We start from the raw sequence: 120,685 nt of genomic DNA, 5'->3' as shown, positions 1-120,685 counted from the left end.
CACTGTAATTCTGGATATTTCCTATTTTTAATAAAATTAACGGTTTCTACAAAAAACATTTTTTAATTTATATTTAATTTTGTTATCTAATTTTAAAAAAATAAAGATTTCGCCCATACATGCTTTTATTTATACGTTTAATTACTCTCTTGGCATACTTTTTAGAATTTAAATTGTAATTTAATTATTTTTTAATTTCAACTTATGGTTATCAAAGAATATATCTTTTTTAGGAATTTTTTTCTTTCACCTTAAACGTTGTTGGTTTCTCTCTCCATCTTGATTGATAGACGACAATACCAACCATGATGTTGGTTGCCACTGTCGATATTTATTTATTTTTCTTTATTTTTTATACTATATTTTTTTTCTTTGCTCTTTTTCTTTAGTTTTGATAATTTTATTTTTATGACACGTTTTCTTATGTATTTTGGTCCGTTTTTTATTCTTTGGCCATTGTTTTTGTTTATATTTTTTTAGGGTTGGATATGACATTCGCCATGATTGATCAAGATGACACTTATTTGTTGTCATGTTGATCTTCCCTTCTTTGGACCATCGAATTAAATTTGGATGTGCTATTTACATTCGTGGATTGTTTTCTCACGTCGTTCGACTCTGATTAGCGGTTTGTCGGCGGTGTTTCAATAGCTTCATCCCTTTTTATCGTTTGTTTTTCGATGCAATTAGATCTGTTTGTATCCATCTTTTGTTCGAGTTTTTGATTAGGTTTTTAAACTTTTTCCTTGTGTGATCTTAAGTGACTAGTTTTTGTGTGATTATAGCAAAATATCTTATTTATGTGTTTAGTTTACGACTATAATTGTAAACCTTCACCGTAATTCTGGACATTTCCTATTTTTAATAAAATTAACGGCTTCTCTAAAAATATTTTTAATTTTGTTATCTAATTTTAAAAAATAAAGATTTCGTCCATACATGCTTTTATTTATACGTTTAGTTTCTCTTTCACAATCGAAGAAAACATGAAGTAGAAATAAATAAAATTAAAAATTAAAAAAACCACAAAATGTAAACAACAATCAACCAGTTCCTTAGGATGGGAATGAGTTCAACTGATGTTCTATGGGGTCAAGGAGGATCACATCATTTCTTTTTATAAATAATAATTAACCAATTATTAAATCTTAGAAAATAAAACAAGAGAGGTGAGAAGAAATGAGATGAACAAATGTGCTACTTTGCTTATATGTTACTCCTTTGGCATCCATCACCCACTCATTCTTTGAGCAAGAAGAAAGAGAGTTAGTTTTCCTGCACAAATCTTGTCCCCTACGTGGGTCTCTTGATGATGGGGGTCTTGATTCAAAAGAATTATTATATTTAACTCGATATCTTAAGTTCAAATAATTAAGTCTTCAAATGATTTATACGCACGTGAGGATGGTCTAGATTTTGATCCTAGATTAATGTTATCTACGTCAAAGGTCGTCAAAATTTGATCTTGAAAACATGTTTGAACAATTGTTTGAGAAACTGTCCAAGAATAATCAAGACTTGATTTTAGGTCAGTAAACTTCAAGGGCCATTGGATACTGTTTGGTGGGTGCTGGAGTCGTATATAGAAATGGTAATTGGATGGCAGCCCCAAATGCAGAAACCGCTCCAATCTTTATCATCAAATCCACTTCTTATCCGTCTTTCTCCCCTTCCATCCATACATATTGATTTTCATGTTATCTGTTGCCACCACTTGCAACACTCCACCTTTCTTTCCTCCCATTTTCTTTTACTATTCCGTTCATTATGGATGGGCATGGGACCTGAACCCCACGGGTTCCGACCTGATCGGGTCGGATTTTTTTTTAAAAAATGGGGTTCGAGTTTAGGGTGAAAAATACCCGATCTGACCCGAAAAATGTATAATTTCACCTTTTATATTTAAGAATAATTACAATAATACCACTCTATATATTTTTTTCCCAATTAAGTCACTGTTTTTATTGAATAAAAATATTTTTTTATTATTTCTGGTCGAGTCGGGTCGGGTTTTTAAGTTATATATCGGGTCGGGTGGATGACTCCTTGTTCTTGGGTCGGGTCGGGTGGACCAAAAACCCGACCCATGCCCATCCCTACCGTATATAGACAAACACAATATTTTATATCATAAGTGAATCTATAAAATTTTGAGAGGAACATATTTATAATATTTTAAGAGACAAAAAAATATCATCAATAAAAAATATAAATAAAATATTTAAAATGTATGAGGATTAAAATTTTCAAAGGGACGACTGTTCTTATAAAAAACCAACATATAAATGTTAATGTTACTAATACTGTAATTTTAAAAAATAAAAAATCTAATATATATTCTTTTGAGTTGCTTTCGAACTTTTCGACTCGAGTGTTAAGTAGCTCATTTCGACTCATTAAAACCTCGAGTCGAGTTCGAAATCAAATCGAGTCTATCCGATTTAAATATCGATCAAACTATATTAAATTAATTTTAAATAAATTGTAATCTATGCCGTCTAATTTATAGTCCTATTAACAAGATCCCATCTTCAGAGAGAGAAAAGACCCCTTCGAAAATGAAATTGAAGTGACGTGAAGAAAATCAATTTTGGTAATGGTATAAAATTGATGGGATGTGGCATCTTCATTCTTAATTATATGTATATGGATGGCATGATTTCATGATTGGCATGCGCTGTTGAATTGCTAATCAGAGACTTGTTCTTTTGTTTCTTTAACCTTTCTCTCTCTCTCTTGGATTGATTGATTTCATGTGTTGTTTTGGCTTCATTCATGAAGGCAATCAAAATAGAAGTTAAGCTTATCATAAATAGAATATAACCAAACTAATGTAGCAGTACAAATAAGGATGGTAAGAGGTTAGATTAGATCAGATTTTCAACTAATTCGACCTGGTTTAAGAAGTATATTTTTCAGTATAAACTTGCATTTGACCCGTTTATATAAAATAATATTTTTATTCAATATAATAAAAATCTAATTGAAAAACATAAAAAATGAAATATTATAAAAAATTATCGCTAAATATATAGAAAAATTATATTATTATCTAGAGTTAGATCGAATTAGATCTATTTTCTTACTCTACTTAAAATCAACTAAACATCACCCTTTACAAAACACTACCCAACCGAAATAAGTTCGAATTTTAAGTTTAAACAGTTGTGTTTGAAGGGTATATATATTATTACTAATTGAGAAAGACTACCTTATAATCACTCCGTACTACTTTAAAAAATCAAAAAAATTATCATTCTAATTAGAAGTCCAAGATATACGTATAGAGATTTATCTAATAAACATAAAAATATTATTTTATTTAAACTTAATTATAAAATATGTAAAAATATTAATATGAAAATAATTCTGAATATGTAAACATTACCCAACATGATGAGCAGACAGGTTTCTTTTCATTCAAGAAATTTCGGTTTACGCCATAGCAGTGCCTTGTTGTGAGATTAAATAATTCTTCGCTAAAGATTGAATTAATCAATTTGGATCCAACAAGCGGATAATCCACTACATACACGCGTCTAATTAAAGATATCCATGTCATTTTCAAACAAGCAACTGCATCTGCATGCATGCACCAAAGCAGTCGATTATGTTCTCAAAATTGGACCTGAATCAATGAGTAGATGCAGGTGACAAACATGGTATTTTCTGACACGAACTAAGTTGCTGATGTATTACCTTGAATTTGTCTTTGAGCCTGTTAATCTGCAACATAGTCATTCCGAGTCGATCAGAAAAACGAAGCATGCTATGATTGTAAAGGAAATTTGATAGATGTGGAATACCCTTTTGAGCTCAATCTCTGTATCTCTCTTTCGTTGGCCCAAAGAGTGCCGCAGATTGCTAATGTCAAACACATTGTCCATGTAATCAGAAAATGTAGATTCCAGGTCTTCCCGGAGACGTGCAGGTAATTTGTCCACCACTGGCATTAGAAGAAAGCAGTTGAACTGCAAGACATTGACATAAACAATTACAAAATAATAAGAACTAGACCGATGATGACAAGTCGGCGAAATAAATTCGGTGTTCCATTAATATGCATATGGCTAATAAGAAATCAGCTTTGGATGCAACAATAATATGGCATGAAATAATTTGACAAAAAGATTAAAAAAAGAAGAAGCAAACCTTTAATTCAGCAGAGGCCAAAAAATACTCTCTTATGCCATGAAATATTTGGTGTACTAATGCATAAACAATCCTTTCTGACGAAGGACCAAGCCTCCGGTTCCAAAGTGTGTTATCTAGAAGATCGGCAAGCTTTGTTTCTGCTGTCTGAGCAGAAGAACATGAATCAATGCCCGAGGAAATATGACTGAGCTTTATATCTGCTCTTGGCTTGGTGTCATGCTTCTCTGCAGCAACGGACCCAGTCAATGACTCTTGGGAATTTCCAGGAGGTATGGAATTGGCTGCTACACTGGATGGCTCGTTTCCACCAAATGAGTCTAAAAAGTGACGTAGCCCAGCCCGATTCTGAAAATTCAACATACAAAGCAAGATAAGCAGAGCAATAGGTCAGATGATCCATCATAGCACAGAATGTATGCATGTGGTTCAAAATTCAATAGTTGACGATAAGTCCTAAAGCAATATGGAACAATGAAAAAGGTGGAGGAATTGCAAGAATTCTATCTAGAGTATTTTAAGACCTACTCTTAACTAGAGTAGATTCACTTGCATGAAATTCTATTTGCCTCATAAGTAACTTACCTTATTGTGGAGGGACCAGGATACGTAACGGGTTGTGCTCACTAAATCCTCCAAACATCTGGCAACAAATATGAAACTCTGGGTAATATTTGGTGACTAAGAAACTCCAGCATCTTCACTTTAGTAATCATTAGTATGTATTTTTAGGGTTTATAAAGTTATACAGCTTAGTTTAAAGAATATGAATCGTCAGAAACACTCCAAACGAAAGAGTTCTTTGTTTGGTACTTTTCTTTTTCGAGAAATTGTTTAGTACTTTTCAGTAATAATGAACAAACAATTTATATGAAGAATGTAAGCTGAAACAAATTACCAAACAACGCCTTAGAAATTAGGGTTAACAATAACAATTTGGTGGCAATAGAGGAAGCAACCTACTTCTCACGGCAAGCTCGTTCAGTAGATTCAGCAAAGTTGTTGAAAGCAGAAGCAACTCGCCTGAGAAATACCTCATGGCCACTTAAAAATTCTCCATCTTTCTGTTGGAAATCATGAAACATTTGAAAGTACAAATCATAATAAAAAAGTGCAATAATTAACTACATGCTAGTCCTAGATTCTCCAAACATAGAAAATTAGAAATAAATAAATAAAAAAGAGGACAAACCTGCATAAGATATATAGAGATAGGAAGTAATCTCTTCAAAATGTACAAGAGCCTACAACCCAACTATACAAGGAAAGGAAAAATCTCAGTTAGGACTAGTAACAAATATAAAGTCGACAAAATCAAACTTTTTATCTATCGATTTCAAATTTTAAAGTATTTCACAACCATTAATTTAGTTGACAACAAGGAAGCAACAGAGGAACATGAAAAGAAAGAGAACAACTGAAAGATATAGACAGCTAATGTCACTTCACCTGATGGAGGAAAGGTTCAAAAGTGTCCCGAGCCTTAGAAACTGCTATAACGCAGGCTGTCCTGATTTCCAAAATGAAAAGGAGGAAAGAAATAGCTCAAAACGGTTTATTGCGCATGAAATGAAAATAAAAAAAATTAGCAACAGAAAGATGATAAGCCATAAATAGATCATACCTTGAGTAATTTGTTCCATCATGAATATCTTCAACACCACAAGCATTGACAATTTCTTCCCTTGTAATTGGTGGGCATTTTATCCCTCCCACAATGAATCGGAATTCAGCCATGGCACGATGATATTGTGCACCTCCATAAAGACGCATTCCGGAGTTCTAAAATACCAATGAAACCTAGTAACCCACATGACACAAGTCTGGCAATTTTTTCTCATTGGTTTCCATCCACTTTATATATGGGGACCAGGATATTTATCAAGTTGATAGAAAAATAACTTAATAGTAGATCTTAAACAAGAAATACATAAAAAACCCCAGTTTGCAAGAATATTTAAAGTTAATCTTTAGCTTACAGGTATTATCTTGTGTGGCAATTGAAGACCATCAGCACCCACAAATGCTCCTCCATTACCTCTCTCATCTACTAGAGTTTCACCTGTAATGAGTCATTGCAGAACTGTTAGCGATCCACCATCACTATCTGGAACGATTAATTTACAAAAATAAGAGATATCTTCACTAGAAACATACCAAATTTATCTGGAGGCGCAACAACTGTCCCTTTCAGAAGCAATGACAACTGTGTAATACAGCAAATTTAAGTCGGAATGCATAACATAAAATGGAACAACAATTTTGAGCATAAGTAATGTCAACATTTGACAAGAATAAACATTCTCATCTCTTACAAATTTTTAAGACCTTCAAACGGTCCCACATTTTGGCAAAGCAAGAAGAAACAAGATAAGCATGCCACAAACCAAAAGAGCATAAGGGTACATAGAAACCTTGGTCAGAAATAAATCGTGAAAAGCTCTTCCTCTTTCCCTCAATTTCACTTCATCCAAAGTGCTGCATGTGAAGGAAACAATGAATTGGTTATGGGAAAAAGAAACTGAATGCTTTGCAATCGTCAGGGTCTATAAAAATATCAGGCCACAAATCAAATATTTGATTCCCTACACAGCAAATCATCATCTTCTTTTAAGCAGTAAAAAGGCTTTAAGTCCATCTAAAATTGCCAAAAAGAAAAATGCTAAACAAGCTCAACGACAAACCTGAGTTCCTTATTTATTTCAGTTAACTTTCTTGTTGTGATGTGGTACTCCTTCTCAAGAAGTGGAATGATCAAAGGAACGCTATCCATATACCTTTTCTGTAACAATTCCTCTAGAAAAAGCCTAAGTTTGCTTACACCTATTCTACTTCTTTCTTGCTTTGACAATTGCCGACCTAATTTCTCCTCCAAAGATGCTATGTCTTGCACCTCTCTAGATATTATTGCCTGCATTAGAAATCAAGAAGGGGAGAAGTATGGATCAACTTGGTCTAATGTTCCAGTACAGCATGGAGATAGTTAATATTTTAGATTTAATGACTACTTTAAGAAAAATCTTTAAGCTTCTCAGTTTATTCCCCTTTATTTGGGGTGACCCTTTAAATACTTTCCCAGGCAAACTTAGGTTATCCACCAGTAAAGGGAAGGAAGCGAGTATAAATAAGAACAACTAGATTAAGAATATGTCACAAAAGAAGCAAAACTCGGTACCATAATCAACTCCGTGATTTTACTGGAAGCAGGAGCAAACCTGTTTAAACTCTTCATTTGAACTGTAAACAGAATCATGCTCAGAACCAACTCTTCCAGAAGGCACTGATGTAAAGAACGGAGAATCCCCCAATATGAATCCATCAAGCGTACATGCAGGTGGAGAGAGAAAAACTTCTACATCAGAAGAACGTGCAAACTGAGGAATTTTGGTATCAAGCTTGGTAGAGACAATGACAGTTCTTGAAAGCTCTGGATCAATCTGAATCAAGTATCAACCAATAAAATGTTAAGCTTTGCAACATCATAAGAACCGAAACCGAATCCCTTCTTTGCAACTACAAGAGGTAGTTCGTAATACCAGAAAACTAAGCAGCTAAAGCTAACATTAGCTATTATTAGAAGTGCCAAATATTATATTAGCTGCTAGATTACTTAGCATTGTATCAATCAAACAGCTCAAAAGTAAAAATCGCTTCTAACTCTTCTAATTCAGTTCCTTGAAAAACTCTATTTAATGCAAGTAAGTATCCTCTCTCAGTTTTTAATCATGCTTATTTTTTTAGAAGACACCGTATTTGAAGAGTAGTATTTTGGCTTTGACCCTCTTAAGAACTAACAGCCTCCTCACATTCTCAACCCTACATTCTTTGAGCCAACACTTAACACTTTATGAAACACTTGGCAACAAGAGAAATTACATACTTGCATTACAACCCTTCTTGTCATTGCATTACTCCAGTCACTACAATCTTCAAGACATAATATAATGAATTCTGTATGCTGCATCTTTGTTCTCACTAAGGACTCCACCGCACGTGCTTGGCTCTGCTTGAATGTCACCACTCACCAATTACAGAAATGTATGAAACAAAATTAACCAGAAATACTTGGTGGATTGAGAAAGCACCTGCAAAGCACGATTCGTCCGAGCTGGAGCAGGAGCGATAAGCCCAGGAGTATCTATAATAGTCAAATTCGGACAGTGTTTGTATTTCACTTTAATAATGATTTCTTTAGAAGAGAATTGGCATGGCTCACGTTCCAACCTCATATTTTCAGCTTCAATGTAGGCCTAACAGGGGAAATCACATTGATTGGTTCATTTCAAAATTTAAACTTGAAAAAAAAGGATAAAAAAGATTTTTCGTAAAAAAACCTGAATATCGGCGAGAGATTTTTCGTGGGGGACAGTGGGGTCAACATCGGAGACGAGATGACACAATGGGACATCGCAAAGAGGGTCATAGGACATATGGAGAGTGATGGGTCGGCGGGTCTTGGTTCCGCCGCCGACGTGGTTGAATTGGAAGCCCATCAATGCTTCGACCAACGCGCTTTTGCCGTCCGTTTGGTGTCCGACGACTAACACCGCCGGCGCGTCGAAGGGAGCCTCAAGCTCCTGAGCTAGACCGTGAAGCTCGTTGTAGGCCTCGTAGAGAGTTGAGTGTGGGTTCGGTGTTCCTTCCTCCATTTAGATTCTATTTTACTTAGTAACTTGGCCACTGCTCTGCTTCTTAGTGCAGAGAACCAGCTAAACGGAACACTCTTTTTCAGTTTTTCGCTATCAGCGTCGGGGAAATCTGATGACTTGAATTCGCCCAATTCGTCAAAATCTTCACCGCTATCCTCGCGGATGATGTGCCACACGGCAGGATTTCGTTGCTGCTCTTTTTTCTTTTTGTATTTTCGACTGGCATTTGAGATCGAGACTGTGCATATAACATTCAGGGCCGTAAACGAATAGATTGGTGGACGAATTAATTATAAATAGTAGATTTATTAATTATTCGTCTATGTTTATTTAATAATTTAAATAACTTTGAACAAAATTATATTTAGTTTATTTATATTAAGTCTCACAATGGACTTTTACATTATTCAATTCAGATATAGATGGTTAATTAAAAGAAAATATTCACATTTTATAAATTTAACCTATAAATTAGTAAAATGGATATTTTATAGATTTTTATTGCTAAAATTTGAACATTAAAAATTAATATTGGATGAAAAAAATCAAAAGATAAATGATAAAAGTCAATTATAAATGTATTTTAATTTAAGATGTATAGAGAAATTTCAACACCTACTTATAATAGGATGAAATATCTTAACTCAAAATAAAATTATTTATTGATAAAATTCATGGTTCATTTTGATCCGAAAAAAGTCTCGAATTGATTTTCATATAAAACAATAGGTTTGTATTGTTATAATAAGATTTTGATGCATCGTTATAAGATTTATTTTTAATTTTTTTTATTGACATATTGTTATTAGTTTCATTCAAATAAATCAAATATGAAAATACTAAAATACTAATAAGGCTATCTTAATTGGCATAACAAACACCAAGTAAAAGATCTACCAAGTAGTGAGCGGTTATGAAAGCAATGAAACGAAAGTACAAACCGCAATAACTAAGTAACAAAGCTAAAATTAAGCAGGTGCAAGAAAAACTTGAACAAATACACTAGAACCTGGGAAGAAGGGCGAGGGGTTTCAACTCAACTTTCAACATGTTGAAATCCATGAATTTGTCGACCAAAAATCAGAACATAATTTTATGGTTTTGGTTCGTAAAGTCTACCGTAATAGTTATATATGCAGATCCCAATACATGCACATGGACAGTTGTTTATGTTTGCACTTTACAGTTCACTCCTCGATGTAGAGCAGATGACAAGAATTTCAAAAGTAATTTGGTTCAGAGAAAGAAGATACTGATTAATATACCTTTGATCCATAGCTGTAGAGTCAAAATGAGAATCATTACTCCGGACGAATGGCAGAAAACACCGGCAACCTCTTCTTTGTAGTAGGACCGTAGAGAACACCGTCAATGCATGCATCGACATCTCCCCTTGATGGGTTTTCGCCGGGAAATGGTGGCGGCAGGGTAACATCAATCCGATCATCTTGAGGTGACCAGTTGGCTCCATTGGTGGAAGTGGTGGTGGCACTTGTATCAGGTCCGATGGTGGAGGCGGTGCTGATCTTGTTGGTTTTAGGTTTCATTGTGGGATTGGAGCGGGTGATTTCAGGTAGGACAGTTGAGAGGGAGTTGATGATTGTCCCTTCAGGCTTGATGGGGGTTCTGAACCGTGAGCCTGGATAATCAGGTTTGATAGATGAGTCCTTTTGGGTTATAAAGGGAGTTGTTTCTGTGACTGGACACAAAAGGCGAGGTTTGGAGCCGTATGTGTTTTGCACTGTGCTTGCATGTGACTTGTACACCTATACATTTAAAATTTTATGTTAAAAAAATTAATTTATAAAATTTTAGAGACAAAATAAATTATCAACAAAAAATACAACAAAAATCTCTAAAATATATGAAAATCTGAAATTTTCAAGGACAATAGCCCCCTCCATGTATGCATAAGCAACTCAGAGACAAACGCGCAATGACCTAGTATTAAGTGCACCAATGGTTTGGTATAGGAATTTATATCATCAAATACAAGTTCATTGATGCTAACCTCAGATTTGGTCCTGAATGAGAAACAAGTGGGGGTACGTCTTCCTTTCCATGTTCCAACTGCAAAAGAATTTAAGGCTTCTTCAATAGGTTAGTGTAAAATGAACACATTCCAGAAGAGTTCAACAAAGAAAAGGGGGTCATTGTAGTGTATAAAGTCGGATACTTGGATCAGCTAATGGAAAGGTAGTTTTGATTAAAAAAAGAACTGCGAATTGTACTGCAATAACATGGCAAATGAAATTTCAAGGTTCGAAATCGGTTCATTTGCCTCTGTTAGTACTAGGAACTATGCTCCTCATATTCAGCTGGCATCTAATGAATTTTAAAAGTTCGTGGTTCATGCCTACAAGCTAACATTCACTTTCTCAAACACTGCAAAATATCACATTTTAGTATCCAAGACATTCACGGGCTAAAGACATTATGTTTGCCAGCATATAGGCAGAGTTATTATAACATTAAGGCCATCATGAAATTTCAATCATATTAGACAATTCGGCAGTGAAATATACCTGACACCTGGATCCATATCGGCAATGGCCAAGTTCCTCCCAAGCCCTGCAAATTTCTGACTTATAGAAACCAGTACTTCCCGAAGATGAAGACCCGATCCTATGATATTAGTATCAGAAGCAACAAGAACTCCGTCCATTACAAACACATCTTCGTCCACCACCTTCAGTGGTGTCTTCTCCGACTGTGGCGAAACCGATGATCTGAAGCAGCTCTTCCCGGAGGAGCCGCTGTGGCCGGTACTAGATACTGAATTGGAGCGTAGGTACTTGATGAGGTTCTCCGGTGATGAATAGTAGTTGCCACGGCTTCTTTCCGGAGTCGTCGCCAGCTTCGGAATGTTGCTGCTCTTCAGGACGTTGAGTTTGTTGCTTTCATTGTAGAAGTTCGAGTCCATTGAATTTGAATCTCATCATTTCGTATTAACCATCAATTATCAGCAAAAGAAAATTTGTGAAATATAATTGAAATGGTTTAATGATTTTTAATTAAGCACCGGAGTTAATTTTCTGGTGACTTCCCGATTCTCTTATTATTTAAAAAATAAAGTTATTCCCGCCAAAAAAGTTGATCATCAGTCTTTTTAGCAACAAACTGGATTCGATGCGATGAAACTGAATCATACTCTTCGCTGAAAATTCAAATTTCACAAAAAGAAAACATCAAATCATTTTGAAAGAAAACTTTCGACGAACATTTAATTGCGAAATCTAGAAGCATAGTAACTAGTAAGATGAGGCGACAAGTTTCGTTTCTATAACAGAAAAGGAGAAACAGATCAAGAACGTTACATAACACAGAAAATCAAACTGAAGATGATGAAAAAGATTCAAAACAGAAAAAAAAAAGTCGATGCAGTTCAACCAATTCGATCCAAAATAAAAGCAGCAGCAACGCTATATATAAAAGAATTGTGCATTCATTCAAATAAAAAAGACGGTAATCATTATATCAAAAATGAGCTCATAAAAAGCATTAGAATCGAAAAACCAGAATGGAGAAAGAAATTCAAAGTGAAAAATCACCTAAACGAGAGTAGCGTTAGAGAATTTCAAAAGTGATAGGCGAAGGTTGAATCTTCTGAGGAAGTTGAAGGGGAAAATTTTGTTTCTCTTTGCATATATATACTGTTGCTGTTGGAAGAGGGAAAGAGGGACAAAGAAGAGCACAGCGCCAAGTAAGCAAAGTACAAAAAAGATCCAAGTTTGGCTGAAACCAGGGATATAAGCCCCTTGGATAATGGGAAAATTGCTACAATAACCCCTCCCAAAAACAATAACTTAGATTAAATCCTTTAAAACTTTTAGTTAAATGAAAATTTTGCATTTTGGCTCCCAAAATTTTATAATTTAACTCAGCCCAACTCGAACTTATTGGCTTCGCCCCTGGCTGAAGCATTTTCCATTAATAACGTTATCAACAACAACAAAACAACCACCATAGGCTAATGACGGTCTATTATAACAATTTCGGAACATAAAAGATTACAACATGCATATACGTACCTAGTCTTTTGACAGCAACCAATTTTTATGAACAATTTCACTGTCCCAATAACAACACAGGAAACCAAACCAAATTTCTACATGTGACATATATTTTGACTTCAAATTCCATCAAAGGGGTTCGTGAGATTCACGCCAAGCAAGGACATGAGACCACCACCATGGACCCTACCCTCCGGAATTGAGAAGTCATTGTTGCCACCACCACCACCGATGTCCATGTTGTATCCATTTCTTCCTTCCTCTTGCTTCTCGGCATCGAAGAAACTCGAGTAAGAGGAGGAGGACTTCATAGATAAAGGAACCAATACCTGAGGCGGCATGAGTTGTTGCCTTTTTGTTGATTTGTCCAGGGAATCAATACCATCAGAAATAACAATAGTCCCTGAGGATGGGTGATTGTTGTCCCGGCTGCTTCTTGTGGCTGCTGCCGTTGATACAAGCCCATGGAAAACTCCAGGTGCGATGTGTCCTCCCTTGCTTGCCTCTCGCTCTTTTACCATACTGCTGTGAGCAGCACATAGACCGCTCCTGCCCCTTGCGAATTTCTCACATTTGCTCTTCCCCAAGAGCATCTTTTTCCACCACCATAGGCCTTGCAGATGTCTGTGCTTCCTTGGGCGCTCTTGATACAATTCTCAATCTTGCATCGCTTCCCACCACCATGCCTGACACAACAATCAGTTCGACCGTGTGCACTCTTTGTACAGCTTGGCACAACACACCGCTTCCCACCACCATGTGCAACACAGAATTTGGTGCTTCCAGGCACACTCTTGGGACAAATGCCACCACCGTTGTAGAGGCAACGTTTTCCCTCACCATGTCCTTTGCACCACAGCGTGGTTCCTTCAGCACCTTTGGTACACCCTGCGAATATACAGCGTTTCCCACCACCATGGGCCTTGCAATTACTTCCCTGAGCACCCTTAGCGCATCCCTGGAACTGGCAACGGCGTCCACCACCATGAGAGATGCACAAACTAGCATGTCCTTCGGCACTACGTGTGCAACCTTCCACCTTTCACCTCTTTCCCCCACCATGTCTGATGCAAAGCCCCAATTACCTCGTGCTGCCTTCACGCACCCTCCAGGAATCTGCCTCCTCCATGTGCTATACAAAAATCTGTTTTCCCCTCGGCACTTTTAGTGCAGCCCAAGTGTTGGCACCTCCTCCCTCCACCATGAGTCTTACAGTAGGCAGTGCGGCTCTCAGAACCTTTGTTACACCCTGGTGTTTGGCATCTTTGTCCTCCCCGTGACCAATACAAAGACCAGATGCCCCTCTTGCTCCTTTTGAGCAGCCAGCAAACTTGCATTTCTTTGAATTGCTTGCTCGATTATCTAAGGACGTCATAGAGGTGGTTTGCTCAGACAGAGTGTCTACAGAAAAGTCACTCTGAGAAGAGGGCTCGCAACTTTGATGAAATTGATGAGACTGAAAAAGTCTTGTGTCTGAACCAAAGCTTTGCGACTTTCCATTTTCGGAGCAAAGAGGAGTGATGGCATATAACCATCAGATTTCTTAGTCGAAGTTGAACCCTCATCGACAATAGGTATCGAAAGTTCACTATCTTCCGCAGAAACCTGGTTTGGAAGAGGTATAGTAACATCAGTTTCTATTGACAGAGGACATTCTAACTGTCCCATACTTTCCTTAGTCCCACCAGATAGGCCAAGTTTTAGGAGTCGTCCTCAGGTGAAACTCCACGGGTGAATAAAGCTGTTGTTGATTTGTTCTTGCTTAGACCAACATTGTAATAGTTATCCAAGTATACACTTGGAGTCGGTCCTAACCCCAGAACCAACCTGCAGCCGTCATCAGCTGCACTAGAAAGATCAACATGAAGATTCTTTGAAATAGTTCCACATCTGGCCTTGTTGCTTCCTCCGTAACCGATAAAGTTCAGGCATAGGATAGTATCACCAAAATTTTCATTTTTCGAGAGTTCAGATACATGAGAAAACTGTGCATTCTTATTCAAATCCATACCCTTTATAGATGCTGCAAACTATATCACTAAGAAAAGATGCCAACCTTACAGAAAAGTATTTAATACATGACCGATAAATATATCCGAAACGTTCCTCCTCCACTTACAAACCCTGATGTATCCGCTCGGTCCATCTTATAAACTATCTACGCAACAGCAAAAACTTCAATTATGTGAAAGCTTAGTTCCCAATGAATCTGACAACGTTTCTAGGAACAAACCCTTTGATCAGAACATTCAAAGTGGACGCAAAGAGATATCTGGAGCGTCTCTTGCTCCATATCGACAAATAGGTCGGCTTCATTAACCCTAACAAGAATAAACAATCAAAGTAGCACAGTCAAGCATTGCTTAAAGCAAGCATATTAACAAATCAACAACATACAACATTCTATCCAAGGATAGAAGATCAAACATGCGTATGATCACCCTGTTCAATGATGCACTAACAACAATTTCAGGACAGACGTTGACGTCTACATCGCAAAATGAGATTAATACGGTTACATTAAAAACAAAAATAGGATTGCAAAGTTTATAAAAAAGGTATCAACACACAAGCACAAGCAATTCCCAATTTGAGCCAGTAGCCTTATAGTCTGTGATTGAACCTTGAGATCCCAATAAATGTTGGGTTTTCAATTACATGTTTAAATTTTGATCGCCAACAACATGCCTATCTATTGTCAGGCTGATCCCTTGGTACTAAATTCAACACCGTTGATGTGAAATCCAAAATCTCTTCAAAGTACAAGAATTTAGACATAAGAGATGTTCATATACATTAGACACTGATACAATTAAAATTAAAACATTAATCTTAAATAGGATATCTAAACCCCAAATTCCACAAATAATTCAAGACTTGAGCTTCAAGAACCAAATAGAATCATTCAAATACAACACAGAAACAATGCTATGGAGAAAGCTATGAAAACTAACTTTCCATCCAGTAAAGACCAATGACTAAACCAATGAAAATTAACCAAACTCTCTTCTTTAATTTTGTTAATATTATTAATACCATCCAAATAACAGGGCTATGAAAAATATAACAGCTCAAAAACCATGCATGGCTCAAAAACCTAACCCTCATGTAAGAAACACCGTGAAAAATCGAAATTCAGAGAAGACATGGAGAAAGCTGAAGGGTATGACTAAAGACGTGGTTAAACAGAGCTGGAGAATCTTTTTAAAAAAGAAAAAAACAGAGAAAATTTAAATGTTTGTAAGATAAACCGACGGCTCTAACGATTTAATTTTAAAATTATTAATATGAAAATTGTTGGGGAGAAAACAATTTAATGCCAAAAATAGCCTTCGATTGTCAATAAGGAAGTGACTCGGTCGGTACAGCCTCGCAAAACACAAACGCTTATATTGGGCGATGCATGGTTTTCCTTACGGAAAAAGACTAAGCTACCCTTAATACGGAGACCGTCCTCGGAAGCTTATGGAGTGCAAAAACGTCAAGTGAAAAGTGTAGTTGTTTATAGGGTAAAGTATACATACAGACCCCAAACTATAAATCGTTATTTTATTGAGTCTTTCAACTATTAAAAATTATAATATGGTCTCTCAATTATAGGATTTTATTTTGCTGAGTCCCTCAACTATTAAAAGTTACGAAATACTCACTTCACTATTCATATGTTCTAAACTTATCATTTTCTGTTAAAAATGATGACATTCTTAGCTGAACGTTAATTTGCTGACTGAGATATGATAAAATATAGTCCTAGAATCTCAAACAACTATACAGCTCAAATGGTTCGAGATCAAATTTTATCATATCTTAGTCAACAGGTTAACGTCCGGCTCAGACGACTGTCAATTTTTTAACCAAAAAAATGTCAAATTTGGGACATATGAATAGTTAGATGACTACTTTATAACTCTTAATAATTGATGAACTTAACAAAGCAACGCTCTAGAATCGATAATTATTTTATAACTTTTAATAATCTAGGGATTCAACAAAATAATACTCTACAGTCAGGGACCATGTGTGTACTTTAACCTTTATATATATATATTATATATCATTTTATTTATTTCTTGGGAATTGTCTCCCTCGACGACGAATTAGAAGAGAAGTAGAGTGCTCTTATCGTTTAAAAAAAAACACATTAGTTATCAGAGATAATTATGAGTATAATTATTTATTTTTTATACATTTAATTTAATAAAATTTATTAATTGTAATAATTATTTAAATATGCAACTAATACATGATGTTATATCAAGAGCATTAGGAAAAGATTATTTATATATATATATATTAACAAATCCTACTTTGTAGGGGCTCATGTAGATCGAGATATCATGTTAATTTTCATTATCTTTTAAATTTTTTAACAAAATTAATTTATTTTTAAGGACGAGTTTGTAGAGAAAAAAAAGATTCTAGAGTGTAGCCCTCAAATGAAAGACGATATTTTAAGGGCAGCATAATCATTTTACAGAGTAGTGGATGCTTCCTTTTATATTTTCAATTTGGGGTTTCGGAATGTTCAACTTTCAACAATTGGTTACACTTGAAGAAAAAAAATGAGAAAATTGCTAATAACTCCCTCAACTTATTCCAGGCTCTATTTGCCATTCCCTTACTTGCCTTCGGCGAAAGAAAATAAGAGGAGGATTTCCAAGAAAAAAATCACGAGAAATTTGAAAAAGTTTCTTTTCAAGTCCCCACAGTTAATGAGTGTTTCAAGCTCCCAACATGTAGCACGTGTTGTCCCAATGCAACTTTCCGGCTCCCAAGCTCATCGACCACACTCAAATCCTTGCAGACATCAACCTTAAACCTTACCAAGGTCTCCGATTTTGCCGTTAACGAAACTTTCTCGAATCCTAACAAATGCTTTCGGGGCGAATTGTGCACCGATGGGGGAGAGGAGAACAAGAACACCGTGTGGCTTCCGTCGTATCTTCCTCTGTTTTGAACTCGAAGATGAACGTCGAACGCTAGATTTTTACAACTTTGTTCGGCTGTTTCGACTGATTTGCATTCGGATGAGCGGCATACGTGGTCTTCCTCCAAGGGGATCGATACTAGTGTAGGTGCTTTGGCTAATTTATGGCTGAATGTGGTGTAGCTTAGCCCATCACCAAATGTATAAATGGTTTCCCCAGTGTAGAACCTGTATGTCCTGCCCGGGTAGCCATTTAACGGATTCGGTCTCATGTTCATGTTTGTCATTGGGACCTTATCGACATACGATTGTGGATACCATGTCATCGGCAGCCTTCCGCTTGGATTATAATACCCGAAAATTACATCCGCAATGGCAGCTCCACCGGCTTCGCCAGGGTAACCGACCCAAAGGATGCTTGTGACTTTCGGATCATTTTTCGCAAATGATATATCGAAGCCTCCCCCGGACATTATGACAAGAATCACGGGTCCCTTTGCAGCCTTTGCAACTTCGGTTACTAAAAGTGGTTGTTGTCCGGGCAAAAGAAGGTCAACTCTGTCGAAGCTTTCCCTTTCAAGAGACTGATCTATGCCCATCACAAGTACAGTGGCATCAGCTGAGGCAGCTGCTTTCTTAGCATCGTCTACTTGGGCAGTGCCACAAGCCACATTGGTGCAGCCTGGCACGTATGTTGTCGCCACTGATGTCGTTAGACCCTGCAATGGTGTCGTATATTTGCACGGAATGCCTGCAAAACCGTTTCAAATTTTACGGATTAATAACCTTAAACATGTTATTTTGTAATTCCTAGCAACGGACTGCATTACCTTCGTAGTTTCCGATCATGGTCTTTGTGACATTAGCATTGGGTCCGATAACTGCTAACGTTTTGATCATGGTCGGAGATAGAGGCAATGATCCGGCTTTGTTTTTGAGCAACACAATCCCTTGTCTCGCGGCTTCACGTGCCAACTCTTGATGCTCGGGAGTACACACGTCTTTGGGGCCAAGTTTACCGTAAGGTTGTTTGCTGGGATCACCGTCGAAGAATCCCAGTCGCATTAAAGTGGCGAAGTTGTTCGATATGGCCTTATCAATGGCCGACTCATTCAAAAGCCCTGCTTTCACTGCGGCTTCAGTGTGTTGGCCAAGGAATGTTCCACAGTTGAGATCCAACCCTAAGAACATTGATAACATTTCGCAATTAGTGGAACATTTGTTCTTCACTAATACTCGAATCCGAGTAGCATACTAAAGAAGACATGAGAGTTACCTGCCAAAATTGCTTTGGCCGCGGCTTCCTCTGGCGTCTTGGTATAATGCTGGTTATTGTAGAACACATCTACCGAGTCGCAATCTGAAACTATATACCTACACCAACCCCAAAGGCATGGTAAACAAAAACACTGCATACAACATATATATATGGTACGAGAAACGAATATATACCCATTTAATTTCCACTGGCCTCGAATAACTCCGGCAAGAAGATCGGGATCCGCGCAAGTTGGCTTACCGTTAACCTGGTTGTAAGAACACATAACACTCGCAACATTCCCATCAACTACACAACTCTTGAATGGTGGTTGAAATGTATCATCCATATCTTGTTGCGTCACCTAACCATCCCCCAAGGCCAATCAAATGACTATTAAAATTTACAAAAACTAGAAGAAATTAAAGAAATTCACATCTCGTTGTGGCGGACGAAAATTTTACCACAGCATTGAAATGGTAACGATCGACGCCTTTCCAGTTATCCAAATCGTAGGCCGTGTAGTGTTTGCAACATGCAGCTACCTTGAGCCTAGAAGGGTCGCCGCCATCCGTTTGTTGCAAACCTTTGACATAACTCGATCCGTATTTGCTGGACAGCAACGGATCCTCTCCCGGTGTTTCTTGCCCTCTTCCCCACCTCGGGTCTCGGAATATGTTAATGTTTGGTGACCAATATGTTAGCCCTGCCAATCCAACGTTGTACATTGCTCTAGCTTCAGTTGAAACCACCTGCATTATCATTGATTCTCAAAGATCAACTTGTTCCGATTATTTACCGTCAAAATTATCTTTAACGACGGATCGATGGGACGAATCCGAACATAGAGTTTAATCTAATAGTAAGTATGGAGTTCGGATTTTGACATTATGATCGTATTCGGAAAAAGAACAACCCTTGGTCATTAATGCAAGCTGGAGTTTAGAAAAAGGTTAATAAAGTCTTATGAGTGATCAAGAAGGTCTTTACTCTTCAGCATTTGGTAACCTGAAAAATTAATTAATCAACTACTTTCTTCAACAAACATATAATTAATTCAATCATGGAACCCTATCTCTGAAGCAACAGCCAGTTCATCATGTTCAAATTTTAACTACTTTCCCACTACCAACATTAAATTTTTCGATACACAAATCCAAAAACTGTCATTAGTATCCGAAATTAGATTTGACTCGAATTGACTCGACTGAAAAGAAAAAAAATGCAAAACTACACAAGAAAAAGGAAGAATTAAGTTATTTTCTTACCCTGCCAATGGCTACAAAGAGAGAAGTGTTGAAGGAAGCTGCGGTCGTGATGACCTGAGGGAAGCTCGTGGCACCGGGGACCAAGCCGGTAAACTTGGTGCCCGGACCGACGTTGGAGACTCCATGTAGAGCCTCGGACCACCATTCGTATTTCGGTATCCCAAGCCGGCTAACGCTCCCGGCACCATTCACAAGGAAAATAATTTTTTCTTGCAATGTAAGCCTTCCAACCAAGTCGGCCACCCGAGCATCGGTCCCCAACGACGCGTCGCAAAAGCCGAAGCTCGCCACTTGCGGGTTCTTAGTAGCATCACAGGCAAAAACAGGTGATGTTTGCGCCGAAACCCGATCCGTGATCAATGACAAACAATGCAAAGAAATGAAGAGGATGAGAAAAACAGAGACCTTCGGTGCTCTGTTTTTCAAAACAGAGAAATCGAAAGATAACATTTTTGAACCCCAAAAAAAATCTAGAGGAACTTAGCCACTTAGGCTTTCCTCGAGAATCAGGGGAGGGAAGGGTATGAGAAAAGCTGGCAAAGCTTGTGTTTTTTTATAGGAGAGAGAGAGAGAGAGAGTTACAAAACACACGTTGTATTTTAGTAGCCCGTGATGGGAACCGGGTGTAAAAGGCATTAAATTTCCATTAAGGGTTGTTTTTTCTCGGCAGAAGAGAAAAATAAACCCCAAATTTTCAAGGGAATCCAAGAGATTTTTTACCTTTCAATAAACAAATGGATAAAAAATGGAGGAGTCCGTGAAGGGTTCATCTGTTTTTTGTTAAGTCAATCAAAGCTGTTGTATTTTGGAAGGACTCGCATGCATGGGTTGTTTCTTGGTACAGCATAGCAGTAGGTTCGAAGCTTTTATTTATTGATTATGGATATGTGTACGTAGAGAGTAGAGTCGAGTAAGGTTAGAGTATAGTAAATTGAGATTCTTTGGGCCTGTTTTTCTGGCATTTCTGTAACTCACGTGAGGGTTTTGAGATCAATTCCTTCTTTACTTTAACCTTTTGAGTTTTTACAATTTACCTTCGCTTTGAAGCTTTAGGTTAACATCTATCCTACATGTAAACCTCGTTCACAAATAAATTAAACCAAGGTTAAACATTGAAATGAAATCTTAATTAACAATTTTACATCAATTCTTGTATTCAATTTTGTATTAATATAATGATGTATTACATGGCAAAGAATGATTGATTGATACAGAAAGGACATAATGGTGAAATTCTTTTACATAATTCGACATTAAGTGAACATGAACATAAATGTTAGTGAGTTCGAGGATGACATGGTCCGGTCTTATTGATGTAATTTTTAAAATTAATTATTTATATGTATATTTGAAATAGTATTTAAAACGAAGCCTGGCGTCTCATTTTGGGTAACCTTGTGATATCAGAAACTGAATCCTGATTGGTCTGTGAGTCAAGGCTGGAGAAAAAGAAAATAGTATTTAATTTAATTGATCAAATTGTGGTTTAGTCCCTCTACTATAATCAAAATTTGAATATATCATAATTTGATCGTTTCCTATAATGTTATTTTTTAGTTCAAATAATTAATATGGTTAAATTGCTAATGTGGATTGTTTTTAAGAAAAAATATAATTATATTTTTAAGTAAAATAATTAATTATTTGAACTAACTAATAAAATTATAAAAGCAAACAGATTACATTATGCATAATCAAGTATAGGAACTAAATATTAAATATAATCATAGTAGAGGGATCAAATAAAAAAGAATTATGAAACATTTAACTGCAGGGACTCGTAGTCGTAGGCTTGTAGCAGGGGAGGCGCGTGGGTCCAGATGGAAGGGAGAAACAGGTCCATCTCGTGAGTCGCGTGTCATAAACGGCGCGTGAAAATATTTTAAGAAAAGTGACATGCAAGTTGCATCTGCTTTGACAGTATATCATGTGATGCGTAAACTATATACGTTGTATTTTACTCTAATTATAAAATTAGCTGACTATATTATTATATGTAATGGGGTAAGAGGAGGTAGTATAGTAGGCTGCCCCCAACGTCAGGTTGAGAGCAGTTTCTGAGGGAGACATCCGATAGTTAGAATTATGAATTGCCCACCGTGAGACTCGATTTCACGACTACAAGGTTAAGAGCCTTGCGCTCTATATTTTACTCTAATTATATCTATTTATATTTGTGATTAGAGTTCATAAACCAAGAGATTTTAGTAATTAAATAGATAATTATTATTTTAAAAAGTTTTGGATTTGAGCATGTGTCTATAAAAGTGTTAGAACGTTCATTGTTAAGTGGTTGAAAGTCTTTCGAACATATACTACTTTGTAATCATCTCATACTAATAAAAAATAATAGAATGACCAAAATATAACCAAAGTGATAATTAGAGAGACTAAACTATCTCTTTCTATTTATCTATTGAAAGATATTAAATACTTAAAAATATTCAATGTTACATATATGTATATGTAATATGTCAATATTACCACAAAATCTTAATAAATTATTGTAGAGACTAAATTTGAAAATACATAATACATGTACCTTATACATAATTTGACCAAATGGGGTATCCCATAGATTTTTATTCCATTTCACATGGGAAGGATAAAAATGAAAAAGTTATGGTACAGTCCTTGAAGTTGTCAATATTGTTCAACTTGCCAGGCATAATCATTCCCCATATACAACAACAAAAGAAGATGAAATCCTCATGAACCTAATAATGGCTATACCTTTATCTCTAGTTGGGAGTTGGGAAATGCAATATATTAAATACAGAGTTAAATGTATAATTTTGTATTATAATTTTATAAAATTTTAAGGGATGGAGAGCTTATAAAAGTTTAGGAGAACAAAAATAAATATAAAAAAATATCTAAAATATATTAGAATTCAAAATTTTTATGAGGAAGACTGCAGCCACCCACTCTCCCTCAACCTATCTCTAACTAAATATATAAAATTAATTTTTAATTTAAAAGTTAAACCTATTTATTTTCTATTTAAAAATACCAATACAAAAGACAAAATTATGTTGTGTATGTGGTTCTTACGTAGACGTAGACACCTTATCATCCAGCTAATTAAAAACTATTAAAAGAAGTGTTAATGTGAAGGGAGATAGAGATTTAGATTTGCTAACTTAATGCATGTTAAATGATTATATTATTATTATTATTAATTAACATGGTAATCAACTTATATTGTTAATAAAATAATTTTCATATTTTTTACAAGTAAAAAGATTTATAATATTATTGATTTTAATGATTAGGTACTGATATTTACATTCTTGTGATTTTATTTAAGGTGTTAACCTTATTTCACGTTAAATTATTAAAAATAGGAGATTAAATAATATTTTATCTCTTGAAATTAAGTTTAAATATAATTTTAATATTTAATTTTTTAATTCGATTCGACTCGTGAAAAAGTACATATAAAGCGGTTTGCAAGACTAGGGTTTCTCTTCGTTTCCTACACTTTTAATATTATATATCGAAGTTCACTCGAAATTATAATTTTTAGATGTTGTAATTTTATCAATATCAATTGAATTAACTCAATTAATTATATAACATAATATTATATATATATATATAAGAGAAAATAACCTCAGTGACAAAAAATGCCTTATAATATACGAATTTAACCAACTTTTTTTGGATTTGCCAAAATGATCAACAAATTCGCAACGAGATCTCAAATTCGCAACGCGAATTCCAATTTCGCAACCCAGTTTCCAATTTCTCAACGTGAATATGTAAATCACATTGCGATTTTCCAAATTCGCAACGCGAAAGTCAAATTCGCAACTGAATTTCAAATTCGCAACGCTAATTTAATTTCGCAACAGGTTTTAGTTTCGCAACACAAATGTTTTGGGTATATAACAATGCAGTAGCATCAACTCATAACCTAAATCCCTAAATCACAACTTATTCCATCTCCATCTATCACTCTCTCCGGCGACATCCGTTCCTATATCCAACGACATCCTTTCCCATCTCTATTTTTTTTACATAATTTTATTTTTATATAATTTTTCAATGATTTCTCTCCCAAATTATCAACTATCAACTTAATAAAGGTATGTTTTTCTCTAAGTTAGTGATGATATCTAGTTTATAGCTCGTTTGTTTAGTAAATTAATTTACAGTTTTTAGAATAAAATCATTTAATGTTGATCATGTTTGGATAGATTTGTGTTTTGGAGGGTCATGGAAGAATGTTCATGGTGTTTTATAATATGTGCCTTTACCCATGAATCTTCAACTAAAACTGTCATTAAAAAAGTTAACTTATGAAACTCTAATGTTACGTGTTGCAAAAATTGAATTTAGAGCCTCTAAGTGGATTTAGGCTATCTTATCTGAGAAAATGTAAAGTTTATTTGTTAACCGACAATGAAGATGTTGAACGATTCATTGCTTACATTAGTGTTTCGCAAGAAGATGATGTTACATTGTATGTTGTTGAACCTATAAGTAGTGAAGTTGGGTCAATAGCGGGTAGTAATCAACTAAGTTCTTCAACCTAAAATTTAATGGTTCCACCACAATTTTATCACCAAGTAAATTTTGTTTCACCACATTTCCAATACCAAACACAATATCAAACACAATCTCAAAACCCACAACATTTTCCTAATCCAAATCCCAATCAACTTTCAGCACCAAATTCCGGTTTTCGTATTGACCAGTTAGACGATTATGAGCCAACAGAAAAAATTGTGAGTACTAGTCAGTATTCATAATTTGATCTTGGTCAATACCCGGACTTTGATCTTGGTCAATACTCGGATTTTGATGATGTGATGGAAGAAGAAACAGACCTTGTATGTAATGATTTTGATATTGGTCAATACCCGAATTTTGATGATGAAACAGCCGCTGTCGTGGAAGATGTTGTTGATGATAATGAGGAGGAAGTTACGACTGTGAATGAACATGTTGAACATCCATTCTGTAATTCATATAACCCTGAAGAAAAAGAAGAAGAAGAATAAGAAGAATAAGAATAAGAAGAATAAGAATAAGAATAAGAATAAGAATAAGAAGTTCTCGAAGAAAGGAAAAAGAAGAAAATGACACGGGAGTATAACTGGAATATGCCAGAATTACTTCAGATACCGGAAGAAGAGTTGTTAAAGATATCAGTTGATTGTTATACAAAAGTTATTCATATCAAGAAAGATGATTATTTTAATACAAAGGAAGACTTGAAGATAGTTTTGTATACGAAATGTGTGGAATATGGCTATCAACTAAGAGTTAACAAATCAAGAAAAGATCATTTCGAAACAAGGTGTATGATTGACAAAAACTGTACGTGGCGTATGATTGCAAAGAGGATAAAAGATTGCGAAATGTTTCAAGTTAGGACTTTTATTGATAAACATACATGTTCAAGAACCCAAGTTTTTCCTCACCATAGACAGGCAAACAAAAAGGTGTTGGGTGGTTTTCTGGCTGAGTTAATGTTTTTGAATGGAAGGGTATATCGGGGACATGAAATTATGACTGACATGAATGCTCGGTTCAAGATTAGTATCTCATATTCTCAAGCTTGGAGAGCCAAATGTTATGCCTTGGAATTGTTGAGGGGGTCTCCAGAAGCATCGTTTGCCCAACTGTCGGCTTATTGTCACTATTTAAAGCTGAAAAATCCAAGGTCGGTAACTCATATAAAAAAAGATAGAGATGGACGCTTTGAGTTATTGTTTATCGCCATTGGTGTTGCGGTTAGTAAATCATTATAATTTTGTTAACTCGTTTTTGTTAGTTGCATGCATTTCACATTTAAATAATTATATTTCTTGTGTATATGATTTTGTAGATTCGTTCGTTTGTTACTTGCATGCGCCCAATTATTATAGTTGACGAAGCACATTTGAAAGGTCGATACCTTGGAGTAAACTTATTAGTAGTAGCCATGGATGCTAACAATGGGATACTGCCAATAGCTTACGGGGTTGGCAAATCTGAAACCTCTGATTCATGGACATGGTTTATGAGGCATCTTAGGGATTGCATAGGTCCTATTAGCAATCTGATAATCATATCCGATAGGGAAACTCAGTTGACAACGCTGTTAGAAGGTGTTTCCTATATGCTTTTCATGGACTTTGTGGTGTTCATTTGTACAGAAATCTAAAATCAAGGTCTGCTGGTATAAAAAATCACAAATAGACATACTGGAAGGCTGTAAAAGCTTATCAAGAAGTGGATTTTAATAAGCATATAAATTATTTAAGACGTGTTTTGCCTCAATGTGCTCAAACACTAGAAGATGTCGGGTTTGAAAGATGGTCAAGAGTACATCAACTTGGATCAAGATATGGTTTCATGACGTCTAATAGTACAGAATCAATCAACGCTCTAAGTCGTCATTCCCGGAAATTACCCATTACTATGTTAATGGAGTTTTTTCGAGCCTCTATTCAACAGTGGTACTACAAGAAAAGAAACCATGCATGTATTATTTCTTTAAATTTGTAACTTATCATATATTTTACTAAGTATTATTTATTTAAATTTACAGGAACATTGGAACGTCGTGTTACACCATGGACTGAAAAAAAGATAACGAAACGTGTTGTGAAGTCAACGTCCTGGAGAGTTGAACCATGTTCAAACAATTTGTTTGAAGTATTGGATAATAACTTAAACGGGCTTGTCGATCTAAATGCAAAGACGTGTAGTTGTAAGAAATGGCAAACATATGGTTATCCTTGTGGCCATGTTATAAAAGTTGCTCTTCATCTAAACCAAGATGATTCAAGCGCATACGCTATGGATTGCTACACTACATAAGTATATCGACAGACTTATGCCGAGATTGTCTACCCATGTCCACATCCTTCTGAGTGGGACATACCAGATGACTTACAAACAGTTTTGCCACCAGTCATGGACAACAGGTTACCTGGCCGGCCAAAAAATCACGATCGTATACCGTCTAAGGTTGAAGAGAAGAGGATATTGACATGTAGTCGGTGCAAGGAAAGTGGTCATACAAGGTTGACCTGTGGATCACCAGTGCCATCACAATCATCTTTTCCTCTACCAAAAAATGGATCCTCATCAAAATCCAAAGCTCATATGGTGCCAAGTAAAAGGAAATCAAAATCGCAATCAAAATCAAAATCTCAATCACAACCGGCTTCACCTTTTGGGACTTATTAACTTAGGTGATTTTTAAATGCAAACGTTGTATTATGTGTATTTTATGTGTGAATGCATACATTTTCAGTTAGACATTCATTAGTAACTTGAGTTTGAACATTGCTATGATCTGTTCGGTTGTTATCATGTTGGGATTTTCTCTTGTGTTTGATTGCTTGGATAGTTGTTCTCTTGCTTCTTCAAGTGTCCTTAGTTTGTATTTATAGTTTGAAATGTGTTTGATGTTGTATATACCTTAATGTTGTATGTTGTGATCAACACGAAAGTTAAATTCGCAACGCGAAAGTCAAATTCGCAACGCAAAATAAGCGTTGGATATTCAAATTCGCAACGCGATAGTCAAATTCGCAATGCGAAATCGCAAACCGAATTTGACTTTCGCGTTGCGAATTTGACTATCGCAATGCTTATTTTGCGTTGCGAATTTACCTTTCGCGTTGCGAATTTACCTTCAATAGGTCTTTTTTACCTTCAACATAATGCAGATTGAAAATTAAACAACAAATCAATTAAACATTGTTGTGGGTACATTATTTGAACATTGTTATGGGTACATTATTTGGAAAAATAATGTTCCAGACTTCGTTAGAAATACCGAATTTGACTTTCGCGTTGCGAATTTGACTATCGCAACGCTTATTTTGCGTTGCGAATTTACCTTTCGCGTTACGAATTTACCTTCAATAGGTCTTTTTTACCTTCAACATAATGCAGATTGAAAATTAAACAACAAATCAATTAAACATTGTTGTGGGTACACTATTTGAACATTGTTATGGGTACATTATTTGGAAAAATAATGTTCCGGACTTCGTTAGAAATAACCCTTTTTCATCGGATTAATTTCGTTTTTGTGGGTATATTATTTGAACATTGTTATGTATAAATTTGTTGTGTATGTATGTTTTGGTTTGATTATATTGTATGTACATTTTCATTCAGATGAGATGGGTTGTGTATAACAAAACAATCTATCTCTTCCATGTGAGTACTTTATTCCAACCATGTGACAAGTGTGACAACCCCATCAACTCACAACTCATCTTTGAACTCAATCAATATTGTCTGTTAGCATGATGGTTCATAAAGCATGTTACTTGAACAGTATGAATCAATTATGCAATTTCCATGTTTAATTTAACACTGCATTTCAAATTTATTTCATATGTAATTGGAGTTTGAATTTAAATTTCAATTTGAGTTTGAATTTCAATATAAATTTCGGCTCCACTATAAATATTAGCCCAAGCCAATATGCATGTTATCATTGATTATTCCTAATTTCCATTGTTTTTTTTCAACTTTAAACGCGAGGGAAATCTCGACCATCGTATTTTTTAGTCAACTTTAAAGCGTCAGAAACGTTTCGGGAGTATGATTTGGGTGGTATACGAGAAATGCAAAAAATGGCAACTAAAAATCCCGATAATTGAGGGCTACAACTTGTAATAATAACAAAAATAATAAGTCCGAAATGCTTCTGAGTACCACCGAAATCATAAGTCCGAAATGCTTCTGATGCTCATCAAAATCCAAAGCTCATATGGTGCCAAGCAAAAGAAAATTAAAATCCAAATCTCATATGGTGCCAAACAAAAGGAAATCAAAATCTACAACTTGAGTTTGAACATTGATATGATCTGTTCAGTTGTTATCATGTTGGGATTTTTTCTTGTGTTTGATTTTTTGGATAGTTGTTCTCTTGCTTCTTCAAGTGTCTTTAGCTTGTATTTATAACTTGAAATGTGTTTGATGTTGTATATACCTTGATGTTGTATGTTGCGATCAACGCGAAAGTTAAATTCGCAATGCGAAAGTCAAATTCGCAAACTGAAAATCGCGTTGCGAATTTGACTATCGCAACGCTTATTTCGCGTTACGAATTTGACTTTCGCATTGCGAATTTAACTTTCGCGTTGCGAATTTGTACCTTCAACAGGTCTTTTTTGCCTTCAAACATAATGCATATTGAATTTTTTAGAAACAACAAATCAACTTTTGTAAATCAATTAAACAAGCAAAAAAATAATTCTTATTTACAAATCAAATTAAACAAATCAACTTTTACAAATCAATTAATCAAAAAATAAATCTTATTTCCTCATCAATTAAACAAATCAACTTTCAATATAGAATTCAATTAAACAAAGAAAAAAAGTGTACCCCAGACTGTTGTTTATACACAAATACATTTCACGTAGCTCACTTCAGGATTAACCTGCAGAAACCAAACATTTGCTCAAACAACACTTTATATACATCTAAAACCAACAAACAGCAAATTACTGAATTCTAGGTACTTAACCAAATATTTTCAAACCAATTAAAGAATACATATAACAACACTTGCTCAAACTTACCAATTGTTTATGTACAACTTTCAGCACGCGGATGCAGGTAGGCAGCGTCTCGCATATATCGATCTGGCCATATAATGCCGAAACCACAAGCCTACTGCATCTCTATCTCTATCTGTGGGAGGTAGATACTGTATACTTCCTGTCGTCAAACATTCCAAGCACAAGCATACGAGAGGACCACAATCCCCTCTGGCTCCCTGCATTTGTTATGGCGCAATCTCATCTCTTATCATTGTAATTTTGAACTTCTTTGGCTTATTGTTTCCAGAATTTGTCCAATAATCAAGCGCATTCAAGTATTTAGCCAAATGATCGCTCCATCCCTTTGTAATAATATCTCTCAAATCAGACAATGGTATGTAATTCAACATGCTGTCATATACCATTGTCTTCAGGGATGGGAGCTGAAGCTCAACGAGAAGCCAATGACGACGTTCCAAAATAGGGATAAACACCTGCAATCATAAATAATTGCGCACATCAAATAAAATTTATGAAAACCTTTAAAATATTCAAAAAAATAAATACTAACCTTATCGACCTCCCACCACGCAGGATAAAGTTTAGCTTTTCCATTAGCCAACTTATATGAAGCATCTCTCTGATCCTTCAAGTGAGCTGCGTGACAAGACGTCGTCATAATAGTCCATCGAATATTTTTTATTTTCTTCAATTTTCTTATTATTAGAAGACGTGACACCCATGCATCAATATGTTGTTTTATAAAAAAATACATATATTAGTGAACTTATTAATAAATTTAAAAAAAATTAATCAAAATGCAATATAAGAAGAATATAAGACTTACTACCCCTTCGAGATAGCCATTATCTTCAACCCCTAATAAAATACCCCACCAAGACCGATCAAGAAACAAATGATATACATCGTCGATTTGGCATAGGTTAGAATAACACCCCTTGCTCCGCTCATGTAGATAAAAATCAACTGCGGTCTTAGCTCAAAGGGTATTATCCGTAATTGTTTCCGGTAGTGTTTCCCTCTCCTCTTGAGGAATGGTACTGGCCAATAACACATACGAAAGCCAACTCGCATCCATCATATCAGGCATGAGAGAGGGTTTATCAATATGTCGACATATGACGCCATGTGAATCAAGCTCTTGAACGGCAGGCGGGACCACTTGAACGATAACAGGGGCCTCTTGAACGGTGGGAGGGGCTTCTTCGATGATGAGAGGGGTCTCTTGAACGATAGGAGGCGCCTCTTGAATGATGATAGGTGCATTGAGCTTATTCTTACGGAGTCTTGGCACTAGTGGGGTGAACGGAGACGTAATGGCACGTGCACGACGTCTGATGCGTGAACCCCGTCGTGCAAGAAAAACCCAACGTAAAACATCTACCTTATCAGGCCGCTGAAAATAAATTAATACATAAATCAGTAAATAAATAAATAAATAATACCAAAAAAAGGTTATTTGCATTGTATTAAACAAATTTACCTCATTGCGTAGAGTATGAACCTCATTCTGCAACGATAAAACAATCTCGCGTAGAGCGGCCACCTCGTCACGTAAAGTAGATACCTCACCACGAAGCGCACCATTGTCATCGCGTAAAAAATCCACCTCACCACGTAAAGAACGAACCTCGTCATACCATGCACTATTATCTTCACGTAAAGTATCGACCTCATGACGCAAAGCACCGACCTCATCACGTAACTCCCCTAACTCATCCCGTGTAGGTGGATAATAGGGAGATGGAGATAGACAGAGCCTCTTTGTCAGTCACCTATCATGAGGTGATGGTGGAGAAGAGGCTCGATGATGTGATGAAATAGGTGATGGTGGAGGTGGAGAAGAGGCTCGACCAGGTGATGGCTCTGGGTGTCGAGCTATAGAATCGGCCCGATGGGGTGATGACTCTCGAAGTGGGGGTGCTCATCATCCATCCCATCAAAAAACCACTTACTAGTTTGCTACCAATCAGTGACAAGCTCAGCATCTGAGGGTGTCAGCCTCTGTAATGGGTAGTTGGCCTCCTAACAATATAAAAGCTCAAACAAACTTAAACGTGTACTAGTAATAACTTGTTTATATATGGTAGTATTTGTGTGTTAACTTACATCATTAATCATCGTATATGGGAGTAAGTCTTCCCAATCCAACATGCAGATCCTCTTCCAGGTAATAGCCCTAGGAATATCATTTGATCTTTTTATCGCATATGTCCGCATGCTGGGGAAAGCCTCAAATATCAAAATCTAAAAAAAATATAATACACAAGCATTAGTAATTGTTAAATAATTAATTATAATTTTGGAAACATTATATATAAAATCTTACCTTAAAGGCCCAAGTAAAGCCTGTCAAAGTGTATTTAGAACTATCGCCCCGTAAACTTTTTCGGTCCTCGAAGGCAGACGACAACTTCTTCCAGGTAGCTTTCCATATATATGAACCCCACGGAAACAGGTTCCATGCATTTAGATCATCTACCAATAATATTAGGTCCTCGGAGATTGGTTGTCTGCCCTCTTTGACTAAAAAGCAGGCAATACAAAAGTAGTAAATGGCATACTCGGACAACATCAAGGTCATCCATCCGAGTAAAACCATCTTTATCAAATAATCTCTTTAAGTCGTCGACATGTATACTCGGCTTCGACTTTTCCAGCTCAGGAAAAACCCGATATAACCATGATGGGCGGGCGATATGCCTAGTGTACCGACCTACATCATCGTGTCCAAAGCGTAGACTGGTGATTAAGCAAAACTCCTCCCGCCCAAAACAAGTATACGCTGGTGCCGGAGGAAAATGAAATCATATCTCCTCATCACCACGTTGTACCCCCTCGGGTAGATCGTTAGTCATGGTCTGAAGAAACAAATGTGTCAACATAGCATCTCCACCCGTATGTTGCACTTTCAGCCATGGCCCGAAGCAAGTATCCTCAAACTATTTTCTTTGTAGAGGTGTAAGTGTCGACGCAATTTTAGTGGCTAGGCTCAATTTATTCCTTAAGGTCAATGCAGCCAAAAAAATTCTACAAAAACAATAAACATACCAAGTTAGATATACCAAAAACTACAAATTATACACTATAAACAGACATGATATTAAATAGTGAAAACAAAGCCAAATATGTTTCAAACTAGCACGGTATTCACCCAAGTCATTATTCCATCATAGTTCACAAAATGCATCAGATAACATTCCAGAAAAAAGCACTTATATAAACATTTAAAAGGATAACATATAGGTTTAGTGCAGGTTCAAGGACAACATAAAGAGTAGTAGTTTATTCTTGAAGCTTAAATTAGCAACACTGTGAAGTTATTATTTGTCTTTGTTTTTTGGTTGAAGTAATGCAATTCATTCAAGTTTCAATTTGCAAAATAAAAGAAGTTTCTGAAACTTAAATTCGCAACGCGATTTTAGTTTCGCGTTGCGATTTTCATTTTTGCGTTGTGATTTGGGGTTTTTTCAACAAAAAGACAAAACAAAAAGATAAAACAAAGACAAATACTAACTTCACAGGGTTAGAGACTAAACAGTTTAGCAGTATTGGCATCAACCGAATGAATTTAGCAATCTCAGTGAAATGGTTAATCTAATAATAATACAAAAAATTCAAAATAAAAATAAGAGATTAAAAAAACTAACCCTCGGTGGTTGATTTTTCATTTCTGACCGTGAATGGTTGTGAGGGTTGATCTGAGAGATGGAGATAGACGGATTTCTTCGGAAATGGGGACGGATTTCGTCGGAGATGGGGACGGATGTTGCCGTAGAAAGTGAGATATGGAGATGGGACTAAGTTGTGCTTTAGGGTTTTAGGTTAGAGATGATTTGCGATAATATTGTTTACATTTGTGTTGCGAAATTAATATTATGTTTCGCGTAAAAACATTTGACTTTTGCGTTGCGAATTTGACTATCTCGTTGCGAATTTGACTTCTGTGTTGCAAATTTGACTTTCGCGTTGCGAAATTGGAAACTGGGTTGTGAAATTGGAATTCACGTTGCGAATTTGTTGGTCATTTTGGCAAATCTAAAAAAAGTTGGTTAAATTCGTATATTATAAAGCATTTTTGGTCACTGAGGTTATTTTCTCTATATATAATGATCGAATTAAATTTTTTTATCATTGAATATTAATTAATTTAGAATTATTGATATATATATATAATGTGTATCAATTTAGTATATATTTGGAGCATATTATGTAGGTATATGGAACATACATGACAATATTTGCCCCAAAGTTGTTAGGGTTTTGGTTTATAGTGACTTCATGTATGTATACATATTTATTTATATTCGATGCAATGAACAAAAATATGATTCTATGTGATATAAGTCAATGAGATGATGATATATCAGTAAAAAAAATAAATTAAGTAAATTTTATTTTGTTAGGAATTGTGACTTAGTTTTCATTTTTTGGGTTCAGAAAAAGTGTGATACGATTTATTTATGAAAAATTATAAAATGGATGAATAATTTGTGAATTTTGCATCTCTTGTAATATTATCGGCATATATAAATAATTAATAATTTATTTTTTTCATCCTTGTTTCTTTTTGCCCATAAGAAGGTGTCGGTTTCGATTCCTTTTAGCACACTATATAACCGTAACAAAATTATATAACAAAGAAAGGGAATTTTAAATGAAATTCTGGGAATTGCATGGCCAACTTGAAGAATATTTGAGAATCAAATAATGATTTGGTATCTCTTTTTAATATAATCAAGATAAGGATAATACATTTCTATATATATATATACACACGAGTGATCATTTGATTTGATGGGACTTTATATTATGAGAATGGATTGAATGTCACCATCTTGATGTTGTGAAATTCTAGGGTGTAAGTTGAAGTAGGAAGAATATGGCCCTAACCCCCATGTGGTTGAGGTGGTCTTTAATCACTACATGTTAACCTACTTTATATGTTTATTATATATATAATATTAATTGATTGGTTATGAATAATTTAATCGATATATATATATATAATATTGTAAAAAATATATTTCTAAACGTGAGAATTTAAAATTTCTTCTGTATAATACTCAGAATTAGGTGTTATATGTGTCTAGAAGAGTTTTATCTTCGAATATAATTCTTCAGATAAATATTGATATGATTTAGCAAAATTCACATATAAGACGTACATAGAGCTGTGAATAATGTAAATAATTAAGTAAATTTAGAAGAGTGGATATTTATCATTTGATAATTTTGTTCTTCCTATAAATAACATAATTAATCTGTCTAATTTATACATATAATTAATGGTTTTATTATTTTTGTCTCAAAGAAAATATTGTCGAAGAGCAACACAATAAGATGTATAAGTTTTGTTGGAAGCAGAGGTGGACCGAGAGGTGGTAGCACCTATTAAAAAATTTAAATTCTCTTATATTTTATATTTTTTCTTTATATTTTCTATTAAATGCCTAATTTCGCACTCCTAATGTAACACACTTAACCCATATCCGACCCGAATATGAGTCCGATGTGTCACATTGACTTTTCAAACTTTGACACTTAAAGAAAACAGAAAAATTTTCAACTTTCATTAAAACCAAATACCTTAATTTACATAAAAGATACCACAAAATACTAAATCGATCAGAGCATTCGTAACAGACACTTTTCTTACATGCCAACACTATACACGACAAAAGACATACTTTATCCGTTACTTCTGATATGATCTTCTAGCAGTATTGCTGTTCTTGCCACCCTATTTCCGCTCTTCCTGATTCTTGGTATCTACGTGTAAATCACTTACACGCTAAGTCATAGACTTAGTGAGACATAAATATAATAATAATGCATTCCGTATGAATATGAACATGCAATCTATCCATTCAATCATATCATATACAATTCAATGTAAACAATAATAATATGGTAACATATAACTATAACAATGCAATTACCTTTGATAACCTTTTATAGGCCTATGTACATTTTTGAGAACTCAAGGTATTCGAGTACATTGAGGTTGTGCATTATTGCTGTCACCACAGCTCGTATGGGGTCCCACTAGGGGCTATGAAATTTTGTCCCGAATGACCTATGTACTGTATTTGTCCCGAAGAACCACTCCTTAAGAACCATATACATATTCCAGTGGATCAAATCTGTCTCAAAAGACCCTATAAATGTTCCAAAGGATACATATATGTCCCGAAGGACCATGTAGAACCCTCGACTCTTGGCATGCCAACTATACCTATAGCTCTCATATCGTATACCATGGGCATTATTCTTATGTTTCATATGTTCATGTATTCATGTCATTTCTCTTGTGATCACATAACTCATATCACTTACCATGTCACATGTGCATTTGAATCTATTCATATATATCATTTATCAAATCATATGAGCATATATACTTTATGCATGTATCATAATAATTATCATGTATGCATGTTCATAACTATTGTGCTATGAAAATCAACATAGGAATTAGACTTATCATACTTATAATATGTACTCACCTTAGCCTTGCTTTGACTCAATTCTAATCCTTCGATTGTTCCGGAACGAGATTACGTTCTAAATCTACATAGTAATACATTGATACATATCAGTATACTAATTGATATATTCTAAACTATCACTCCTTAGGCTAAAAAGAAAGCTATTTTTATCTTTTAATGAAGGTATGCATCGATGCACTACACCATGTATAGATGCATCCCTTGACCGGTGCATCGATGCACTATCTATGCATCGGTGCATCAATCCCATTCGATGTTTGTATTTTAAGCAGGTGCATCGATGCACTCCTTATGCATCGATGCACTCCTTATGCATCGATGCACTAATTGCATTCGATATTCATTTATTTGAGAGTGCAACGATACACATTGAATGTGCATCGATACACTCAGCCCATAAATTGTATTTTAAGCCCGAAAATCATCAATTCTTCACTCAATTCTTCTCTTTTAAACACCTATCATGTCATTAAACCCAATCATCATTACTTAAACCAACTTATATCCATGAAAATCATCTTTAACCTCAAAATCCTATCTCCCATATGTAATTCAAGAATCATACTCAAATTCCAATATGTTATAAATACAATTCTAACACTTCATATTCCTTAATTAGCATGATGACAAGTCAAATTTAACTTCAAATTCAACTTATCAACTCTTTTCCATAAATTCATTTAAAACCCCATTTTCTTTAATCTCTTATAACTTCTTCATCTTTTGATTATAAGACAACTTAAGCTTTCCTTAAGCTTAGTTATCATCTAATGATCAAAACCTAACCTTTAATTTATCAAATAACCAACTAATCAGAAAACTCACCTTTGCTCTAGCTTGGTTCACGATGGAGAGAAAAGAGAATGATGAAGAGAACTCTGGAAACTTTGTTTCCTCCCCCCTCATTTCTCACGTGCATATATCTCATCCTTATCACCTTTTAATTTATTTATTGGCCAAATAACCATTTTACCCTTCAATTCACTTTAGAATTACTAACAATCCTTCCAGATAAATCATTAAACTGTTCAATCATCCTACTTTAATCACCAAATTCTGAAGTTTTACAATTTAGTCACTAACCCGTATTTTGGGATGTTACACCTAAAGTTTTATAATTTTTTAAATCTGCACCTCTGACATAGATTTATGTGTATGTCTCTAATTTGAAGGTTGTGTTAATTTTGGAGGCAACGTCTATTATAAACTTATAATAATCACATCCATCCAAACGAAATTACTTTTAAAATAATAAATTTTACTATGCACAATAATTATATCATTTTTATTTATTATTGTACTTTGATAGTCAATAATGACGACCCATTATTTTGCAACTATTTTTTATTAATATTTTTGCAACAGTACAATTTACTAGAAGGGGTAAGCGTCAATAACTTTGTAGGACGAGTGCTCCCTTGCTCTCTCCTTTTCAAAGTTTTTGAATGATCAGATCTTATAAGCTAGATACGGATATGTAATAATATTTTTACATATACCACATATCTAATAAATCAAGTATTAAGGAAATACTCATAAATATCAACAGCTAGTTGATTCAGTAGGATGAGACATTATATTTCTTAAGTAACGTTAAGAGTTTACAGATTGATGTTTACGAAAAGAGGAAATTGAGTTGGAATGTCACCTCATAATAGGTCCATGCAAAACCCGATTCAGAATAATCGATCAATAGATTAAATATTGATGGTTAAAAAAAAGAATTAATCGAAGTTTAAATTTGGAACTAGAGTGGTCCGAATTTGTTAAAGCTAATCATTAATCAAAGAGTAGGAGTTGTTAACAGATCACATAATTTAGGGTCGAAAAATTCCATTAATGGATGACTTGAAAGAGGAAAAAGAGGCAATGATCGTTGTCGAAAAGTCTAAAAATGCAGCACTTCAGCATATGAACAAAAGAAACTTGGTAAATATTGAATGAGACAGACATCGAACGTGAGAAACACACTTTTACATTGAATTAACCACTTGGACGTGTCTTTTGCTCAACTAATTGGACCAATTAAAAATGGTCATTTCCTGCTAGCTGTGAAAACCCTAAAATTAATTCTCATATGGGTTTATGGGAAAAGTATTGCAAGCCATGTGAGAGCTGTGGTAGACAATAAAATATGCGGGTTGTAAATTAATAGGGTTTACAATTATTTTACCTATGATATTAATTTACCTATTTTATTTCACAATATCTTTTACTTTAGTTGTTGTTGACGACAATGAGGTTATCTCATTAACTGTTGACGCTTCTTTTTCTCTTTTTTAGTTTAAGTAGAGAGTTATGGTCGTTGAGAGAGTAGTCAGTGATCGATGCTTAAAAAAAAGAAGAAAATGAATCATCATGAGAAAGAAATATATTCAAAAGGAATGATTGTGATAGTGAGCAGTTCATCCTAAGGTCGACAGGCTAGGTACATATGGTAATTAGACTTTGTATTTCGTTCTGACACATCGCATGGACCTGTCAGAAATTTGTATATATTATGATGAAGATGATATATAGGCTCTTAAGCATGGAAAGGTACTTAGGATGTTTCCTTTGTTATTATTCTTAGTCTAAAAGGCAGGTGTACCAAACACTCACATGGCCAAACCTTGCTTCCCATTCACAAAATAATCATCATAATCCGTTGCACATTTCCCATTTCTGGTTGGTCGGTCAGCCCCCAAACTCTTATCCTAATTCTTAAATAAAGCAAAATAATAATAATTGAGAATACATGTACACTATGGTAGAGTTCATCACTGATTTGTCTCTTCCTTGAAGCTAATTTCCATGCAGGCAAAAAGCCTGGCAATTTGTTGGGGTTTTGACGTGGAAACGAGTGAGAATAATGGCTAACTTGGCACCCAAGCCTACTCAGCACTCATTTGCTATCTCATTGCCCCCACTTGCTGTTGCCTTTTCGGCCTTGTGACTACTCTTAAATAGGAGGGACTCCCCCACTTGGTTTATATTCAATGCGGGGCTTTGATTTTGTCCAATCAATGATTTAGTTTTCTTGATAATAATATTCGGGTTAATGGTTGTAAATGATTCATTCTTTTTTATTTGGATGAAAAGTTATAATAGATGATTTGATAGCAAGAGATTGGTCTTTGGATATATCAAATGTAAAACGTTTTTTCTGTTATATTTTGATGGCAACATCACGACAACGTAACATATCGATAATTTAATGATCAAAACATAAACTCGATGAGCACGGATGTAAACGTCGATATTTCAGATGAAAATCTTAACGGACAGCGGAGGTTGGTGTCCACCAAAGCAGAATAAAGCTTCCCTGTAGGACGGTTGTTTGATGGGATTCAGAATAACAGGAAGAGAAAGGAGAAAAGGGTTATGATTGTGGAACTGAATTGATACAATTAAAGTACACAAAACCCTAACCCCCACCAGCAAAAGGGCTTGCATTATCTCTTCTAATTTTATTGTAAAAGTTCAAATAATGCCATTGTGTGTGTGGACCACCTTTGCTTGCTCTTTACTCGATATAGTATGTTGGAATCATTATTATTATCCTTGCATTTTTTATGGATGATTAATACTGCTAAAAAAAAGAGTACCATCATCGGTTGTTCTGTTTCTTCGCACTGTTTTCGTGCATTGGGCGACGGTCTCACTGGGCTTATAGTCCGCAGGTACCGAGTAAATGGGTTGGTTCTCTCGGCAAAGCTTCTTCAAAAAAAAACCCCCCATTGGACCCATAATGGCAAGAGGCTAAAGGAATTTTACAGTAGGGGGTTTCGCTAATGGGTGCTCATTATTCGATTTTAATTAAATTAATCGATCGAATTAAAATTTAATTCTATTAATCAATCAGTTAATTTGAATTAATTCCGCTAATGGTTAAGAAACTTTTCAAAGTTTGGTTATCGTTTAATTCAGTTTGTAATCAGTTAATTAACCGAAATTATTAAAATTTTAGTATTTTATATATATTACATATACAAATCTTTTAAGCTCAAACACTTTAAAATTTTAACTATTTTTTAATTATACTAAACCTATTAAACTTTCAATCCCCAATCGAAATTTAATCTAAATGAAGAGAAAATACATCTAATCGAACTATTTTTTATAAAAGATTTCAGTTAACGTTACATCTAATAAAATTTCAGTTTAGTTAACGGTTAAAAATAGATTTTAAGTAGTTTGATTCGATCGATTAATCGAACCGACTAATTGAACATCTCTAATTTGGCGGCAAAGCTTCTCTCAAGTAATTTACATTTTAAACTATTCAATTTGACATCAACATTAATTTTGATCATAATTTTTTAATTAAATTAAATTGTATTGTTTAATTTTTATTATTAATAAATAAAATCATTTACATTAATATAGTTAAAAATTTTACGAAATTTTTTTAATTGACGCGTTTACTTAATATGTCTTTCATATTTTATCATCATATAATATTCAATTGATAATTTATTAATTTTGATTATTTTAAACATATTTAATATTTTTTTTAGAAAAACTAATGAAATGGAAACTATAATCATATTAAGCATTAAATACAATTTAGACAAATCAATCGACAAATAAAATGGAAATATAATCTGATTTTAAGAAAGTGATACGAGACACTCGTAAAATGAAAAACTAAAAATTTCATATATTTGGATTTTCAAAAGTTATTTATTTGATATTTTTAAAATTTTTTAAAATAAAAAAATAAGAAAAATCTAAAATTATTTTAAAATTTATCAAATGTTGTTTAAAAATAACATGTTTTTTTTATAAAAATAGTTTATATTTTTATATTTTTTAAAAGTTTATCAAATAATATTATATAATATTATCATGTGACCTTATGTGAATGTACCATGTCATCAGTTAAAGAATTAGATTAAAAAAAGAAAATAATAATTATATTAAAAATAATAAAAATACTTTAAATATATAAAACTAACAAAAGGACATAATTAAAATTATTTGTACAATTTAAACCTTTTAATTAACAAATAACAATCCATGCTGCATTAGATAGGTCTGAATTTCAAAATGGAAAATCAAGACCTTACTCTGAAGCCTAACTCGGGCAGACATACCTATAATTATTGGACCATGTGTGTAATTAGATCATTAAAAAGAGTCTACTCAAGTATGATAAAATTAATTTATTTTCTATATGGTATTTCTTATTTATAATTCTATTAAATTAAAAAACTGTATACCTTTAAACACGTGCTAATTTATGATTTTTATTCTCAAACGTTTTTAATATGATCTTATAACAACATCAGTTATGTTTCAATTTTGAATAAAACTCATCCGTACTTTATAAATAAAATTGTTCGAATATGAATTATTTAAGAAAATAGTGCTTCTTATACACACTATCAAATTTCAAATAAAAATGTATATTTCTATGATATAGTTATTATTGATATTTTTAGGGTAAGACTTTCAAAATAGTTGACCCAAGGGCAATCAATTACATAAAACGTTGATCAAATATCAACCTTGAGTTGAGTGGTCCTTTATCTTTATAGCAATACGCCATCGTTTTCATCATAACCCATCTTCTGACAATTCTATTTCTTTCTTTTCAAACCAAAAATTAAAAGAAAGAATTGTTGCCCAATTTGACTAAGTTCTCAGTTTTCTTAAAGTACGAGGAACGCGTTTTGACAGAAATTAAAGTAGGGCTAGTTTTTCAATTTGTGTAAAATAGATGGATGAAATTCATAATTATACCAAAATAAAATCGTAAAGGTTGGTTCTTCCTACAAAGCTCAAGGGAATGTTGAGGTTTGGCGGTAAAAGTCAAACGGAAGTCCCTAATTTAGATGATAGATTTCATTTTGGTTTTCTACTGAAAAAAATAAGCAAACTAATCCATATACAAAATGATCCCTCCGCTTAAATAGCGTATTGATTTAGCAAAAAGAAAAGGCTTAACTACTAAATTGGTCTTCGTCTTATACATTTTATTATTCTAAGTTGGTATTTTTACTTTCTTTTGTCTTAAGCTGGTACTTGAATTTCAATTCCGTCCACTATTTTAATATCCTTAGATAACATTATTAAAATGACATTATAACATTAAATTTTAACACGTGACGTCGTCTAGAATTTTCAAAAGTTAAATAACTATTAAAAAAGAGTTAATTGCATCATATGCCCTCAAAATATGACTCTTATTTTAAATTGGCCTCTAAACTTTTAAATGTTCCAATTTTATTCCTAAACCATGACTATCATTCTAAATTAATCCTTTAAGTGTTGAACGTTTCAATTTCATCCCCAAACTATGACTTTCATTATAAGTTGGTCCTCAAACTTTTTGAAAATTCTAATTTCATCCCAAACTATATGTATATACTAATCACATCCATTGTTAATAAAATAGTTAGGTCAAGTTATATTATTATATGTTTTTTTAAAAATAGAATTTAGGCTAAACTATTATTGAAACAAATTACATATTTGGATGAATTTGGGGATGAAATTGGTGTTCAAAGTCAAAATATGATGGCTATCAAAAATATGTGGGCGGCTAATTAGGCAAATTGGCAGCACACAATTGTTGAATTTGGACAATGGTTAAATCATAATTTAGTCATTGTAATTTAGGATATTTACAAATTAGTCCTTAAACTTCAACTATAAATACCCTAGCTCATTTAGCTTCAAAACCATCCCAAAGCATTCTAGCTTTTTTCCAATACTAGAGAGAATTTAGAGAGTTTCTTGAGAGTTGTTTTCTCCTTTTTATAAAGAGAGAATTATCATTGCTTTCTCCTTGGTAGATCGAGAGAAGTTGTAATTCCTATTTTCTCATAGTGAAATTCTTCTACCATTTCCCGTGGTTTTTATCCTATATTATTTTGGGGTTTTCCACGTAAATTTTGTGTCTATTTTATCTTCAATTTTTATTTTCTCAAATTATCAGTTGCGTTTTTGCTCTATCCGATAGCCGTCTTCCACAACAATTGGTATTCGAGCCAGATTTGAGTGTGTAATATCTGCTTATTGTCTTTGTGGTTGCCACCAAAAGGTGGATCCTCCAACATAAGAAAGTAATAAGGTATTACCCATTCTTTGAAGGTTCCAGAGAACTATTAATGATAGTGAAATAGTGGGAGCTATCCGTAAAAGAAGCTATGGCAACGAAATTTAATATTGAAAAATTCAATGAGAGAAATTTCTCATTGCGGAAATTGAAAATGAAGGTCATCCTGAGGAAAGACGGTTGTCTAGCAGCTATCAGTGAAAGGCCGATAGATTTCATATATGACAACAAATGGATCGACATGGACGGGAATGCTATGGCAAACTTTCATCTAGCATTAGCAGATGAAGTATTGTCAAGCATCGAGGAGGAGAAGACAGCTAAGGAGATCTGGGATCATCTCACCAAACTGTATGAGGTCACATCGTTGCACAATAAAATTTTCCTTAAGAGGAAATTGTACACTCTCTGTATGCCAGAATCTACTTTAGTGATGGAGCACTTAAATACACTGAACACTTTATTTTCTCAGCTTACATCCTTAAGCTATAAAATAGGAGAACAAGAACGTGCTGAACTTCTACTTCAAAGTCTACCGGATTCGTATGATCAACTCATCATCAACTTGACAAACAGTAATGTCACCAGTCTAGTCTTCGATGACGTTGCAGCTGTTGTTCTACAAGAAGAAAATCGGTGCAAGAACAAGGAAGACAAACAAGTAAATCTGCAACAAGCAGAAGCGTTGAAAACGATGAGAGGGAGATCAACAGAACGTGGCTAAAGCAGTAGTCACAAATATGGTAGATCAAAGTCTAGAATCAAAAAGAATTTAAAGTGCTACAACTGTGGAAAGAAGGGTCACTTGAAGAAGGATTGTTGGAGTCTAAATAAAAACTCCAATCCACAAGGCAATACCACAAACACTTTAGATGATGGAGATGCTCTATGCTGTGAAGCGTCAACCACCGAGGAAGGTAGAAAGAGATATGCAGATATATGGCTCATTGATTCGGGAGCAACATATCACATGACCTCAAGAAGAGAATGATTCCATCATTATGAGCTTATCTTAGGAGGATCTGTGTATAGTTACAATGATCATGCCTTAGAAATCGTTGGCGTGGGAACCATCAAATTGAAGATGTATGATGGAACAATCAAAGTTGTTCGAGATGTGCGGCACGTGAAAGGTCTGAAGAAAAATTTATTATCCACGAATTGTTGGATAATAATGCAAGCAAGATTGAAACACAGAAAAGAATCATGAAGGTGTTCCGTGGAGCGCTTGTGGTGCTGAAATGCGAAAAGATAGCAGTAAACTTGTACATGCTGAAGGGAGAGACTTTGCTAGTAGCAGAAGCTTCTTTTGCCTCATGTAGTTCAGATTATGCAATGTTATGGCATCAGAAACTTGGACACATGTCAGATCAAGGAATGAAAGTCCTTGTGGAGAAAAAGCTACTTCCAGGCTTAACAAAGATATCACTTACTTTGTATGAGGATTGCATAACAAGTAAGCAGCACCGGTTGAAATTCAACACATAAAATTCTAGAGGCAAAAATGTTCTAGAATTGGTTCATTCTAATATATGGCAAGCACCAGTTACATCCCTAAGTGAAACAAAATACTTTGTCTCATTTATTGATGACTACTCCAGGAGATATTGGGTGTATCCTATTAAGAATAAGTCAGATGTGTTTTCTACTTTCAAAAACTTCAAAGCGCGGGTGGAACTTGATTCTGGAAATAAGATCAAGTGTTTCAGAACAGATAATGGAGGAGAATACACAAGTGAAGAATTTGATGACTTTTGTAGGAAAGAATGTATCAAAAGACAGTTCACAGTGGCGAACATTCCTCAACAAAATGGAGTGGCAGAGTGGATGAACAGAACCTTGTTAGAAAGAATAAGAGCAATGTTGAGAGATGCAGGCCTAGAAAAATCATTCTGGGCAGAAGCAGTCAATAACGCTTGTTATTTGGTGAATCGAGCTCCATCAACTACAATAGAGCTGAAGACACCAATGGAGATGTGGACCGGTAAACCAGCTGATTATTCAAACCTCCATGTATTTAGAAGTATAGTGTACGTGATGTACAACTCCCAAGAAATTTCAAAGCTGGATCCAAAATCCAGAAAATGCAAATTCTTAGGGGTATCTCTTGTGGGATCCTACTGCTCGAAAAGTAATCATCAGCAAGGATGTTATCTTTGTAGAAGATAAACTACAAAGAAAAGAAGACGATGATAGCGCTGAAAAGTCAGAGACTACACAGATACATGTGGAAAAGGATATTGAACAAGAAGATTCTTCTGAGCAGAATCAGCACATGATGAACAAGAACTATAGAGTTATGAAGCTCCAACAACTCATCAATCAGATCGTGTGAGAAGACGTCCCAATTGGCACTCAGATTATGTTATAGAAGGAAATATTGCATATTGCCTTTTAACAGAGGATGATGAGCCATCAACATACCAGGAGGCAATAAACAACTCAGATGCTTCACTATGGATGATGGCGATGCAAGAAGAAATCGAAGCCCTTCATAAAAATAATATATGGGACCTTGTGCCACTACCACAAGGAAGGAAGCCAATTGATAACAAATGAGTCTTCAAAATCAAGCGAAATGGTGACGATCAAGTGGAGAGGTATCGTGCAAGACTGGTGGTAAAATGATATGCTCAAAAATAAGGTATTGATTTCAATGAAATATTTTCTCATGTGGTTCGACTAACAACAGTTTGAGTAGTTTTGGCAATGTGTGTTATATTGAACTTACATCTAAAGCAGCTAGATGTTAAAACAACTTTTCTTCATGGAAATCTTGAAGAAGAGATTTACATGCTCCAACCTGAAGGATTTGAAGAAAAAAAAAGAAGAATTTGGTTTGCAGGCTGAACAAATCTCTGTACGGTCTAAAGCAGGCGTCGAGGTGTTGGTATAAGAGATTTGATTCCTTCATTATGTGTCTTGGATACAACAGACTTAATACAGACCCTTGTGCTTATTTCAAGAGGTCTGGTGATAACGATTTTGTTATATTTCTGTTGTATGTGGATGACATGTTGGTTGCAGGACCCAACAAAGATCATATTAAAAAATTAAAGGCACAACTGGCTAGGGAATTTGAAATGAAGGACTTGGGATCAGCAAACAAGATTCTAGGGATGCAAATTCACCGAGACAGAAGTAATTGGAAGATTTGGCTTTCACAAAAGAATTACTTGAAGAAGATATTGTCACGATTCAGCATGTAAAATTGTAAGCCAATTTCTACCCCTCTTCCTATTAACTTCAAATTATCCTCCAGTATGAGTCCTAGCAGTGAAGAAGAGATGATGGAGATGTCTCGAGTACCGTATGCATCAACAGTGGGAAGTTTAATGTTCGCTATGATATGCACAAGACCAGACATTGCACAAGCAGTGGGAGTGGTTAGTCGGTACATGGCGAATCCAGGCAAAGAGCATTGGAATACAGTAAAGAGGATCCTGAGATACATCAAAGGGACCTCAAATGTTGCATTATATTACGGATGATCAAACTTACTTATCAATGGGTATTTTAATTCTGACTATGCACGGGATTTGGATAAAAGCAAATCTACTACAAGATATGTGTTTAAAGTTACTGGTGGAGCTATAAGTTGGGTTTCAAAATTACAGTTAGTTGTGGCTACATCCACAACAGAGGCAGAATATGTAGCAGCTACACAAGCCAGTAAATAAGTAATTTGGTTGAAGATGTTATTGGAGAAGCTTGGGCACAATCAAGAGTATGTCTCTCTGTTTTGTGACAGTCAAAGCGCTTTGCATTTAGCAAGGAATCCAATATTTCATTCAAGGACAAAGCACATACGAGTTCAATACCATTTCATTCGTGAAAAGGTGGAAGAAGGGACGGTAGATATGCATAAGATCCATACCAAAGACAATATAGCAGATTTCATGACGAAGGCGATCAATGCTGATAAATTTACTTGGTGTCGATCCTCTTGTGGCCTATCAGAGACGTAAGCAACATGATGGTACAAGGTAGAAAGAATGGTGTGAAGACATGATTGTTCCAATCAAATCTTCAAGTGGGAGATTGTTCAAAGTCAAAATATGATGGCTATCAAAAACATGTGGGCGGCTAATTAGGCAAATTGGCAGCACACAATTGTTGAATTTGGACAATGGTTAAATCATAATTTAGTCATTGTAATTTAGGATATTTACAAATTAGTCCTTAAACTTCAACTATAAATACCCTAGCTCATTTAGCTTCAAAACCATCCCAAAGCATTCTAGCTTTCTTCCAATACTAGAGAGAATTTAGAGAGTTTCTTGAGAGTTGTTTTCTCCTTTTTATAAAGAGAGAATTATAATTGTTTTCTCCTTGGTAGATCGAGAGAAGTTGTAATTCCTATTTTCTCATAGTGAAATTTTTCTACCGTTGCCCGTGGTTTTTACCCTATATTATTTAGGGGTTTTCCACGTAAATTTTGTGTCTCTTTTATCTTCAATTTTTATTTTCTCAAATTATCAGTTGCGTTTTTGCTCTATCCGATAGCCGTCTTCCGCAATAATTAGAATATTCAAAAGTTTGGGGATTAATTTAGAAGAGGATCATAGTTTAGGGATGTAATTAGAATATTTAAAAATTTAAGAACTAATTTAGAATGAGAGTCATAGTTTGAGGTTTAAATTAGAATATTCAAAATGCTAAAGACTAGTTTAAAATGAAGGATATAATTTGGAAACTTATGATACAATTAACTCCTAGAAAAATATACAAAAGTTTCTAGATATAATTTTTTTGATACATTTAGGCTAGATATAAGGCAATATATGTTCAAAGACTCTCAACTAATAGACAATGAATGCTCATACTCCCATCGATACTTAAACCCGTGATCTTTAGGGAGAATGACGAGTCCTTTAACCACTGAATTTAATTGATTTGTGCCAAAAATTTCTATAAATATTCTAAAAATATCTAAAATTTTAAAAATACAAAATTCTAAAATTCTTCAACCTAAAATACGCTGTAAGATAAAATAAAACTAAAAAATGAATTTTAAAAAATTGAGTTAGTTGCATCACACCTATTCAAGTGATGATTCCTATTTTAAGTTGGTTTCTAAACTTTTAAATATTTTAATTTCATCTTTAAGTTATATTTGTCATTCTAAATTAATACTCATACTTTTGAATATTTCAATTTCATCCCAACTATAATCTTTATTCTAAATTGGTCCCTAAACTTTTGAACACTCAATTTCATCCCAAATTATTGATATATGCTAATCACTTTCCCATTAATAAAACGGTTAGGCCAAGCTATAATTATATTTCTAAAAAATAAAATTTAGGTTAAAACTAATTACATGTTAGGATTAATTTGGGGTTAAAATCGGAAGTTTGAAAAGTTCATGGCCAATTTAGAATGATGGTCATAGATTGAGGATAAAATTGGACTGTTCAAAAGTTCGACGAATAATTTAGAATTATAATTATAGCTTAAGGATGAAATTATAACTTTATGTTCTTGAAAACTGATTTAAAATTAAAATAATAATTTTGAGACGTATGATGTAATTAACTAAAAGAACATCAATTTAAAGCTCTTTCGTAACTCTTGAAGCAATTGAAACCCATTCAATCTAAAATGTATATAACTTTATTGCAATAAATAATGGATAATACAATTTCTTATAAGTTAGGGATATTTTCTAAATTAAGTACCTATTTTGAAGGAAAAAAATTAACAAAAAGTATAATTTAAACATCCATTTTTAATTATAATAAACCGTTACATGAAATCCATTATATTCAAAATTTTGATATTGATTTAGAGAATTCATGTACCAAAAGTATAACACTTGATAAATATAGTACCAAAATAGTTATAAAAAATATAGGTACCACATTTATAAAAGTGACAAATTAAGGCATTGAATGTAATGTTAATTTGGTTAAAATCACGGCTTATAAATAGGAACAAATTTTGGCATTAAGTATTATTTTAAACCTATAGAAAATTTGGTAAAAAATCTCTTAGTTGACATCTCTCATCTCCCTTAGATTGTGGGTTCAATACTCCTTACGAATAAAATTATCTTCCACTCTCCCTAGGTAGAAATTGTAAAAAAATAAAATAAAATAAAAGCCAATAGAAAGTTGACATGTGGCTTTGATTAAATAATTAATTTTTAATCAATTAAAATTAAATTTGTAACATCCCAAACTATGGGTTAGTGACTAAATTGTAAAATTTTAAAATTTGATGATTAAAGTGGAAAAGTTGAATAGTTCAATGACTTATTTAATAATAATTCATGAAGGGTTATTAGTAATTATTAAAAGAATGAGAGGGCAAAATGGTCATTTGATAGGAAATATATTTTCCCCCTATATATGAATGAATCACGTGGGGAAAAGGGGAAGTTATCTTCTTCTTCTCCATCGTGAGCAAAAGAGCAAATGTAAGATTTCTTAATTTTTGATTATTAGCTGAATTTTAAGTTGGGTTTTGATCATTAGATGATAACTAAGTTTAAGGAGACCTTCAGTTGTCTTATAATCAAAAGATGAAAAAGTTATAAGAGATTAAAGAAAATGAGGTTTTAATTGAATTTATGGAAAAGAGTTGATAAGTTGAATTTGAAGTTAAATTTGACTTGTCATCATGCTAATTAAGGAATATGAAGTGTTAGAATTGTATTTAGAACATATTGAAATTTGAGTATGATTATTGAATTACGTATGAGGGATATGATTTTGAGGTTAAAGATGGTTTTCATGGATATAAGTTGGTTTAAGTAATGTTGGTTGGGTTTAATGACATGATAGGGGTTTAAAATAGAAGAATTGAGTGAAGAATTGATGATTTTCGGGCTTAAAATACAATTTTTGGGCATAGGGAATCGGTACCCTATGAAGGGGTATCGATACCCCCTTTTGAATGAAAATTCCAGTATGTGTAGGGGGAACAGATTCCCCCTAAATGAAAAAATGGAATTTGGTTCATTAAACTGGCTTAAGTTATTAACATCAAGTTTAAAGTTTAGGCTTATGATAGTTGTTTTGAAATGTTATATTTATGTAGATATTGAGCCTAAACAAGTTCTGGAATAATCAAAGGATTAGGATCGAATCAAAGCAAAGCTAAGGTGAGTGAAAATTTAATTTGTACCTATGTTATAGAATAAACATTGGCTTGCGATGAGCCAGTGACGGGGTTACTATGGTAAGAAGTGACTCCTAAAATGTTATTTGATTGTGATATATGCATAACATGATATATGGATATTTTATACATCATTGGGTAATATTTGCGATAAGTATATTTCTCATGTTGGAATGCATGATTCCATAAGTACAAGTATGTGATTGATATGATGCTTATATGTGCATGAGTACATGAAAGTGGGTATATGTGTCATATGTTATTTTATGTGACATGATTTACATGATTACATGTATATACGATATGTGATATTGAACTACATGAATATATGAGAATATGATATCAGCTGTGTGATATGTTTGACATGTTATTTTATGTGACATGATTGATGTGAATATATGAGAATAAAATATGAGATACGTGAATCTAATATATGTGAATACATTCATATGTGAGCAAGATATGACATACATGTTTATATGAACACATGAGAAATGATATAAGCTATATGGTACGATCTACATGATTATATGCACATGTGATATATGTGATATGATATGAACCTATGTGATATGGGCTATATGAAAAAGAATCTATGAGATCATATAATAATGATACAAATGATGTGAACTGTTATAAATGATAATGCCCATGATATGTGATATGAGAGCTAGGGGTATAGTTGGCATGCCAAGAGTCGAGGGTTACATATGTCCTATGAGTCATATGATCGGTCATTCGGGACACAAACATCCTTTGGGATGATAAGTCTTTCGGGACACATATTACATCTTTCGGGATGACAGGTCCTTCGGGACACAATTATACGAGCTGTGGTGACAACATGTGTGTGCACAACCTCAAAGTACTCACATATCTTAAGTTCTCAGTACTATACATGGGCTAATGCATATATAATATATGGGCTAATACATGGGCTAATACATTGACTAATACATGGGTTAATATATGGTATTATAAAAGATATCAGTACGGTACATGGGATTATAAAAGATATCAATATTGTATATGGGCCTACAAAGGATATCAAAAGTATACATAGAATAATATATGGATTATTAAAAGAGATAACATAAATACATTGTACAGTTAAAACTCTATAAATTAATAATGTCTTATTAATAATTATTAATTTAAAGAGTTTTTAAGTAATTATACTGTACATACCAAACAAAAAGGTAAATTAGTCTATGCCTCTTAGAATTACGTTGCAGCGGACCTTGGGGCTTAACGTAAATTAGTAACTACTGTGTTCATATGCATTGGAAATCAATAATGACTTTTGAAGTACAGTAAATGTAAACAAGAGGAACAAATTTGTTCAATGTATTTGTAAACAAGTTTGGAATATATAAATTACATGTATGTGTTAGAGTATTCAAACCATATCTCACAAGATGGCTTCTCATCTAAAAGGTGTTGTAAAATCAACTATGTCAGATCAAATACGTAAGGAGTTGTGTGAGTACAAGAGAGATAATCCTGCAAGCACACAAAAAGACTTGCAGAGATGGCTTGAGGCAAAATTTCAGTTGAAAGTTAGTCAAGGAACAATATCAAACACACTTAAGCGGTCAGATGACTATCTCTCTGCTGAAATAGAAAAGGGAAGAGCAGAGATCAAAAGACACAAACCATCAAAATATCCTGACATGGAGAAGATTGTTTATGAGTGGTTTCTCTAGCATTAAGAACGTGCGAATATCACAGGAGAATTAATTTTGCAGAAGGCAAGAGATACAATGAAACTCGTGTACCCTCATGATGATTCATATTTTAACTTCTCTATAGGATGGCTTGGGAAATTCAAGCATCGACATGGCATAAAGTCATTTCGTCGTTTTGGCGAGAGTGGGTCTGTTGATGTACAATACATGGAGCAGAAATTGGTATCGATTCGGGAGAAAATTGATCAGTTCCCTATGAAAGATGTTTTCAATATGGATGAAACTGGGTTGTTTTATAGGCTACAAGCTGATCATTCACTGACAACAAAACAACTTGAAGGAAGAAAACAAGATAAAGAAAGGCTGACGGTAGTTATTTGTTGCAATGAAGATGGCTCTGAAAAAATCCCTCTATGGATTATTGGGAAATATGCAAAGCCTCGTTGCTTCAAGAATGTTAACATGAATAGCTTGGATTGTCAGTATCGAGCTAACAAAAAATCATGGATGACTAGTGTGCTTTTTGATGAATATGTTCGTTCATTTGACCAAATGATGTATGGTAGAAGAGTTCTACTTGTGGTGGATAATTGTCCAGCACATCCAAGAAATATTGAAGGGCTAAGAAACGTTGAGTTGTTCTTCTTGCCACCCAACATGACATCAAAGATTCAACCTTGCGATGCTGGGATAATAAGAGCTTTCAAGATGCATTACCGTAGAAGGTTTTACCGCAAAATATTGGAAGGTTAAGAGGTGGGACAATTCGATCCAGGGAAGATAAATGTCCTTGATGCTATCAATTTGGAAATCCCATCTTGGACGATAGATGTTCGAAAAGAAACAATAGCGAATTGCTTCCGACACTGTAAAATTCGTTCAGCTAGTGACGTTGCAAGAAATTTGGATGAATCCACTTTTGATGAAGAAACTCAAGACCTCGAAACTATGATCAATCAATGTGGCTATCGTAATAAGATGGATATCGACAATCTAATGAACTACCCAGGTGAAAATGAAGCATGTTCGGAGGTTCAGAGTTTAGAAGATATTGTGGGTACTATCATTGAGAACAATGCAGAGGATGACGGCGAAGATGATACGGTGTCTTTGGAGCCTGTTACGCGAAAAGAAGCACTTATGGCGTCGAACACTTTTCACAACTTTATGATACAATACAAAAATACAACACCTGAGCTATTGGATACAATAAGAAAAATTAGAGATGAGCTCCAAATAGACTTGAACTTTAAAGGAGAACATACAACTATTGAATCATATTTCAATATAGTGTAATTTTTTTTTTCAATTTCTATGAATTATTAATTTATGATTTTCTTGGGACCGAAAATTATAAAGGGATCTCACGAAAAATTATTATCTTATTATTTTATCGAGTTTTTCAATTTTTTACATTAGCCCAAGTCGGGACCGGACAAATTTATTATTTTAGAGAGTTTATTAATTTACCGAGTATTAATTTAAAGAGTTTCTACTGTATGTGATGTGTATGCTTGGTTATATGAAATACATTACATGATTTATATGTGATACTGTGTGTATTGCTTAGTTAAATGTATTATATGATATGTTACAAATGTTACGTACAAGATGACATGTTTTAAATGGGTTCATGATAATGATATTGATGTTGAGAATGATAGAGATCATTATAATGATGTCATATGTACATGTATGCATTTTGTTATGTGAAATGTTCTATGGTTTCTATTCTATGCTTTATATGTCACACTAAGTCGTTGACTTAGTGTGTGATTATTTCACACGTAGGATCCGAGAAGAAGAAGAATGATAAAAGTTAAGCAAGACAGATCAGTTTCTCCTTTCCAAAGATCATATCAGAAAAGAATTGAATAATATGTATTTTGTAAACTGATTATAGTTGGCATGTAATTAAAGATTTGAATCTGCTATGAGCTAATAAGTTTTAATAAAATCTTATGATTTTATTTTATGAAAAGTATTAATTCATATTTATTGAAAGTTTTAAAATTATTCATTATTTTATACAAATAAATGTTTTGAAAAGTCAATGTGACACCTCAGACTCGTATCCGGGTCGGGTACAAGTTGGGGGTGTTACAAAATTAATTAAAGCCAAATTAATTATTTAACCAATGTGATACGTCAAGTTTTCATTATCTTTCAATTTTTTAAAACAAAGATTAAATTTGAAAAGAAGGTTTATTTCCATATACTTAGGTAGATAAGTATGTATTATGTCGAACCATAACAATCAATTTGTAGAGTATATACTCATACAAATGGATAATATGACAGGAACCATATTTGAACTGGTGACACGACAATTTTCAGTCCTCTGGTCTACCAACTGAGCTATCCCGACCATTTCCGACGCATTATCTTCATAATATCAGATGACTTGGATTAATGTCAACCAAAAATGAGAAAAAAAATAATTAAAAAGTATGAAATTAAAAGTCTCAAACGAAAACTTCTTTATCTTTAAAAGGAAGACTTTATAAATTATAATATGATTAATCATATGGATTACGGGTCATTCAAATAAGTATTCATTGCTCAAGAGATTTGTACCTATAACAAGACTTGTAACATGATAAGAGAACAAAATTATGCTAGAATACGCTTGTAAAATGGTAAAGAATATGATGAATGAGAAACAAAAGGTTTCCCTGAGCATTTTACAAGCGTATCGAATCGTCGGGTTAGGGATAGAGTGGACTCGAACCCTCACAATTTTTAAAGTTGACAGATTTTTCTTTTATTATAAATTTCATTATTGTCGGTATTGATATTGACATGTAAAATTACACTTTATCTTTATTCTCGTCTGATTAATCAAATTTTTCAAAAGATTTATCAGACTATGGATTAATTAGATGAAAGATTTGAAGCACTTGAAAAATCTAATTTAATAAAAATAAATTCTAAGTACTTATCTTTTAAATAAATTCAAAATTTCAGCATAGCAAGGGAGTGAATCCAGAATTAGACATATATATATATATATATATATATAAAAGAAAGAAACTGAAGGAGATAGTGGGGGCCAGTTGTTTAGAAGCGTGCGTCTTAAACCGGCCTTCTCCTCTTTCCTTTCAATTCTCTCTACCCATTCACATTTCACTTGTCATTCTACTTGATCGATATTTAAAGAAGTTTAAATCGACCCAGAATTCGATCTAGTAAAAACTTTATTAATCTGATCCGATTTAAATATATATAATTTTTATTTTTACTATTAATTATATAATTATTCATAGATTAAATATTTTCATTATAAACTCGAACTTGATCTTATCTTTTAAAAAAACTTAATGCAATCTAAATATGATTTTTTTTTAATTAGAAAACAGTCTTATTGGATTTGAGTCAATACCCATCGCTATTAAAGACTGACGTTTGTAACGGTCGATAGAAATTACTCATATCTTCTTAATAAAATTTCACATTTTAATGACATATCTCATTTTTATTAAAAAAACTATTTATTTTTATGTTAAATATATTATTGATAAAAACTATAAAATATATGAATAAAATAAATTTTAATTATATTAATTATAAAATTTGAATAATTAAAACATTTGAGATTAAAGTTCAAAATTTTATAAGAAAATATTATCTGTAACATTTTTATTAAACATAAAAATAGGATTTTAAAACTGTATATATAAAAAGAAAATTCTTGACAACACATCTTGCAGACTTAATGGAGCTTACTTTGATTAAGGTGGTGTTTGTTTTTACTGTGCAAGTTCTTCAAACCACTTATGTATGCGTCGCACAGACCACGCGCAGACATTAGGCTTCGCAGACTGTTTGTTTTTTAGAAGACAGAAGCTCTTCAAACGTCTGCGCGAGCTCTTCTTGGTACAGACTTGATTTTATGTCTTCAAAGGTCTTCAAACCTCTTCAAGAACAATTATAAAATATAGTTATTTATTAAAATAATTTTAAATAATTTAATAAGGTTATTTATTTTAAAATAATTTATTTTAAAATAATTTATTATAAAATAATTTATTTAAAATAATTTATTAGTATGAATTGATTTATTTTAAAATATGGATTGATTTATTTTAAATAATTTATTAGTATGGATTGATTTATTTTAAAATATGGATTGATTTATTTTAAATAATTTATTAGTATAGATTGATTTATTTTAAAATATGGATTGATTTATTATTGTAGTTGTATGGATCGATTTATTTTAAATAATTTATTAGTATGGATTGATTTATTTTAAAATATGGATTGATTTATTTTAAATAATTTATTATTGTAGTTGTATGGATTATTTAAATTTCAGTATTGTAAAACTAAAATTATTTAAATTTTAGTATTGCAAAACTCTTTTAAGTTTAAAAAATCAGTTTATTTATATTTCAGTTCATTTTAGCAGTCTGCAGACGTTAAAAAACAAACAGTCTTCTTCTTGCAGACTGTAGACTTTTGATCCATCTCTTCTGCTGCAGATGCCTGCAGATATAGTCCGCAGACTAAGTCCTTTTACCTCTACAAAAACAAACACCATCTAAGCCAACCAGCGTTGTGTGTGTGTGAGAGAGAGAACTACCCTACTACTCTAATATTTTCATAGTTGAAAAAATAGAACCCATACGATTATTCCTTCCTTTTTCTTCATTCTTTCCCCTTGGTTACCAAACACACCATTCTCTCTCTTTCTCTCCATTTTGTCCCAACACCCTGGCAAAAAAACACCATAATTACCTTGTTGAAGGCAAGAGGGAGGAAATTAGAGCCAGGAATTTTTCTGGAATCTCTTAACTTTCCCCCCCTTCTGGCCTTTAGTTTACTGAAGAATCTTTTCGAACTTTATTTTGTGTGTGTGTGTGTGTTTCGGTTTTTGCTGTTTGATTCGGTCAACGGCCGAGACGTGTGTGATTTTTCATGTTCGTTTTTAGTCTGAATTGAAGGCTCCGTGATTCGTCTACTGGATCATTGATGATGATTTTGGGGATTTAGCTCTTTGAAATCAGAAGTAGCCGACAATAGGGGGGATATGATGGAGCGATTGATTTCCGTTTGTTTATGGTTGATTTTCGTGTTGGATTTGGTTTTCAGAGTTGCGGGAAATGCGGAAGGTTTTTTATCTTTATTTCCTTTTTTTTATTCTCTATTTAATTAGTGTATTTTTTGTTTTCCGATTTTGTTAAGCTTTTAATGTGAAATTGTTGCTTAATAGGTTGAAATTACAAAGTTCTCGATTTAGTAGGTATTGGATTGGTTTATTAATAGCATGAGGTTGACTGCTTGTTTTAAATTTCAATTGAGCTAATTGGTTTCACTGTTATGGATGTAATTTGCCTTCTGATTCACGATTTTTGTAGCTCACTAGTATCTGGCGTTTGGGAAGTACTAATTCCATTGTGTCGGTCCTTTCAACTTATGCCGAAGTTTTTGACCCTCCCAATATTTCACAGAGGGAACCAGAATCTGGGATCATTTAGCCTTAAGCTAGAAAATTGAAGTACATATAACAATAATTCTGAAAACTAGGAACTATATATGCCTAACAATTACTAACATATATGTTTATTGTAACATGCATGCTATAAGAAATTGTCAAAATAAGTAGGTACATGGAAGTTAATAATGCATATTTAAGAAAATACCACATCATTAATGTAGAAATAAGTTTTATGAAAACAAAAGTGTATATAATTATTGAATAAACCAACCAATAACTAAACGATTGTTGAATAATGATTAGAACTTAGAAGTAATCTATATTGAGTGTGTGATTTAAAAGTGTGCAATCATTTATAAATAATTTGATTATTTTGATAACATTAAAGAGGGGGCAACTAGAATTCAGAAAATGGTATAGAACAATTTTGTAGGTAAAATTACACTTTTGGAGATGCAAGGGATGCCATGGCCTCCTTGCTCTCTGCCTGTGTCCCTGCAATATTTTAAATGGTTTTATGATACAGCTTGGTTTCCATTGGAGCTTTTGAAATGTTCTTTAACCTAATTCCTTTTTCAACTTGCTGCTACAAATATGAGAGAAACACACTTCTTTTATTCACCGGTAGTAACAGTAATTGTGAAAGTTCTTGTTTATTTTCCTATTATAGTTATATTTTATCAGAAGATATATATGCTGGTTGCTGTTTGCCGAGTCTGATGTTTTGCTGCCACCAGTGATCTGTTGCTTTTCTTTATATATAAAACAGGTGATGCTTTGAATGCATTGAGGACCAATATGGTTGACCCTAATAATGTGTTGCAAAGTTGGGATCCCACCCTTGTTAATCCTTGTACGTGGTTTCATGTTACATGTGATAATGAAAATAGAGTAACAAGAGTGTAAGTTTACTTTTGCTACTTTCATATATGTTACTTTCGAGTTTATAGTTTCACATATTAAAAGTATTTTCCCTATTTTGAAATCAGCGATCTTGGGAATGCAAATCTCACTGGTCAACTGGTTTCTCAGCTCGGGCAGCTTCCGAATTTGCAGTATTTGTAAGTTGATAATGTTAGACCTGATTATTACTTGCTTCCCAAATTATTAGAATTATTTTAAGCAAAAAGAAAAGGAAAAACATAAATGACTGTAAATCAGAACACCTGCATAGTTTGCCAAATCGTTAATTCCATGCATGGTTGGTTAGGACTTCCTTTAGATGATTTCCCATGATTTGATTTCTGTAGATAGGTTACATTCGGAATCATATTCTTTTAAATTCATAATTGTAGAAAATTGAATAAACAAAACTTTCTAGAATGCCGAGTTAAACTCAAGGTGAAATTCAAGTCCTCCAACCATTGGTGTCAAGGGCACCAGGTGCACTCTAGATGTTAGAACCCCAATTCAAGATGCAAGGACCTTTCCTGGGGAGTCTTGAGGTGATAACTTTATTTGGTGCTGCATTTGTGTGTGCAAGTCCGTGGTTTGACAACAATGAATCTGCCTTAGAAAAGTAGAAGCACTGGTTTTCATTGCTTTTGTTTGGTTTATTTGTTTTTCCATCTTAATCTTGAAGATGTTTGTATTTGATTGGATTTAGTTGCATATTTCATACAAAGATACTTGGATAATGCTTCGATTGAACTTGTTCAAGAATTACTAATATCTCTTCTTTTAAATAACAGGGAGCTTTATAGTAATAACATATCTGGGATAATCCCAGAGGAGCTGGGGAATTTGACGGAATTGGTGAGCTTGGATCTTTACTTGAATGAATTAACCGGACACATCCCAACTACTCTGGGCAACCTTAAAAAACTCCGTTTCTTGTATGAACTCATTTCTCATTTTCATGTGGTTATTTTATCAAATTTCCTTGTGTTCTTGCTTTCTAGTCATAGCTGTTTAGTATAACTAGAAGGTTTTATGCGATGAGATATTTCCTGCCAAAAATGTTATTATTACTAAAAATGTGGTTTCTTATTTATAGTTGGGTTGTTTTGAAAATTTCCTTCTCCAATTATGCATGTAAAATGTTGGTATTAGTCAGTTTTTATAGGGAGAGAGTATATAGGAGATAAACCTATTGGGATAGTGAAACCTATTTCATGTCTTTCAACCCTTCCCCCAACTCGGTGAAATTTTAGCTGTACTTCTAGAAGAAGAAGAGTTATTAGTGTCTGTTTGCTTTGCACTTTTGCTATTGGTTCCTAAAACTGAAAGGGCAAAAAGCATGTCTAGAGGTAAAAACAAATTAAAAAGGTTTAAGAATTATATGCAAAGATACAATCCTTTAGGATGACAAAATGCACAATTCTGCTTCTATCTGGACCAATTATATTATAATAATTGCCATCACTTTTCAACTGTTTGTCCACCGAAAATCAATTCACACAGTGCTAGTGATATCTTCGTCCTGTGGTGTGGGTCTTCACATTGTGATTGTAATGTGTGACCTTGGTGAGGATGTCAAGAATTTGAGTGGGTGGGACTTGGGAATGTGAAGCCCATCCCTTATCTGACGTGAGTGCTTGGACTGAGATGAACCGGATTAAAATGTTTCCCTGAGCAATAGGCTCTTTTCACCCCATATATTTGTTCTAACATGTTTCTATATGCGTGATTTTTTCATCAGTTACATATCTATTTGCCATTATGCAATATATTTTATGCTTTCACTTCCTTTCTGTGGAATAGGCGTCTCAACAACAACACGTTGGATGGAACAATTCCTATGTCCTTAACTGCTATCGACACACTGCAAGTTCTGTGAGTGTTGCTGTTAGAATTCTTCTCCTCATTAGCTGTCTAAGTATGGGGTCAAGAACAGTTATAATGGAGTTGGATGTTATATCATTTGTTGTGCAGGGATCTTTCAAATAATCATCTAACAGGAGATGTTCCAGTTAATGGTTCCTTTTCGCTATTCACTCCTATCAGGTTTCTCTTATCTCAATTTGTTCCCACCCTCACTCGCAACTCCCGTCCCACCACCTGCTTGTTCCCATTTTTCATATTTAAGACTGCCATGCCAGTCTCTTGATTTGCTACATCTTTTTCTGTTTCACAGTTTTGGTAATAATCCACTCAATAATCCTCCACCTGCTCCACCGCCTCCTATCCCACCTACACCTCCAGCTCAATCAGGTATTTTCTCGATTTTATTGTAATTTATTATTTCTTTTTCACTGCTGACAAATCTGAAAATGTGCCTAAATTTGGGGCCTTCTCATATTATTTATTCTTTTTCTTGAGATATTTGTTTGAATTGTTGCATCCACAACTGTTTTGGTGTTACCACATCTTGGTAGCACGCAAAATTGTTGTGAACTGTGTAGCGCTAATCCTGACCTTTCTTAGGTCCTAGTCCTTTTTAAGAAGGTACTTTTAAGTTCAAATTTAAATCTGATGATGAAAGGACTCAAGAATGGTTTTGGGTTCCTTAGTGGACTAGAGCATCGTCTGATCCCTGAGCTCACAAGTTCACCTGGTTGAAATGTTGCCTGCTCAGTTGGCGTTGTTACTGGCTGAAAATGTTAATTAACGATAAGATTCTTGATGTAGGTGAACTGACAATATGTGTATATATTCTTCATACTGGCAGGTATTAGTTCCACTGGTGCTATTGCTGGAGGAGTTGCTGCTGGTGCTGCCCTGCTGTTTGCAGCTCCTGCAATTGTACTTGCTTTGTGGAGAAAGAAGACACCGCAGGATCATTTCTTTGATGTACCTGGTTAGTGATTTTTCAAAATATAGTTTTTCTTAATATTATTTCATTGTGTATGCATTTACCTTTTCGTTGTTTTTTAGCTGAGGAGGACCCGGAAGTTCATTTGGGACAACTGAAAAGGTTTTCTTTGCGAGAACTACAAGTTGCAACGGATAATTTTAGCAACAGAAACATCCTGGGCAGAGGAGGTTTTGGTAAAGTTTATAAAGGTCGCTTGGCTGATGGTTCTCTAGTTGCAGTAAAAAGATTGAAAGAGGAGCGTACTCAAGGTGGGGAGTTGCAGTTCCAAACAGAAGTAGAAATGATAAGTATGGCTGTCCATAGGAATCTACTACGACTCCGTGGCTTTTGTATGACCCCTACAGAACGGCTGCTAGTCTATCCCTTTATGGTTAATGGTAGTGTTGCATCTTGTTTAAGAGGTACATGGTGTTTTCTCCTTGTTTATTTCTTTAGTTGTATCTTTCCTGTTTCTCCAATGCCGCCTCTATTATACGTGTTACTTCTTTTATATCTATGTTCTTTTTGTTACCACTTTTTTCCAATATCAATTATACAAGCTTGTGAGAGCTTCAGTTATCAGTATCTGCTTTACTACTTATTCACTTGGAAAACAAAATTTAAAATACCATCACATCTTGTTTTCTTGTTTTAAAATGTTTTAACTTTCATTTTATAAAGTTACATTTTCAGTAAATGCTGGTTGCGTTTAAATCGAAGTGGAATTTTGAGAAATTTATGGAGAAACCAAATACTTTGTGAGCTCCTCTTGTTAGAATGGGCTATCTACTAATCTGTTTTTATGTTCCCTAGAGCGTTCTGAGTCTGAACCAGCACTTGATTGGGCTATAAGGAAAATAATTGCACTTGGTTCTGCAAGGGGGCTTGCATATTTGCATGATCATTGTGACCCTAAGATTATCCACCGTGACGTGAAGGCTGCAAATATATTGTTGGATGAGGAATTTGAAGCAGTTGTCGGAGACTTTGGGCTGGCCAAACTGATGGACTACAAAGATACTCATGTTACGACCGCTGTTCGAGGCACAATTGGTCATATAGCTCCCGAATACCTATCAACTGGGAAGTCGTCAGAGAAAACTGATGTTTTCGGGTATGGTGTTATGCTTCTTGAGCTCATTACAGGACAGAGAGCTTTCGATCTTGCTCGGCTTGCAAATGATGATGATGTCATGTTGCTTGATTGGGTACGTACTGCCTTCCCATTATGTTTGTATTCTAAGTTTGACTTTTGCTGTTCCTGTTCAGTGTTGGAATTATGCAATGCTTGCTTCGCTTGGTTGGCCCCAAGCAATACACTAAGAGTATAATAGCGAAGCTTAATGAAAGTTTTTTGCTAGGTGAAAATGCAGAAGCAGAAAAATAGAAATAGTTGAAACTTGACGGTATTTTCCCTGCAAGATGAAGGCGGAAAAAGGAAAAATTATAGAAATAGTTGTTAAAATTTGTCGACATGTTTATCCTTTCTGTTCATCAGTTTTGTGTACTAGAGTGCATGTTTCAAAATTGTCACTGTCATTTTAGATGAGCATTGATTTCGAACAAGGCCACGTTTGCATGTTTCGAAATGGTGTTGTCTTTGTTGATTGCAATCTTTGTTGCTTAGACTCTTCATTCAGGTACCTATGTCTGCAATCTGTGAACTTGATAGCAATGCTGAAATTTCAGGTGAAAGGTCTTCTGAGTGACAGGAAGTTGGAAACGCTGGTAGATTCGGATCTCAGCGGCAATTACGTAGACGAAGAGGTGGAGCAGCTAATCCAGGTGGCTCTATTGTGCACTCAAAGCACCCCAATGGAACGACCAAAGATGGCTGAAGTGGTGAGGATGCTGGAAGGCGACGGCTTGGCTGAAAGATGGGAAGAGTGGCAGAAAGACGAAATTGTCCGCCAAGAGTTCAACCATGGCCACTACTTCAACCACCACCAACCCAATGGGAATTGGATCATTGCAGACTCCACTTCTCACATCCCTCCAGACGAATTATCCGGTCCAAGATGACCTACTCCGACATGCCGCCACAAAAATACATAACAAGGGTCTTTCTACAACACCTTGTCTTGCTATTTTAGACTGTTCATTGTTCACATTTGTGCATATAGTTCCTTTTTTGCTCCCATTGATGCTGTTGTAATTTATATTTACATGTTGTACGGAATTGTTTACTCTTGCGTCTCTGTAAACTTTATAGGATTGCCTTGCCAAATGCCAACTGTAGAGTGGAGAAAACATTATTAGGTGTGCTAGCCAAAAAGGGTAGAAGACCACCCAATGTTATTTTGGTGTACTTAAACGTTAGCCAAGACTTTACGATGAATAAATACAGTAAAATTCCATTTACCACCCAATGTTCAACAATCAATCAACACCGGTCAATGGTTGCTTTAACGATCGGTCAACGTCGGTCAATATTTCTAACTAAAATCAAAATAACTAACAGGAATATTAAAATATCTTTATTTATTTTTTATAACCATATCTATTAATCAGTCTTTTCTAATTATTTTTAAATAAAATTATTTTTATTTATTGAAAATTAATTCAAACGAATTGAATCGATCAAAAACAGTCTATTTAATAGAATCTAATTTTAAGTGAATGAATTTGCCAATAATTCAAACCACTGAACAAAAAGTAAACAGTTGTCCACTATAACCATTGAATAAAAGCATCTAGTATTCAAGATTTCTCGCCGTTATTTTTTATGGTTTAATATACTTGTAGCACCTTGAAATGCACAATTTGTAAACTTTAAGTACTTAAAAGTTCCTTTTCTTTAATTATTTTTTAAGAATTACTCTCTAATGTTATCATTATTTTCACTTTTCATCCTAGCAGTTGATCGGTGGCATAAAATTATTGGTAAGTATTTGATCGAGTTAAATAATTTTTTTAGTTAATTGAGTCGATAAGTTCTATTTTATAACTCAATTTTTTTTAAAATTTTTTGAGACAAGTTTATGGATTTTGAGTCTAGTCAAGTTATTCAAGTTTCTATTTAAATTTAATTATAAATATTTATAATGTTATGATACTTAATTGATTTTAAAAGATTTTTTATAACCATGTACTATATATATATATATATATATTCATATTTTTTTATATGTGACATATATATATATCATGCATAGTTGAGTGACTCGACTGAACTTGAAAATCAATCCTTTAATTAATAAAAAATAAAATTATATGAATCATATTTTATAAACTCATTTCTTTTTAATTTTTTAAGTTTAATTTATAAAATAACAAATTGTTCTGAATTTTTAACGTTGAATCAAGTAAAAAGAATTCCATTTTTCGCCAATTTTCATTCACCTTCATGGAATACTCACATAAGATCACATTATAACATTAGATAGTGCTACATAATAAAAACTAAAAAATCTTGAAAATTTTTAAATTGTTATTTTATTTTTTCAATTCTTTAATAAAAATCATATTATTTTAAAAATACTTGATAGTTTGTTTAGGTTTACTATAAAAATAAGTGCTCAAACTATACCTAAAGTTAATTTTAAGTGCTTAAAGAATTTTTCGTTAAAATTACGTATCGAACGTTTTTAACGTTATACTTTTAGGTTTTTTTGACGTTATATTTTTAAGCTTAATACAAACATAAGTGCTCAAACTATACCTGAAGTTAATTTTAAGTACTTAAAGAATTTTTCGTTTAAAATAATTGTCTAACGCTTCCAACGTTATACTTTTAGGTGTCTGATGTTTCTAATGTTACACAATGTATAACTCTTTAGTTTTACACAAACTTAAGACCGTTAGATTAGTGAAAATAGATGGTTGAGATTAATAGTAGAAAATGAGGAAAAAAACAAGTAGTCAATATCAACAATCTAGTTTCACTCATCCAACAGTATGTGTAAAACTAAAGAGTTTTATATTTTATAAGTCGATTTTAACCCATGTATATTATTTTAACAAATAATTACGATGTCATTGATATTAGTCTTGTGCTCACGTTAAAATTAACGGTTAATTACCCATTCATACATAAAGTATACCTAATTCTCAGTTTTATATATAATGTTTAAAAATTCTTGATTTTATACATGATGTTTTATACCTGTAACAGGTTCACCCATTTCCGTCACGAAAAATATCGTGGAACCTTAACAAAATGCCATGTGACACTTCAGAAATGGGTGACGAGCGTGCCATGTGGCACTCATTTAAAGTGCCACATCACCTTCTGTGATGGAAATGAGTGAACATGTTAACAGTAGAAAACACCATGTATGCAATCGAGAATTTTTAAACATTATGTATCTAATTGAGAATTGAGTATACTTAATGTATGAATAGGGTAATTAACCCTAAAATTAACAGGTCGTTGCCACATATTGGCATTAACTGTTTAATATTTCTGTTCGCAGGTCGTTGCACAAATGTACCTCGCAAAGTAAACTTGGAAAAGCTGCAGAATAACTATTTGTTTCCGGAGGTTATTGTTAAAATCTCATATTACTTCCACTTTTCTAGGAATTAGATCATCTATTCTTACAAGTTTAAAATGTTAGCTTCACATAAGCACTTCTGTATAATTAGAGTGAAGAACATTTGTAGCCCTTCTTTTGTCACTGGTTATGGAAATTGATTCTCACACCACTGATTTTCTTAAGCTGAAACTATATTTCCCCCCCCCCCCTTTTTAATGATTGAATTGATTCTTGAAGCACAAGAAATTGTTGCCTTTTCAGCTTGTCCTTGGTTTCATCCGTTCTACCAGGCTCTTTACATATTCTAAAACTACCACTGCTTGGGTTTCTCTTGGGCATCCTATGTGACCCAACATTGGGCCATTTTCTGGTTCTATTAGTTCTAATTGGATTCTAACCAGATTTCAAAGCGGGAGCTGCAGCAACTGGAAAAGTTTCCAAATGCAAAAGTGATTTGCCTTGGTATTGGTGACACCACAGAGCCCATTCCTGAGCAAATCAGCCTTAGCATGGCTAATGTAAGTCTTGGTCAATTCCAGTCTGTTGTAATTTGTGTTGCTATAGCCTTTTAGGTTAAGAATCCAAAATAAGGATCTCAATGGAACTGGCTTATGTTAACATTAACTTCTCTTAGAATTTTCAAACATAAGGCTGTTAAGCTTGAGGGACAGCTAGCTGATAGCAGTCTAATTCAGGGTTCACCCCAATGCAACTAAACTTGTTCAAAGACTCTTGATTTGTCACCCCTATATTTGAAAGTTTTTGAACCTGCCAATAAATTTTGGTAGTCATCATTCTGTCCCAAGTTTAAATTTAATACTTAAGAAAGATGCACCTAAACAAAGAGTTCATGGGGTTAGATTAGACACCTGTCTTCCTGCTTGCAGAAAGTGTTTTTTACCTAAGGCCAGTGTTGTCTTGGTGCACACCTTGGTGCTGAAAACATACGGTATATAATCGATTTTATGCCTTTTGGAGCTATCTTAAATAATCCAATGACTGCCTTTGTGATGTGAGAAAAATGACTTCATTTATTGACTCTGCTTATGCAACCTATATTTCTGATGACAGTCCTAAATCAATCTTTGAAATTCCTGGCTCCAAAGAGGTATGCTGCTGTCATGGCATCTAACTAAGAAAAAACTCCTACTTTAGTCTTACTCTTCTGCATGGAAGGTTACTTTCGATAGATTAATCTCTAATAAAGTGGGACTAAATCCAAGAGACCAGTTAACTTTTGTTGGACTACTGTTGCTTACGAGGTTTTGGCTAATGATTAGCTATTTAGGAATGGTATATGGAAAATTATGGAACCTTTGGAGAAGAATTCCTTCATTTTGTGGTTAATTAGACTTGATAAAAATCTTACCATTTTAACAAGTATTTGCATTTTCAATAGTATAATTGTTTGATGGGGTTAATGAGAAAATAAATTTCATGGTTCTTGATTAAATCCACCAGTTGTCCGTATACAAAGAATGTGAGATACCTGGATGGAAAAAATGAATTTTAAATTCATTCTCTTGGGATATCTGAGATGGCACAGAGCCTCAGACCATAGTTTGTTAATTTGCTTCATGAAGCACGGTACATCAATTTATATATATTTTTAGCTTGTCCTTTGTCTTTAGACTGAAAAGGAAAAGAACATTTCCTCAGGTTGCAATTGAAATTTCGTCCTTCTCCAAGTTTGCCGGGTTCACGGGAGCTTGTCTTGGTTGGACGGTAGTCCCCGAAGAACTCTTGTTTTCAGGTGGGTCTCCTGTCATACACGACTTCAATCGCATTGTTTGCACCTGCTTCAATGGAGCATCCAATATAGCTCAGGCTGGTGGACTAGCATGCCTTTCTCCAGAAGGTTTCCAGGTTAGTGCAAATGCTAGTAGCAAATCCAACAAAGCCTTGCACATAAATTTTGAGCTTTGGCATCAAATGTGTATTAGGGTACAAGGGTTTACCGGTATTTTGCTTGCAGGCATAGGCATATTAATGGATCCAATTTCTGAAAACCCATTAGTCACAACAAGATCTCCCACAATATAACAGTGATTATAGCAGTTACCTGTCTCTGTTTCTGTAGATATGCCCGCAGTCGACTTTAATGAGATGCTTCGTTTGACTGAAATATTCTTATGGATAAGTTTCTTTGTTGGAGTTAACTGAAAATCATACTATAAATTGTGAATTTTTTAAGCTTTTGTTAATACCTCAATAGCTTTGGGAGGGATTGCTTGCGCAAAAAGGTTATTTGAACCAAGCAGAGGTGAAGATCATCTCAAATAGTTATTTATCAACCTGATTTAGTATATAAACGTACTTTTTGTGTTTATTAGAGAAGGTAAACTGTTACTCGGATTTGAGCCAAACCTTTGAAGAGGAATAGTAGTAGGTGAAAGAATATAGTTTTGACATGCAAGTCTAACAAAATATACTCTACACTCTGATGCTAGTCCAACAAAATACAATCTAGATAACCAGGCCTGCTGAATTTGTCTCTTTGATAATTTTCAGGCTATCCGCACAGTGATCGACTACTACAAGGAGAATGCGAGGATATTGGTAGACACATTTGCCTATCTTGGTTTAGAAGTTTATGGCGGTGTCAACGCCCTGTATGTTTGGGTGCATTTTCCAGGTTCGAAATCATGGAATGTATTCGCAGAAATTCTCAAGAAGACTCATATAATAACAGTGCCGGGGTCTGGTTTTGGTCCTGGTGGAGCCGAGTACATCCGAATCAGTGCATTCGGAAAAGAGTGCGCATCATAGACGCATCTTGGAGGCTGGAAAAACTTTTCTCCATGGGGAGATCCCCCTTTTTAACTGCTGTGTAATATAAAGAATGAAGTGGTTTGCACCAGCCATGCCTTCCCATGGTATATATGTAATATAAATTATAATAAAATAACCATGTAACAAAGTGCACTGCTGTGTAAGTTGAATCCCATGGACTGATATACAAGTGTTAATCATTATTATTATTATTATTATTGGTTCTGAAATTGTGAAATACGCTAGGTATTTTTTGGTATATAATCACAAATATGTATTTTCTTACAATTTTTAAAATAATTTTTTATAATTTTTTTGGGTAAATGTTAATGTCATTTATAATTTTTTGGTATAATTTTTCGAGTACACGCAGCCTGGCCCTCAAAATAATTTCATCCCCGATTTAACAATCACTCCGAGAACAGATATCATCTTTTGTTCGCTAAATAATCCTACAGGTAATGCTGCAACAATTAAGCAATTACGGTTGCTTGTATAATTCGCAAGGGATAATGGATCGATAATTATTTTTGACCCCACTTAAGCGACCTATATCTCCAATGGAAGTCCTAAATCGATCTCTGAAATTCCCGACGCCAAAGAGGTACGTTACCGACATGCCATCTAGCTAAGAGAAAAGGTCACTAGTCCTCGAAGAACAACCGGTTTCCTGTCATGCACGATTTGAACCACATCGTATGCGGTTGCTTCAATGGAGCATCCAACATAGCTCATGCTGGTGGACTAGCATGCTTTTCACCAGAAGGTTTCCAGGTAAGTGTAAATGCTAGAAGCAAGTCCAGGAAAGCCTTGTACATAAATGTTCAGCTTTGGCATCAAATGTGTACCATGCTATCCGTAGAACGCAAAGATACCGGTAGACACATTTTCCTCCCTAGGTTTAGAAGTTTATGGAGGTGTCAATGCCCCATATGTTTGGGTGCATTTTCTGGGTTTTGGTCCTGGTGATGCAGAGTATATCAGAATCAGAGTTTTCGGGTAAAGAAAGCGCATCATAGAAGCATCATGGAGGCTGGAAAAACTTTGCTCCAAGAGAGTACAGTAGTTTTCCCAGCCATGCCATCCCATGGCATAATCACCATGTGAAAATAACAAAATAACCTGGTAACAGATGGTTGGCTAAAAATCTTGTCATCCTTTATGTTATACTCTGCAGGAAAGCAATTTGTAACTTTAATCTATATTCTACAAGAACTATATCCATCATCTGGTATTTCTTTTCAAAGTGTTTCTTTTCTTTACATTAAACAAGGATGGGAGGAGAAAAGTTTGTAGCTTGTATAATCATTCTTTCTGATGAAACATATAAGAGCAACAAAACAGTTTTCGGAAAGTATTCCAATGGAGGCACTAAATATTGAGGGTCTGACAACTTACTAGTTCAGAAGATCCGGCCATCCTTGTAGCAACAACCCTCCAAAGAACTGTTTCGGATGTTGTTGCAGGTTCTGCAGGCTCTAGCTGCGCACCGGTAGAGCTATCCGATGAAGATGATGAAGCTGATGGCGAGGAAACATGGTTTTGCACATCAGCCTGCAGGATAGAGATATTGTTGGCATCTTTAGTAATCACATGGATCTTTCCTAGTAAACCGGCAAGCAAATAGGGAGAGCCGGAATCAATAAAGTTGTGAATCGGGACCTCTCCTACAACAACTTTCCAAACATCATCTTGGTAATCATATACCTTAATCCTCACGCTTTCAGGAGAATTAGACAGATCAAGTGCATACAACTCACCATCCACGGTGACACTCAACTTCGTTCCGGCCTGTCTTGCAGGCCAACCATCACCCATTCCTGCCGGCATTTCAACCCATGCATTTACCTTTGGATCATATACCTCCCCTCCGATATCAACAAAAAACGGCCAGCAGTATAAACTCTGAGGCACAAATAATCTTCCCTTATATGATGTAATTCCCGTGGCAATTGGCTTAAGTAGATCAGCCAGAAAAGCAGTGGGTAGAACCTGAGCTTTCGAAAACGGCATGCTAGGAATTTGGGACCATATACCAGTATGAGGATCAAATACTTCAGCAGACTGAAGGGGGGTTAAACCACCATGGCCCTTGGTAAACCCTCCAACAGCGTATAGCCTATTATTTAAGATGGCAGTCTTACAATAGGCTCTACCTGTTAACATTGAATTTACTTCACTCCATGAATTTAGAACTGGATTATACTGCCAAACACACCTCAGGGCTGAAGCTCTAGAGAATCCTCCTAACACATAGAGACTGCCGTCAACAGCACCAATGGCACACCCACAAAATGGCATTCTGTCCAATGCATTCTTCCGCCCAAGCCAACCCCTGACAACATCTGCAATTTTTATCCCGGAGCCGACAACATTCCACATCCGAAGGCTGGCTGAACCTTTCCTGGATTCATCTTCTAAAGCAACATTGGGCATTTGAGGCAACCTCTGCCACCTTCTTGACAATGGGTCCAAAGCATACCACAAAAGCTTGTCACCTTCGACCTTAGTCAATATATAGATCCATTCCTCAGTTGTTCCAAGTTCTTTCCTTGTATTAAAAAGTTCAGTACTCATGATGGCAGCTTTCCAGGCTCGAGACACTAACCTCACATTCAAGTAATTAATCCTTGGAATTCTGGCTAGAATCTGATATGATATTTCATCAGGAAGGCTGGGAATCAATCTCGGATTCTCTTCACAATCACATGATGACATCTTTTGCCTTTTGCACGCTCGATCTTGCGAAATGTGTAAGGGCTCACTCATTCCAGCCCTGGGATTATTTAGACTTAAGAATGCCCCCATTGAAATATTAATCCAGAGAAACCTTTGATGGCAAAGATATTAATCAACAAAAAAGATTATCTGGTATCTGAGACAAGAACAGAAAAGCAGAGTAACATGGAAGGTGTCAAAGTTGAATTATAAGGCCGGAAGCTTTAGTTTACAGTATTGCCATCTGCTTGAAGGAAGAAATTTATAAATAATATGCCCAGCAAATTGAAAAATTAAGCATTAAAAGAAAAAACAAAGTTCAAAGATCACCTTCGAAAAACTTCGCTTTCCATATAAATCAGTTTCAGAACAAATATTCATCAATAAATTGGCAGGTTAAACGTTTTGCATGTATAAGATCAGTAATATCAGAACAATTATAAAGAAAACATTAACAAGTTGCTTCCTTAAGTGTCAATTTTTCTCAGAAACCAATTAAAAGTCAAATAAAAAGGTCAACGTTTTGATCACTTCTCATCCAGCAAGAACAAAAGAGAAAAACCCAAATCCCCAAGTTCAACAGTTCGACAAAGGTTCTTCACAAAAATCCTCAATTAATTCCAAACAAAAAAATTGCAGCAATCGTAAAGCTGAGACAAGTAACAGCTAAATTAAGTAAGAACGATTTATCTACAATCAATTTAACAGCCATGAAACGAATTGAAGAAGAAATTAAAGAACCGACCTTCTATGTTTTAATTCCAAGTGACAAATTTTCCAATAAAACGGCTACGAACAAATTCATGAGCAGTAGAATCTCAGAAAACTAAGCTAAAAGGGCAAAAAAGTTTTCTTCAGCGAAAAGGAGAGAGTTGAAAATAGAAAATAGGGTAAAAAAGAAACCTTAACATCGACGGCGAGATGAAGATAGCCAGTAGACGAATCATTTGAGGTTTTGACCCAATCAATTGGCAATCTGTACAAGAATAGAAGTCTGCGTGAACACTATTATATATATCTTTTAAATGATTTTTTCTTACGTTTATTAAATTTTAAAGTTTTATATATTTTTTTAATAATTAAATTCACTTAATTGAACAATAGAGAAAATTAATATAATATAATCCATTTTTTCTCAATAAAAATCTTCTTATTTCGTATGGTTAATTTCAATCATCTATTTTCAATCATCTAACTATTAATTACAAATTTAAAGGTTTTGCACCGTGACAACAGATCCCACCACGTGTGTACATATATATAAATTTAATAATTGAGTGATTACAAGATAATATCTATTTAAATTTTTTCTTAACGTATAATAACATATACATATTATAAACACAGTCGTTCGAATTCAGATTCTCTTAATAAAATGATATATTTTACAAGGTAGAATGATGAGTTCCAAGTTTAGACAGTTAAGCAAACCTTATCACTTAGTGTTGTGTTGGGCCATTGGTGGGGCTCTTATAACCCCCAAACTTCAGACATGTGGGCTTTTCACTGCAATGCCCAATGGGTGGAGCCACAAAGACGAAAGGGATAAATAATAGCCAAGGTGGGCAGTAATGGATCGATGAGAAAGTGAGTGGAGACGACTGTCCTTCTTGAAAGTGTCAAATTCTTTATACGTAAGTGGAAATCCATCGATATAATGTAAAAACTTTATATGTTTTTAAATTGTTAATTAAAAAATAAATGATTAAAATTAACGATATAAAATAAAAAGATTTTTTATAAAATAAATGAGTGATTTATTTTTAACCAAATCCAAGAGAATAAAACTTTAAATTTTATATTGTATAAATGAATACTAATATATATTATTCTTTGATGGTAGAATAATTGATGTGGAATCATTTTTTTATAGTTACGATGATTATAAAGTAATATTTATTTAGAATATCTTTAATCATTGATAATATACATACATTCCCGTATACGCAACTGTTTAAGCGTAAAATCTCTAAAAGAATAATATTTTCTTTAATTACTAATACCACGTGATGAATTCATATTAGAATTACATTTATGAGAAAAATTCACTACCCATCCATGAAATAATTACCTTCACCATTTATAACTGATAAGAAAAGTGGTTAAACAATCAATATATACTCATTTTGTCCATTTTGTTATCTACCTTTTTGTTTGATTGACAATTATTTAATACCCCGTGCCGTACATTATTTATTCTCCCTACTTTTTTTTATTTTGATTATAATTGATTAATAAATTTGAAACGTAATTTTTAATCCAAATAATTTAGTTTATACTTTTACATAAATATTTTTGAAAAAAGAATATCAATTTTAACATTTATTTATTATTATATAATAAATTATTTATGGGTTTTTTTAACAATGACAACTTAACTTTATTAAAAAAAAAATAATGGAAGGAATGATAATGACAATACACTAGCATAAAGAGAAAAATATAGACAATAATCACAAAAAGTTTATACAAAAATAATAAACCCAAATATAGGAAGAAAAATAAAATATTTCTTTGAGAATGACGATCAACACCAAAAGAATCCAGTAGTTTTCATAAAAATTAATTGTCTCTATTAAACGAGACATTTTACAAAATGATAAAGGAGCGATGAATTAACCAAACTATTAGAGTTTAAATATTCTTAAAATTGTTTAAAGAACACACATTTTAAGTATAAAAATTTCAACCCAAAATCTCAATTGGAGTTTTTGATTTGGTTTTATTTTTTACATAATAATAAAATTACCCCCTAATATCTACACATCTAGTCATTTTACCCCTATCTTCTTTTCAGAGCATTTTAGTCACCAAAGTTTTATTATGGAGCAAAATGTCCCCTGATCGGATGAGAACCATTGGTTGACTAATGGTCAATGCTTCCTATTGATATGGCAAGTCCACATGTGATGTCATGCCATCAAAAAATAATTTTAAATTTATTTTTATAAGTGTATATGTAATTAATTACAAGGGTAAACTATGTGAATAGTCATTTTTGTTTAGGGTCTGACCGAATTTAGTCACCAATTTAAAAATTAAGGGTAAATGGTCCCTCGCATTATCTATCTATTCGGTTTAAGTCCCATATGCTATTAATTTATGTTAACCCTCTTTTGTTTAAGTCCCTTTTATTTAATTCACTAACATGTTTGAGGGACTAAAATTGAAAGGGAGTTTACGGTCGAAGGACTAAAATCAAACGGATCGATAAAGTCATGAATCATTTCCCCTTAAATTTTAAATTGGTGACGAAATTCGGTCTGACTGAAAACATAGCGGATTATTCTCATAATTTACCCTAATATTTTACTTTAATTTTTTTTTACTGATGTGACATCAGATGTGCACCTTTCACGTCAATAGGAAGCATTAATTGTTAGCCAATTAACGAGTTTCATCCAACCATAGGATATTTTACTCTAAAATAAAACGTTGGGAGTTAAAATGCACTAAAAATGATAGGGGGAAAATGACCACGTGTGCAAACGTTAGGAGTAATTTTGTATATTAACTATTACTTTTTAGGGTAAACTACTTGTTTAGTATATTAACTATTATTCCTTTTTTTTTGTTTTGGTAATCTAATTATTTTTTGTTTCGAAATCATATTTAATGTTATGTTTTGGTTTCATTTTGATCATCTATCGTTAAAAAATTTAAAGTGATACTGACATGTCATCATAAGATAATGACATGTCATCATTGAATTTAAAAAAAAATACCTTGTTAACAGTTCTATTAATCTTTTAACGGCGGTGATTAAAATGAAACAAAACACAACGATAGGTTCGTTTTCAAAAAATAATAGTTTAATGATTAAAAGAGAGAAAAATGATAGTTGATGCACTAAATGTATAGTTTATCCTATTTTTATTATTATCATTATTGTTCAAAATTTAGTTTAAGAGAAAAATAAAATAATTTGGGGTAAGAAAGGCTCGAACATGTTAGTGACTGCAATATGTCATGTTTGACATTTACACAAAAGTTTCCTTTCGAGAAACAAAAATGGCAGTGGCAGTTTGGGCATGGAAGGTCAATTTAAAGAATTTAAAACCATACTCATATGACACAACACAGATGGTCACCTCTCACTCTGACATGTTAGTTGTTACCAGCTCTGTATGTTTGCAGTCTTACCCCTCTTTTACCTTTGTCTTGCTCTCAATTCATTTATAGTTCTCCCAGTCTTAATTTCATTTTTCCTTCTTTGTTCCTCTCTTCTACTTTCTTCATTCATTGTCTCTAGATGAATAGATTTAATGTTTGCTGTATAAGATGATTAATTAAGTTTGATAATTTTATATATAATGATAAAAAAATATTTATAACATTTAATTAAATAGTCACTTTGATCTCAATTTTCTTTAAAATATTTTGACATCTAACGTTTTATCCGAGAAAAAGGCTCATCCGTGGATAAAAACGTTAGTTAATAAACGATCCAAAATAAAAATATTTTCCCTCTAAAATAGGGATTTTTTTATTCTAAAATAAAGTTTTGGGGGCGAAAAAGGAAAAGAATATGAGCTAAAACGACTATTTAGTCAAATGTTGGAGTGTCAAAATATTCAAGAAAAAAATACGGGTCAAAATGAATATTTAGACAAACGTTTGAGGCATTTTGCCATTATATCAAGATAAAATAAAATTATTTTTGCTCTAAAAAATGATACATTAGTGGCCAAAATGCTTTAAATAAAAAAAATATAGATTAAACTAATTATTTAGTCAAACGTTAGAGAACCTTTTATCCTATAATAAAATATTGGGACAAAAATGACTATTTAAATAAATATTATAGGTATTTTTTGTAATCATGTCATGGTCAAATTAGCACTCAATATTGAATTTAAATGATCATTTTGACATATATTTTTATAATATTTTTTTATCAAAATAATCATTGTTAAATGAAAATTATTATTTTACTAAGGTTAACGTAAAATTTTATGTGCTTAAATATAAATACAATTTACCAAATGAAAGATTCCGATAAGAACATAGTTTCACTGCCCCCAAGAACTCGCTAGCTACGTCATAAATGTGTAGCACTTTACATATGATAAATACCTTTCTCTCCTTTGGGTTACCATACTTCCTTGAAAACTCTCCCCTGCTCTTCCCCTCTCGTCGTTTCAAAGATGAAGAACGGGAAGATGATTAGGGGTTTCATGTGCCAGTCCACATCGGTAAACACCGCGTGCATGGCGGTCGATCCTCGCTCCATTGTGATGCCGAGGAGGCTCGACAGACTCCTCGTAGACGATCACGGTAAAAGATCACTCAACAATGCAAGGTATTCTAGGCTCGTTGAGTCTGGACGATTTGTTGGAGCTGGCATGAAGAGACCCATTGTTACCACTCCTTTTGTAAGAAAGGAACAAAATCAACAACAGAAGCCAAAGCACCTTCATCAACCAGTTCAAGTAGCTTCATCGGAGCTTGTTTTTCAGGTGATCACGTCTTCTATCATACATCCTTCAATATACACACAGACACAAATGTATATATCATCTTCACCAAGAAAACGAGATATTGCAGGTGGTTGTCATGCGGGTGTCCATTCATTGTCAAGGTTGTGCTGGTAAAGTGAAGAAACATTTATCCAAAATGGAAGGTATATATATAATCATTACTTTCTATATATATAGGCGAATCCATGCATGATGCAGCCTTACTTCATTCATGTCATTTCTGTTAAATCATAGCGTCATGTAAGAATGAGAGCCTAAAGCCTTAAACTTAATCATATTGATGTTTTTTCACCCAATATTGAGGTATCAAGAAATCAATAGTCTACATTGGCTCATTACTTGGTATATAAAAGAGTCGAGGACCGATGTTTCTGCCTTTCTCGTCATATCGTTTTCACCTTGTTTTTCAAGTTGCAAGTTGGCACCAACCCAGCAAACGGGAGGGGGCTGCACTGAATGTACCTTCAAAACCTAAGAGCTAAGGCCAGAGATCCGTACGTCGGAGGTGGGAGGGGCAATCTAGGATGGATATTTAACCTGAATCTACGACTTCCGATTTGATCAAATCTTATCAGATCATTTATTGAAAAATTCTGATTCAGGTTAAAGTTTTTTTAAAGATGAATCAAGTCAGATCAGATTTAAATTTATGATGAAAAAATCCGACCTAAAATAATAGCATAATTAACCCTCAGCAATGATAACTAGCTATGGTTTTCACATGGATCTTTAAGCCAACAACACGTAAACCCTAACTCCCGTGATAGTTAACCTTATGTCCGTAACATAGAAACATAGTTATTTTTAAGAAATAAATTGGGCCGTAACATCCGCAACATCTATATCTACGGTCATGACCGCAACCACAACTTAATACTAGGGTTCAGATAGGGCAAAACCCAGCTACCTTGCTGTAAAACAATAAATACGAAGCCATGAAAGCACATTTTATTTTGTGATTGGCTGATGCAAAAAGTTGTTTGGTACGCAGGGGTTACATCGTTCAGCATCGACGTTGAGAGCAAGAGGGTGACGGTGATGGGGCACGTATCGCCGGCGGGGGTGTTGGAGAGCATTTCAAAGGTGAAAAAGGCTGAGTTTTGGCCTTGTTGATGAACCCATTTACTTGAAAAAGGAAAACTGTGTGAGAATTTGGGTAAATTTCATTTTAATGTTAATGTGGTCCTTAGTCGATGGTTGAGGTGTGCGTTTTGGAATATGTGAGAAATGTGAACTGATGGATGTGGACGTTGCATGCATGCTTTGACAATGAATTTTATTATTATAATAATTATAATTATGGTCAATTATATATTTTTATATTTGACACTTCATTATATATAAATTTGTTTATCACAGTTATTTTTAGAAGTTTTAATTGAACTGACATAAAACTCTTATTAGTATGCTATTTGTTTATGGGAAACAATTTACCATGCACTAAACATGGTATTTCTTTAATTTCACAATATATATATAATCAAAATCATGATGACTATTTAATGAAATCATGTTTTAACATATGAAAAAAAGGGCGAAATTGCCTTAAAAAGAATAATTAATTTGTTTTAGTCCATTTTAAGAGTAATTTGTTAAGCTCAAGGATATATATAGTATATGTACGTGTAATGACTAAATTAAGAGGAGACTAAAGCTTGAAGATAAGAATAAAGCGCATTATTTTTCTACTAGTGTTTTTGACTTTGTAATGTAGCCAAGATCTCATGCTGTGTTCACATCAAATGTTTTGTTTCAGTCCTTAAATGGAAAATATACTGTGTCGTTTGCCTTCTGTTTCCAGGAGCTTAGAGTTCAACGCTGTCTGTGAACAGATTTCGAGTTCATCGAATCTCCAAATCCCTTGATCTTCCATGTCCGATTCATGTTTAGATATAGATATAGGGTTATGAACTTACGATGATCGTTTGAGTGTGTGAATTTATGTTTAAACAAACATGTTATCCACGAGTGTGTGCGGATGCGAATCCTGTAGCCTGTAGGTTATAAACAAAGCCCTTAGAGAGAATGGCTCACCCTGAAACTGATGAGCATGGCTCCAAGGAGACGGAAAGCGTTAGCAGCTCGTTGTCTCGTCGTAGTTCGGAGAAGCGACACCTGTTTAAAGAATTTGCAGCAGCTGTGAAGGAAATTTTATTTGCAGACGAACCTTTGCGCCGATTCAAGGATCAACCGAGCTCGAGAAAGTTCGGCCTCTGCCTCCGAGCGGTTTTTCCGATATTAGAATGGGGAAGGGACTATAATCTTTCGAAATTCAAAAGCGATTTGATTGCCGGCCGGGCTTACTATTGCAAGTCTTTGCATTCCACAGGATATTGGATATGCAAAGCTTGCCAATCTTGATCCCCAATATGGACTGTGTATGTATTCATATTGATTTCAGATATATATATATATATGTGTGTGTGTGTGTATATATTCTGGTGGGATCATATTGATTTGAGGAACTTGATTTCAATTGCATGACAGATAGTAGCTTTGTTCCACCTCTTGTATATGCATTCATGGGGAGCTCACGGGATATCGCTATTGGACCAGTGGCAGTCGTGTCTCTTTTGCTCGGCAGTCTGCTGCAAGATGAGATCGACTCATCTGCTAATCCGGTCGATTACCGGCGCCTTGCGCTTACAGTTACTTTCTTTGCTGGCCTAACTCAATTGTTACTTGGATTTTTCAGGTATATATATTATCAAATATCACTCTCAGGGATTTGTTATTCGAACTTCGGTGCGTGTTTCGAATACAGGTATGTTTGGTTACAGGTTGGGATTCCTGATAGACTTTCTATCTCATGCCACCATAGTCGGCTTCATGGCCGGTACTGCGATCACCATTGCACTTCAACAACTCAAAGGTCTACTTGGAATCAAAAAGTTCACAAAGGAAACTGATATTGTCTCTGTAATGGACTCAGTAATCAGTTCAGCGCGTCATGGTGTAAGTAAATTACAATCTGAGATTTTTTTACTTTCTTGTGTGGCAAGAAACAAGTTTAAATTTGGTTTTTTACCATGTTTTTTTACAGTGGAATTGGCAAACTAAACTAATAGGGATTTCCTTTTTGATCTTCCTATTGGTTACAAAATACATTGTAAGATCAAACCCTATCTTGCAGAAAAAGTTTTCTTCATTTGATATTAATGATCATAATGTAACAAGAAAATGGAAACAGGGGAAAAGGCAGAAGAAACTATTTTGGGTTCCAGCCATCGCTTCATTGATCTCGGTCATCATCTCCACCATTTTAGTGTACGCCACACGAGCCGATAAGCGTGGGGTTCAAATCATATGTATATCGTATCATATTTGATTGTTTCCCGAGCTTTATCTCCTTTGCAAAGTAATCTAGATTTTCGTACAATTGGTATCTTTAGGTGAAAAATATCAGAAAAGGCATCAATCCACCATCTGCAAAAGAAATTTTCTTCTCTGGAGAATACGTTGGCAAAGGTTTTAAGATCGGTGTAGTTTCGGGAATGATAGCATTGACGGTACGATAAAAACGCATACCCCGGATTCGAAATTGGATCACCGTATCTTTCTTTTATATCTAAACACAAATATATTTCTCTCTTTAGGAAGCTGTTGCAATTGGAAGAACATTTGCTTCCATGAAAGACTACCAATTGGATGGAAACAAAGAAATGGTAGCATTAGGAACAATGAACATTGTTGGTTCCTTTACATCTTGCTATGTATCCACAGGTGTAACATACGTACATGCCATGTATGAGTACATACATATATACATATGAATCACTGTAATTTTTTTTCATGTCTGAATGCAAATTGCAGGGTCCTTCTCTCGCTCAGCAGTAAACTACATGTCCGGTTGTGAAACAGCTGTTTCTAATATAGTGATGGCCATCATCGTACTGCTAACGTTGGCACTCTTCACACCGTTGTTCAAGTACACACCGAATGCAATACTCGCTTCGATCATTATATCCGCGATGGTCGGACTAATCGACATTGATGCGGTGGCTCTAATATGGAAGATCGATAAATTCGATTTTGTCACTTGTATGGGAGCCTTCTTCGGTGTTGTTTTCTCCTCCGTCGAGATCGGTCTTCTAATCGCGGTTCGTGTCAGTTACGTACCTAAATCCCGGCTTCGTAAATACATACACTAAACATCTATTTCTTGCTGCAATAGGTTTCAGTATCATTTGCAAAGATCCTATTACAAGTTACAAGGCCTAGAACAGCAATCCTTGGAAAAGTTCCGAAGACTAATAATGTTTACAGGAATATCATGCAATATCCAGATGCAACAAAAGTTGCAGGGATTCTCATTGTTAGAGTTGATTCTGCAATTTATTTCTCCAACTCCAACTATGTAAAAGGAAGGATCTTGAGATGGTTGGCTGATGAAGAAGAAGAACTGAAAGGAAAATCCCAACCCAGAATTCAGTATCTGATTGTTGAAATGTGCCGTAAGTTAATCTTCGATCTTCCATACCTGTTTTTTTAGTCCCAACCCAGAATTACATATTTATTTCTTAGTTTATTGACAATATAAACATACCAAACATACCCTTTATACGCAAGTGATCGAACCCGAATTCTTTAAGGAGAACTCAGAGTTCAAACTTTCAAACTTTAAACCCAACCCAGAATTCAGTATTTGTTTTTCAACGCATATGTCATTTCAAGTTTGGCAAAATAGGTTCTTTTTCTATATGTTATTTTCAAGTTTGGCAAAAAGGGTTATTTTTCTTATGAAATTTGCATATTCTTGCAGCTGTTACGGACATTGACACTAGTGGCATCCATGCTCTTGAAGAATTGTTAAGAGCTCTTGAAAAGAAGAATGTTAAGCTTGTTTTATCTAATCCAGGGTCAGTTGCTGTTGACAAGCTTCATGCCTCAAAGCTTTCAGATTTGATAGGTGAGGAAAGGATCTTTCTCACTGTGGCTGATGCAGTTCGGATATGTTCTTCAAAATTGGAATTAGAACCCTAAATAATAGTATCTTCCACGTTACATTTTCTTGTCAAATTGTTTAGATGAAAGTTAAGCTGTCCAAAACCAAACAAAACTCTTTGTTCACAGAGGACAAAGCTGCCATTGATAGAGAAAGGCAAGCTAGGACCAGGAAGATTGTTTACTGTAAAATGATATCCATGAAAAGCAGTTGTCCTCAAACACTCGTCAATGAGTTCACATGACAGATTAACATGGTGGGGACTGATCCTCCCCCTCATCAACAAACACAATCAATCAATTCAAAACCATGGAGATAACTAGAAATATTAATGGGAAATCAACATACAATCCGAGTTCTGAATATCAGACTAATACTCAAAAGGATGGATCATCAAAACCAAAGGGTAAACTAAATTGAACACCATAAGATACATAGCTTAGTAGCTACACATTAACATAATCACAAGGCCTGAGACAAGAGCTCCGATCGAGGCAGTAAGCACTGGAGCGCCACCCGAGCTGCCGGGAGCCGGTGTTGGTGCTGACACAGTTGCTCCTCCTGAGAATGCCTCCGGCGCACCTGCTATCGCTGATGGTGCCATGCCTACAAGTTTGCCAACCAATTGAACAGTTTTAACATGATTGACCAAAACCAGACAGAGAGAAACAAAAGATGGAAACACAAAAATAAATAATCATCGGTTCTAAGAATCAAAACCAGACAGAAAGATTAGATTTATCAGAACATACCTGGAGCACCAGCAGGAGACACTGCAACAAAAATAAATAATCATCAGTTCTAAGAATCAAAATCTGGGTTTTTTCACTGCAACGTAAAATGACAGATTTCCCCCCAAAAAATATAACAACTTTACCCCTTTGAAACCCCCGTGCAATTCAAGATTCACTTTCCCAGCAACATTTTAACTACGTTTTGAAAGCAGAAAAAGAAAAGCCGAGTTAACTCACATGAGCAGGTAGTGGCAGAAGGAGGAGAAGAGACTTTGCAAGCAGCGGGCAAGGTCATGGCCTTTGTGATATTCAGAGAAACACCAAGAGAAGCACTGCTCTTAAAAGCATCGCACAAGCATTGGGGTCCGGATTTCAGCACGGTTTTCAACCCGGAACAGCACGTTCCCTCTGGCTTCGACGCCTTGCTCCCACTGGACACGAACGACAAACAATCCGCCATGTTGAGAATCAGAGAGGAACAGTCCACGGAGGAGGAAGGAGACGGCGCCGCCGCATGGTGGTGGTCGGCATCGACGGCCCAGATTGAGAGAATGGCGAGTGACAAAGCAAGAGAGAATCTTGAAGCTGCCATTGTTGAGATATGAAACAGTAACAGATGAGGCAGCAAGGAGTGGGTTTGGGGAAGAAGAAGAAGAAGAAAAAAGGAAGCTTTTTGGAAGATATGAAGTAAGGGGAAATGAAGGGGATGAGGGGATTTATTGAGGAGAGAAACCGAGAGAGAGAGGGGGGCATGTGGGTTCACACGAGTCGGTTCAATGCAAAGGTGTTAAGGTTCCCTTGATTTCTTACCATATCAGAACAATTCTTTTCAAAAATCGAATTCTATGATTTCCACGAGAATTAAAAGTGAAAATAAAAAATAAAAAAAAGGTCATGACCACTCATTTGCATACTCATATGGATGAGAAAGTATTTTTTTTACTCAAATATAAAAACAACCTTAAAAATTAATATTAAAAACAATATTTTTTTAATTTTTTAATTGATATTATTTTCTATCAAGTAAGATAAAAGTATAACGCTTTTTAAAAATTAACATTTTCATATGATGTGTCTTTTATTGATATAACATAAATCTATCAGAATTTTTAGAGTTAAGTTGAAATGAGATAAGATTTATTTTGAATTTTTCTTAATATATGACAACACACCCTACAAACACAATTGTTCGAATCTAAATCATTTAAAAAGAATAATATTTTATTTTATCATTGAAGTCATTCAATACGTTCTTATGTGTCTTTGTCCTATATGACAAAAAATGTGTTAATTTAAAAAATAATCTAAAATAAATATTATTTTTGACATTAAATTTTGTTTGAAATGATATTTAAGTAAAAGACAAAGTCTAATAATGATGTGTATAGTTAATGAGAGGTATAATACACACATACATATGATCAAACTAAAATATAAAGATTAATTCGATGACTTATATATAGAGATGATCATGTGATTCGAATCCGATGAATTTCGATTTGATTTTATATTCAAAAATAAAAATTAAATTTTGAATATTTAAAATGTACAATAATTTAAATTTATTTTAAGTAACAAAATTCAAATAAATTTGATTGTTAAAAGAGAACGAAACGGAGTGGGGGCAACAAGCAATGAACGCCACACGGTTTAATTTCTACTTTAGACTATATAAGTTGCTTAATAGGTTGGATGGTCCCAATTCAATTAACATGTTACACGTAGCTAAGAGCCTAAGATATTTGAGGTTGGCCGAATATCGAAAAATTTATTTTCTCATTGACTTTAAAAAGAATGCCACTGAGTTGTGCGTTGGCATAATTACCAACAACTTCCCATGTTCGTATTTCATGTTATATTTATTTTATGATCAATTAATATTTAATTTATTTTCGTTTAATTTTACTCAAATATTATAAAACTTTATAATAAAAATATCCTTTTAATTAAGCTTATTTTATTCATACATTAAAATTTAAATTTACAACCCCATTTTTAGAATTAATGTCGGACTCCGCTATACATGATGAAGTAGGCCGGTGATATGAAATGATTCGGGATACCTAAAGCCCGTGTTAAAAAGGGAACCCGATCCTAGACACATGTCGTGAGAGAACAAAAAAATTAAATAACTCCACATGATGTTAGGGATGGGCATGCACCCGAACCCGATGGGTTCTGACCCGACCCGATCTAACTCGATCAGGTCGTTTTTTTTATAAAAATATTCGGGTCGGGGTTGAGTTTAGTGTGAAAATACCCGATCCGATCCAATCAAAAAAATATATAATTTTACCTTATATATTTAGGAATAATTACAATAATACCCCTTTATATATTATTTTTTTCCAATTAAATCACTATTTTTTATTGAATAAAAATAGTTTTTTATTATTTCGGGTCGGGTCGGATTTTTAAGTTATATATCGAGTCAGATTCGGTCGGGTGAAAACTTGTTTTGGTCGGGTCGGGTCTCGGATGGAGGACTCCTTATTCTCGAGTCGGGTCAGGTGGATCAAAAACCTGACCCATGCACATCCCTACATGACGTCCTTAAATTATGACCCACATTCTAGGTTAATCTAAAAACTTTCAAACATTCTATATCAGTCTCTAAACTATGACCTCCATTTTAAATTGATCCTTAAATTTTAAAACATTCTATATCAGTCCTTAGACTGTCAATGTCATCCTATTTTGATCCTTCTGTTAACGTGTCATTTATCCACCGGTTTAAAATTAATTTATTTTTTTTGAAAGTTATGATAATTAAACCTGTGATATTCTAAAAGATTCTCATGACCTTTATAAATGGATTAACTTTTTTTAAGTTACACGTTCAATTATCAGACCAAGCATTAAAAAAAATTAAAAAAGATCACGAGTTCAATTATCACGATCTTAAAAAAATAAGTGTTAATCATTAACGAAATGATCAAAACTGAATGATACTGATAGTTTGAGGATTGATATAAAATATTTTAAAATTTAGATACCAATTTAGAATGAAACCATAACTTAAAAATCGATATAAAATATTTTAAAGTTTATATACAAGTTTAAAAATGAGATCTTTGAAAACATTTTGTAAACTTAAACAAAAATGACCATTTCTTTTATGAGGTTTTCCCAATTTGAAATAAATTTGGTTTCACATTACTTTATTTGATTACAAAGTATTTATAACCTCAAGAAGTTAGACAATTCCACTTGCCAAACACGCGTATGAATTTCATTTCACATTATGATGGGGTAATCATAGTAGTGGTGTGTTTTGAATAGGATTAGAGATGATCAAAATATTTAGAATTAATATAATTTGATTTTATCTAATTTTATAAAATTGTTTAAATTTAAATTCAAGTTTAGTATAGAAAAAAATTTAGTTCAGGGTGAGGGTCAAAGATATTTATGAATATATTTATTGGATGTTCGTCAACATTAGATGAAATGAACCAAAAAAACATATAATTTTAAATAGGGTAAAATACACAGGTGACCACTTAATTATGGTAAAAAATCATTTTGACCATCGATGTTTCAACTTAATCAATCAGACCACCTAACTATTTAAATACTTCAATCAAACCATTTGTCGTTAACATTTAACGGAGTAGGTGACATGGTCGTTAAAACATTTTGGTATAATTATACAATTGGTCCCTATAACTTATATATTCTTTTAATTTGATCTTAATTTTAATAAATTAAAATAAATTTAATCATCGAATCAGGAGATGTCACATATCATTGGTGACACATGTCATGACATGTATCATTGGATTTAAGAAAATAAATCCACGCAACAATAAGTGGGTGAGGGGAATCAAACTTAGGATGCTTGGCTCAAATATTAGGAACCAAATCATTGAGCAACTATTTGATATGCTTTGGACAACAAATAATATATATTAACTTAGTAAACAAATGTTTTACTTAAATTAAAGAATATTTTATATATCTTAAATTTTAAAATTATCTTTCATGTTTGTTTTAATAAATATAAATAAAATTTTAGAATAAATATAATTAATAAAATAAATGATTTAAAAAATTAGATTTCATAATATACATTTAGATACTCTGAATTCTGTTTGAATCCGTCACTGTATGATGATATGCAAAAACATAAAATCCACTCACGCACAAGGCACACCTACAAGGCACACCTACATGTTCTGTTTGTCTGGATTCCTGATTTTTCTAAATAATGCTGAAAATATGTTTTATACTTTTTATTCAAATAGTCACGGTAGTTATTGTTATTAGGGAGTGTTTGGTTCAAGGATTGTGATATTCTCATGGGATGAGAATCCCACATTCTCATGTTTGATTGGCCGGAAATCTCATTCCTGATAATGTTTTATTACCAATAGTAGATTTTTTGGGGTATATTACCGGGAATGTCATTACCTCCATTCCCTTAGGTATTGTAACATTACCGGCATTTTGGACTAAAATGCCCTTAAATTTTTATTTTTTTTTCAAAAATATCATTCTTCTGTAATTGAATAATAAAAATTTTACGAAGGTTAAATTACAAATTTATCCTTAAATTATTTTAGATTTACAAAAAAAAAATCTATAATTAAAATTTTATATGAAGTTCAGGGATAAAAAAATTTTTACCCTTTCATTAAACATTTTTTATATTTTTAATTTTGTAAAAAAATTATATAAATATTATGAATTTAATTTTTTAAAGAAAATATATAAATATTTTACAATTTGTAATATTATACAAATATATAATAAGGACAATTTGGTTAAATATACATTCCAATAATCTTTTATTCCTTTAACCAAACACGGTAATCTTACATTCATGCTAAACCAACCAAACACAAAATACAACATTCTCAGTAATCCTATTCCCTGGTAATCTTTTATTCCCACTGGTAATCTTACATTCCGTGAACCAAACGCACCCTTATTATAATTGAAGTATTTTAACTTTTAACCTCTCATTTTTTTATCAAAATAATATTTTTTTAACGAAAATCGTTAATTAATTAATTGTTAATGTTTTTTTAACTGACTAGATAAGTTCATATAGGTTAAAATACTAACGTGTCATTTTTACATGTGATTAACTGATGACCGAGACTATATTTTATTGCATTTTATGTCGCGCTTCCCTCGGACAAATATAGTCTAAAAATTAGAAATGTGAAAATGTGTGACTAATCTTGTCATTTTCTGTTGCGATTCCCTTGGACAAATTAAAAATGTAAAAAGAGTCGAGAATTTTCAGCTTGATGGACGACAATATAGAAGTCGACATCCTGAAAGATTGGGCCACATCCATTGGTTGTTCTTTGGGTTCTTTCCTTATGGAATATTTATGGTTACCACTAGGAGCAAAGAAGAATTCATATATTATGTGGGATCTGGTTATTCAGAGGTTCAACAAAAAACTGGCTGGGTGGAAAGCTTCTTCACTATCCTTGACTGCCAGATTGGTGCTTTTGAAGTCAGTATTGTCTTCTCTTCCGATCTTTTTCCTATCTGTTTTCAAATTGCCATTATCCATGTGAAATTAATTAATTAACATGCACGGCCATTTTCCAACCCCAACAAAGCCCGGCCATCACTGATCTTGTCATTTTCACATTTCTAATTTCCTGCATGAACATAGACTATATTTTATCATTTCGAATATGCAACTTACACATTTTACTACTATATTTGGGAAAGGAGATGGAGATGACAAGATCAGTGATAGGCACCTGGGGCCTCAAATTCTCTTGCAAAATTTGAAGACGAATAAGCGATATCTTTCTCGTAGAGATTATCAAATAGTCCATCAGTTGCAGTGATAATCACATCATTTTCATCCAAGTCAATTCTGTAAACCTGCAAGAAATCAGCAACCATGTGTAAAAAGATTGACCTTATTATTTTACCTTTCTTATAGGTGATGTGGTTGGGGGGGGGGGGGAAGAACCTTTTACCTTCATTTTCTAGCCTAAATGAAACTCGATAAACGTTTTCAAAAGACATAGTGCTGCTTTTTAAAAGAAATTGTAAGGGACTCTTACTAGAAATGGAATTCAAATGGTATACCTCTACAAAGTCAGATGGATGGTCTCCTTTTTCAATCTGTACAGGAAAATTCAACTCATAAAGCATTGGGGAGGATATTTTAAATACAGCACCGTTTCTTATGATCAGGAAGCCTGAATCACCGATATTGGCCACATGGAGAGCCTGCAGATCCATAGAGGCATAGCCTTCCAAGTATGAGTTGTAGAAAGGAAAACTCATTCTCAGATCCATGTTTGTTTATTTTTCTCGATTAGAATTAAACCATTGGGAAAAGAAATATATCTATTCCATCGAAGTAGATTGACCGGCTAACAATTAGTATCAGTTGTCAGTCCATGCATATTTTGACAAACAGCAGTTTTACAAATCATAATTAGTGTAAGCATGAGCATTATGAACTTCTGGAAATATGTTGTCTTTAGATTCAATACCAATATGAACAACTCTGTTTCAATCATACTAGGAGAAAACTTTTTGTTAATTCATTAACCTTGTACTTTGCACAGATAAAAAAGTTCGGAGAAAAAATTGAGTAATTTTCATCAAACTGAAAAGTATATTTGTATATTAAGTTACCATTTCTCCAGTGAAATCCTAGATTTGGTAGAATTTGGTTGTCAATTTTGAGTCCAGTTTGATTACGATTAGATTGTAAGTTATTCAATTTATATAACTACTAATTGAAATTTGCATAGGAGAAAAGCAAGTCAAGTTGAATGACAACATACCTGATCATCAAAGTAAGCAACCAAAACCGTAGATGAGCCACAAGATCGAGCATTTGCAGCAGCTCTATTAAGGACCTCAACTGGGTCAGTTATTGGAACTCCATTTCTATCAGATACAATTCTTTCACAGTTTTCTATAAGTTCTTTTGCATATACTCCAACACTATTCCCTGAGGGATGAGATAGGAAACAAATAACTCAATCCAGACATTGCAAGACATAGGATAACAATTATTCTGTGTTTCAGTAGGCTGCCAGGGATTCAGCATACATTTAATGTAATTTGATATATATCCTAGCAACTCTTTCATGGTTTGCAGTGCAAGGGGAAAAATGCAGCATAAACTCACTCCATACAAAGAATAATACCTTCAAGAGACCATTGACCAACTCCATCAGCAATACCTAGCCAGTTCTGGCAGGCAATAAAATAAGCATCTTCTCCACCTGCGAAGGCCTGGAATTATTACTTTCCGAATTACTCAAATGAAATTCTCGAACTCAAGTCAAGCATACATCAAAGTGCCCAAGCAACGGACGTCTTTCAAAATTCGTTTCAATGGTAGTATTGTTACTTTTATAACATTACATCCAAAGTTCATAAAGTTACTCCACTGTGACTAATGTGTGAGAGAGGCGTTTTTTGGCAATTATATTGATCTGACATGTTAAAATGTCAAACTAGACAAAACCTGATTGTAACTTTCACACAGAATTTTGATTTGTTTTCATCCAATTTGACAATAATTTCCAAATCATAATTTTGGAAAATTAAAACAATTAATCAAAAAGGTGAAATTGGTGATGGCCATCCTTAAGTACCTTAGTCGGATTTGGCAATAGAGCAGCACCAGAATATAAGAAAAAACCTGCTGCTGGAATTTCCTCCCTGTTTGGATACATTTATAAAAGCAAACATGAGGATGTAAGAAACTTGTGAAAAAGGTGATCCATATACTGACCCAGCTTATCATCTTTGATCTGGTATGTTAGTATCAGCTCACTGGCCTTTTTTTGGGAATGGGAAATAATGATTGTTGTATCCTCACAGTTTTCACAAAAGGGTGGACGATCAATCAATTATATAAAAATGTAAATCATAGAGAACAACGACAATCTGGCCAGAAGACAAGCGTAAGAACAAAATTTTCAACCAGCCACTCGATCTTTCATGCGAATAAAGATTCTTACTAATAAGAGTAACCAATGCAGTAATCTATAAGACAGATAGAAACATCTTTGTGTATTCATTTTGACAGTAGAGTAATTTACCTTTCCAAAGTTGTTCCACCTGAATGTAACTCTACACCTATGGAAAATGAGAAAGGCACGGCCTCATCTAACTGCAAGAAACAATATACATAGAACTTCAGGCAATTTGATTTGAGAGCACAAATAAATCCAGACAGGAAGAATATTACATTAATGCACCAATGTTGTCATTAATTATCGTTGTTAAACTAATATTTTATGTTTGAATCTTGGGTTAGTTGCACAAAAACAGGATCCTTACTCTGATATTCCTTTGGCCTCAGTCTTTACAGCTCTGATGGCATCAAAAAGCAATATAGGATTACTGATGATTACTTTCTATGTAAAATTATTTTAAGTAGGAGAAGGGGGAAACCATTCAATATCCCATCATCAGTTTTGTCAAATTGTCATTATTTATAGTATTACATTTACATAATGCTGACTGAGATATCCAAGTTGAATACAAACACCCAAAAGAAACACGATTAACTGCAATATAAACAAAAATAGAGAACTTACCATTTTTTAGCTCTCGACTGTGTCACTGTCAACAGATTGATTCACTGGTTTATGGACCGTAGCCTCATTGAGAATTGAATTGACCTCAGATAACGTGGAGTTCCGCTTAATTTCACCAACGTTACCTTCATCGGCATCCTTGATCATCGCTAACATTTTTTATGTATTTAAGCTATGTTCCTCGCCATGTTCTTTGGAAGGCACACATTTCTGAGAAGCTTCTTCACCACCATCATCCTTTCCACTTTCCTGGAACTCAAGACTGTAAAGCATTTCAATATTGGAGCATGCTCCTAAAGAAGTAGATTGAATTGCGATTTCACTTTACTATTTTCAGAAGCTGCCACTTGAGCAGAAACTTCTTCCACTGTTAAATCCATCTTAGACTCCGTATTCAAAGTAGTACCCATAATTTTACCACTTCTCTCACATTTTTCCTCAGCACCAGTATTTTCTTCCTCCTCCAGCTTAACACTGGGAACTTAGCTTTTGGAACTAGACTCTAAAGAAGCTAATTCAGTTCTAATTTCACTTTCAATGGCAGAAGCTGCCAATGGAGGAGAAGACTTTTCTATATCAGGAACTACATTTACCGTTGACTCTGTATTTGAAGTAGTACCCTCAATTTTACCAATTCTCTCCCCATTTTCATCAGCTCCGGTATTTTCTTCCTCCTCCAGCTTAACACTGTGGGGAACTTCGCTTTTGGAACTAGACTCCATAGAAGTTAATTCAGTTATAATTTCACTTTCCATAGCAGGAGTTGCCATTGGAGGAGATGACTGTTATAGATCAGAAACTAAATCTATCTTAGACTCCGTATTTGAAGCGGTACCCTCAATTTTATCCATTCTCTCCCCATTTTCCTCAGCACCAGTATTTTCTTTCTCCTCCAGCTTAACACTGTGGGGAACATCGCTTTTGGAACTAGCCTCCGCAGAAGCTAACTCAGTTGTAATTACAGTTTCAATGGAAGGAGCTGCCAATGGAGGAGAAGCCTGTTCTACATCAGGAACTGAATCTATCTTAGACTCCGTATTTGAAATGGTACCCTCAATTTCACCTATTCTCTCCCCATTTTCTTCAGCACCAGTATTTTCTTCCTCCTGCAGCTTAACACTCTGGGAAACTTCACTTTTGGAACTAGACTTGTTATGTATGGCTCATAAAAAGTCTCGTTGTGGGGTTACGAATTATGTGGGTTGGGGGTGTGGGGGCGCAGCCCCCGCGGTACGGTACAGGGTTGATTTTGTAATTATGTACCAGGGTTTTCTATTATAAATAGAGATGTAACCTAGACCTAAAAAATTATTGAATAAAACTTCTAGCGCCGCCTAGGCACCGAGGACGTAAGCACATTGCCGAACCTCGTAAAATTCTCGTGTTCTTTCGTTTTCTTTACCCGTTTTCGTCAACAATTGGTATCAGATGTCAGGAGCAAAATTCGAAGTCGCGAAATTCGATGGTCAGGGTAACTTCGGATTATGGCAAACGAGGGTGAAGGATCTATTGGCGCAGCAAGGGATCTTGAAGGCTTTGCGACCTACAAAGCCGGCGTCGATGGATGAGGAAGATTGGGAAGAATTGCAGCAGCGAGCGGCAGGAACCATACGATTATGCTTGGCGGACGAGGTCATGTATCACGTCATGCATCTATCGTCTCCAGACGAAATTTGGAGGAAGTTGGAAAGTCAATTTATGTCCAAATCCTTAACGACAAAACTGTATCTGAAGCAGCGGTTGTATGGGCTGAAGATGCAGGACGATCACGATTTGGCGCAACACGTGAATGTCTTCAATCAAATCGTTTCTGATCTGGCTCGGCTTGATGTGAAAATTGAGGATGAAGACAGAGCGATGATTCTGTTGTGTTCGTTGCCTTCCTCTTACGAACACATGGTGACTACTCTTACATATGGGAAAGAGACTATCAATGTTGAGGAGATTACTGCAGCCTTGTTGGCTCACAACCAGCGGAAGCAGAATGCAGGGGAAAGCTCTCAAGCCGATAGCTTATATGTCAAGGGTAATCGAGATCGTGGACGGAAGCCAGAGAAGGCAGGGTCCGGGAAGCGGAATTCCAGATCCAAATCCAGGGATAAGAAGACGATTCACTGTTACAAGTGCAAGGAGGCGGGACATATGAAGCGAGACTGTCCGAAGTTGAAAAAGCAGACCGATGAGAAGCGTGATGGCTCATCCAAGTCTGTGAACGTGGTCGAGGATGATACTTCTGATTGCAGTGAGGGTGATATGCTTTCTATTTCAACGACACAATTGACGGATGCTTGGATTCTTGATTCTGGATGTTCTTATCACATCACGCCAAATAGGGAATGGTTTTCGACATACATGCCGGTTAATTCTGGTTCGGTTTATTTGGGTGATGATCGATGTTGCAATATTGTTGGTATTGGTGATGTCAGAATTAAGATGCACGATGGCTCCGTTCGGACGTTGAGTGGTGTTCGACATATCCCAGACTTGAAGAAGAATTTGATTTCCTTGGGCACTTTGCACAAGAATGGTTTTATCCCTAAGGCTGACGAGGATAGGGAAACCATTCGGATTGTTAAAGGAGCATTGACTGTGATGAAAGGCAAGATGACTGCAGGGAATATCTACAGATTGTTAGGGAGTACCGTTGCAGGTGGAGTTCACTCTGTTGAGTCCTGTGATGATACGACAAAATTGTGGCATATGCGCCTTGCTCATCTTAGTGAACGTGGTATGGCAGAATTACACAAGAGAAACTTGTTGCATGGTGTCAAAAGCTGTAAGCTCGATTTTTGCAAGTATTGTGTTCTTGGTAAACAGACTAAAGTCCGTTTCAAGATTGCGAAGCACACAACTCAAGGGATTCTTGATTATGTGCATTCTGATGTATGGGGGCCTTCCACGACATCGTCTTTGGGTGGATCTAGGTACTATGTTACTTTTATTGATGATTTTTCACGGAAAGTTTGGGTGTATTTTTGAAACAGAAATCTGAAGTTTTTGAGAAGTTCAAGTTGTGGAAAGCTGAGGTAGAAAACCAAACAGGACGAAAAATCAAGTGTTTGCGGTCTGATAATGGTACGGAGTACACAGATTCACAGTTCCTACAATTCTGTAAGGAGCATGGGATTCAGAGGCATTTTACAGTGCGCAAGACACCACAACAGAATGATGTTGCGGAACGAATGAACAGGTCGTTGAATGAAAGAGCCAGATGTTTGCGGTTGAATGCGGGGCTTCCCAAACACTTCTGGGCTGAGGCTGTTAACATGGCGTGTTACCTTATCAACAGATCGCCAAGGGCATCGCTGGCTGGGAAAGTTGCAGAAGAGGTATGGACTGGTCATGATGTTAGTTTTGATAACTTACGGATTTTTGGTTGTCCTGCTTATGTGCATGTACCTGCTGATGAGAGATCCAAACTTGATGCAAAATCGAAGGAGTGCATTTTTCTGGGTTACAAGAAAGGTGTCAAAGGATTCAAGTTCTGGGATCCAGTTGCGAAGAAAGTTGTGATTAGTAGAGATGTCGTTTTTGATGAACAGTCTATGTTGCAGCAGAAGCAAGACACGACAGTGGTAGATTTCGAGCAGTTTCCAGTTGAGAAACCAGAAACTTCTCAACCGACTTCTGGTGGTTCCACTACGGATGATTTGCAGGATTATAGTCTCGCCAGAGACAGGGTGAGACGGACGAATATAAAGCCTCCGAACAGATTGGGTTTTGAAGACTTGGTATCTTTTGCACTTACTGTTAGCAGTGATGATCCAGTTACTTTTCATGATGCCGTTACTAGTCAGGAAAACGACAAGTGGATGGCAGCCATGGTTGAGGAGATGGAGTCTTTGAATCACAATCGTACATGGGAGTTAGTTCCCCTTCCTAAGGGTAAGAAGCCGATTGGTTGCAAATGGGTGTATAAGAAGAAACCAGCAGTAACAGAAAAAGAGGGGGAGAAGTTCAAGGCTCGTTTGGTAGCGAAGGGTTTTTCACAGCAGAAAGGAGTTGATTATGATGAAATCTTTTCTCCTGTGGTCAGGCACACTTCAATCCGAGCAGTACTTGCATTGGTGGCTAGTTGGGATTTGCATTTAGAGCAGATGGATGTTAAAACTGCTTTTTGCATGGTGATTTAGAGGAGCAGATCTACATGCGGCAACCTGAAGGTTTCACTCAACCTGGAAACGAGCATTTAGTTTGCAGATTGAAGAAATCTTTGTACGGGTTAAAACAGTCTCCGAGACAGTGGTATAAACGGTTTGACTCCTATATGATCAAGATTGGCTACAACCGATGTGAGTATGATTGTTGTGTCTATGTTAAGAGCCTTGATGATGGTTCTTTTATTTTTCTATTATTGTATGTTGATGATATGTTGATTGCTGCGAAGAACATGGATGATGTTATCGGTTTGAAAACTTTATTGAGTCAGGAATTTGATATGAAAGATTTAGGTGCTGCAAAGAAAATTCTTGGAATGGAAATTTGCAGGGACAGAGACTCAAGGAAACTGCGGCTATCTCAACGGGGTTATGTTGAGAAAATACTAGAAAGGTTTGCGATGAGCAGCGCGAAACCAGTTAGCACTCCATTGGCGAATCACTTTAAGCTCTCATCAGAACAGTGCCCTAAGACAGATAAGGAAGCTGAAAATATGGCAAAGGTTCCGTATTCTAATGCTGTTGGCTGCTTGATGTATGCGATGGTATGTACTCGTCCTGATTTAGCTCATGCTGTTAGTCAAGTTTGTAAGTACATGTCTAAACCTGGTAAGCAACATTGGGATGCAGTCAAGTGGATCTTTCGGTACTTAAAGGGTACTGTGGGACATGGAATTGTTTTTGGGAGTCAGCGGGATAATCCTTTGGTTGTAGGATATGTGGATTCAGATTATGCAGGTGACTTGGATAATAGAAGATCTACGACAGGGTATGTGTTTACTCTTGGTGGAGGGCCTATTTGCTGGAAGTCTACTGTTCAATCTGTCGTGGCACTATCTACAACTGAAGCTGAATACATGGCAGCGGCTGAAGCTGCAAAAGAAGCTTTATGGCTTACTGGTTTAGTGAAGGAGTTGGGTGTTCAACAAGGTGGAGTTCAGTTGCTTTGTGATAATCAAAGTGCTATTCACTTGGCTAAGAATCAGGTGTATCGTGCTAGAACTAAACATATTGATGTAAGGTTCCACAAGATCAGAGAGTTGGTTGCATCTGGAGAGGTTTTGTTTCAGAAGGTACATACTGATGAGAATGCCGCTGATATGTTCACCAAGCCAGTTACGACAGACAAGTTCAAGCATTGCTTGGACTTGTTGAATGTTTCGAGTTGTTAAAGAAGCAAGGTAACCCAACCCACATTGAAGTTTCCAAGGGGCAGGATATTCGCCAAGGTGGAGATTTGTTATGTATGGCTCATAAAAAGTCTCGTTGTGGGGTTACGAATTATGTGGGTTGGGGGTGTGGGGGCGCAGCCCCCGCGGTACGGTACAGGTTGATTTTGTAATTATGTACCAGGGTTTTCTATTATAAATAGAGATGTAACCTAGACCTAAAAAAATTATTGAATAAAACTTCTAGCGCCGCCTAGGCACCGAGGACGTAAGCACATTGCCGAACCTCGTAAAATTCTCGTGTTCTTTCGTTTTCTTTACCCGTTTTCGTCAACAAGACTGTAGGAAAGCTAATTCAGTTCTAATTTCACTTTCAATAGGAGGAACTGTCAATGGAGGAGAAGCCTTTTCTATATCAGGAACTGAATTCATCTTAGTTTCCATACTTGAAGCAGTACCCTCAATTTTACCAATCCTCTCACCATTTTCGTCAGCACCAGTATTTTCTTCCTTTTCCAACTTAACCCTGTGGGGGACTTCACTATGGGAACTGGACTCTAAATAAGCTAATTTAGTAGTAATTTCATTTTCAGTAGCAGAAGCTTCCAGTGGAGTAGAAACCTTTTCTATATCAGGAATTAAATCAATCTTTGATACCATCTTCAAAGCACTTCCCTTAGAAGTACCCTTATTCTCTACTGGGAACTTGGCACAATTGGGCACTTCAACTTTGGAACCCAACTCTGGAGAACCTAACTGACTGTTTATTTACTTTCAATAACAGACGCTGCCAATGGAGGAGAAACCTTTCCTACATAATGAACTAAATCTTGATTTAATACCACATTCAAATTACTAAAACCTTCATTTTTTTTTCTAGTGCTCGCACTATTTTCCTCGAGGAAATTATCAGTTTCTATTTTAACAACATTCTCAAGCTCATCATCAGATGGTTCTTCAGGATTTATATGTTTAGAAGAAACAACTGAATTTTTCCCACTCTCTCTGTCATCACTGACAACAGAAGCAGCTTTCTCTTTAACAGCTTCAGTTACTTGGTTTGCATTTAGTCGTTGTTTTCTCTTAGGTGAAGATTTAACCAGAAAGTTACGGTGAACTTTCTTCTTCCCAGGCTCCACTGATTCAGAATCCCCAACAGAAACACCAACCGCTTCAAAACTGCTCTTATCTTCCTTGTCCAAATCTTCGCGACCAACTTTGGCAACAGCCGTAGCACTTTCATCGTTCGTTTGAGTTTGACCTTCAAGTATTGCCATTTCACTCGCGTTTCCAAACCGGAAGATAACGCTGCCATCGGAACACTCTGCACATTTCATCAATGCTCACAATTATTAGAACGACCAAATTTGTTTTGAGCTTTTCTTTTAGCTGAAATTCACTATTTTTTTTCCTCTCAAAGTTGCTAGAAAAGCAAAAGCGATATATCATATGGTACCGTTTCATTAAGAATAAGAAACCAATAAAAATGCAGACATTTCCAAACATCACAAGATTTTGTTATTCTTTACAATAGTTGATTGAGATTCAACAAACAAAAAGTGGATCCGATTCATTCAAAAGCAACAAAAGAAACAAAAAGAATGAAAGATAAAGCGGCGCACCGGTTGAGGAAAGGAGATCTACATCAACAGAAACGGAATCCGAACTCGAACTGGAACTGGAGCTGTAACATCCCAATTATGGGTTAGTGACCAAATTGTAAAGTTTCAGAATTTGATGACTAAAGTAGAGTAATGAAGTAGTTCAATGATTATTGGATATATATGATGAAGGTTATTTAGTAATTATTAAAGGAAATAAAGGGTAAAATGGTCATTTGATCATTCAAGAAAAAAAATGGAATTATATACACGTGGAAAGGGAGAGAATTCTCCAGAATTCTCTTCTCCTTTCTTCTTCTTCTTCACGTGGAAGCCAAGAGCAAAGGTAAGTTTGATTTAGCTTTTGATTTCTTGGAAGTTTTAAGTTGGATTTGAGTCTTTGAGGGTTATATAAGCTTAAGGAAAGCTTATATAAGTTTAAAACACCAAAGAGATAGAATTAGAAAGGAATTTCTATTAAGGGTTTATAAATAAACTTTTGTTATAGAAAGGTTTTTGAAGTTCTAAAGTTGGATTTGACTTGCCATCAGCTTAATTAAGAAGTATTAAGTGTTAGAATTGGATTTGAAACATGTGAAAAATAGGGTATGATTCTTGAAATTCCTAAAGAGGAGAGGATATTAAGGTTAAAGATGAGATAAATGAATATTAATGAGTTTAATTATGTATATGAAAGTTAGGAATATGAAAGGGTTGAAATATGAAGGATTTAATCCAAAATGAATGAGTTTTCGGGTTCAAAAAGAGGATTCTGGGCAGAGTGCATCGATGCACATTCATAGTGCATCGATGCATCAAGGTTAAAACCCAGAAATTGGTTGAAGGTGTATCGATGCATTGGTAGTGCATCGATGCATTGGTAGTGCATCGATGCACTCTTTTAAGATAAAAACATCGAATGCAATTAATGCATCGATGCATAAGGAGTGCATCGATGCATCCCAGTAATAATACAACATCGAATGCATTTTATGCACCGATGCATCAGTGGTGCATCGATGCATACCTTCATTAAAAGATGAAATTGACTTTTCTCTTAGTCTAAATAGTGAACCATTAGAATATATTAGTTATAATACTGATATAGATCCATGTGTGATTATGTAGATACTAAAAGTAAGCTTCTTCCGGAACAATCGAAGGATTAGGATTGATTCAAATCAAAGCAAAGCTAAGGTGAGTGTAATTTAAATTGTACTTATGTACCAAATAAACATTGGCTTGCGATGAGCCAGTGATGGAGTCACTATGGTAAGAAGGGACTCCTAAAAATGTTATTTGAATTGTGATTCTTATGTTTGCATGAGTGCATGAAAATGGGTACATATGTTATATGTATTGCATATGTTACATGAATTGAATGAATATATGTTAGTGTGATAAGCTATGTGAACTGGTTTAAATAGTATATGTGATTATATAAGTTTATAATATAAATATGTGATATAAGACATAAGTTAAAGAACTATATGATATTAGATAAGATAAACATATGCTATTATAATTGACTATAGGATCACGAACTATGCAAAAATAGCAAGGACTTATGTGATAACAAGAGAAAATGATATAAAATAGATAATATAGATATAAATGATAAGTTAAACGACATAGACATATGTGATTATATGAAAAAGAATATAAGTTATGTGATTATGAACATGTGGATATAGGTCTAGTTGAAGATATAATAACAAGATATAAATTACACGAGTTAAATATATGAGAATTAGTATAACCAACTTATGAGATGAAATGAAAAGTGAGACAAGTTAAATAACATTGACCTATAGGACAATATGAAAATAATATATAAATTAGGAGACATTGACAGAAGTGATTATATGAACATGTAAGATAAGCTATATGGGAAGAGTTATGGGCTTAAATGAACATATAATATATGAGTCATATAGTAAAGATCTATGAAGCTATAGGAAGATGTTATGGGAGTTATGTGATGATAAGTTATAAGATATATATAGGTAACAAGTTATGTGAAATTGAATTAAGTAAATATATGAAACTAGGATATAAATAATGTGAGATAAGTTATAGGGCATTGATATACGAACTATATGAAAGTATGTACATGAATATATGTATAAGTTTATATGTTATTCTATGTGATATATGATGTATATATGAACATATGTGAATAAGATATGACATGTGTGTTTACATGAAAAATGAGAAATGATATAATCCATATGAAATGATCTACGTGATTACATGTAATACGTGATTACATGCACTTGAGATAAAGGTTATATGATATGAGATGTATGTTCACACATACATATGGTATATGACAGAAGAAAAGGAACAAGTGATATGAAACATAAGAATAATGCCCATAGTATATGATATGAGAGCTATAGGTATAGTTGGCATGCCAAGAGTCGAGGGTTCTACGTGGTCCTTCGGGACATGTATGTAATTATGTGGAACCTATATGAAGTACTTCGGTACACTTATTGGAGCCATTGTATTATGTATGTGGTTCTTAAGGAGTAGTCTTTCGGGACATAGTGGTCCTACGAGACATATACAGTGGTCCTACGGGACGAATACTGAACTAAGGTTCGGTGCCCTATGAGGAAATTGATACGAGCTGTGGTGCCTCTATTCTCAATAATAATATACATGGGCAATTGAAATACAAACTTTAAAGTGAAAGTGGTACAAGAAGGTAAGTTTCGTATGTGCATGATATGATTATATATATGTTATCGTGTAATAGATACATGCATATTGAAATGTCATGATCAAATGTTTAGAATACATATTCATCGGATGAAATGAGTATTGATTGGAAAAATGTATGATATTATATGATAGATATGTTAATGATAATGATAGTATTTGTACAGGTATGTGTTTTGTTATATGAAATGGTCTATGGTTTTTATTATATGTTTATATGCCTCACTAAGTCAACGACTTAGCGTGTGATTGTTTCACACGTAGGTTTCGAGAAGAGTAAAGAGCAATATGGAGCAAGACAGGTCAGTTCTCCTTACCAAATGTCAGATCAGAAAAGAGGTGAATAATATGCATTTTAATAAATAAAGTTTTAGTTGGCATGTAATCAAAAGAATATATTGTATAAGCTCTGAATAATTTTGTAAACGTTTTGAATAAGTTTAATCTTATAAAAGTTTTTAAATTACTCACTATTTTATATGAATAAATGTTTGAAAAGACAATGTGACACTTCGGACTCGTATCCGGGTCGGATACGGGTTGGGGGTGTTACATTTAATGGTATCAGAGCTACGGTTTAGCCGATTCTAGGCTTAAATCGAAGTCAGAAGTGTTTTAAAAAGTGTACATGCCAACTCAAAGTGAAAAATTCTGATCTGATAGTGTAAGGAGTATACTGTCTTGCTAATAAAAAAATAGATTATTATGTGATAATAGAAGTATGATATTAAGTGCTTCGAAAGAAGTGAAAGGAATAAACCTGAAGGTAATAGCATTCACCTGCCCTGGCCAGGCAGGGAGAAGAACGAACATCTCAGGAAATGTCTGTATAAAATTTGGAAAATTATTCTTCATGATTGAAGAATGTTCTGATGTGTTTTCAATTTATACTTCTTTAACTCATAGAATGAATGTATCAAATTAGTTGATAAAGTTGCGAGCACCCAAGTTCAAGGGTGGATTTGAGGAATGTTCTATTGTTATAGACCTTTGGTTGAATGATATGATAGAAGGTTTTCAATTCTTCAAAGTGGAGATGTTGAATTGAGTAGTTTTGTTACTACTTTGGTAAGTTAGAGTATGGTGGATAATTGTCACCATAAGAACGTTAAAAGATTAAATGATGTGATTAGAATTGTATAAGAGTTCAAGAATAAGTGCATTGATGACCAGTTTATAAAACAGATGAAACTGGAATACACGAGCTTGAAACAAGGGAATTACACATTGTATGAGTATGATTATAAGTTTATTAAGCTAAGCAGAATTGCTGCTGAGTTAATTCCGACTGAAAATGATACATGTGATATTTTGTTAGGACTTGCGCCTTAAATTAAAAGAGTGTTACTGGTTTTGAATTTGTTATCGTTTCAAGAAATGTTTAATTGTGTTAAAGCTTTAAAGAGAAAAAGCTCAGAACGAAAAGTTTGGAGAAATAAAATCTCATATGATTAAGCGAATTAGTGCTTCATAGAGTTCAATACCATCAAATAGAGGTAGAGATTCTGGTTTTCAATTTCAGACAAGGTATGAATTAGTTGCATTCTCTGCTAGAGAATCAAATCCGATGAGAGTCAGACAGACTCAGTTAGTATGGTCTAGTACTGAAAGATTAAACAAGGATTTAATTGATAATAAGCCAGGGTTAAAGACAAACTTCGAGAATTAGGGTAAAAGTTTTGTTAGAACTTATGAAAATTGAAGCGGGGAAAAGTATATTAAAGGGGTGAGATGAGTATTGAGATTTGATAATTGTTGAAATAGTTTTCGACTGCAAAGAATGTATATGAGATGGTAAAGAATGAGGTTTGTATAAGTAAAGAGGATTATCAAAGTTATGACGATGCAATGAAGATCAGTAATCAGAAATGAGTGTACGAGATATAAAAGAATATGGGAGTATGAAGGACATGATATGGCTTAGTTATGTATAAGAAGATCTTGATTATAAAAGGATATATGAATAAAGAAATGAAAATGGTTGAGTTTAAAGGATCAGATATGAGAAAGATTTTATGGAAGTGTAGATGATAAGTTCGATATAGAAGTAAATAAAAATGTGTAGGATGATGTGGAAAAGATTGTTTGAATTTGTAAAGTCTATGTTTAATCACATTTGAAGAAGATTTAAAGTTGTGTTTTTGGTCAAGTGATGACGAAAGAAGAGGTTGGTTACTATTGTAAGGTAATTAACGATAGATTTATAATGTTGAGTGAGGATATGGATTTTATTGTCTATATGATAAGTGGCAAGATAGAAAGTATAAAGGAAAAGGTGCTTGAAAAATTTAAGGATTGAAAAGTAAGTTTTCTAACAATTATAAGAAGTATTAAGTTCAGAAAGCAGCATGAGAACGTTAGAAGATATGTCATTTTCAGGATGTGCAGTGAAAATTCGAGGACGAATTTTTTTAAAAGGAGGGGAGATTTGTAACATCCCAAATTATGGGTTAGTGACCAAATTGTAAAGTTTCAGAATTTGATGACTAAAGTAGAAGAATGAAGTAGTTCAATGATTATTGGATATATATATGATGAAGGTTATTTAGTAATTATTAAAGGAAATAAAGGGTAAAATGGTCATTTGATCATTTAAGAAAAAAATGGAATTATATACACGTGGAAAGGGAGAGAATTCTCCAGAATTCTCTTCTCCTTTCTTCTTCTTCTTCACGTGGAAGCCAAGAGCAAAGGTAAGTTTGATTTAGCTTTTGATTTCTTGAAAGTTTTAAGTTGGATTTGAGTCTTTGAGGGTTATATAAGCTTAAGGAAAGCTTATATAAGTTTAAAACACCAAAGAGGTAGAATTAGAAAGGAATTTCTATTAAGGGTTTATAAATGAACTTTTGTTATATAAAGGTTTTTGAAGTTCTAAAGTTGGATTTGACTTGCCATCAGCTTAATTAAGAAGTATTAAGTGTTAGAATTGGATTTGAAACATGTGGAAAATAGGGTATGATTCTTGAAATTCCTAAAGAGGAGAGGATATTAAGGTTAAAGATGAGATAAATGAATATTAATGAGTTTAATTATGTATATGAAAGTTAGGAATATGAAAGGGGTTGAAATATGAAGGATTTAATCCAAAATGAATGAGTTTTCGGGTTCAAAAAAGAGGATTCTGGGCAGAGTGCATCGATGCACATTCATAGTGCATCGATGCATCAAGGTTAAAACCCAGAAATTGGTTGAAGGTGTATCGATGCATTGGTAGTGCATCGATGCATTGGTAGTGCATCGATGCACTCTTTTAAGATAAAAACATCGAATGCAATTAATGCATCGATGCATAAGGAGTGCATCGATGCATCCCAGTAATAATACAACATCGAATGCATTTTATGCACCGATGCATCAGTGGTGCATCGATGCATACCTTCATTAAAAGATGAAATTGACTTTTCTTAGTCTAAATAGTGAACCATTAGAATATTAGTTATAATACTGATATAGATCCATGTGTGATTATGTAGATACTAAAAGTAAGCTTCTTCCGGAACAATCGAAGGATTAGGATTGATTCAAATCAAAGCAAAGCTAAGGTGAGTGCAATTTAAATTGTACTTATGTACCAAATAAACATTGGCTTGCGATGAGCCAGTGATGGAGTCACTATGGTAAGAAGGGACTCCTAAAAATGTTATTTGAATTGTGATTCTTATATTTGCATGAGTGCATGAAAATGGGTACATATGTTATATGTATTGCATATGTTACATGAATTGAATGAATATATGTTAGTGTGATAAGCTATGTGAACTGGTTTAAATAGTATATGTGATTATATAAGTTTATAATATAAATATGTGATATAAGACATAAGTTAAAGAACTATATGATATTAGATAAGATAAACATATGCTATTATAATTGACTATAGGATCACGAACTATGGAAAAATAGCAAGGACTTATGTGATAGCAAGAGAAAATGATATAAAATAGATGATATAGATATAAATGATAAGTTAAACGACATAGACATATGTGATTATATGAAAAAGAATATAAGTTATGTGATTATGAACATGTGGATATAGGTCTAGTTGAAGATATAATAACAAGATATAAATTACACGAGTTAAATATATGAGAATTAGTATAACCAACTTATGAGATGAAATGAAAAGTGAGACAAGTTAAATAACATTGACCTATAGGACAATATGAAAATAATATATAAATTAGGAGACATTGACAGAAGTGATTATATGAACATGTAAGATAAGCTATATGGGAAGAGTTATGGGCTTAAATGAACATATAATATATGAGTCATATAGTAAAGATCTATGAAGCTATAGGAAGATGTTATGGGAGTTATGTGATGATAAGTTATAAGAATATATATAGGTAACAAGTTATGTGAAATTGAATTAAGTAAATATATGAAACTAGGATATAAATAATGTGAGATAAGTTATAGGGCATTGATATACGAACTATATGAAAGTATGTACATGAATATATGTATAAGTTTATATGTTATTCTATGTGATATATGATGTATATATGAACATATGTGAATAAGATATGACATGTGTGTTTACATGAAAAATGAGAAATGATATAATCCATATGAAATGATCTACGTGATTACATGTAATACGTGATTACATGCACTTGAGATAAAGGTTATATGATATGAGATGTATGTTCACACATACATATGGTATATGACAGAAGAAAAGGAACAAGTGATATGAAACATAAGAATAATGCCCATAGTATATGATATGAGAGCTATAGGTATAGTTGGCATGCCAAGAGTCGAGGGTTCTACGTGGTCCTTCGGGACATGTATGTAATTATGTGGAACCTATATGTAGTACTTCGGTACACTTATTGGAGCCATTGTATTATGTATGTGGTTCTTAAGGAGTAGTCCTTCGGGACATAGTGGTTCTACGAGACATATACAGTGGTCCTACGGGACGAATACTGAACTAAGGTTCGGTGCCCCATGAGGGAATTGATACGAGCTGTGGTGACAGCATTAGTGCACAACCTCAATGTACTCACATACCTCTATTCTCAATAATAATATACATGGGCAATTGAAATACAAACTTTAAAGTGAAAGTGGTACAAGAAGGTAAGTTTCGTATGTGCATGATATAAATATATATATGTTATCGTGTAATAGATACATGCATATTGAAATGTCATGATCAAATGTTTAGAATACATATTCATCGGATGAAATGAGTATTGATTGGAAAAATGTATGATATTATATGATAGATATGTTAATGATAATGATAGTATTTGTACAGATATGTGTTTTGTTATATGAAATGTTCTATGGTTTTTATTATATGTTTATATGCCTCACTAAGTCAACGACTTAGCGTGTGATTGTTTCACACGTAGGTTTCGAGAAGAGTAAAGAGCAATATGGAGCAAGACAGGTCAGTTCTCCTTACCAAATGTCAGATCAGAAAAGAGGTGAATAATACGTATTTTAATAAATAAAGTTTTAGTTGGCATGTAATCAAAAGAATATATTGTATAAGCTCTGAATAGTTTTGTAAACGTTTTGAATAAGTTCAATGTTATAAAAGTTTTTAAATTACTCACTATTTTATATGAATAAATGTTTGAAAAGACAATGTGACACTTCGGACTCGTATCCGGGTCGGATACGGATTGGGGGTGTTACAGGAGCACTTGAAAACAAGGAACTGGTGATTAAGCTTAGGTTTCGCCGGAGGGAGTCGAAGCGTGTGAAAATGTAACGACGGGAAACGTAAGCACCAGAAAAGTGATTGGTGGTTGCAGCAGGAAAAACAACTCATGGAGCCAGCTTCGAGAGAGGTGAAGAAGGAACCGGAAGCCATTGGCGATGTTTACAACAACATTTTCCAAGGACTGAACCGACTGCGATGGTGGAGCTTGTTCAAAGGCAGGGGAATGAATTTCATGTATTTTCCTGATATTATGGATAAGGAATTTGGCGCATACTTTTTTTCCCACAATTTTCTATCTGATGCAACACATGGTTGTTCTGAGTTGGGAACTGTTGTTGCGATTTTGGTGGTCAGTTTCTTTTTTGATGAACAAAATGTAATATATTTTATTTTTTTAATATAATTAAAGTATATTTGATAATACTATAATTTTATTTGTTGAGTATTATATCATTAGTATATGAAATAAAAATTATATAATTTAATTTAATACTACATTTTAAGGATTTTATTGAGGGTTTTTGTTTTTTTTCTCAATGTGTTTTTCTGAAACAGAATCTAATACTTATTTTTTTATTTAATTATTAGTGTAAGATGCATTAATCGATTAATTTAGATTAGATCTTTTATTTTATTTTTTGAAAAAATCAAATTCAAATGAAAGCTTGATATATTCATATATGAAAACAAAGATAATTACATGTAGTTTTTAGTAACCAATAGATAAATGTATTAAAACAAAATAAACAAGTCTATATACAGACATTATCAATCAAAACAACAAAACAGTGAGTTAATTCAGTCGCGAGTAGCTGAGCTAACCAAGCTGAAGATCATAAAAGGCGAGTGAGTTCATCGGAGACCGGAGGCTTTGAAATTGTTGTCAAAGACAGAACAAAATCCTTTGGAACCAAGCACTTCTCTTCAATGTAAAGCTTTTCTAGAACCTTGGCAGATGTTAAAATCTGCAGGCTTTCATTTTCCTTGCAATTCTCTCCATTTTTCTGCATTTATTTACACCCCGTTTGCTTATCTAAGCAATCAATCTTCGTATGCATATAAAAATTATAATCGTTGTAGAAAATTACCGAGAACGAGTTCATGAGTTGAAGGATTCCGAGTTGAGCTTGCAAGAACTTGACATATTTGAAAGCAGCTTGAAGCATTTCAGCAGTGTTCATCTTAGTCCCACCGGGCACAAGCTTCCCAAGCTCTTGAGTCTTCTTGGTTATCTTCCTCCTCCTCTCCCTCGCCGCGACGCTTTGCACCGACACGCACTTTTGGTCGCCTACGCCGTTGTTCTCACAGTTAACCTGATTCATTGTTTGAATTTGATGACGATTGTCTTCAAGTACCGGACATGAGTGTGGATCAACCGCGTCAAAGAAACCGAGCATCAAACACTGATCCTCGATGAGTTTCTGGCGTTTAGGGCATGGGAAAGAGATGAAGTTCTCGTACGAGGTGGTTTCAGGCGGCAAGGGAATCAAAGGGTCAACGGGAAGTAAAGTAGTGTAGCTTTCGGGATGAAGAAAACTGCTGTTTAGTTCAATGTAAGGATCAATGAAACCAAAAGGCAGCTCAAATGGATCCCGGTATTGTTGTTGATCAATTTGAACAGTTTCACTGTTAACACTCTGGAAATCATTTTCCCAGTTCGAGTATGAACTTAAAACCATGACAGCCGTTGGAAGAAGAAAAAGAAACCTACGAAAATGTATGGAGAAAGTGAAAAACACAGAAATGGAGAAGAAAACTGTCGAAAGATTCACTTGTCGAGACTTGAGACACAAGAGATATTTTTATAAGACATAGATACTTCATTGAATCAGTGCAGAAAGAGGGAAAGAAGCTGAATCGTGAGGGAAAGAGAGTGGTGGGTTGGAGATAAAATAGGGCAGATGGGGTGAGGTAAGTTAACTGTTTCCTAGAAAAACTAGGGTTTTTCTTCCCACTAAAGAAACTGAAAATACAAAGACCTTTTCAGTCTTTGGCGGCTGCCATGCATGCATAATTGTTGGATTAAAAAAATGGTTAAAGCCCGTTTAGTATTGGGTTTGGAAATTATTTTAATTAAAAAATATCTTTAAATATAAATAATATTAAATAGATTTTTTTAAAGAAAATATTTAAAATATTTATTCAAAATAAAAAGTAATGTAAAATACTTTAAAAATATGTTTATATATGTGCATATTAGGTTGAAGCCATAAATTTTTAGCTGGGTCGAGATATAATATAAATTATTATGAATTATTTTAGAGAATGATAATTAATTAATGTACATAAATATTAAAATATTAAAGCTATGATTTTAAAATAATAATTTATTTATTAATAAAGGCCTACTCAGAGCATAAGGCTGCCATGTAAAAATTTTCCTTAAAGAATATTATACCTTTAAATATATTTGAATTAATGTTTTTAAAATAATAAATATTAATTTTTATGTACAATATTTGGTGGATGCTATAAGATTGAATTAGTGCTGATTAACAAGATCCTAACCAACACTCCTTAACAGAAATCAACTGAAGTTAGACAGATTGCAACAACCTATAACCAATTTGCTATATTTACTATATACATATACTTTAACAAGTGATGTATAATCTGGGAAGACAGATATTTTATTCAGATATTTTATTTCTAAGTTTAATTATGGTTTTAGCCCGGGATTTAGGATTTAATCCATTAATTTCAATTTAAAATAATTTTTTTGAATTAATCATTAGTATCTGATTTATTGACCGACTAATCCAGATCGAGTATTGCAGAGGCGAGAGCGACCCTTCCAACCCAGTTTGCTCCATTCGCAAATACAATTTATGATCAGTTTGCTCAATTTATTTTAATTTAAAATAATTTGATTACTCTAATGTTATAATCGTGTGAAACTTATAACTAAATTTTATTTCATGTTCGGTATAATTTATGATTATGATTAAATTTAGAAAATAATTAATTTATTGATATTATGTCTTAATTGATAACTAAATAAATATAAAATGGATTGTATCATCAAATCAATTGATGAAGTTAAAATATATATTTTTAAATAGTATAAGTTGACAATAAAATAATGTTTATTCAAAATTTTTGAACTCGTTAATAGCGTATACATACTTATAAATATAACTGTTTAAAATCAATTTTTTTTAAAAAAAATATTTTTTAATCATTTAGACTATTTAGAAATATTAAAAGAATATGAAGGCATTATGATAAAAATAACTTCAACATTTTTATGAATGATCACTTTATACTTCTATTTTTTTTTGGAACATTTTATCTCTTAACACTTCAAAATTTTATTAAAATATATTGTTGACGTGAAATTTTTACATATATTTAATTATTGATGTGACATATATTAACATATTAATTAATTATTAGTCAACTAATTATTTTTATATAATAAAATCTAACGTTGAGTGGTAAAATGAGTATTTGTGCAAATGTTGAAGGATACTTTTGTGACTATGCCAAATCCGAAATGCAATAAAGAAAGAGGACCACAGGGCAGAATGATATCCAGGAAGCAAAGGACCAAGTTCCACGTGGTTTGGAGCAACATTGAGATGTGGATGGACTTCAACTTTCCATTGGTCCGAAATCCAACCACCTTACTTAGATATCCTCTCTATATTTCTTCTATCCTACTTGTACCTCGTCAAATCCTGCCTTTTGATTCTCCCACTCATCTGCTACATCTGGTTGCTACAATTCCTCTCTACTCGTCTCTCGAGAAAAAAAAATCACAGAAAAACAATGGCTGCTACATCTGGTGCTGTTCTAAATGGGTTATGCTCATCGTTTCTTTGCGGCGGGAAGGGGAGCCAAGCTCTTTTGGGTGCTAAAGTCATCCCCTCCCATGCCGGTGGAGCTAGGAAGTTTGCCGTTGTGGCAGCCGCCGCATCTAAAAAGTCTTGGATCCCCGCAGTCAAAGGTGGCGGTAACTTCCTTGACCCCGAATGGCTCGATGATCGTATGTTTTTCTCCTCCTGAACCACCTTTTTTTTTACTTTTTGTTGTTCGCTTGCTTAACTAAAGTTTCTCCTTTTTTGTTTTTTTTGATCAGGCTCCCCGGAGACTACGGATTCGACCCGCTTGGTATCGGCAAGGACCCAACATTCCTCAAATGGTACCGAGAAGCCGAGCTGATCCACGGACGTTGGGCCATGACCGCCGTCGTCGGAATCTTCGTGGGCCAAGCCTGGAGTGGCATTCCGTGGTTCGAGGCCGGAGCTGACCCGGGTGCGATAGCCCCATTCTCCTTCGGTTCACTCCTCGGAACCCAACTCCTCCTCATGGGTTGGGTTGAAAGCAAGCGTTGGGTTGATTTCTTTAACCCCGAATCACAATCTGTGGAATGGGCGACTCCGTGGTCTAAGACCGCCGAGAACTTTGCCAACGCCACCGGCGAGCAAGGTTACCCCGGAGGCAAGTTCTTTGACCCATCGGGCCTTGCGGGAACCATTCAGAACGGGGTTTACGTGCCTGATTATGACAAGCTCGAGAGACTTAAGCTTGCTGAGATTAAGCATGCGAGAATTGCGATGCTGGCCATGTTGATTTTCTACTTCGAGGCTGGCCAAGGAAATACACCGCTCGGTGCTCTTGGGTTGTAAGGAAATCAATGGCCATGTTTGTGTAGATAAACTGGAAATGTTGTTGTTTTGTTGAGATGACAATGAGTTCCCCCAATAGATCAAAATTCTGAGTAAACTGTGATCTAATCTTGTTGATTACTTACAGGATCTATCTGCTGATGTATTATCGTTGCCATGGAAATTCTCAGGGATAATGAATGTTGAAACTGCTAAAGTTAAAGATTTAGAACAATTCTGGAATCATCTGCTAATATTCATGGGAAACTTTTTTGTTAATTTCTCATGGATTGACAAATTTATGAGGGGAAAAATAGCTTGATACTTTAACTAACATAAAACAATATTTTTTTAATTAATCATTGATATCTGATCTATTGATTGATTAATCCAATTAAAGTATTACAGAGGGGATGGCGACCCTTTCAAACTAATTTGTTCGTAAACGTCAGAATTCGAACCCTAACCTTATTTAAAAGACCTAATATCTCATACCACTAGACCAAATGATTGATGATACTAGAAAACAACATTGATGATTACGTTAATCATTATAATCAAATGAAACATTAGTAAGTGGTTAGTATAATGATGAGACATCTTATACTCTTTGAATATTGAAGATAATATCATAAAAAAAATCATGAATTTCAAACATAAATTATAAAAAATATGAAAAAAATACAAATCACTTTAACCATTTTGCATTGGTTAGAAGTGTTTAGGGCAATAATCTTTCCAGGTTATATTCAATTTTGAATTTAATTTTCATCTTTTAATTTAACATAATCTAATCATATCGTTATTAATATTTTGCTTTAGTTCAAATCATAAACATTGTTAGAAAAATTCATTATTTACTTCTTTGAAGAATACAAGGCAACAATTAATTAAAACAATATATCAAATTAAAGTAGATTAAATCTCTAAACTGAATATAGCAAATGGACGAAAGCTGTAATTTGACCATTATATTGGATAGAACATCGACGAGATATTGACTACAGCCAGAGGTCCAACATGAACAATTTTCTCAACAATCACAGACGTTGCATTTGCCAATGATTATCCTTATATTTGCACGTTTTATCGAATTAATTAACGTTGAATATGTCCCTAATTTTCAAAACAGAAAAGGTCAAATTACATTATCAGTGTAAAACCTTTTTTTTACACTGTATGATTGGATCATATATGTTACAGTTAATTAACTTTAGAACAAACTTTGCGGATTTCACCCACAGTGCCTGTCTTCACTTCAATGTTGCTCATTTTCACCATGGACTTTCCAAATTCTATGTTGAACGTCAGTCCGAGCAACCCTCTGATGCCCAAGAATCGTTGAACAATGTTCCTCGTGGAGGCGTCGGTCCATAAACTTTGATCGGACTCGAGAATTCCCTTGCCGTCCCTCAAGTTGGCGAAGAATGAATTATCGAATCTGTTAACGCTGCCCGTGTCCAATCCAATCCTCCGTGATCCGTCACCGTTCTGTGGACAAAGCGCTTGAAGTTGCGAAACAAACGAGGCGGCAATCGAAGGGTCGGCTCCGTTTCCGGTCGTGGTGAAGTTGTAAAGCCTGTATCTGAAGAATTGGCAGGCTGAAGTACCAATGGTGTGCCCCCCTGGAATCCAGAAATTGCATTATATTCCATCCATTTGGTGTTAAATTTATATTCGAACTCGAATGTGATAATTTGATTCTAATGCTTACCAACAAGGGTGACAAGATCTTGAGTGTTGAGACCCTTTGCTGCAAATTTTTGCTTCTGCAAATCGACCGAGTCACGAAAGCCGGGCAAATTGGCGGCATCAGATGCCTGAGAAACCGTTCCGTCCCGGCGGCCTGTCGGCACAGCCCAGCTTGCTCCACCGCCCTGTCACATTACATTATCAACAACCACCGTTAATGACTAGCCAATCAACAACATAAAAATAAGATCAAAGCAAAAAAATAATAGTAGTTACCACTTACCACAACTACAGAATCACGAGCAGCGAGAGCTAAAATATCGGCACACGAAACAACACCAGGGCATGCAGCTTCGAGCTGAGTCTTGGCATCGTCGATGACTTCGTACCCTCTCAGCAAAAGGTTCGGCGGTGCTGTTTTCTCGGTACCGGCACCATCGATAAGGATCGAACCATCACATCCATTGACGAAGCAGTCATGGAAGTGCATGCGGAGCAAACCGGGAGCAACGGTGGGATCAGACCTGAAATGAGATTGAACCGCGGACCTCACGATGGACTCGACTCGAGGACATGAAGCCGAGTAGAACCCGACCCTGGTGCCCTGACCTTCCACCAAGACACCACCGGCCACGGCAAGCAACAGGGTAACAAGAATGACTCTTTGGCTAAAACAACTAAACCCCATTGCTGTAAAACAAGAACTTGAAGATTCAACTGAAAGAGGATTTCGAGAGCTTGTGAGTTTGGATTGATGGATGAGAAGTGATTATATAGGCAAAAGAAAGTCAGATAACCACGTACGAGTGCTGTGTAAACGAGAGAGAGATTCAAAAGCGATCAGCTAAGACTTTTGGGGTTTGAGGATATTGCCAAAAAGCAAAGTTGAAAGAAGATTACAACTTCTCTACCATTTATCAACTTGCATGCATGCGAGTGACTCTGTATTCCCTACGAAGAGACAGTCGTCGTTCTTGAATCTATATACTTCTAGTAGTGTATTATTTTAAACTACTTTTGACTTGGGATGTTTAGCAAAAAAGGAAATATGGAAAAGTAATTTTTATAATATTATCCAATTTGTTCTTTTTTATTATCATTTTAATGATGTGATATTAGACCTTTTCTTGGTTGATTCGTCCTTTTTAATCCAGTTGAGGTTTAAGCTCGAATTTAAATTTTTTATCCGATGGGTAGATTCAATCTGAATAAAGAAGAAATAATTTAACACATTATTTAAATTTAATAACAAAACTCAATTGAAATCAATATAAAATTATTTTTTATTATTTTACATTAAAAATAAATATTTTGGATGGATCGAGCAGAGTCTATTCTTTAAAATTTTGTTATTCGACTTTGGGTCATGAACACCTTTTCGTGACACTTTGATGTTGTATATTATGTTTATAATTTCACAGTATTACGGCATCAAAAGGATTAAAAATGAGAGAAATCATTAAATCATACTAATTTGATTAAAATTTACAGATCAAATAAAATTATCAAATTTAGGAATTATATAAGATTTTTTTTAAAATTATAATTACGTGTGTATCTCGTCTATCCATTTAATAATCAAAGTAAAATTTATTCTTTTCAAGTCGGGTAAAATTATAAAGGAAATAAAGTTTTTATATCGACGTGAGGATGAAGTCGTTAAAACTCTCTCTTTCAGTTTTTAAATTTATATTAAATAAATTATTGTTCTTTTGATGTAAAACAATTTAATTCCTCTTAATATTTAATTTTAATTTCGTTCTTGAATCAAGGGTTTAACACATTTGCATTATTAATATTTTTAACTTTAGCTATTAAAAGTTAGTTTATGCCAAGGAAGGGACAAGAACCATGAAGTTTCTATTATCCAATTATTCATTTGTAAAGGCAAAATAACACTTTAAAAGAGTAAGTGAAGAAAGCTACGTAATAATACATGGTTAGGTAAAGTATAATTGAAGCAATGAGAAAAAGTGTGAGGTGGAATCCACTACATAGGTGCTTCGGAGTTGGTGGTCAATATACATCATATATGTTCAGTCCGGTATAAACATAGAATTTTATGTCGGTGAAACGAATTTTTTAAATTTTAGAAGCGATAAATTTATAAAATTTTAAGAAGATAAAAATAAATTATTAATAAAATATATATATATATATTTTAAAATACATAATAATTTAAAATTGTAAGAGGATGACTATCCCATTCAGAATGTATGCTCAAGGCATCTATGCTTTGTTGGTCCTAAAATTACTTGCGTTGAAATAACCCAAAAAGGAATGAGCAATGGAATGAAAGGGCAAAACGCGTGAAAGAAGATGATGATGTCTGGTTCTGGTAATAATAATTGGCATCGACATTGACATGGACATGGACATTTCCTTTTGGTTTATTATTATATTTGTGAAGTGGTTTACCATCTCTTTCCTACGCGTTTCTGGCACTGGATTGAGTCAACATTTTCATACTGTTAAAGCTCTACTTTTTAAAGACAATGGTGGATTCTTTACGAAGAAGGGTGCATTCGCCAGCTGCATAAGCGAGTAGTAGTTCATATTTTTTAGGGATAACGATACAATTATTATTTGTATTTAAATTATTTAATGTGTTTTTAAATTCATTTTGTTACCTCTAATTAGGTTGATATCTAATGTTCTAAGATACATGGATCACTTTTAAAACTTTACGTGACACTTAAAAGATTATGAAAATAAAAAATATACATTAAATATTTTTAAAATGATTTTAATGATAAAATAAAATATTGATATTTCTAAAGATCTTAAGTTCGAACAGTGTCATTTACAAAATATATATATAGTACATAAATCAAAAGATTTTACAGAGTACATAGACCAATTCCGTAATTTCCACTTCCTCAATCTACAATGTACCAAAAAAAATGTGGTCGTCACGTTATAAATTTATCTATCTATTGTGTTATTCATTGATTTTTTTTTCTTTCATTTTGTTCGTTGAATAGTTCTGCATAATTCAATGAGATTGAAGATTTTAATATCTTCAAAATAATAAAATAAAGTTTATAGGTTGACATGTCGACTAATGTTTCCATAAATAGAAATGTATACATCCAACTTGATTCATAAAGACATGCATGCACACTTTCATTGCATTATTCTTGCACGTCCTGATTAGATTATTGATTCGACCGACATTAAACATGAAAAATATGGTCATACATTTTGTTCCCACCACATTGTCAATAAAATACATATGGTGTTATCTGGCACTAAGAAATATCAAAACAGATGATCAAATCAGTTGGATTAAAAATCAATAATATATTTAATTTAATATAAATTATTAAATTAAAATACATTTGAAGATAATTATTCAAATAATCTCAGAATCTAATGTCAATAAGACTAAACTAATATCTTTTAATCTAATGTGAATTATTTTTCCTAGTTGACTTCCAACAAAATTTATCGTTTTATTTTTACGTCCCTCATTTTTCAATAAATATCAAATTTAGTTCTTATCATGGATGGATTGAGGTGTTAAGCACCTGTATTTCTTATAAATTTTAAATTACCAAATAATTTATATATCCTTTTATATTTTATATTGATAATATATTTTTGTATTTGAATTTTTATAATTTTATACTCTCAAATATTTTTTTATAACTTCTTAAAAACTATTACCCTAACATATATTTTGAATTTATATATGATCGTCTTATTAAACTTCAAATATGAATGTATACAATTCATTTAATTTCAAAACTTGAGCCTTTAAAGCTGAATATGTCATTAGCTTCTTAAAAAATAAAATTGGTTTAATTTTGGGGAAAAAACACATTATTAATATAATAGTCAAATCCATCAAGTGATTTTAGTGGTTAAAGAGAGTATTATTCTCCATAGAAGTCATGACCTCATGGGTTCAAGCAGTTACGACTGTGGGTGTGTATGCTTTATAAATAATTAAAAAAGATTTTAACATTGTAAATAATTGTTATAATTATAATTCGTGAGTTACTCATAGTTCGTTGTAGGAGTGATTTAGTGATGGAACATTATACCATATTTTTTATATAATTGTTCCATATGTTACACTCTAGATTGTGTTCATCTTCTAATATTATGGTTCTTGATAACTTCTCGTTCTCGTCCGACTACTGAAAGAGATTTTTGCATTGCTTGTAGGTTGATTTTGACATTTGTTCTTTGTACCATATTAGATTATGTTTTTGTTAATAAGATATTGACTTATTCATTTGATCCAAAATTGTGAATACATAAGAAAAGGAATGAAAATGAGAGCCCCTTTTAATTATTTGATTATTTTGATTTGGTCGAAATTTTGAAAACATTTATCGAGCAAGCCAATGGCTAGCTGTAACTTTAGGGTTAGCCAGTTGGCAGTTCAATAAATTCTTGGATGATTTCATGTCATTATATATAAAATACTAGGTCTTCATCATCGTAAATTGCAAGTTGATTCCTGTCTAAGACAACTAATTGGACCCTGCTTGCATGCATTCTTAAGCTAAATCTCTTAAATTACTATAATTGTATACCAACTGCGCCTTCCTATGGCGGTTCCTTATGGCCGGCTTCCTTGACTTCTTCTCTATGTTGACCGGATTTCTTTTGCCCTATAAATAAACCCTGTTCTGCTCTGCTCTCCCCACTCCACGCAATCATAAGCATATACAAGTATTCAACCATTCCAAACACCATTATTTTCTCTTAGCTTACCTCTTTATTTCTTATCATTTCAATTTATTGTCACAATGAAGAGCGGTTTCACCAACCCTAGATTCTTCCATGCAATGGCAGTCATGTTTGCCATGGCTGCTGCGTTGGCACATGCTCAGGGAACTCGAGTTGGGTTCTATGCAAGAACATGCCCTCGAGCTGAATCCATTGTTAGGTCAACGGTTCAATCCCATTTTCGTTCTAATCCAGCCATTGCACCCGGTTTGCTGAGGATGCACTTCCACGATTGCTTTGTCCAAGGATGTGACGCCTCCATCCTCATCGATGGCCCTAATACGGAGAAAACCGCCCCTCCTAACAGATTGCTGAGAGGCTACGAAGTTATAGACGATGCCAAAACTCAACTCGAAGCTGTATGCCCCGGCGTCGTTTCCTGCGCCGATATTCTTTCTCTCGCAGCTCGTGACTCCGTCTTTCTGGTAAATAGTACTTCGTTTTCTCAATCATATAATAATATATAACTGAAAACTTTGTAAATTAATCCGACAGCTGCCTGATTATGTTTTGCATACGTATGTGAAATGCAGACGAGAGGAATTAATTGGAGGGTGCCTACGGGACGCAGAGATGGAAGAGTTTCATTGGCATCGGAGACTTCCAATTTGCCTGGATTTACAGAGTCCATTGATTCTCAGAAGCAAAAGTTCGCTGCCTTCGGTCTCAACACTCAAGACCTTGTCGCCCTTGTTGGTAAGCTATTTTACCTTAATGTTGGATAGTTTTTACCGAAATTATATTTCTTCTGGTTAGCTGAACTTTCGATGTTTGTTTAACCTGTTGCAGGAGGACACACCATAGGGACTTCAGCTTGCCAGTTTTTCAGCTACAGATTATACAACTTCACCAACGGCGGTCCTGACCCCACAATCAACCCGGCATTTGTTCCTCAACTGCAAGCTCTTTGCCCGCAAAACGGTGACGGCTCAAGGCGCATTGATTTGGACACGGGTAGTGGAAACAGGTTCGACACGTCGTTCTTTGCCAACTTGAGGAATGGTAGGGGAATACTGGAGTCGGATCAGAAACTGTGGACCGATGTCTCCACCAGAACCTTTGTGCAGCGTTTCTTGGGTGAGAGAGGCTCGCGGCCGTTGAACTTTAACGTGGAGTTCGCGAGGTCCATGGTGAAGATGAGTAACATCGGTGTGAAGACGGGCACTAACAGTGAAATTAGAAGAATTTGCTCTGCCATAAATTAACTTAATTACACTTAACGAGAACAATGATTCTTTTCTTCTGTGCATAAGCACATTTGTTTTTGTTCTTTTATATTAATACGAATTGTAATAATTTTTTTTTATATTTATTTGATGTTGAAAGATACTTGTAAGCAAAATTGGAGAGTTTTCTATATCAGCTTTCGAAAGTTACACTAAAGTTTCGATCTCCGGAGTAGGTTTCCAAAATTTGGAATCTAATTGTCGAGATTTTCATAATTTATTCGATAAGTTTCAAAAATTATGTTATGGTCATCATTACATGTACAAATTTATTGCTCTTAACAACTTCAACACCCTCCAACTAATTGATTAGAAACTAATTAGAGCATATAAAAGGGTATTAGAACCAAAAAATATCCGATACGAACAAACCCAAGATTTAGCCCTATCAAATCAAAAGAAAATAAAAATATTAGATTTGCGAAATTATACCTAAATTAAATGTTGGAGCTCACCTGAAAGATCGAGATCTTAAAAAATATATGATTTTCTTGAGTATGAATTTTCTGACGAAAAAAGAGAAATACAAGTTAGCATATTTCTTGAGAGACCACTACATCTTTATATAGATTAAATATTATGTCAATCTTTTAAGTATTTATAATTTATTTCTCAACAAATTATAAATACAACTTATGGTATATATTTTTTTGTTTTCATAACACTTTAATACTTATGACACGTATAACATAATTAATCATTTAATTTTTTATCATATTTTACAGTAGCATCATACATCATACATACATATATATATATATAAACAATTACCCACACTTAGTCATTCTATTAATCGATTGACTCAACGAACACATACTCAAACATATTATATATATATATATATATATATATATTTGTTTTAGTAAATTAAAGGTTAAATAATGATTCGATCATTCAACTATATCTTATCTTAGAATATGATACTTCAATTTTTTTATGATTAATTTAACCTCTCAATTAGAACTTATTGAGTGATTTTAGTAGTTAAAGACGGTGTTTTTCTTCTTTAAGATCTTGGGTTCAAACAATTATTATCAGTTTGATGTGTTAACTATTTGACTCTTATATATCATTCACTGTTGTTATAGATGGGTGATGTGGATTGATAAACTAATAAATAGATAACACATTTCATATGACTTACAGAAAATATAGAAACATTTTTAACATGGAATTTCCACGTCACTTAAATGAAAGTAACAATTTGAAAAAAGCTATACAAAATATTCATGTAAAAAATATTTTTAATATTTTTGCGAGTCGTGTGATATCCGTCGCTCGTTTATTGATTTATCAGATAAAAAGGTGACGTAAAATATTAAAGCCAAAAAATATTATTAGTATTTTTTCCCTAAATCATGTGCATGTGTTACTCCTTTATTGTTTCATAAATTTATATTACTCAACTATAACAACAATACGTTCTATGTATAACAACTTTAAATTACTATATTTTAGGGTAAAAATATAATTGAGTGACTAAATTGATTTTAAAAAAGTTTAAAGTATGACATTATTAATTGATGTATAATTAAGTGTCCACATCATTAATTAACCCTAAATTAAATGAGACATGCCGGCGAGGGAGACTTTTTCTTGCGATGACTTTAGTCTTTGGGTTACGCATCCGGCTTTTGCTCGTTTGGGTTCATCCCTTGTGACTAAAAGTCAACGGTTATATCTATTAGAACAAAAGTCAAATGTTAAATGGAAAGTTGACATTTAAGAAATGTCAACGTGTTTTGCATTTGTTTTTGGATAATGTCAATACAATTATATATATTCACCGCCATTGCTAACAGGGATGAAGCCAGAATTTCAATTTGAGAGGAGTATAACTTTTCTAAAATGAGGAGGAGCAATTTCACAATTATCCCATAAATATTTAAATTATATATATAAATTAAAGGTGAAAAAACAATTCTTTGGCTGGGTGAGGGGCCACAGCCCCTCCCAAGCCCTTAGTGGCTCCGTCCCTAATTGCTAGGAGTAAGGGAGCTTTTATCTTGACCATGCAGCATGAACTGAAGCATTGAGTTAGAGAAGTAAACC

At 34.2% G+C, this 120,685-nt stretch overlaps 14 protein-coding genes and 3 pseudogenes across 17 annotated transcripts; 7 read left to right on the top strand and 10 right to left on the bottom strand.

The window, feature by feature from the left end:
* Positions 1 to 3,459: 3,459 nt before the first annotated feature.
* LOC120214965 (dynamin-like protein ARC5) lies at positions 3,460 to 9,023 on the bottom strand. Of its 2 annotated transcripts, none has more exons than XM_039212761.1 (16): positions 8,487 to 9,023; positions 8,238 to 8,402; positions 8,033 to 8,155; positions 7,368 to 7,589; positions 6,837 to 7,063; positions 6,567 to 6,630; positions 6,310 to 6,358; positions 6,132 to 6,226; positions 5,777 to 5,934; positions 5,602 to 5,662; positions 5,345 to 5,407; positions 5,116 to 5,216; positions 4,738 to 4,795; positions 4,153 to 4,500; positions 3,807 to 3,971; positions 3,460 to 3,726 (listed from the first exon to the last, which is right to left on the bottom strand). In XM_039212761.1, the coding sequence occupies exons 1-16, from the start codon at positions 8,799 to 8,801 to the stop codon at positions 3,634 to 3,636; spliced, it is 2,307 nt and encodes a 768-aa protein (XP_039068692.1). In that variant the 5' UTR covers positions 8,802 to 9,023; the 3' UTR covers positions 3,460 to 3,633. The 2 variants fall into 2 exon arrangements, with proteins under 2 accessions (XP_039068692.1, XP_039068693.1); XM_039212762.1 differs by having other exon boundaries at positions 6,132 to 6,214.
* Positions 9,024 to 10,794: 1,771 nt separating this feature from the next.
* LOC120214969 lies at positions 10,795 to 24,193 on the bottom strand. 2 transcript variants are annotated; one of them, XM_039212765.1, is made up of 3 exons: positions 24,187 to 24,193; positions 11,327 to 11,735; positions 10,795 to 10,871 (listed from the first exon to the last, which is right to left on the bottom strand). In XM_039212765.1, the coding sequence occupies exons 2-3, from the start codon at positions 11,722 to 11,724 to the stop codon at positions 10,814 to 10,816; spliced, it is 456 nt and encodes a 151-aa protein (XP_039068696.1). In that variant the 5' UTR covers positions 11,725 to 11,735; positions 24,187 to 24,193; the 3' UTR covers positions 10,795 to 10,813. The 2 variants fall into 2 exon arrangements, with proteins under 2 accessions (XP_039068696.1, XP_039068695.1); XM_039212764.1 differs by lacking the exon at positions 24,187 to 24,193 and adding an exon at positions 12,352 to 12,510 and having other exon boundaries at positions 11,327 to 11,736.
* On the bottom strand, positions 12,823 to 14,392 carry LOC120214966 (annotated as a pseudogene).
* Positions 17,315 to 20,732, bottom strand: LOC120214964 (beta-xylosidase/alpha-L-arabinofuranosidase 2-like). Its single transcript, XM_039212760.1, has 6 exons — positions 20,268 to 20,732; positions 19,464 to 19,751; positions 19,194 to 19,363; positions 19,018 to 19,115; positions 18,572 to 18,922; positions 17,315 to 18,492 (listed from the first exon to the last, which is right to left on the bottom strand). The coding sequence occupies exons 1-6, from the start codon at positions 20,715 to 20,717 to the stop codon at positions 17,510 to 17,512; spliced, it is 2,340 nt and encodes a 779-aa protein (XP_039068691.1). The 5' UTR covers positions 20,718 to 20,732; the 3' UTR covers positions 17,315 to 17,509.
* Positions 24,194 to 51,891: 27,698 nt separating the features above from the next.
* On the top strand, positions 51,892 to 53,463 carry LOC120214963 (annotated as a pseudogene).
* A 3,736-nt stretch (positions 53,464 to 57,199) lies between these two features.
* Positions 57,200 to 63,595, top strand: LOC120214961 (BRASSINOSTEROID INSENSITIVE 1-associated receptor kinase 1-like). The gene is made up of 11 exons (XM_039212757.1): positions 57,200 to 57,281; positions 58,377 to 58,509; positions 58,597 to 58,668; positions 59,299 to 59,442; positions 60,311 to 60,382; positions 60,482 to 60,553; positions 60,684 to 60,760; positions 61,218 to 61,346; positions 61,424 to 61,765; positions 62,157 to 62,551; positions 63,033 to 63,595. Exons 1-11 carry the CDS (start codon positions 57,200 to 57,202, stop codon positions 63,363 to 63,365), a joined length of 1,851 nt encoding a protein of 616 aa, XP_039068688.1. The 3' UTR covers positions 63,366 to 63,595.
* A 3,247-nt stretch (positions 63,596 to 66,842) lies between these two features.
* On the top strand, positions 66,843 to 69,659 carry LOC120215043 (probable LL-diaminopimelate aminotransferase, chloroplastic). Its single transcript, XM_039212837.1, has 4 exons — positions 66,843 to 66,929; positions 67,481 to 67,687; positions 68,333 to 68,577; positions 69,599 to 69,659. The coding sequence occupies exons 1-4, from the start codon at positions 66,843 to 66,845 to the stop codon at positions 69,657 to 69,659; spliced, it is 600 nt and encodes a 199-aa protein (XP_039068768.1).
* Positions 69,660 to 69,819: 160 nt separating this feature from the next.
* LOC120214962 (F-box/kelch-repeat protein At1g22040-like) lies at positions 69,820 to 72,317 on the bottom strand. Of its 2 annotated transcripts, none has more exons than XM_039212758.1 (2): positions 72,215 to 72,317; positions 69,820 to 71,468 (listed from the first exon to the last, which is right to left on the bottom strand). In XM_039212758.1, the coding sequence occupies exon 2, from the start codon at positions 71,399 to 71,401 to the stop codon at positions 69,965 to 69,967; it is 1,437 nt and encodes a 478-aa protein (XP_039068689.1). In that variant the 5' UTR covers positions 71,402 to 71,468; positions 72,215 to 72,317; the 3' UTR covers positions 69,820 to 69,964. The 2 variants fall into 2 exon arrangements, with proteins under 2 accessions (XP_039068689.1, XP_039068690.1); XM_039212759.1 differs by lacking the exon at positions 72,215 to 72,317 and adding an exon at positions 72,057 to 72,145.
* A 4,092-nt stretch (positions 72,318 to 76,409) lies between these two features.
* LOC120214960 (heavy metal-associated isoprenylated plant protein 36-like) lies at positions 76,410 to 78,025 on the top strand. Its single transcript, XM_039212756.1, has 3 exons — positions 76,410 to 76,770; positions 76,859 to 76,934; positions 77,783 to 78,025. Exons 1-3 carry the CDS (start codon positions 76,459 to 76,461, stop codon positions 77,902 to 77,904), a joined length of 510 nt encoding a protein of 169 aa, XP_039068687.1. The 5' UTR covers positions 76,410 to 76,458; the 3' UTR covers positions 77,905 to 78,025.
* Positions 78,026 to 78,816: 791 nt separating this feature from the next.
* On the top strand, positions 78,817 to 81,774 carry LOC120214956 (annotated as a pseudogene).
* Positions 81,775 to 81,932: 158 nt separating this feature from the next.
* LOC120214959 (non-specific lipid transfer protein GPI-anchored 31-like) lies at positions 81,933 to 83,176 on the bottom strand. The gene is made up of 3 exons (XM_039212755.1): positions 82,708 to 83,176; positions 82,489 to 82,509; positions 81,933 to 82,342 (listed from the first exon to the last, which is right to left on the bottom strand). The coding sequence occupies exons 1-3, from the start codon at positions 83,060 to 83,062 to the stop codon at positions 82,176 to 82,178; spliced, it is 543 nt and encodes a 180-aa protein (XP_039068686.1). The 5' UTR covers positions 83,063 to 83,176; the 3' UTR covers positions 81,933 to 82,175.
* Positions 83,177 to 87,868: 4,692 nt separating this feature from the next.
* On the bottom strand, positions 87,869 to 90,500 carry LOC120215042 (probable protein phosphatase 2C 71). Its single transcript, XM_039212836.1, has 6 exons — positions 90,069 to 90,500; positions 89,616 to 89,703; positions 89,247 to 89,416; positions 88,537 to 88,680; positions 88,200 to 88,326; positions 87,869 to 87,978 (listed from the first exon to the last, which is right to left on the bottom strand). The coding sequence occupies exons 1-6, from the start codon at positions 90,147 to 90,149 to the stop codon at positions 87,869 to 87,871; spliced, it is 720 nt and encodes a 239-aa protein (XP_039068767.1). The 5' UTR covers positions 90,150 to 90,500.
* A 6,572-nt stretch (positions 90,501 to 97,072) lies between these two features.
* On the bottom strand, positions 97,073 to 106,581 carry LOC120214957 (probable protein phosphatase 2C 62). The gene is made up of 3 exons (XM_039212754.1): positions 106,339 to 106,581; positions 97,968 to 98,022; positions 97,073 to 97,669 (listed from the first exon to the last, which is right to left on the bottom strand). The coding sequence occupies exons 1-3, from the start codon at positions 106,510 to 106,512 to the stop codon at positions 97,110 to 97,112; spliced, it is 789 nt and encodes a 262-aa protein (XP_039068685.1). The 5' UTR covers positions 106,513 to 106,581; the 3' UTR covers positions 97,073 to 97,109.
* Positions 106,582 to 107,158: 577 nt separating this feature from the next.
* Positions 107,159 to 108,041, bottom strand: LOC120215000 (transcription factor bHLH53-like). Its single transcript, XM_039212804.1, has 2 exons — positions 107,451 to 108,041; positions 107,159 to 107,366 (listed from the first exon to the last, which is right to left on the bottom strand). Exons 1-2 carry the CDS (start codon positions 108,039 to 108,041, stop codon positions 107,196 to 107,198), a joined length of 762 nt encoding a protein of 253 aa, XP_039068735.1. The 3' UTR covers positions 107,159 to 107,195.
* Positions 108,042 to 108,923: 882 nt separating this feature from the next.
* LOC120214954 (peroxidase N1-like) lies at positions 108,924 to 113,401 on the bottom strand. The gene is made up of 4 exons (XM_039212752.1): positions 112,948 to 113,401; positions 112,687 to 112,849; positions 112,149 to 112,597; positions 108,924 to 108,954 (listed from the first exon to the last, which is right to left on the bottom strand). The coding sequence occupies exons 1-3, from the start codon at positions 113,350 to 113,352 to the stop codon at positions 112,176 to 112,178; spliced, it is 990 nt and encodes a 329-aa protein (XP_039068683.1). The 5' UTR covers positions 113,353 to 113,401; the 3' UTR covers positions 108,924 to 108,954; positions 112,149 to 112,175.
* Positions 110,119 to 111,218, top strand: LOC120214955 (chlorophyll a-b binding protein CP24 10A, chloroplastic-like). Its single transcript, XM_039212753.1, has 2 exons — positions 110,119 to 110,354; positions 110,444 to 111,218. Exons 1-2 carry the CDS (start codon positions 110,134 to 110,136, stop codon positions 110,991 to 110,993), a joined length of 771 nt encoding a protein of 256 aa, XP_039068684.1. The 5' UTR covers positions 110,119 to 110,133; the 3' UTR covers positions 110,994 to 111,218.
* Positions 113,402 to 117,340: 3,939 nt separating the features above from the next.
* On the top strand, positions 117,341 to 118,660 carry LOC120214943 (peroxidase N1-like). The gene is made up of 3 exons (XM_039212745.1): positions 117,341 to 117,832; positions 117,941 to 118,103; positions 118,197 to 118,660. The coding sequence occupies exons 1-3, from the start codon at positions 117,428 to 117,430 to the stop codon at positions 118,610 to 118,612; spliced, it is 984 nt and encodes a 327-aa protein (XP_039068676.1). The 5' UTR covers positions 117,341 to 117,427; the 3' UTR covers positions 118,613 to 118,660.
* The last annotated feature ends 2,025 nt before the right edge of the window (positions 118,661 to 120,685 follow it).

The sequence above is a fragment of the Hibiscus syriacus genome, unplaced genomic scaffold (assembly GCF_006381635.1).
Source record: "Hibiscus syriacus cultivar Baekdansim isolate YM2019G1 unplaced genomic scaffold, ASM638163v2 tig00110109_pilon, whole genome shotgun sequence".
NCBI classification, from domain to species: domain Eukaryota; kingdom Viridiplantae; phylum Streptophyta; class Magnoliopsida; order Malvales; family Malvaceae; genus Hibiscus; species Hibiscus syriacus.
Note: the sequence above shows the minus strand (reverse complement) of the source record. Positions and strands in the feature narration are given on the sequence as shown.

Coding starts and splice junctions, on each gene's coding strand:
- LOC120214943 (XM_039212745.1), top strand. CDS start 117,428: ATGAAGAGCGGTTTCACCAACCCTAGATTCTTCCATGCAATGGCAGTC. Junction 117,833..117,940: donor CTCGTGACTCCGTCTTTCTG/GTAAATAGTACT, acceptor TGTGAAATGCAG/ACGAGAGGAATTAATTGGAG. Junction 118,104..118,196: donor AGACCTTGTCGCCCTTGTTG/GTAAGCTATTTT, acceptor AACCTGTTGCAG/GAGGACACACCATAGGGACT.
- LOC120214965 (XM_039212761.1), bottom strand. CDS start 8,801: ATGGAGGAAGGAACACCGAACCCACACTCAACTCTCTACGAGGCCTAC. Junction 5,935..6,131: donor TGCCACACAAGATAATACCT/GTAAGCTAAAGA, acceptor TTGGTATTTTAG/AACTCCGGAATGCGTCTTTA. Junction 5,408..5,601: donor TTGAACCTTTCCTCCATCAG/GTGAAGTGACAT, acceptor TTCCTTGTATAG/TTGGGTTGTAGGCTCTTGTA.
- LOC120214969 (XM_039212765.1), bottom strand. CDS start 11,724: ATGGACTCGAACTTCTACAATGAAAGCAACAAACTCAACGTCCTGAAG. Junction 10,872..11,326: donor GATATGGATCCAGGTGTCAG/GTATATTTCACT, acceptor ATTCTTTTGCAG/TTGGAACATGGAAAGGAAGA.
- LOC120214964 (XM_039212760.1), bottom strand. CDS start 20,717: ATGTTATCTTTCGATTTCTCTGTTTTGAAAAACAGAGCACCGAAGGTC. Junction 19,364..19,463: donor GTTACCATTTCAATGCTGTG/GTAAAATTTTCG, acceptor GGGGATGGTTAG/GTGACGCAACAAGATATGGA. Junction 18,493..18,571: donor CATGATCGGAAACTACGAAG/GTAATGCAGTCC, acceptor ACGGTTTTGCAG/GCATTCCGTGCAAATATACG.
- LOC120215000 (XM_039212804.1), bottom strand. CDS start 108,041: ATGGTTTTAAGTTCATACTCGAACTGGGAAAATGATTTCCAGAGTGTT. Junction 107,367..107,450: donor AACTCATGAACTCGTTCTCG/GTAATTTTCTAC, acceptor AAATAAATGCAG/AAAAATGGAGAGAATTGCAA.
- LOC120214955 (XM_039212753.1), top strand. CDS start 110,134: ATGGCTGCTACATCTGGTGCTGTTCTAAATGGGTTATGCTCATCGTTT. Junction 110,355..110,443: donor GAATGGCTCGATGATCGTAT/GTTTTTCTCCTC, acceptor TTTTTTGATCAG/GCTCCCCGGAGACTACGGAT.
- LOC120214957 (XM_039212754.1), bottom strand. CDS start 106,512: ATGGCTTCCGGTTCCTTCTTCACCTCTCTCGAAGCTGGCTCCATGAGT. Junction 98,023..106,338: donor AGTTCCTTGTTTTCAAGTGC/TCCTGTAACACC, acceptor TACAGCTCCAGT/TCCAGTTCGAGTTCGGATTC. Junction 97,670..97,967: donor AGATCTCCTTTCCTCAACCG/GTGCGCCGCTTT, acceptor TGAAATGTGCAG/AGTGTTCCGATGGCAGCGTT.
- LOC120214954 (XM_039212752.1), bottom strand. CDS start 113,352: ATGGGGTTTAGTTGTTTTAGCCAAAGAGTCATTCTTGTTACCCTGTTG. Junction 112,850..112,947: donor CTCGTGATTCTGTAGTTGTG/GTAAGTGGTAAC, acceptor GTAATGTGACAG/GGCGGTGGAGCAAGCTGGGC. Junction 112,598..112,686: donor AGATCTTGTCACCCTTGTTG/GTAAGCATTAGA, acceptor TCTGGATTCCAG/GGGGGCACACCATTGGTACT.
- LOC120214962 (XM_039212758.1), bottom strand. CDS start 71,401: ATGGGGGCATTCTTAAGTCTAAATAATCCCAGGGCTGGAATGAGTGAG.
- LOC120215043 (XM_039212837.1), top strand. CDS start 66,843: ATGACTTCATTTATTGACTCTGCTTATGCAACCTATATTTCTGATGAC. Junction 67,688..68,332: donor TTTCTCCAGAAGGTTTCCAG/GTTAGTGCAAAT, acceptor GATAATTTTCAG/GCTATCCGCACAGTGATCGA. Junction 68,578..69,598: donor ATCAGTGCATTCGGAAAAGA/GTGCGCATCATA, acceptor TTTCGGGTAAAG/AAAGCGCATCATAGAAGCAT.
- LOC120214960 (XM_039212756.1), top strand. CDS start 76,459: ATGAAGAACGGGAAGATGATTAGGGGTTTCATGTGCCAGTCCACATCG. Junction 76,771..76,858: donor CATCGGAGCTTGTTTTTCAG/GTGATCACGTCT, acceptor GAGATATTGCAG/GTGGTTGTCATGCGGGTGTC. Junction 76,935..77,782: donor ACATTTATCCAAAATGGAAG/GTATATATATAA, acceptor TTTGGTACGCAG/GGGTTACATCGTTCAGCATC.
- LOC120214959 (XM_039212755.1), bottom strand. CDS start 83,062: ATGGCAGCTTCAAGATTCTCTCTTGCTTTGTCACTCGCCATTCTCTCA. Junction 82,510..82,707: donor TTCTGCCACTACCTGCTCAT/GTGAGTTAACTC, acceptor TTTTTGTTGCAG/TGTCTCCTGCTGGTGCTCCA. Junction 82,343..82,488: donor GTCTCCTGCTGGTGCTCCAG/GTATGTTCTGAT, acceptor GCAAACTTGTAG/GCATGGCACCATCAGCGATA.
- LOC120214961 (XM_039212757.1), top strand. CDS start 57,200: ATGATGGAGCGATTGATTTCCGTTTGTTTATGGTTGATTTTCGTGTTG. Junction 57,282..58,376: donor AGTTGCGGGAAATGCGGAAG/GTTTTTTATCTT, acceptor TATATAAAACAG/GTGATGCTTTGAATGCATTG. Junction 60,761..61,217: donor TACACCTCCAGCTCAATCAG/GTATTTTCTCGA, acceptor TCATACTGGCAG/GTATTAGTTCCACTGGTGCT.
- LOC120215042 (XM_039212836.1), bottom strand. CDS start 90,149: ATGTATCCAAACAGGGAGGAAATTCCAGCAGCAGGTTTTTTCTTATAT. Junction 88,681..89,246: donor TTGCTTACTTTGATGATCAG/GTATGTTGTCAT, acceptor ATGGATCTGCAG/GCTCTCCATGTGGCCAATAT. Junction 87,979..88,199: donor AAGAGAATTTGAGGCCCCAG/GTGCCTATCACT, acceptor ATTTGAAAACAG/ATAGGAAAAAGATCGGAAGA.